This window comes from Nerophis ophidion, linkage group LG17 (assembly GCF_033978795.1).
Source record: "Nerophis ophidion isolate RoL-2023_Sa linkage group LG17, RoL_Noph_v1.0, whole genome shotgun sequence".
NCBI lineage: Eukaryota > Metazoa > Chordata > Actinopteri > Syngnathiformes > Syngnathidae > Nerophis > Nerophis ophidion.
The window spans coordinates 9344485-9445481 of record NC_084627.1 but is presented as its reverse complement, the minus strand read 5'-3'; the positions used below and the strand labels follow the sequence as shown (position 1 = coordinate 9445481).

Below are 100997 nucleotides of genomic sequence, written 5' to 3'. Positions count from 1 at the left end.
CAGAGAGCTTCATAGAAAGGGTTTCCATGGCCGGGCAGCTGAACCTAAGCCATACATCACTAAGTCCAATGCAAAGTGTGGAATGCAGTGATGTAAAGCACGTCGCCGCTGGACTCTAGAGCAGTGGAGACGACTTCTCTGGACTGATGAGTCATGCTTTTCCGTCTGGCAATCTGATGGACCAGTCTGGGTTTGAACGCTACATTTCGGACTGCACTGTGCCGAGTGTGACATTTGGTGGAGGAGGAATTATGGTGTGGTGTCGGTTTTTCCAGAGTTGGGCTTGGCCCCTTTAGTTCCAGTGAAAGGAACTTGGAACGCTCCAGGATACCAAAACATGTTTGGACGATTCCAAGTTCGTATGTGAGTAAAGGCAGGTGGCCAAATACTTTTGGCAATATAGTGTATGTCAGTTAGAAGGAATCATTAAATACGACTAAAATCAAGAGTAAGGAAACCAAGTCGGTGTTAATATTTGAGTGCACCCTCTGCGGTGGAAATGTTGGGCCCTGAGGTCAAAAAAGGTTACGACCCCCCCTGCTCTGGAGGGGGAGGAGTCTATAATCCTCCATGGGTCTCCATGGTAACGTCCAAATCAGAGCTTCTAACGACCTCTGACTGACGTCCACGGTCGCTCAGAACCACATTCATTTGCTGCATAGGCCACGCCCACATCCCCAAATATGGCCAGCTTCCTGTGACATCACAGTGATGTCATCATGATCGTTTTAACGGACCTTGCGGAACTCGCCCGTTAAATGTCAACAGAACCGCCCGCCAGCTAATCCATCCATCCAATTTCTACCGCCTGTCCCTTTTTTTGGGGTGGCTGGGGGGTGGTGCTGGAGCCTATCTCAGCTGCATTGGGGCAGAAGGCGAGGTAAACCCTGGACAAGTCGCCACCTCATCGCAAGGCACACACAGATAGACAACATTCACACACCAGGGACCATTTATTGTTGCGCTCGTGTAAAATGTACATTTTTTTACAAGATATGTGTGAAGTGAAGTGAATTATATTTATATAGCGCTTTTCTCTAGCGACTCAAAGCGCTTTACATAGTGAAACCCAATATCTAAGTTACATTTAAGCACGTGGGTAAAGTGTCTTGCCCAAGGACACAACGGCAGTGACTAGGATGGCGGAAGCGGGAATCAAACCTGCAACCCTCAAGTTGCTGGCACGGCCACTCTACCAACCGAGCTATAAATAAATAAATATATAAAAATATATATTTTTCTAGTTTATTGATCGCTAAAAACACACAGCTGTGTACACGGCGTGTAATGGCGTCCGCGTGTTTGCCTTGCACACACACACACACACACACACACACACACACACACACACACACACACAACATTAATACTCATATACACACACACACACACACACACACACACACAACATTAATACTCATATACACACACACACAACATTAATACTCATACACACACACACACAACATTAATACTCATACACACACACACACACACACAACATTAATACTCATATACACACACACACAACATTAATACTCATATACACACACACACACAACATTAATACTCATATACACACACACACACACACAACATTAATACTCATACACACACACAACATTAATACTCATATACACACACACAACATTAATACTCATATACACACACACACACACACACACAACATTAATACTCATATACACACACACACACACAACATTAATACTCATATACACACACACACACACACACACACAACATTAATACTCATATACACACACACACACACACACACACACACAACATTAATACTCATACACACACACACACACACACACAACATTAATACTCATATACACACACACACAACATTAATACTCATATACACACACACACACACAACATTAATACTCATATACACACACACACAACATTAATACTCATATACACACACACACACACACAACATTAATACTCATATACACACACACACACACACAACATTAATACTCATATACACACACACACACACACACACACACACACGCACACACACACACACACACACACACACAACATTAATACTCATATACACACACACACACACACACACACAACATTAATACTCATATACGCACACACACACACACACACACACACACACACACAACATTAATACTCATATACACACACACGCATTAATACGCACAAACCAAACACACACACACACACACACACACACACACACACACACACACACACACACACACACACACGTCGTCCTAGATTTGATGGTTTGATGAAGAAAACTGAGGATGTTCTCCCCTTTGTTGTCATGGCAACTAATATAACAGTATACAGTTGTATCCGACTGAGTGTAGTGAAGAAAAAAATACTCAGCGTTATTATTTATTCCACACGGGGGCAGTAGAGACACTCAAGAACATAACGTTTTTGTTATTTTTGCACGTTGGCATGTTAGCATTCTCTGGATAAGGTCACTCCAAAGGCTATTTAAAAACGAAACACAAACCCCGTTTCCATATGAGTTGGGAAATTGTGTTAGATGTAAATATAAACAAAATACAATTATTTGCAAATAATTTTCAACCCATATTCAGTTGAATATGCTACAAAGACAACATATTTGATGTTCAAACTGATAAAAAAAAAAAAAAAATTCAAATAATCATTAACTTTAGAATTTGATGCCAGCAACATGTGACAAAGAAGTTGGGAAAGGTGGCAAAAAATACTGATAAAGTTGAATAATGCTCATCAAACACTTATTTGGAACATCCCACAGGTGTGCAGGCTAATTGGGAACAGGTGGGTGCCATGATTGGGTATAAAAACAGCTTTCCCAAAAAATGCTCAGTCTTTCACAAGAAAGGATGGGGCGAGGTACACCCCTTTGTCCACAACTGCGTGAGCAAATAGTCAAACAGTTTAAGAACAACGTTTCTCAAAGTGAAATTGCAAGAAATTTAGGTACTTCAACATCTATGCTCTATAATATCATCAAAAGGTTCAGAAAATCTGGAGAAATCACTTCACGGCCGGAAACCAACATTGAATGACCGTGACTTTTGATCCCTCAGACGGCACTGTATCAAAAACCGACGTCAATCTCTAAAGGATATCACCACATGGGCTCAAAAACACTTCATAAAACCACTGTCACTAAATACAGTTGGTCGCTACATCTGTAAGTGCAAGTTAAAGCTTTACTATGCAAAGTGAAAGCCATTTATCAACAACATCCAGAAACTCCGCCGGCTTCTCTGGGCCCAAGATCATCTAAGATGGACTGATGCAAAGGGGAAAAGTGGTCTGTAGTCTAAAGAGTCCACATTTCAAATTGTTTTTGGAAATATTCGACATTGTGTCATCCGGACCAAAGGGGAAGCGAAACATCCAGACTGTTTTTGACGCAAAGTTCAAAAGCCAGCATCTGTGATGTTAAGGGGGTGCATTAGTGCCCAAGGCATGGGTAACTTACACATCTGTGAAGGCACCATTAATGCTGAAAGGTACATACAGGTTTTGGAACAACATTTGCTGCCATCTAAGCGCCGTCTTTTTCATGGACGCCCCTGCTTATTTCAGCAAGACAATGCCAAGCCACATTCAGCATGTGTTACAACAGCGTGGCTTCGTAAAAAAAAGAGTGCGGGTACTTCCCTGGCCCGCCTGCAGTCCAGACCTGTCTCCCATGGAAAATGTGTGGCACATTATGAAGCGTAAAATACGACAGCGGAGACCCCGGACTGTTGAAGGACTGAAGCTCTCCATAAAACAAGAATGGGAAAGAATTCCACTTTCAAAGCTTCAACAATTAGTTTCCTCAGTTCCCAAACGTTTATTGAGTGTTGTTAAAAGAAAAGGTGATGTAACACAGTGGTGAACATGCCCTTTCCCAACTACTTTGTCACGTGTAGCCATGAAATTCTAAGTTAATTATTATTTGCAAAAAAAAAAAAGTTTATCAGTTTGAACATCAAATATGTTGTCTTTGTAGTGCATTCAACTGAATATGGGTTGAAAAGGATTTGCAAATCATTGTATTCTGTTTATATTTACATCTAACACGATTTCCCAACTCATATGGAAAAGGGGTTTGTATATTAATTATTAATGAGACTTATTATTCGATATCCTGCAGGTGATGTGAGAAAGATGGCAGCAGGTGGGCTGCATGGAGGTCATGGAGCTTTGTGGAATGTAAACAAGAATTTAACGGAGTGCATTAGTGAGCAAAAGAGCGGAACAAATCTCACCAAAAAAGGAGTGGAACTTACTAGAAACAGGGGTGTCCAAACTTTTTCCAGGGAGGGGGCCACCTACGAAAAAAGAAATAGTGCATTATTTGTACATTTATTCTGGACATGAAAGCAAAATGGTGCACTTTGGTGTCAGTTGTAGCTCCTTTGCACCGTCAGGCGTCTCAATTTTAAATCATTCTACTTATTTAATCACACACTGAAAACAACAAGAATTATTAGCGGGTCATTTGGACAAATTATGGTGTCTTGTTTCATTTCATAGTTTAAATATGCTGGCGGTTAAGAAAAAACGAGCTACAAAAAGCTGCACTAAAACATCAACAACTAACCACTACACACTCTGTGGTGTTGTCTTGTGTTGTGTGTCTGCACATGTTGTGTCTACTTGGTTGTATTTGATGTGTTCCACGCCGATAAACACAACATTTAACACACACACACACTTTCATACGCACACACTTACACACACACTCCGCTGGCCTAAGAAGAAGTGTTTACTCTACACACAGTCCTCTAAGAGGATGTGTCACACACACACACACACACACACGCACACACGCACACACACACACACACACACACACACACACACACACACACACACACACACACACTCTAACAGCTGGAAAAATGTATGATCAAAAAAGTATATATTTTAGGTACATTTTAGGGATGTTGTGAGTATATTTATATGTATATATATATATATATGTGTGTGTCTATATATACATATGTATGTATATATATATATGTATAAATATACATATGTACATATATATAATACATATATAATACTTATATAATATATAATACATATATATGTATATATTTGTGTATATATATACAGTATATTATACATATATATATATAAATATACTCACTATATATATATTTATATATATAATATACTCACTATATATATATGTATATACATATGTATATATATATACATATATATATATATATACATACATAAAACACAGAGGTTATTTAATTGCTACAAGCTCACAGGTTTCCCTGCTGTTCAGGGGATTTTTCCCTGAACAGCAGGGAAATCTGCGTAACAGGCTTGTAGTGATGAAATAGCTTCTTATTATATTTTGCTCTACCTAGGTATTAAGCACTGTATAACAGATAAATCACAGAAACCTTGACTATATATATATATATATATATATATATACACCCCCTCTTAAGGCCCAAGCTATTTTTTATTTCTCTTTACCATTTGGGCTTATTGGGCCCTAATTATAAAAAAAAGTAAGAATCATCTTTTGATATGATGTACTTAGTCCATAAGTACACAAATGTGTACTTCATGATTAGTGACATACTAATACTTATTTTTAAGCATTTTTTCCCCCAAAATTCCATTGTATGTTATACTCTTCTGACACCACCAAATGGCAGTATAGGTGTCCACATAGGTGGCCATAAGACCCCAAACCAGTAGTGTACACAATTTTGGAAATAAGAGCTAAAAAGGTGCTGTCCACGCATGTGGCCACTAAGACTTTTGAGGCTATATTAGGGTGGTACGGTATACCAGTACTAGTATAGTATCGCGGTACTAATGAATCCAAAACAGTACTATACTGTTTGAAAAGTATCAGCTCCACATTCTTTTTTATTTTTTTTTACCAGGCATGACATTGCTGGTTTTACGAGCAGACGAGCATGTTCGGCAGCTCACACACACAGAGTACTTACAAGCGGACACAGTGTGTAGACATAAAACGGAGAACGGACGCATTTTGGCGTAAAATGTAAAGATAAAGGTGAAGTTATAACACTGAAACACCCTCAGGAAGAGCTGCTTTAAGACATGGCTAGCTAGCTAGCAGCTAACATCCATCCGCAGCTACTTCTAAATCACAAATCCCGGCCTCCATGGCGACAAATAAAGTACGTTCCTGACAGCCCACCACTGCTGTACACAGGTGGTTATATACATACATCCTGTATCACATTCTGACAACCAAATTGCATTTGTATCCAAATGTTTGGCTATTTTCTTAATCAAATCTTAAGCAAGTAATAAAGTGTGATTAACTCTGCTTGATTGTTTAATCCCGGTTAAAGTGTGTCATTCGTTTCATTCAAAAGTGTGAATGTTTTCTGTGTTGGCCCTGCGATGAGGTGGCGACTTGTCCAGGGTGTACGCCGCCTTCCGCCCGAATTAAGCTGAAAAAGGCTCCAGCACCCCCCCGCAACCCCAAAAGGGACAAATGGTAGAAAATGGATGGATGGAAAAAAATAATAATAAAAAAATTAAACAAAAAAAAAAATATATATATATATATACATATATATATATATATACACACATATATATATATACATAAAATAATGTATTTGTTTTACATGAAGTATGTACAGTACTTGATAGGCATTTTTTGTCCCATTAAACCATTAAAGCTGTACTGTGTGTGTGTGTGTGTGCGTGTGTGTGTGTGTGTGTGTGTGTGTGTGCTGCAGAGAGGTTCTGCTGAGTGCAGGAAGTGAAGTTGGCACAAGGAGCAGCACATCAGCACTCTGGTACGTAAAGAATGGAGATAAGGTTGGTTGTGAGGAGGGAAGGAGGAGGAGGGGGGGGGGGGGTCTCCATCGATCTGAATGGCTACACTTTTCCCACACACACACCTATACACACACACACACCTATACACACACACACGTGCACAAAGAAGGTTATTGTAGACGTGATTTGTGTAGGTCCTTTTAGGAGTAGTCAAATAAATGTGTTTGTGTTGTCCGGTTGTCTTGGTAACAATAATTATTCTATTTTCAAAGAAGTTGTGTGGTATTTTACACAAACACACTGCCAGTGTGCGATGGGGAACAAGCTGCAGTGTTGTGTAGTTGTGTGTGTGAGTGTGAAGGACCAGGTGGTGTGATGACGTTGATAAGTGATGACGTCACAGTCCTCCTGTGTGTGTGTGTGTGTGTGTGTGTGTGTGTGTGTGTGTGTGTGTGTGTGTGTAGCTGCAGCCTTCAGCGCTGCATTGTGGAGTGGTGATGATGATGATGATGATGATGATGATGATGACTCCTGCGCTGCTCCTCGCCTTCACCTCTCTGGCCGCAGCCGAGCAGCTGGACACACTGTACCCGGACCTGGAGCACTCCAGAACCATCTATGTGACGGGTGAGCCATGGTCTCTCTCTGGGTTTCTGCTGCGTCTGGTTCCCAACACTCGCCTGCCTGTCCTGCACCAGCTTATCAGATAAGAACTCTATGTGGGGAACTGCTGCTCTGCAGGATAACTTTATCTCAGCTTGGACCACAACTTACACAGCAGCACAACATGCACTTACAACCACCCTCTAACTTCAAGTACATGTAACTACTGTGTAACTTCAAGTACATGTAACTACTGTGTAACTTCAAGTACATGTAACCACCGTGTAACTTCAAGTACATGTAACCACCGTGTAACTTCAAGTACATGTAACTAGTATGTAACTTCAAGTATATGGAACCACTATGTAACTTCAAGTACATGTAACTACTGTGTAACTTCAAGTACATGTAACCACCGTGTAACTTCAAGTACATGTAACTACTGTGTAACTTCAAGTAGATGTAACTACTGTGTAACTTCAAGTACATGTAACCACCGTGTAACTTCAAGTACATGTAACCACCGTCTAACTTCAAGTACATGTAACTACTGTGTAACTTCAAGTACATGTAACTACTGTGTCACTTCAAGTACATGTAACCACCGTGTAACTTCAAGTACAGGTAACCACCGTCTAACTTCAAGTACATGTAACCACCGTGTAACTTCAACTACATGTAACTACTATGTAACTTCAAGTACATGTAACTACTGTGTAACTTCAAGTACATGTAACTACTGTGTAACTTCAAGTACATGTAACTACTGTGTAACTTCAAGTACATGTAACTACTGTGTCACTTCAAGTACATGTAACTTCAAGTACATGTAACTACTGTGTAACTTCAAGTACATGTAACTACTGTGTAACTTCAAGTACATGTAACTACTGTGTAACTTCAAGGACATGTAACTACTGTGTAACTTCAAGTACATGTAACTACTATGTCACTTCAAGTACATGCAACTACTGTGTAACTTTTTTACATGTAACTACTACATAACTTTTTTACATGTAACTATTATGTAACTTTTTTACATGTAACTACTATGTAACTTTTTTTTACATGTAACTACTATGTAACAGTTTTACATGTAACTACTATATACCTTTGAGTACATGTAAAGACAATGCAACTTAAAGTACATGTAACTACTATGTAACTTTAAGTACATGTAACTTTTTATATATAACTACTATGTAACTTTAAGTACATGTAACTACTATGTAACGTTTTTACATGTTACTGTGTAACTTTTTTTTATATGTAATTACTATGTAACTTCAAGTACATGTAACTACTATGTAACGTTTTTACATTTTTTTTTACATATAACTGCTATGTAACTTTGTTTTACATGTAACTACTATGTAACCTGAAGTATATGTAACTACTATGTAACTTTGTTTTACATGTAACTACGATGTAACTTGAAGTACATCTAACTACTATGTAACTTTTTACTTGTAACTACTATGTAACTTTTTTACATGCAACTATTATGTAACTTGAAGTACATGTAACTACTATGTAACTTGAAGTACATCTAACTATGTAACTTTTTACATGTAACTTGAAGTACATGTGACTTATTTTACATGTAACTACTTTGCAACTTGAAGTACATGTAACTTTGTAACTTTTTTACATGTAACTACTTTGTATCTTGAAGTACATGTAACTATGTAACTTTTTTTACATGTAACTACTTTGTAACTTGAAGTACATGTAACTTTTTTCACACATAACTCCTATGTAACTTGAAGTACATGTAACTACCATGTAACTTCATGTACATGTAACGTTTTTACATGTAACTACTTTGTAACTTGAAGTACATGTAACTTTTTACACGTAACTACTATGTAACTTGAAGTACATGTAAATAATATGTAACTTCATATTCATATAAATACTATGTAACTACTATGTAACTTCATATTCATGTAAGTACTATGTAACTTGAAGTACATGTAACTACTATGTAACTTCATTTTCATGTAACTACTATGTAATTTGAAGTACATGTAACTTTTTACACGTAACTACTATGTAACTTGAAGTACATGTAAATAATATGTAACTTCATATTCATATAAATACTATGTAACTACTATGTAACTTCATATTCATGTAAGTACTATGTAACTTGAAGTACATGTAACTACTATGTAACTTCATTTTCATGTAACTACTATGTAATTTGAAGTACATGTAACTTTTTACACGTAACTACTATGTAACTTGAAGTACATGTAAATAATATGTAACTTCATATTCATATAAATACTATGTAACTACTATGTAACTTCATATTCATGTAACTACTATGTAATTTGAAGTACATGTAACTACTATGTAACTTCATATTTATGTAACTACTATGTAACGACTGTGTAACTTTTATTACACACAACTACAATGTAACTCTTATTCTGCTGACTTTGCAAGAAAGTGCTTTAACGTGCGGTGAGGCAGGAAGTAAAGATTCCTTGTGTTTGCTAGAAAACGCTCCCCGGCTGTCGGTGACATCAGAGCCGTCCAAGGTGGTGTCGAGGCGGGGGGGCAACGCCACGCTGCCATGTGGCATCAGGAGGGAGCAGTCGCCGACGCCCAGTGGCAAGATGAGGATCAAGTGGACCAAACTGACCTCAGACTTCCTGAAAGAGGTTTGTCGGTCTTTCAAAGGAAGTAGGTCACGTGACGCTGGCCTGGCCTTACTGCGTCCGTCTGCAGGTGGACGTGTTCGCCGCCATGGATCACCACAAGCGAAGCTACGGGAGTTTCCACGGCCGCGTGCACCTACGAAGCTCCTCCCCCATGGACGCCTCCCTGGTCATCGCCGACATCGGCCTGGAGGACTACGGCAAATATAAATGTGAGGTCATCGACGGCCTGGAAGACGCCGCTGCTGTGGTCTCGCTGGACCTGGACGGTGAGGCTCCGCCCCCTGATCAAATACACACATAATACTACTATTAGTAGTGCCAGATAAAAAAAAAAGCTCCTCACCGCCCCCTGCAGGACAGGAGTGTAATATTACTGTAGCGAAGCATAACGAGGCGTGTGACCCGCAGGCGTGGTCTTCCCGTACTACCCTCGCCTGGGTCGCTACAACCTCAACTTCCACGACGCCGAGCGGGCCTGCCGGGACCAGGACGCCATCGTGGCGTCCGCCGAGCAGCTGCACGACGCGTGGCGAGGGGGCATGGACTGGTGCAACGCCGGCTGGCTGAGCGATGGCTCGGTCCGCTACCCCATCACCGCGCCCAGAGCGCCCTGCGGCGGCAAGGACACGGCGCCGGGCGTCCGCAGCTACGGCCTGAGAGAAAAGGACAAGAACCAGTACGACGTCTTCTGCTTCACCTCGCACTACAAAGGTGAGCGTCGCCATGGAAACATCACTGAGGAAAACCACAGGCGGAGGAAAAAAAAGCTTGTATTATTATTATCCTCCAGGCCAGCAGGGGGCGACTGCACTGGGAAATGTGCATAAACTTACATAATGATTATTTTTATCATTAATATCATTATATGAATATAAACATCTAAATTGTTTCACAATTACATATGTATTTGATTATTATATATATTTTATGTACACTTAGAGTATACACACAGTACTAATAGTATACACACAGTACTAATAGTATACATACAGTACTAATAGTATACACACAGTACTAATAGTATACATACAGTACTAATAGTATACACACAGTACTAATGTCATATCACACAGTACTAATAGTATACATACAGTACTAATGTTATATCACACAGTACTAATAGTATACACACAGTACTAATAGTATACATACAGTACTAATAGTATACACACAGTACTAATGTTATATCACACAGTACTAATAGTATACAGACAGTACTAATAATATACTACACACAGTACTAATAGTATACACACAGTACTAATAGTATACATACAGTACTAATAGTATACAGACAGTACTAATAATATACCACACACAGTACTAATAGTATACTACAGAGTACCAATAGTATACTACACAGTACTAATAGTATATTACACAGTACTAATAGTATACACACAGTACTAATAGTATACTACAGAGTACTAATAGCATACTACACAGTACTAATAGTATACACACAATACTAATAGTATACACACAGTACTAATAGTATACTACACAGTACTTAATAGTATGCACACATTACTATAGTATACACACTTTACTAATAGTATACACACAGTACAAATAGTATACTACACAGTACTAATGGTATACTACACAGCACTAATAGTATACACACTTTACTAATAGTATACACACAGTACTAATAGTATACTAAACAGTACTTAATAGTATGCACACATTACTATAGTATACACACAGTACAAATAGTATACTACACAGTACTAATAGTATACACACAGTACTAATGGTATTCACACAGTACTAATAGCATACTACATGGTACTAATAGTATACACACTTTACTAATAGTATACACACAGTACTAACAGTATACTACACAGTACTAATAGTATACACACTTTACTAATAGTATACACACAGTACTAATAGTATACTACACAGTACTTAATAGTGTACACACAGTACTAATAGTATACACGCAGTACTAATAGTATACTACACAGAACTTAATAGTGTACACACAGTACTAATAGTATACACAAGGTACTAATAGTATACTACACAGTACTAATAGTATGCACACAGTACTAATAGTATTAACACAGTACTAATAATATACTACACAGTACTAATGGTATACACACAGTCGTAATAGTATACTACACACAGTACTAATAGTATACTACACAGTGCTAATAGTATACATAGTACTACTGGTATACTTCACAGATAGTACTAATAGTGTACTAATATATGTTTCCACATACTGCAGGCAGCGTGTACTACCTCATCCATCCCATAATAGTAGTATACATGTGTTTCCAGGCAACGTGTACTACCTCATCCATCCCATAATAGTAGTATACATGTGTTTCCAGGCAACGTGTACAACCTCATCCATCCCATAATAGTAGTATACATGTGTTTCCAGGCAACGTGTACTACCTGATCCATCCCATAATAGTAGTATACATGTGTTTCCAGGCAACGTGTACTACCTGATCCATCCCATAATAGTAGTATACATGTGTTTCCAGGCAACGTGTACTACCTCATCCATCCCATAATAGTATGTGTTTCCAGGCAACGTGTACTACCTCATCCATCCCATAATAGTAGTATGCATGTGTTTCCAGGCAACGTGTACTACCTCATCCATCCCATAATAGTAGTATACATGTGTTTCCAGGCAACGTGTACTACCTCATCCATCCCATAATAGTATGTGTTTCCAGGCAACGTGTACTACCTCATCCATCCCATAATAGTAATATACATGTGTTTCCAGGCAACGTGTACTACCTCATCCATCCCATAATAGTAGTATACATGTGTTTCCAGGCAACGTGTACTACCTCATCCATCCCATAATAGTAGTATACATGTGTTTCCAGGCAACGTGTACTACCTCATCCATCCCATAATAGTAGTATACATGTGTTTCCAGGCAACGTGTACTACCTCATCCATCCCATAATAGTAGTATGCATGTGTTTCCAGGCAACGTGTACTACCTCATCCATCCCATAATAGTAGTACACGTGTTTCCAGGCAACGTGTACTACCTCATCCATCCCATAATAGTAGTATACATGTGTTTCCAGGCAACGTGTACTACCTCATCCATCCCATAATAGTAGTATACATGTGTTTCCAGGCAACGTGTACTACCTCATCCATCCCATAATAGTAGTATACATGTGTTTCCAGGCAACGTGTACTACCTGATCCATCCCATAATAGTAGTATACATGTGTTTCCAGGCAACGTGTACTACCTCATCCATCCCATAATAGTAGTATACATGTGTTTCCAGGCAACGTGTACTACCTGCTCCACCCCGGCAAGATGACGTATGAGGAGGCGTGGCGGGCGTGTCATCAAGACGGCGCCCAGATAGCCAAGGTGGGTCAGATGTACGCGGCGTGGAAGCTGCTGGGCTTCGACCGCTGCGACGGCGGCTGGTTGGCCGACGGCAGTGTCCGGTACCCCATCTCCCGGCCCCGCGCCCGCTGCAGCCCCGACGAGGCGGCGGTGCGCTTCAGCGGCTTCCCCGACAAGAAGCACAAGTTGTACGGCGTCTACTGCTTCAAAGCCCGCCGCTGAAAACACGCGCATGCGCATTCCAACTGTGACACTTAGCATTGTTAGCATTGTTAGCTTCGTTAGCATTGTTAGCAGCTAGCTCCCATCTTCCATGAAGTTTGCAAAAAGTGGTCAGCATGTTGGATCCGCAGCCGCCTGGAGTCTGACTGAGTCCCCGCCTGACGCCGGTGGTCCCGGGCACTTAATCTTCTTTACTCCACCAACACAAGCGAGAATAATCTTTGTTTTTGTTTTGTTTTTTTGTTCAAGGTGCTACGATGTCATTTTTGTTTTTGTACTGAGGAATTGTTGTCGTTCTCTTTCTTGTAGGATCTAGAAAAGTTTTTTTATAGAATTATTTGTTTTGTCATTAAAGAATGTCAGACTTTATAAACAGTTTGTCCACTTATTGATGGATGCTTTCTGCAAACATGTCAAAAGTTGTGTATTTTCAAATAATATCTATTTAAAGAAACAGTATAAATGTCAAAAAGTTATGCGATTGTGCAAGTTCTCCCACTTAAAATGATGACAGAGGTCTGTAATTTTCATCATAGGTACACTTACACTGTGAGAGACAAAATGTAAAAAAAAAAAAAAAAAATCCAGGAATTCACATTGTAGGAATTTATTTGTAAATTATGGTGTAAAATAAGTATTTGGTCACTTCAAACAAGGAAGATCTCTGACTCTCACAGACCTGTAACTTCTTCGTTAAGAAGCTCTTCTGTCCTCCACTCGTTACCTGTATTAATGGCACTTGTTTGAACTCGTTATCTGTATATAAAAGACACCTGTCCACAGCCTCAAACAGTCAGACTCCAAACTCCACTAAGAGCTGTAAACCTGCACTAGACTGGGAAGAGTGAATCTACAATAGGCAAGCAGCTTGGTGTGAAAAAAAAATCCACTGTGGGAGCAATTATCAGAAAATGGAAGACTTACAAGACCACTGATAATCTCCCTCGATCTGTGGCTCCATGCAAGATCTCATCCCGTGGGGGTCAAAATAATCATGGGAACGGTGAGCAAAAATCCCAGAACCACACGGTGGGACCTGGTGAATGATCTGCAGAGAGCTGGGACCAAAGTAACAAAGGTTACCATCAGTAACAAACTACGCCAACAGGGAATCAAATCCTGCAGTGCTAGACGTGCCCCCTGCTTAAGCCAGTGCGTGTCCAGGCCCGTCTGAAGTTTGCCAGAGAGCACATAAATGATAAATGGGTTGTACTTGTATAGCGCTTTTCTACCTTCAAGGTACTCAAAGCGCTTTGACACTACTTCCACATTTACCCATTCACACACACATTCACACACTGATGGAGGGAGCTGCCATGCAAGGCGCCAACTAGCACCCATCAGGAGCAAGGGTGAAGTGTCTTGCTCAGGACACAACGGACGTGACGAGGTTGGTACTAGGTGGGAATTGAACCAGGGCCCCTCGGGTTGCGCACGGCCACTCTCCCACTGCGCCACGCCGTCCCTGATGGATGATAGGATTGGGAGAATGTCATGTGGTCAGATGCAACCAAAATAGAACTTTTTGGTATAAACTCAACTCGTGTTTGGAGGAAGAAGAATACTGAGTTGCATCCCAAGAACACCATACCTACTGTGAAGCATGGGGGTGGAAACATCATGCTTTGGGGCTGTTTTTCTGCTAAGGGGACAGGACGATTGATCCGTGCTAAGGAAAGACTGAATGGGGCCATGTATCGTGAGATTTTGAGCCGAAACCTCCTTCCATCAGTGCTCCCGTCCAAAGGCAAAACCCAGTAACTCAATTTTGGTCAAAACTGAGCCTATAATAATTTTGGAGTTACGGAGTAATTTGTTCCGTAAGTAAGCAGCTTACTTACGGAACAAATTGCAATATCGCATACACTAATGTAAAGCATATCACCTAGTAACTCCAAAATTATTATCAGCTCAGTTTTGAACAAAACTGAGTTACTGGGTTTTGCCTTTGGACGGTGAGAGTGAGAGCTTTGAATGGTTGACCAAATACTTATTTTCCACCATAATTTACGAATACATTTTTTTAAATTCCTACAATGTGAATTCCTGGATTTTTTTTCCACATTCTGTCTCTCACAGTTGAAGTGTACCTATGATGAACATTACAGAACTCTGTCATCATTTTAAGTGGGAGAACTTGCACAATCGCTGGCTGACTAAATACTTTTCTGCCCCACTGTATGTTTGATAAATAACGAGGTCGTCACTTCTAGTAAGTACACAACAACAGAAATGGCTTTACAGCAGGGGTGTCCAAACTTTTTCCACTCAGGGCCGCAGACTGAAAAATCAAAGCAAGCGGGGGGCGTTTTGACATTTTTTTAATTCTAAAAACCAATACAATATATGTGTAACCAATATACATTTAGGCCTCCACTCAGGCTTGATCCCGGGGACCCCAAAGGGTTTTGGTAAAAAAAATGTCATTATTCAGTATTATTTAGTTTTATTATTATTTGAGTTTTAAATCTCCAGATCAACATTAGGTCCATCTGTCAATATGACGTTTTTAAAGATTCAAGTTGTATGCTCTTTTTTTTTCAAATAAAACCATGTTTTTTAAAGGAAAAAAAAACACAAAATATGCAATATTATCACCCAATATTTTTGTAAGTGGAATATTTGAGATTATGTAATAATTGGAGCCTTAAAAAAAGTCAATAACTAATAACACCATTGATTTTAATTCATTATTATTTTTTGAGCAATGACACTTAAAAAGAAATCACACTAAAATGATTGGAGATCCAAAACGCTCCTAACTCGTTAAAGTGTTAAAAAATAAATTATACATTTTTTTACTGTTTACTTTTAACACAATAATCTCGAGATCAACTTCCGATCCATCCGTCAATTATAAGTTTTATTGTTGTGAAGTGAATTATATTTATATAGCGCTTTTTCTCTAGTGACTCAAAGTGCTTTACACAGTGAAACCCAATATCTAAGTTACATTTAAACCAGTGTGGGTGGCACTGGGAGCAGGTGGGTAAAGTGTCTTGCCCAAGGACACAACGGCAGTGACTAGGATGGTGGAAGCGGGAATCGAACCTGCAACCCTCAAGTTGCTGGCACGGGCACTCTACCAACCGAGCTAAACCGATTTTTATGATTTTTGTTTGTTTATTTTAGGCCATTATTTAAAAAAAAACAGTTAAGTTTTAACAACAACTTTAACGACACCCTGCGCGAAACCATGGATAACATAGCACCGCTAAAGTTAAAAAAGGCTCCAAAAAAGCGCACCCCGTGGTTTACAGAAGAAACTAGAGCTCAGAAATTATTATGTAGAAAGCTGGAACGCAAATGGCGCACGACTAAACTTGAGGTGCACCATCAAGCATGGAGTGATGGTTTAATAACTTATAAACGCATGCTTACCTTAGCTAAAGCTAAATATTACTCAAATCTCATCCACCGTAATAAAAACGATCCTAAATTTCTGTTTAGTACGGTAGCATCGCTAACCCAACAAGGGACTCCTTCCAGTAGCTCCACCCACTCAGCTGATGACTTTATGCAATTCTTTAGTAAGAAAATTGAAGTCATTAGAAAGGAGATTAAAGACAATGCGTCCCAGCTACAACGGGGTTCTATTTCTCTCGTTTTGATGAAATAACATTAGAGGAATTGTTACAACGTGTAAATGGAATAAAACAAACAACATGTTTACTTGACCCTCTTCCTGGGAAACTGATCAAGGAGCTCTTTGTATTATTAGGTCCATCAGTGCTAAATATTATAAACTTATCACTCTCCTCGGGCACTGTTCCCCTAGCATTCAAAAAAGCGGTTATTCATCCTCTTCTTAAAAGACCTAACCTCGATCCTGACCTCATGGTAAACTACCGACGGGTGTCTCACCTTCCCTTTATTTCAAAAATCCTTGAAAAAATTGTTGCGGAGCAGTTAAATGAACACTTAGCGTCTAACAATCTATGTGAAACCTTTCAATCCGGTTTCAGGGCAAATCACTCCCTAATGATCTATTGCTAACGATGGATTCTGATGCGTCATCTATGTTGCTGCTCCTCGATCTTAGCGCTGCTTTCGATACCGTCGATCATAATATTTTATTAGAATGTATCAAAACACGAATTGGTATGTCAGACTTAGCCCTGTCTTGGTTTAACTCTTATCTTACTGATAGGATGCAGTGTGTCTCCCATAACAATGTGACCTCGGACTACGTTAAGGTAACGTGTGGAGTTCCCCAGGGTTCGGTTGCTTTCCTCCTCTCCAAGGTTCTCAGTCATCATTGTCACCGACGTCCCACTGGGTGTGAGTTTTCCTTGCCCTTATGTGGGCCTACCGAGGATGTCGTAGTGGTTTGTGCAGTCCTTTGAGACACTAGTGATTTAGGGCTATAAGTAAACATTGATTGATTGATTGATATGGTAAACACAAAATATGCAACATTTTACCCCCAAAATATCTCAAAGTGGAAAATTTAACGTGACGTAATGGGAGTATTGAATAGGTCAATAATTCATAATGAATTTGATTTTGGTTTATTATTATTTTTTAAAGAAAGAAACAGCCTGCATGTCAGCTTTGTGTTATTTGAGTAAACATTGCAACATTTTCTTGTTACATTTCACCCGTTTGCTCTCCTATATCACTTTTTAAAAAATGTTTCCAATCGTATTATTTTTAAAATGTGCCGTGGGGCTGTTAAAAAAATGAGCAGTGGGCCGCACTTTGGCCACCCATGCTTTACAGTGTACTTAGTGAAGTGTACTCACTAAAGTATTCCATTTTAGACGCAGCCATGTTTGCACGCACTCGCTATATAAATTGCAATTGAGCAAAATACATCCGCTGCGTGAAGTAGTTCCCGAAGAAAGATTTTGTAACCAGGATTTTTTTTTTTAGATGAAACTTTCCTTTTATTAAACATTTATTCGTCACTTTTGTACAAAAAGTGGGTCAAAAAAAGTCACATTCCCAAACACTACAATAGTTCCAGCCGTGTTTGCGTCGTGAAACAACATTATAATAATTCAATGGCGATCACAGTAGAATAAGTTAAATTCTTATGGCTTCATATACTTTCTGTCACGTCACCATGTGAGCACTTTGACGTCCGCGGTACAAAAAAGGTGCACACCAAGTCCAAACCAGCAGCACCAACTGAGAGGAATAAAGTGATGAGTCGGTCGTCTCCATGGCGATGAGCCCGGCGGGACGTCCTGGTGGGTCGACGGGGAGCAGGTGACCGGCAGCAGTTTTGGTCGCGGCGAGAGTACCAAAATAAAAGCCCACAAAGCACTGGAGGCGTGGCCTATCAGAGCGGCCATGATGGCGTGTTGCACTCACCTGGTCAGTGGCGCTCAAGTCACATGATAGTTCAGGTCTGGCTCGACGCCAGCCTCTCAGTGCGTGACGTGAAGTCCCTGATGGCGATCGTCCCTCTGGAAGCCCTGCCCCAGGTCGGCGTGGTGACGCGTGGCACGGTGGGTGTGGAGGTCGTGGCGAATCTCGCCGGCGCGGCGGTGGAGCGGTAGCCACTTGTGGTAGGTTGCAGCTGAGGTGGCGAAGCGGGAAAGGAAGTTACCATGGCAACCAGCTAGTCGAGCTTTTTGTTTACATTCTTCTTTTTTTTCCCTTTACTATCTGGGCTTATTGGACCCTAGTTAGAATAAAAACTAATAATCATCTTTTGATATGATGTACTTAGTCCATAAGTACACACATGTGTACTTCATGTTTAGTGAGATGCTAATTCTTATTTTTACACTTTTTTCCAAATTCCATTGTATGTTATACTCTTCTGACACCACCAGATGGCAGTATAAGTGTCCACATAAGTGGCCATAAGACCCTAATTCAGTAGTGTACACAATTTTGGAAATAAGAGCTAAAAGGTGCAAACCTCTAAAGCAGGGGTCACCAACGCGGTGCACCAGGTGGCCCATAAGGACCAGATGAGTCGCCCGCTGGCCTGTTCTAAAAATAGCTCAAATAGCAGCACTTACCAGTGAGCTGCCTCTATTTTTTAAATGTTATTTATTTACTAGCAAGCTGGTCTCGCTTTGCTCGACATTTTTAAATTTAAGAGAGACAAAACTCAAATAGAATTTGAAAATCCAAGAAAATATTTTAAAGACTTGGTCTTCACTTGTTTAAATACATTTTTTTTAAATTTTTTTACTTTGCTTCTTATAACTTTCAGAAAGACAATTTTAGAGAAAAAATACAACCTTAAAAAATGATTTTATGATTTTTAAACACATATACCTTTTTACCTTTTAAATTCCTACCTCTTCTTTCTTGATAATTTAAATTAATCTTCAAGTATTTTTTTATTTATTGTAAAGAATAATAAATATATTTAAATTTTATTCTTCATTTTAGCTTCTGTTTTTTCAATGAAAAATATTTGTGAAATATTTCTTCAAACTTACTATGATTAAAATTTCCCCAAATTATTCTGGCAAATCTAGAAAATTGTAGAATCAAAATTAAATCTTATTTCAAAGTCTTTTGAATTTTCTTTTAAATTTTTGTTCTGGAAAATCTTGATGAAATAATGATTTGTCTTTGTTAGAAATATAGCTTTGTCCAATTTGTTATATATTCTAACAAAGTGCAGATTCGATTTTAACCTATTTAAAACATGCCATCCATAAGTACACAAATGTGTACTTCATGTTTAGTGAGATGCTAATTCTTATTTTTACACTTTTTTCCAAATTCCATTGTATGTTATACTCTTCTGACACCACCAGATGGCAGTATAAGTGTCCACATAAGTGGCCATAAGACCCTAATTCAGTAGTGTACACAATTTTGGAAATAAGAGCTAAAAGGTGCAAACCTCTAAAGCAGGGGTCACCAACGCGGTGCACCAGGTAGCCCATAAGGACCAGATGAGTCGCCCGCTGGCCTGTTCTAAAAATAGCTCAAATAGCAGCACTTACCAGTGAGCTGCCTCTATTTTTTTTAATTGTCTTTATTTACTAGCAAGCTGGTCTCGCTTTGCTCGACATTTTTAAATTTAAGAGAGACAAAACTCAAATAGAATTTGAAAATCCAAGAAAATATTTTAAAGACTTGGTCTTCACTTGTTTAAATACATTTTTTTCTTTACTTTGCTTCTTATAACTTTCAGAAAGACAATTTTAGAGAAAAAATACAACCTTAAAAAATGATTTTAGGATTTTTAAACACATATACCTTTTTACCTTTTAAATTCCTTCCTCTTCTTTCTTGATAATTTAAATTAATCTTCAAGTATTTTTTTATTTATTGTAAAGAATAATAAATATATTTAAATTTTATTCTTCATTTTAGCTTCTGTTTTTTCAATGAAAAATATTTGTGAAATATTTCTTCAAACTTATCATGATTAAAATTCCCAAAAAATATTCTGGCAAATGTAGAAAATTGTATAATCAAATTTAAATCTTATTTCAAAGTCTTTTGAATTTTTGTTCTGGAAAATCTTGATGAAATAATAATTTGTGTTTGTTAAAAATATAGCTTGGTCCAATTTGTTATATATTCTAACAAAGTGCAGATTGGATTTTAACCTTTTTAAAACATGTCATTAAAATTCTAAAATGAATCTTAATCAGGAAAAATTACTAATGATGTTCCATAAATTATTTTTTTATTTTTTTCAAAAAGATTCAAATTAGCCAGTTTTTCTCTTAAATTTTTTCGGTTGAATTTTGAATTTTAAAGAGTTGAAATTGAAGATAAACAAAGTTTCAAATTAAATTTTTATTTTTTTCGTGTTTTCTCCTCTTTTAAACCTTTCAATTAAGTGTTTTTTTCATCATTTAATCTCTACAAAAAACCTTCCGTAAAAGGAAAAAAAATGTACGACGGAATGACAGACAAAAATACCAATTTTTTTAATATATTTGTAGATTTATTTATTAAAGTTAAATTGAGCAAATTGGCTATTTCTGGCAATTTATTTAAGTGTGTATCAAACTGGTAGCCCTTGGCATTAATCAGTAGCCAAGAAGTAGCTCTTGGTTTCAAAAAGGTTGGTGACCCCTGCTCTAAAGACTTTTAAGAGGTTTTAAGGCGGCCGTGCGACGTGTGGAAAAAAACAAGGAAGTACTCACGGCTCATGCACGTAACTTTTGGGGCGTCCCAATGGCCGTCGGGCCGGCATCGTATGGTGGGGGCGTGTCTCTGGACGTAGCCGACCTTGCAGTGGTAGCGCGTCAAAGAGTTGACCTCGTAGCGAGGCTTTGGGGCGCCAAATGCGCGCGCGTCCCTTACAGCGGGCGGCGGGCCGCAGGAAACTGCGAGGTCAAAGGCGACGTGGAGGTCAGGTCTCAGAGGTTGCGGGGACAACGCTGACGTGCACGCACCTGTTCCCTTCTTGCAGGTGAAGGTCAGGTGATAGTTGCAGGGCACGTCGTTCCACTGGCCGCCGTCGTGCCAGATGAGGACCACGCAGTCCTCGCCCGACTTGAAGAAGCTGTCGGGCTGGTTGGGACGCCAGTGGTCGTATTGCTGAAACATCATCATCATCATCATCATCATCATCATCATGCTCGTTACAACACAGTTGTAGCTCACACACTTCCTCATGTAGTGCATTTGTACTTAACTGCAGGGAGTGGCAGGCCTTTATTAAAATGTAAAATGCTAAGAACTGTATTAGACCAGGTCCCTACTTGAGAATTTAGAATAAGTTATTTAAATACTAGAACTGTGCCAACTAAATGGTAAATGGTTGTACTTGTAAAGCGCTTTTCTAACTCTTTTTAAGGAGCCCAAAGCGCTTTGACAGTATTTCCACATTCACACACTGATGGCGGGAGCTGCCGTGCAAGGCGCTAACCAGGACCCATCAGGAGCAAGGGTGAAGTGCCTTGCTCAAGGACACAACTGACGTGACTAGGATGGTAGGTGGGGATTGAACCAGTAAACCTCAGATTATTGGCACAGCCACGCTCCCAACTTCCCCACGCCGTCCCGCTAAAGTCCATCAATAGAAAAAGACAATAAAAAGATTCAGAAGAGAAGGGCATTGGTGTAGAAATTGCCTGTGAAGCCCAATCAATATATATACACACATATGTAAATATATATGTATAAATACGTATATATAAATATATACCAATACGGAAATGTTATATATACACAGTATATACATATATATATACACATAGATACGCACATACAGTATATATATATATATATATATACACACACGCACACGTACGTATATATATATATATACGCACATATATATATATATACATATATAAACACACACGCGTACACATACGTAAATATATACGCACATATGTATATATACACACACATATATATACATACATAAACGTAATTTTTATATATACACAGTATATATATTATATGTATATATATATACATACATATGCACATACAGTATATATATACACACACACACACACATATATATGTGTGTGTGTGTGTGTGCTTCAATTCAAGATAAAGGTGATAATATAGATTTGATAAAATAATATAAATATAATATAAATCAGGTGTGTACAAACTATGTGACTTGGGGGCAGCATGGGGTAACAATATGTATACACATATATATATATATATATATATATATATATATATATATATATATATACATATATATATACATACCTGTATACATATATGTATATATATAAATATATATATATATATATATATATATATATATATATATATATATGTATGTGTGGGAAAAATCACAAGACTACTTCATTTCTACAGAACTGTTTCATGAGGGGTTCCCTCAATCGTTAGGAGATTGAGGGAACCCAAAATCTCCTGACGATTGAGGGAACCTATCATGAAACAGTTCTGTAGAGATGAAGTAGTCTTGTGATTTTTCCCACACATACATATTAAGCTCTACCACGGTATCGAGCACTATTTTCTGGATAATCCAATTAAGATATATATATATATATATATATATATATATATATATATATATATATAAATAAACACAAACACATATATACTGTATATATATACAGTATGTTGTGTGTGTATGTATAGCTTTATATATATATATATATAAAGTATATAATGGATTTATAATCGATAGCTGAGATAGGCTCCAGCACCCCCAGCGACCCTGAAAGGGACAAGCGGTAGAAGATGGATGGATGGATGAATTAATATAATTAGATATTAGGATTATGTGAAAGTTCGACTCCAACCGTGTTTACTTCCGTGACGACCTCCTTAAAGTCTTTATTCAATCAGAAATAGGAAGCAGCTAAAATGCGCCACGCATGGACAAGTGGAGAGAGTGTTTGGCAATTTTTCCCATCATGCATTGTAATGGGTGTCATTTAAATGGTGCCTGGGTGTTTTTTTTTATAATATTCACAACGTTCAGAGAGCAGGCTGTGTAATGTGTGGCCATGTGTGTTTACTGTTTGTGTTGGTTGCATTTTTGTTTTGAGACATGACTAGGGAATGTTGTTTGGATTGGATCATACAAGTAAATGCTGTGCTGTAATCACTCCGACTTACAAAACATTGTTATTGACCTGATATACTCCCAATGTCCACAAGACGGTGGCAACTTTGTAGCACTTGGATTTTCAGATATTTTAAAGTAATTTAAAACCACCCTGCTGGGCCAGGTTCCTTTTTATACTCATGCCTTCTCGTGTACAAAACTGAAAACCGGGCGGGCCATAGTTTGGACACCACTGATAGACGAAAAGCTACAGTAGGATTTTGTCAGAATAATTGTATATAAGTTATCACACAATTTGTTTTCTATGAGTTCAGGTTGCCCTGCGTGAAGACTGTTTGCCCGGGTTACTATCCAGTGGTGCTTACAAAGCTGTCTTTGATCTGATCAAGCAAAAGGCGGACAGCTTGTAAATCTCCAGTGTGCGATGGAATGCGCTGTAGAGGGGTCAGTTTTTCTGATCGACGAGCAGAGAGGGGGCAAACCTGACACTGCTCCAAGCACCTTTTGTTTGAACTGTTTATGACCCAGTGCAGCGCATGAGCTCAATTGAATCCCGTCTCTGTTTGATTCCTTGTTTCTTATCTTGTTTAATAGATAGTTTGGTGTTTGAACCTGACAGATTTATTTCTTGGCACATATGTATATCGTTTTTGTAATAGCTCTCCATTAATAAGGAGGTGTCAATAAAATAATAGATCATCAGTTAGTTGGGGATGCTCCAATGATGTTTACACTTGATAAAAGTGTGTATATCTGTGTTGGCCCTGCGATCCACCCGATTGTAGCTGAGATAGGCTCCAGCACCCCCTGCAAGCCCGAAAGGGATACGCGGTAGCAATGGATGGATGGGTAGAAGCTAGCTGACTGTGTAATGCACAGAGGCGCCACAGGGTGGTGCAAGTGAGCGGCACAGATATGCAGTGAGTCATGATGGAGGCGAGGCGGTGCATTGGAACACCAGCACGTCTGCTTTGTGTCAACTACATCCTGTTTTTCCACACATTGGAGTAGAAAGAGAAGATGGCTCGTCCTCACCATGGCCTTGCCGTCCGTCCAGCGGAAGTCTCTCTCAAACATCCTGTCGTTCAGGCCGATCCACTGGTAGTCGCTGCCCAGACCTGCACAGAAGACGTGTTAGTGTTCTGGGCTCTAACATGTGTGCAGCAGGGACAGGAAGTACGTCAAGGCTGGGAACGTCTTTCTTGTCCGGCAAACTGAGCTCACCTTGAGAGGTCCTGCAAATGTTTAACATCAGGAGAAGAAGACACGTCGGCGTGCGACTTAGTCCATCCCTCCAGGGTTTTGTGAGGTTTTGTTGTTTTTAGCGACTGTTGTTTTGCAGAAAGTTGCCATGTTTTGATGTTTATTCTTTCCCAAAAACAGTGAATCAACTTATTCTATAATTTTGCTAGCACTGTTTGAATTGTTCACAAGATTTCAACACAAATTGGAAAGCAAATACTGTATTGATGTTTTACTTGTTTTATACTACACATATTCAAAGGTATATACAAAGCAGAGGGGAAGCAGAGAGGAAGCAGGACCTGACTCCTCTCCAGGCACCTTTCCTTTGAAATGTTTTGTGACCAAAGGCAGCGTCTGTTTACGACCCCCCTCCTTAAGAAACAGCTGTTGCCATGTAATCAGGGAAAGTCCAAATAAAAGAGGAGGCGTACAATCTTAGGTGGGACACTGTACAAGACGTTTCTCCTCAATTGAGTCAAATTTAATTCTGTCTCTGTTTAATTCCTTGCTTCTTTGTCTGTTTAATAGATGTCATCAGTCTAGTCTTTGAACCTGACATTATGTTTTTTTTTTCTTTTTCAATTGTATTTTTAGAAAATAACTGCGGGTGTTGCTAAATGTTTACATACTGCATTACCCAGAAGGCTTTGGGCCATTGACAATAACAGGAAGTAAGTGTAAGGCATGTAGGAGGACAAAAATTGCGCAACAAAGAGCTGATATTTGTTACACGTTAATGTTCCTGCTTTGTATACACAAATAAAAATGTATGTTTTTTTATTTGTGTATTAGCTCAAAACTAATTCCATTGGGGAAAATGACGCTGATTACCCAAACCATGTGGTGATTGGTTGAATTTGGGGGGACTGTTTTGTGACTGTAGCACTCAATAACAACAATGGCAATAGGCTGTGGTGTTCCTCAGGGTTGTCTTCCTGGCCCCCCCATGTTTAAGGGAGATGTTGTTGTCTAATACTACCGTAATCTAACGTTGGTCAATTTTTATCTCTTCCTTTAACATTTATTGCCGCTTACGATTGACAAAGAGCTGCTCCTCGTGGGACAGGATGCTGACCAGGTGGGCGCCATGCAGTCGACACTCTCTCTCGGCGGCGTCCCAGGTGCGACGCTGCGTGAAGTGCTTGTAACAGTGCGACTGGAACTTGTGCCAGCCTGAGGCGCACACCTGCGTGTCTGCGGGGGGTGACAGTGAGGACAGTTGTCATGGCAACAATTGCTGGTTTTTTTTTCTTCCATACGCTTGGATGCCTTTTTTGAGGGTATTGACTTGGTTGACCACCACTGCTTTTCACTTCCGGGAAGAAGTCACGTGACCGAATACAGGCAATATTGAAATTGCTGTGTTTTTTCTTCTATAGCTTTTTGAGGCCTTTAACCATACTTACCAACCTTGAGACCTCCGAATTTGGGAGATGGGGGGTGTTATATATATATTATATATATATATTATATGTATATATGTATATATATATATATATATACATACATATATGTGAGTGTGAGTGTTGTCTGCCTATCTGTGTTGGCCCTGCGATGAGGTGGCGACTTGTCCAGGGTGTACCCCGCCTTCCGCCCGATTGTAGCTGAGATAGGCGCCAGCGCCCCCCGCGACCCCGAAAGGGAATAAGCGGTAGAAAAATGGATGGATGGATGTATTAGGGGTGTGGGAAAAAATCGATTCGAATACGAATCGCGATTCACACGTTGTGCAATTCAGAATCGATTCTCTTTTTTTTTTAAAAATCGAATTTTATTGATTTTCATCAATCCAACAAACCACTACACAGCAATACCATAACAATGCAATCCAATTCCAAAACCGAACCTGAGCCAGCAACACTCAGAACTGCAATAAACAGAGCAATTGAGAGGAGACACAAACACCACACAGAACAAACCAAAAGTAGTGAAACAAAAATGAATATTATCAACAACAGTATCAATATTAGTTTTAATTTCAGCATAGCAGTGATTAAAAATCCCTCATTGACATTATTATTAGACATTTATAAAAATTAAAAAAAAGAACAATAGTGTCACAGTGGCTTACACTTGCATGGCATCTCATAAGCTTGACAAAACACTGTGTCCAATGTTTTCACAAACATAAAATAAGTCATATTTTTGGTTCGTTTAATAGTTAAAACAAATTTACATTATTGCAATCAGTTGATAAAACATTGTCCTTTACAATTATAAAAGCTTTTTAAAAAAATATACTACTCTGCTAGCATGTCAGCAGACTGGAGTAGATCCTGCTGAAATCTATGTATTGAATGAATACAGAATCCTTTTGAATTGGAAAAATATAGTTTTTGAATCAAGAATCGCGTTGAATCCCAAAAAAATCGATATATAATCGAATCGCGACCCCAAGAATCGATATTGAATCGAATCGTGGGACACCCAAAAATTTGCAGCCCTAATATATATATATATATATATATATATATATATATATATATATATATATATATGTATATATATATATATATACATATATATATATATATGTATATATTAGGGCCACAAGGAAGACCCAGGACACGTTGGGAAGACTATGTCTCCCAGCTGGCCTGGGAATGCCTCGGGATCCCCCGGGAAGAGCTGGACGAAGTGGCTGGGGAGAAGGGAAGTCTGGGCTTCCCTGCTTAGGCTGCTGCCCCCGCGACCCCACCTCGGATAAGCGGAATAAGATGAATGGATGGATGGGTCAGGGCATGGGGAAGGAACGACTTGAGCCAACCCCACGGTGGGACACGGGCGAGGGGCCGTTCAATGCTAATCGCAGCTTTAATTCTGTTAGTCGCTACTGTGCATGCGCTGACACACACACACACACACACACAAACACACACACACAAACACACACTACTCTTGTGGTCCTCACTGGACCTCACACATCCACACATCTGGCGAAGGGAGGATCCTCTCATACGAGATATCATTTAGAAGATTACATGAGGAATATTCATGCTGCATATATCACGACACCAAAGAGAAAACAAGAGTCTCCTTGTATCGTCCTCAGAAGTAATGTTCCATAAACCTGAGTGAGGCGCTGAAGCAGTCAAATTCCACAGTGTCCTGGGAGGACGCTGCTGAGTCATGCTACAAATATCGACGCTGATCTGCTAGAGGAGCCGACGCCCGCCAGCTGAGGAGCAGAGACCCTCGCCGCTCATTTGTGCGGGAAAGGGGTGGGGGGAAAAAACGACGCCTTTTTGTGTGAAACACAAGACTAAGACTGGAACAAAAACTCGTCGCGATACTCACAGATACTCCTTTGAACCGTCCACGCCGTGTGCTTACCGTTACCATCGCGACACCTCTTTACGATAGCGTGAAGCGGTGTATGGGGTCATGTGACCCGCACAGGTGCGACTCACCTTGCTGACAGAGCGGTCCTGCGTAGCTGGGCAGGCAGAGGCAGGTGAAGGCGTTGACCTCGTCCACACAGGTGCCGCCATTCATACAAGGGTTGGACTGACACTCGTCGACATCTGTGTGCACACACACACACACACACACACATGACAAAAGTCCACATTGTTCTCCCCCCGTGGTTGTCAGTCATTGGTTTAGCTCAGGGGCCAGGAACCTTTTTGGCTGAGAGCCATGAAAGCCAAATATTTAAAAATGTATTTCCGTGAGAGCCGTGTAATATTTTTAACACCAAATAAAACTGTCAGGTTCATACACTGATGACATCTATTAAACAGACAAGAAGCAAGGAATTAAACAGAGACAGGATTCAATTTAGCTCAAAGAGGAGAAACGCGCAGACCTGTACCTTGTTCGGTGTCGTCCCACGCTCTGACAAGAGAATTCTACGCCTCCTCTTTTATTTGGACTTTCTAACTAAATGCGTGCATTTTTAAGTAACACCAACATTTTTAAAGTATAATAAGTCCTTATTCTTTTTAATAACATTGTTATTACAAAGCTAACCAATATTAAATAAAATACTTTTGACCATTAATGCGACTTCTTGAACAGGTACGGTAGAAACGGATGGATGTTTTATATTTTAAACATTATTTTTAACAACGAGCGGAATTATTGCAGGGGTGTCAAACTCATTTTAGATCGGGGGACACATTAAGAAAAATCTACTCCCAAATGGGCTGAACTGGTAAAACCACGGCACGATAACTTAAAAATTAAGACAACTTCAGAGTGTTTTCTTTGTTTAAAAATAGAACAAGCACATTCTGCAAATTTACAAATCACAATGTTATTGTTACTTTTTTTTTATACTTACATGTTGCGGATATAGTATTCTATGTTTATTTGTCGCTATTTATACTTTCTGAATAAATTATGTGATAATGTTCATTGGTCAACTCATTGGTGTTAATTTTCAATCTATCAAGATAAGAAAAATAATACCAAAATCAAATTACAGGATGTTATTTATGTAGTTTTCTGCTTTTCCTAACATTGTGTTTTTTTTTTTTAAATACTACACGGTCTAGCTCCATCCTATCTTGCCGATTGTATTGTACCATATGTCCCGGCAAGAAATCTGCGTTCAAAAGACTCCGGCTTATTAGTGATTCCTAGAGCCCAAAAAAAGTCTGCGGGCTATAGAGCGTTTTCCGTTCGGGCTCCAGTACTCTGGAATGCCCTCCCGGTAACAGTTCGAGATGCTACCTCAGTAGAAACATTTAAGTCTCACCTTAAAACTCATCTGTATACTCTAGCCTTTAAATAGACCTCCTTTTTGACCAGTTGATCTGCCGCTTCTTTTCTTTCTCCTATGTCCCCCCCTCCCTTGTGGAGGGGGTCCGGTCCGATAACCATGGATGAAGTACTGGCTGTCCAGAGTCGAGACCCAGGATGGACGGCTCGCCGGGACCCAGGATGGACCGCTCGCCTGTGTATCGGTTGGGGACATCTCTACGCTGCTGATCCGCCTCCACTTGAGATGGTCTCCTGTGGACGGGACTCTCGCTGCTGTCTTAGGTTCCGCTTTGAACTGAACTCTCGCGGCTGTGTTGGAGCCACTATGGATTGAACTTTCACAGTATCATGTTAGACCCGCTCGACATCCATTGCTTTCGGTCCCCTAGAGGGGGGGGGGGGGGTTGCCCACATCTGAGGTCCTCTCCAAGGTTTCTCATAGTCAGCATTGTCACTGGCGTCCCACTGGGTGTGAGTTTTCCTTGCCCTTTTGTGGGTTCTTCCGAGGATGTTGTGGTCGTAATGATTTGTGCAGTCCTTTGAGACATTTGTGATTTGGGGCTATATAAATAAACATTGATTGGTTGATTGATTTTACATAAGTAGTATAATCTACAAAGATACAAAGAATTGCTATTGCGACATCTAATGGACACATTTAGCACAGCAGTTTCTTTCATTCAAACATGTCGGCTCATTTTTTTATACTTAGTAAACTCATCCTGCGGGCCGGTTAAAACCTGTTCACGGGCCTGATCCGGCACACGGGCCGTACATTTGACACCCCTGACTTATGGTGTTAAGCAACTTTAGCTAAGATGTATCTGAGAGCCATATGCAGTCATCAAAAGAGCCAAGATCCATATGTTCCATACCCCTGGTCTAGCTGGTGATGCTCACCTGTCTCGCAGCGCCTCCCAGAGTACCCAGGTGGACACACGCAAACGCTCTCTGACCCTCGCTGGTAGCACGAGCCGCCGTGATGGCACACGCCGGAAGAACACGGCCGGGCGTCTGCGATCACATGACACGGTCATGAAAGGGCGTTTGTGTCAGCTTTAAACTGGTTACCGTGACAACATTTCTCCGAAAGCTGCAGTGGACTCGTGGAGCGTGACGTACCCGAGACGTTGCCGGTGCTGGCCTCTCCGGGGTCGGGGTGCTCTGTGGTCTTCTCAGGCACTTTGTCGTAGTCCACAGAGTCCTCCAGCGGGGCGGGGGTCAGTGCCCACTGGGACACGTAGCGGGTGTTGGCGTGCAGCGAGGGCGCAGTGGTGGAAAGTCTTTTTGGGCTTGTTAACAACCATGTGGTCTCCTTTTTGTCCCTTTGAGAGGTGAATGGGGGTTGTTGGGGGTCCAGGGTGGTTCCTCCCTCAGCTGCACTGGTTGGTACAATCATCACCTCTCCAGGAATTATACCACCCCGCTCTCCTGAAACCTCCTCCCCGCTTGAGCCCCCCGCAGAGTCCGTGTCCACAGCCGGCGACTCTACTGGGACCTCGGTTAAGGTAGAGCGACCAGGGGCCGGGGTGCTGGTGGGCATCTCTTCCGTTTCCGTCTCCTGACCCGACGTCTCTTCTTCGTCTTCGTTAGATGTTGACCCCTCCTCTTCTTGCGTCTCAAAAGTCGGACTTTCTGACTTGTATTTCCTCAAGCTGGCGGGGGCCGGGACAGGGAGGAGGTCCGATGGCGAGGTGCGGGACACGAGGGCGGTCCTTGGCGTTGTTTTGGTTATGAATGGAGAAATGTCCTCAGCCCCGCGGGTCATGTGATCATCCTCTGTGTTGGCGTCCAGGGCGGAGTAGTCAAACGGCGTCACGCTCTCCTGGTTCCCCTCCACCGTGATGGGGGAGGCGGTCTCAAACTGGTCACCCCGCGCCTCTTCAGGCAGCCTGGTGTCAAAGGTCACCTGATTGAATGAGACGTTTTAGCTCATTAATAAAATATTTACATCATCATTACTAATAATTACTTGGTGTCTCCCGTTGATGAAGCTGACAGGGGGGGGCAGATTGATGAGCGACGGCTCCAGGGGGGCCACGTCTCCGCTGCCCGGCTGGACGATCTCGCTAGTCACCTGCGAGAAGTCAGTGATTTTAGGGAATAGGGAGCCGCCGGCGCCATCCACAGGCGAGTTCAGGAGCTGCAAGATGTCATCCACTAGAGGAAATGAGAAGTTTTGGACAAAAAAAGATAGTTCTTGTTAGAACAACTTCCATGTAATGTAGATACCATGCTGCCTTTTGCAGTCATGTGATTTGAACCTTGATGAAAAAGATTGAAAATAAGTCGGGGATCTGGGGGCCGCAGGTGTGGGTGCCCTGGTGGGGGGACAAATGCTAAACTAAAATATTTTGCATTGTTTTGTGTCAAGTTTGAGTGTTTACTCAACTGCTCATGCAAATCAATGTCAATAACAAAAATAATACACCGATAACATCCATCCATCTTCTTCCGCTTATCCGAGGTCGGGTGGCGGGGGCGGCAGCCTAAGCAGGGAAGCCCAGACTTTCCTCTCCCCAGCCACTTCGTCCAGCTCTTCCCGGGGGATCCCGAGGCGTTCCCAGGCCAGCCGGGAGACATAGTCTTCCCAACGTGTCCTGGGTCTTGGGTAACAATGGACCATAACATAATATATTCAAGGAGGTAGTCAGTTTTACATACTTGGGGAGCATAATCAGTGAAGATCAGACCTGGGCAAATTAAGGACCGGGGGCCACATGAGGCCCATTGAGCTTTCCATTCTGGCCCGCCGGATATTCCCAAATAATTTGTTTTAGATCTTTAAGATGTAAAGTGTAGCTGCCATTATGATGTGCACTCATGTTTTCTAACGACTGCAAGTCTTCAACTATACAAAGTATTTCAATGCTTGGAATCTGCGCTTATGGATGATACACTAGTTACTATGGTCATCTAATTAGTTTCTATGGTCATCTAATTAGTTATTATGGTCATCTAATTAGTTTCTATGGTCATCTAATTAGTTACTATGGTCATCTAATTAGTTGCTATGGTCATCTAATTAGTTGCTATGGTCATCTATTTAGTTTCTATGGTCATCTAATTAGTTACTATGGTAATCTAATTAGTTACTATGGTCATCTAATTAGTTTCTATGGTCATCTAATTAGTTATTATGGTCATCTAATTAGTTTCTATGGTCATCTAATTAGTTACTATGGTCATCTAATTAGTTGCTATGGTCATCTAATTAGTTGCTATGGTCATCTATTTAGTTTCTATGGTCATCTAATTAGTTACTATGGTAATCTAATTAGTTACTATGGTCATCTAATTAGTTACTATGGTCATCTAATTAGTTACTATGGTAATCTAATTAGTTTCTATGGTCATCTAATTAGTTGCTATGGTCATCTAATTAGTTACTATGGTCATCTAATTAGTTACTATGGTCATCTAATTATTTGCTATGGTCATCTAATTAGTTACTATGGTAATCTAATTAGTTTCTATGGTCATCTAATTAGTTGCTATGGTCATCTAATTAGTTATTATGGTCATCTAATTAGTTACTATGGTCATCTAATTATTTGCTATGGTCATCTAATTAGTTACTATGGTAATCTAATTAGTTTCTATGGTCATCTAATTAGTTACTATGGTCATCTAATTAGTTACTATGGTCATCTAATTAGTTGCTATGGTCATCTAATTAGTTACTATGGTCATCTAATTAGTTACTATGGTAATCTAATTAGTTTCTATGGTCATCTAATTAGTTTCTATGGTAATCTAATTAGTTTCTATGGTCATCTAATTAGTTGCTATGGTCATCTAATTAGTTTCTATGGTCATCTAATTAGTTACTATGGTCATCTAATTAGTTGCTATGGTCATCTAATTAGTTGCTATGGTCATCTAATTAGTTGCTATGGTCATCGAATTAGTTACTATGGTCATCTAATTAGTTTCTATGGTCATCTAATTAGTTACTATGGTCATCTAATTAGTTGCTATGGTCATCTAATTAGTTGCTATGGTCATCTAATTAGTTACTATGGTAATCTAATTAGTTGCTATGGTCATCTAATTAGTTGCTATGGTCCTCTAATTAGTTACTATGGTAATCTAATTAGTTTCTATGGTCATCTAATTAGTTGCTATGGTCCTCTAATTAGTTACTATGGTAATCTGCGTCACAGCAGCTCAGACGAGGCACCAAGCAGTGTGGGCGGGAAGCGTTTCCACAGACGCGGAAGAAGATTTTCACAGCAAAGTTCTAAAGCTTAGTGATATATGGAGTAGAATATAATAGAATAAAAAGTACTTTATTGATCCCTGGGGGAAATTCAGCAAATATCAGATGTATCAGATTTTAGGTGGGTTTATTTTGTACCCCTCGCGTTCATTTTTCACTGTTTGTTGCAAAGAAGATGCCGAAGAGAGTGGGAGCGAAGACACAGCCCCCCCCTCCTATTGACATGGGAATCCCCCTTCTGAAGACCTGCCCCCCGGGTCAGAAACACCTTGGGTCCAGCAGAAGACACTAAACCGCCTGAGATCAGGAACAGGACAATCAAAAGCTGCCATGGCCAGATGGGGCTACAAAACCAGCCCAACCTACTGCCAATGCGAAGAAGAGGACCATACGATGCAGCATTGCCTTGTCTGTCCTCTGCTACACAACCAGTGCAGCTTAAAACATCTCACAGAGTTTAACAACAATGCAAAACACTGTGCAAAGAAATGGGAAACTGTCATATAACCACATGTTTCAAAGGCATGAAAAGAAGAAGAATGCTACTGTCGACTACTTTTAACTCCTTTTTTCTGCCCGTGTTTTTGTCACTGCATTAAGCTGTAAATGTTTGTACTTTTGGACAAAATTGTGTTTATTTGTCTGTTATATTTTCTCTCGTCTTATCCGCAGCGGTGCCTGTACAGTAGCTTTAAATCAGGGGTCGGGAACCTTTTTGGCTGAGAGAGCCAAGAAAGCCAAATATTTTAAAATGTATTTCTGTAAGAGCCATATAATATATTTTTTTAACACTGAACACAACTAAACGTGTGCATTTTTAAGTAAGACCAACATTTCTAGAGTATAATAAGTCTCTTATTCTTTGGAATAACATTTTTATTTTGATGCTAACTGTGGAGGGGACGTGGCCTGCGGGCCTGCAGCGAAGCAGGGTGTGCCACGATCGGCCTCAAAAACAGCGACAGGTACGTAGATGGCCCATCTCGGACTTGTTATCTAATCACCTGTCACTCTGTTATAAGAAGCAGCCAGGAGGAGAGACGGGGTTGAAAGTGGAGCAAATTTTTCATTTGTTTTATTCTTTTGTTTTTGTTGACTTAACTTTTTTGCTTTGTTTTTTCCCTTTTTATTTTGTGTATATTTTTTCTTGTTCTTTTTCTTCATTTTTGTTTATCTCATTATTTTTTTGTTTTTCATTTGTTTTTTCCCTTTTTATTTTTGTTTTTTGTATATTTTTTCCTGTTTTTTTTCTTTTTGTTTTTTCTCGTTTATTTTTCATTTTGAATTTGGTTTTTAATCTTTTTTTTTCTTCCTTTTGTTTCTGCTCTCTTCATTTTTTTTTTCCTTTGGTTTTTCCCTTCTTTTTTTGTATAATTGAAAAATAAAACAATATTGTAACCCTGAAACAGGCTCTCATGTCGGTGCTTGGGGGTCTGAAGAACCCCCAGGAGGACAAGCCACACACTAAGCAATAATAAATAAATTACTTCTTACCATTAACGCAACTTCTTGAGCATAAAAAAGCATGAGAATGTTTTATATTTTGAACGTTATTTTTAACAAGTGGAATTATTCATTACTTATCGTGTCAAGCGATGTCAGCTCAGATTTATCCGAGAGCCAGATGCAGTCATCAAAAGAGCCACATCTGGCTCTAAAGCCATTGGTTCCCTACCCCAGCTTTAAATACTTTGCTTTTCTTCTTGACGTTGCTGCTTTATAGCAATTAACATTTGTACACGGCATCCACGACTCTCCTATCTACAAACTCTGGAAGTTGTTGTTGACATGAGCGATAATGGTCGTTGAAAAAAAATACATTCGCTGATTTTGGATGACTCATGGGCAACGTAAACAACGACAGATGCAGCAAATTAAAAGTTCCTCTCTGTGTTCTCCCTCAGCCAAAGCCTATGACCTTCATTAAAAGTAATTTAAAAAGTGCGTGCTTCCCAGTCGGGGGTCTGTGTCGCTGCCTGGGGGGGCTGCGGTCAAACAATGAAACCTCAAGGAAACTTTAGGACACGTGCAAGTTGTACTAACAGACAACAGATAAATGTCGTTAACTCCTAGAATTTTTGTCTCTCCTTGTGTGGTGTTCGGGTCTGTGGGACCTGTTTTCATTTTTTATTCAAAGAAAAATGATGCAATTAATTAATTTTTCAAACTGAGACTCACTGACTTTGGCTCATTTTCTGTGAAGAACATATATCTGAATACATACATAATGACCACACACCATACACCCCCGTTACACATTTCTATTACATATAGGATGTCCGGGTCCACTGGACCCAGGGTAAATAGAAGTGGGAAAATTGATGTTCTGTGTAAAAGACATAGCCTGTTGTTCACTATTCTTTATTTATTTATTTATTTTAAATTACCTTTCAAATGTCTATTCTTGGTGTTGGGTTTTATGAAATACATTTCTCCAAAAAATGCGACTTATACTCCAGTGCGACTTATATATGTTTTTTTTCTTCTTTATTATGCATTTTCGGCAGGTGCGACTTATACTCCGAAGAGAATTATACTCCGAAGAAAATTAAAAATAATAATATATATATATATATATATATATATATATATATATATATATATATATATATATATATATATATGTACATATATATATACATATATATGTATACATATATATATATATATATGTGTGTACATATATATACATATATATGTATACATATATATATATATCCATATACATATATATATACACATACACATATATATACACATACACATATATATATACATATACATATATATATACACATATACATATATATATACATATACATATATATATACACATATACATATATATATACACATATACATATATATATACACATATACATATGTATATATACACACATATACACATATATATATACACATATACATATATATATACACATATACATATATATATATACACATATATATATACACACATATACATATATATATATACACATATACATATACACACACACACATATATATATATACACATATACATATACACACATATATATATATATATATATATATATATATATATATATATATATATATATATATATATATATATATATATATATATATATATATATAGTACAGGCCACCACCTCATTCAATGTGTTTTCTTTATTTTCATGACCATTTACATCATAGATTGTCACTGAAGGCATCCAAACTAGGAATAAACACATGTGGAATTATGTACTTAACAAAAAAAGGTGAAATAACTGAAAACATGTTGTATATTTTAGTTTCTTCAAAATAGCCACCCTTTTCTCTCATTACTGCTTTGCACACTCTTGGCATTCTCTGGATGGGCTTCTAGAGGTAGTCACCTGACACGGTTTTCACTTTGCAGGTGTGCTTGAGGCTCATGGAGAGAATGCCAAGAGTGTGCAAAGCCGTAATCAAAGCAAAGGGTGGCTATTTTGTATAAACTAGAATATAAACATGTTTTCAGTTATTTCACCTTTTTTTGTTAAGTACATAAATTAAGTGTTCATTCCCAGCTTTGATGTGACAATCTACAATGTGAATAGTCATGAATGAGAAGGTGTGTCCAAACTTTTAGCCTGCACTGTGTTTGCTTGACACAATATTGTTGCAGCATGACTATTTGCACTTAAAAATACAGGATAAATATTTGAGTATTACATTCAATTACAGTCAGTGTGTATCCTAAACATTCCTGCCAATTAATTGTACACACTAGCACTGGCTTCCTGTTCCACTCAGGATTGAATTCAAAATCTCCCTAATAACCCACCAGTGCCTCCATGGAAATGCCCCCCTCTACCTCAAAGAACTGCTCACCCCCAAATCCTCCACAGGACACCTCTGTTCCAAACAGGCTAACCTCCTCCAACCTCCACGGATAAAGCTACGAACTATGAGACACCGGGCTTTCTGCTCCCCTGCTCCCAGTCTATGGCACGCTCTCCCTGACCACCTGAGGGCACCTCAGACTGTGGATGCTTTTAAAAAAGGCTTAAAAACCCATCTTTTAAAAAAAGCCTTTTTATAGACATGCATGCTTGTTCTAACTATTGGGTTGTTTCTAGTTTTATATTTTATTTATTTTTATTATCTTTTTATTATTATTATTATTACAATTTTTTTTACACTGTGGCCCTTTGAGGTTGTTTGCTCAACGTAAATTTTTTTTTTTTTTTTACAAACAAAATCTATTATTATTATTATTATTACTACGGCACCTTTTTTGGTTTGTTTTTTTGGACATATACCACTATAATATGATACCGTAGCGTTACTGTGATATAATTTTTCCTGTTTTTCTTCTTTTTGTTTTTTCTCCTTTATTTTCTATTTTAAATTTGTTTTTTAATCTTTTTTTTTTCTTCCTTTTGTTTCTGCTGTCTTCATTTTTTTTCCTTTGGTTTTTCCCTTCTTTTTTTGTATAATTGAAAAATAAAACAATATTGTAACCCTGAAACAGGCTCTCATGTCGGTGCTTGGTGGTCTGAAGAACCCCCAGGAGGACAAGCCACACACTAAGCAATAATAAATAAATTACTTCTTACCATTAACGCAACTTCTTGAACATAAAAAAGCATGAGCATGGGTTGTTTCTAGTTTTATATTTTATTTATTTTTATTATCTTTTTATTATTATTATTATTACAATTTTTTTTACACTGTGGCCCTTTGAGGTTGTTTGCTCAACGTAAATTTTTTTTTTTTTTTTACAAACAAAATCTATTATTATTATTATTATTACTACGGCACCTTTTTTGGTTTGTTTTTTTGGACATATACCACTATAATATGATACCGTAGCGTTACTGTGATATAATTTTTCCTGTTTTTCTTCTTTTTGTTTTTTCTCCTTTATTTTTTATTTTAAATTAAATTATTTAAATTATTATTATTATTACTACGGCACCTTTTTTGGTTTGTTTTTTTGGACATATACCACTATAATATGGTACCGTAGCGTTACTGTGATAATAGAGGGCCGCCCCGCCCCATATGATCACAGTGAATTTTCAAAATGGGGTCCCAGGGATCCCATCAAGTCATACAAATGGGGTCCCACAGTAAATTTTTAGGGTCAGACTTTTTTGTTTTTGGATGTAACCCATTTAAAAATAAATTATAAACGTATGCATCCTCCTCAGTGTTGGCGTTAACACACTTTTTGTGTCTTTTTACGCATTAAAATCAGAAAGGACGGGAAATTCCGGAAGTCCACGCGTCACCCGGACGCAGATTTTTTTTTAAACATTTTGTAGGGACGGCGTGGCGGTGTTGGGAGAGTGGCCGTGCCAGCAACCTGAGGGTTCCTGGTTTAATCCCCACCTTCCACCAACCTCGTCACGTCTGTTGTGTCTCTAAGCAAGACCCTTCACCCTTGCTCCTGATGAGTCGTGGTTGGGGCCTTGCATGGCAGCTCCCGCCATCAGTGTGTGAATGTGTGTGTGAACGGGTGAATTTGGAAAGTTATCCATGTATAACACATTTACCATAATGACATCACTAAGTAAGTCATGTGTCGTCGACTGACCTGATTTGTTCCGGTCGTGCACGTTGACGATGATGACATGGACGGGGGGCTTGGCTGATGACGCCCCCTCAGCAGGAAGCGCCAGTGACGATTGGTTAAAAGTCAGTGGGGGCGTGTCCTCTTTAAAAACCAGGGCCGGTTGTTGTGACTCCGCCTTCCCCGGCTGCGTGGTGGCGGTCGAGTCGGGAAAAATCAGCATTGGGGTTTGAGAGCCAGCGGGGGTCCTGTCCAACCCGGTGGGTGTGGAGCCGGTCCGCTGGAACACATAGGTGGGGGTCGGCGCCGATTCAAGGTTGACGCCGCTAAAAGAGTCAGAGCTGCTGCCTGCCTCGCCGCTGCCATCCTGAGTGGCGCCGAGGGGCGGGGGCGGCGTGGTGGGGGACAAGACAGCCTCTCTGACTGGTACCGACTCAAGCCCGGTCAGCCCCGTTTCTAAAACATCTTCCTTGTCACGTGAAAGGGGGGTCCTTGCGGTGTGGGCGGAGTCAAGTTGACCTGAATGAGTGACAGCTCCGGTCTGAGGGTCTTCTGATGTTGGAGGGGGGGAGGAGCTGCTCACAGTTGTTTGCTCCAGCTTGGCTGGGGGACAAAGAAGAGAAGGAAGAAGAACATCAAGAGAAATAGAGTGAATACATTCATTCTGACTAGAAATGACACATTCCAAAAATACTTAGCTATATGAATGACGCTAACGTCACTGTTTTAAGTTGCGTAGTAGTAGTGATGTCATATACCCTGCTCCCACCCCCCATCTTCTTCTGCTTATCCGAGGTCGGGTCACGGGGGCAGCAGCCTAAGCAGGGTCCTCTCCCCAGCCATATTATCCAGCTCCTCCCGGGGTATCTCAAGGCTTTCCCAGGCCAGCCTGGAGACATAGTCTTCCCAACGTGTCCTGGGTCTTCCCCGTGGCCTCCTACCGGTCGGACGTGCCCTAAACACCTCCCTAGGGAGGCATTCGGGTGGCATCCTGACCAGATGCTCGAACCACCTCATCTGGCTCCTCTCCATGTGGAGGAGCAGCGGCTTTACTTTGAGCTAACCTAGGATTGCAGAGCTTCTCACCCTATCTCTAAGGGAGACTCCCGCACCCGGCGGAGGAAACTCATTTGGGCCGCTTGTACCCGTGATCTTGTCCTTTCGGTCATAACCCAAAGCTCATAACCATAGGTGAGGATGGGAACGTTGATCGACCGGTAAATTGAGAGCTTTGCCTTCCGGCTCAGCTCCTTCTTCACCACAACGGATCGATAGAGCGTCCGCATTACTGAAGACGCCGCACCGATCCGCCTGTCGATCTCACCATCCACTCTTCCCTCACTCGTGAACAAGACTCTGAGGTAGTTGAATTCCTCCACATGGGGCAGGGTCTCCTCCCTTTTCCGGGCGAGAACCATGGACTCGGACTTAGAGGTTCTGATTCTCTTCACACTCGGCTGCGAACCGATCCAGTGAGAGATGAAGATCTTAGCCAGATGAAGCCATGAGGACCACATCATCTGCAAAAAGCAGAGACCCAATCCTGAAGTCACCAAACCGGAACCCCTCAACGCCTTGACTGCGCCTAGAAATTCTGTCCATAAAAGTTATGAACAGAATGGGTGACAAAGAGCAACCAACCCTCACTGGAAACGTGTCCGACTTACTGCCGGCAATGCGGACCAAGCTCTGACACTGATCATACAAGGAGCAGACCGCCACAATCAAACAGTCCGATACCCCATACTCTCTGAGCACTCCCCAGAAGACTTCCCGGGGGACACAGTCGAATGCCTTCTCCAAGTCCACAAAGCACATGTAGACTGGTTGGGCAAACTCCCATGAACCCTCAAGGACCCTGCCCATATTATAGAGCTGGTCCACAGTTCCACGACCAGGACGAAAACCAAACTGTTCCTCCTGAATCCGAGGTTTGACTATCCGACTTTCCAAATAGGTAAATACCGTTTTCTGATTGACCCGTGTGAAGTTGGCCCCCCCACCTTGACCAAATGTACCCAATCATTTGTGCTCGTCTGTGCTGTAAAATGTTTGTTTGTGCTCTTACAGGTTAAGTAACTAACATTTGTTATTAATGTGTAATTAATGTGTTAGTAATCATAACTACCCCCCAGTTATGATGTCAAAATCTCCACAAATGTGTTCCATTCCTTTGTGCTTCGTTTGTCCTACAACATTTTTTGGTCCAAATATTTTATTTTGAAGAGACCTACATTTTAATAATTGACATCCTTCAGCAAAAATCAACAGGAAGTTGGCAATTACCCCTTCAAAACTAAAGTTTTGTAAAAACCCGTCACCTTTCTTCAAACATTATCTCCTATGAGCGCGTTTGTCGTTTCGCCTTCAAACTCGCACAGGAGAGAGTTTGAACCCTTCTGATTAAAAGTTATTGAAAGAGTTTTGATTACTGCTCCGGTTTTGATTTTATGACCCTTCAAAGATCAACTGAGCTGATGCTGCTGCGCTGTGGTTGTCTCAAGATGGCTACTACCAACGGATAAAAGTATCGGGACACTTAGGACTAACACTAGGCAAAAGTATTGGGACACTTATGGCTACCACTGGACAAAAGAATTGGGCCACTTTGGACTAACAGTAGACAATGACAATGTGAAATGGAATTATTAAATATTTTTTGTCCTCAAAATTCTACACACAATACCCTATAATAATAGTAGCTACTATCCATGCTTCTACCGCTTATCCGGGTTTGGGTCGCGGGGGCAGTAGCTAAAGGTGGGCCCGACCAACGCTGCTTGCAGCTTTGATTTATTTTGAAGTTATAAACAAAGCGGGCTTCACGGTGGAAGAGGGGTTAGTGCGTCTGCCTCACAATACGAAGTTCCTGCAGTCCTGGGTTCAAATCCAGGCTCGGGATCTTTCTGTGTGGAGTTTGCATGTTCTCCCCGTGAATGCGTGGGTTCCCTCCGGGTACTCCGGCTTCCTCCCACTTCCAAAGACATGCACCTGGGGATAGGTTGATTGGCAACACTAAATGGGCCCTAGTGTGTGAATGTTGTCTGTCTATCTGTGTTGGTCCTGTGATGAGGTGGCGACTTGTCCAGGGTGTACCCCGCCTTCCGCCCGATTGTAGCTGAGATAGGCGCCAGCGCCCCCCGCGACCCCGAAAGGGAATAAGCGGTAGAAAATGGATGGATGGATATAAACAAAGCTTTTGACACGGTGGGAAAAGAGGGCTGCTTATGGACAATGATTTGTTAATCATTTATTCAATTTTAATAGTTAGACCAAATTTTTTTGCAATTATTAATTACTGGTTTGCAAAAAATATTTTGAACCCAAATAGGTGAAATTAGGTCATCTCCCACGGCACACTAGTGTGCTGCGGCACAGTGGTTGAAAAACACTGGTTTAGATGACATCAGTAGTCTGAAAATGTATTTTGGAATAACTTCAAAAATCATAACAGCACAAACGAAGCACTGCTACGGGGAGATTTGGACATCTTCACACATATCACTTGGCTGCACAAGGGCGCTCCTTAAAAGGAGAAAAAGAAAGACTTTAGGACATAAAGTCAATAAAAACACAGTTTTAGCTCCGTGAACTTGAGCTAATTGAGCGAATACTTGCCAAGTATTAGCTTTAGTAAATAGTGTTAATGTGCGATGCTCGTTTAAAAGGATTTGAATGTCTGATGTTTTCCAAACAACTTAAGTGTTGAAAGGGACTGAATGATGTCATCAGCTCGGGAAACATTCAGCAGATCCTTCAGGAGCGAGCACGTGCCACCAAAATAGGGCGTTGTGACCCGGCCCGCCGATGATGTCATGGTTTTGGCGGCCTGCCACCATCTGGACGGGTGGAGGATCTACAACCCTCCAGTGAGCATGTGACTGACTGGTCCTGGTGCGGCCTTGGGTCTGTTCCAGCTGCCACGCATTACGGACGGCTCTGTTTACGTTAGCCCGGGTGGGGGTTTTCCCCTCGTGAACACGACGTGGACGTCCATCAACGCAAACGGCATGTTCTCACCTTTACAACTCACAAAATAAGCACTATTCATTCCCTCCACAGTAACGCACTGCTGGTGGTCAACTATATCTGGGGACCATTGATGGAAACATGGCTGCCAATTCCCACCAGCACCGACCATTCTTTACATTTACACACCAGACAATCACTCACATTTATATAACGATCCAAGATGACCTCACACCGTGCAAAATGAAAACATGAACGCCGTTTTGACAGGAAACAAAGCGTGTAAGTTAGTTCCTTTGTGTCTTTCTCAGACTATGGTGGACCAACGCCGTGCACCAGGATGCCAGAACAAACAAATGAAAAGGGGAGTGCATTTTACCGCATTCCAAAAGATCCAGAAAGACAACACGAGGGGATTACGGCAACTAAAAATGCAAAAGAAGAACATAAAACTCAGCACTTAGAGCCTCTGTCTAATACAAAAAGCATAGTATTAAGCTTCAGGTATGTCAACCACTGTGCCGCGGTACACTAGTGTGCCGTGAGATACAGTCTGGTGTGCCGTGGGAGATTATGTAGTTTCACCTATCCATCCATCCATCCATCCATCATCTTCCGCTTATCCGAGGTCGGGTCGCGGGGGCAGCAGCCTAAGCAGGGAAGCCCAGACTTCCCTCTCCCCAGCCACTTCGTCCAGCTCTTCCCGGGGGATCCCGAGGCGTTCCCAGGCCAGCCGGGAGACATAGTCTTCCCAACGTGTCCTGGGTCTTCCCCGTGGCCTCCTACCAGCTGGACGTGCCCTAAACACCTCCCTAGGGAGGCGTTCGGGTGGCATCCTGACCAGATGCCCGAACCACCTCATCTGGCTCCTCTCGATGTGAAGGAGCAGCGGCTTTACTTTGAGTTCTTCCCGGATGGCAGAGCTTCTCACCCTATCTCTAAGGGAGAGACCCGCCACACGGCGGAGGAAACTCGTTTCGGCCGCTTGTACCCGTGATCTTATCCTTTCGGTCATGACCCAGAGCTGATGACCATAGGTGAGGATGGGAACGTAGATCGACCGGTAAATTGAGAGCTTTGCCTTCCGGCTCAGCTCCTTCTTCACCACAACGGATCGATACAACGTCCGCATTACTGAAGACGCCGCACCGATCCGCCTGTCGATCTCACCATCCACTCTTCCCTCACTCGTGAACAAGACTCCTAGGTACTTGAACTCCTCCACTTGGGGCAGGGTCTCCTCCCCAACCCGGAGATGGCACTCCACCCTTTTCCGGGCGAGAACCATGGACTCGGACTTGGAGGTGCTGATTCTCATTCCGGTCGCTGGGTTAGGGTTAGGGTTCCGGTCGTTTCACCTATTTGGGTCAAAAATACGTTTTGCAAACCAGTAATTATAATCCGCAAATAATGTGCCGTTGTTGAGTGGTCGGTGCTGTCCACAGCTCAGCGGAGTAACCGTGTAATACTCTTCCATATCAGTAGGTGACAGCCGGGAGCTAATTGCTTTGTAGATGTCGGGAACAGGTCGTGTGAGACGATGATGGTTTGTCGTGATAACAATATGCAGAAGACAGCGGGAGGCAGCGTGCAGGTAAAAATGTATCTAATGCTGAGTGCCCATAAAAGACATTCAAGCTTAGGGATGGCTATGCATAATGAAACTAAAACTGAACTGGCTACAAAGTAAAAAAAAAAAAAACAGAATGCTGGACGACAGCAAAGACTTACAGCGTGTGGAGCAGAGACAGTGTCCACAAAGTACATCCATCCATACATGACATGACAACAATGTCCACACAGAGAAGGATAACAACAGTTGAAATAGAATTGATTGCTAAAACAAAGCACGGTGCGGGGAATAGTGCTCAAAGGAAGGCATAAAACTGCAACATGAAAATACCAACAAAACAGGAAAAGACACCAAAATAGGAGCGCAAGACACTGCACACAAGAACACACCAAAAAACTAAAAAAAAGTCACAGCGTTATGTGACAGGTCGGGTCCGTACTTTGAGACAAGTATAGTGATGCATAGTTGGTTATGGTTTAAATTCATATTCAACAACGGCGATGACAAGTTTTTATTGTCAATATCGAGTTAAATTTTATAATGATTTCTGCTTCGGATTTTTTCAATGAAAAAAATGCGCCTTGGCTCAAAAAAGGTTGAAAAACACTGTTCTACACTATAATAGTGTGTATTAACCTACCTGTCATTATAGTCTGCGGGCTCCAGTACTCTGGAATGTTCTACCAGTAACAGTTAGAGATGCTACCTCATTTAAGTCCCATCTTAAAACTCATTTGTATACTCTAGCCCAGTGGTCGGCAACCTTTTTGGCTGAGAGAGCCATGAAAGCCAAATATTTAAAAATGTATTTCCGTAAGAGCCATATAATATTTAATAACACTGAACACAACTAAACGCATGCATTTTTAAGTAAGACCAACATTGCTAGAGTATAATAGGTCTCTAATTCTTTGTAATAACATTGTTATTCTTAAGCTAACTGTGGTGGGGGCGTGGCCTGTGGGCCTGCAGCAAACTTGGGTGTCCCAGGACCGGCCTCGAAATCAACGACAGGTGTGTAGATGGCCCACCCGGGCCTTGTTATCTAATCACCTGTCGCTCTGTTATAAGCAGCAGCCAGGAGGAGAGGAGGTGTGGAGGCTGGAGCCAGAGCGAGAGCAAGAGAGAAAAATACAATTGCCGGAAAGCAACAGAGAGACTTACTGAAAAATAAACCACTAATGTAACCCTGAAAAGGGCTCTCATGTCAGTGCTTGGTGGTCTGAAGAACCCCCAGAAGGGCAAGGCCCACACGAATCAAAAATAAATAAATTATTACTTCCCATTAACGCAACTTCTTGAACATAAAAAAGCATGAGAATGTTTTATATTTTGAACGTTATTTTTAACACTGTGATAACAAGTGGAATTATTCATTACTTATCGTGTTAAGGAATGTCAGCTCAGATTTATCCGAGAGCCAGATGCAGTCATCAAAAGAGCCACAGGTTCCCTACCCCTGCTCTAGCCTTTAAATAGAACCCTTTTTAAGACCAGTTGATCTGCCGTCTCTCTTTTCTTCCATGCTCTGCCCCCCTCTCCTGCAGTAGAGTTTATCAAGTGATGACTGTCACAACAAGGCGGTTTTCTCAATTTACTGCCAGGATTGTTCTCCCAGGAAGCAAACTGACTATTCTGGACAGGACTTGAAGGTAGGAACATGATTTAATCTGGACTATCCAATAGGTACAAACAAAAAGCGCACAAGGCGAAGCCACAACTTAACGCAGGAAACAAAAGCTAACACTTAAAATAAACTATGGACAGGGCAAAAACTCACTAACTGTGGCATGAACAAGCAAAAACTTACTTGACAAGGCATGAAGCAAACAATCGCATGACACAAGCAATGACGCCAGGCCGGCTGACGGACAAAGACAGGCGTAAATACTGGTCGCTTGATTAGAGACAGGTGTGTCCCAAACGCAAGAGGCAGGTGAAAATCACAAGTCGTCATGGAAACTAAAACAAACAAGGATGCACAAAAACAGGAACTAATGGAGTCTTAAAACTAACAGAAAATAACAAAAACATGATCCAGACCACAGATCATGACGACCACCAATGATTCGCTAGCTGTTCAAAGTCGGTACCCGGGATGGACTGCTGACTTGTCTCCATTCAAGATAATTAGTGTAGTAATAAGGTATAGTTGTATATGTCCTGATATACAGTATATCTGAAACTCGGCCTTTTGTTATTAGACGTCATGTGCATATGTCGCCTAAGTTTTGTGGGTGTATTGTTCGATGTTTGCGTGATTAAAATGCTCTAAAGGCTTCACTGTGCATTTTAGCAGCTGCTTCAACATGGCGAGGTAAACAAAAGTGGTCACGTGACGTCCAGTGTCAAAAAAGAGAAGAGTGCGTCACCTTGGAAGCAGTACACGCCGTGTTTGTCCGTGGGGTCCGGGAATCCCGTCTGGTCCTCGTACTTGTAGAGGGTCCGAACCCCGAGCAGGCCCCCCCCACACTGGGGGAGGGGGACATTGACGGGGTAGCGGACGCTGCCGTCAGAGAGCCAGCCGTAGTCGCAGCGGTTTAGCCCCGCCCTCCATGCGGCGAACAGCTGCCCGGGTGATGCCATCGTGGCGCCGTGCTTCTGGCACTCCGCCCTGGCCTCCTGGAGGGTTAACTTGGTGTTGAGGGACGGGGGGAAGAAGACCTCGCCTTCACATACAACAAAACAATACAGGTTCAATACGAGTACGTGTAGTTACCACAATCTACCACTTCATGTGCTAGTAGGGTTGTCCTGAAACCAATATTTTGTTACCGGTATCGATGTTATCATAGTAGTATCGACGAGATATGATCTTGTACTTGGTATCATTACAGTAGATCCACCCATGGCACTTGTTTACATTCAGGAACCGGTGAGCTATGGTGTGTCGTGAAGCTTGTTTAGCTATTTCCCGGTTCTCCAGTGATAATAATACATGTGAGAAACTTACTTTGCTGAAACACTGTCGACTGCAGATGGATGTTAGCTGCTCCTAAGGCCAAAGCTGTTTGTTTACATGTTTTTTTTTATTTCTCTTTGCAATTAGGGCTTATTGGACCCTAAAAAGAATAAAAACTAGGAATCACCTTTTGATATGATGTACTTAGTCCATAAGTACACAAACGTGTACTTCATGTTTAGTGACATGCTACTTCTAATTTTTACACTTTTTTTTTTCCAATTTCTGTTGCATGTTTTACTCTTCTGACACCACCAGACGGCAGTATAAGTGTCCACATAAGCGGCCATGAGACCCCAATTCAGTAGTGTACACAATTTTGGAAGTAAGAGCTAAAAGGTGCTGTCCACGAATGTGGACACTAAGCCTTTAGAGGTGTTAAAGCAGCTCTTCCTGAGGGTGTTTCAGTGTTATAACTTCACCTTTAGTTTATAAGCCAAAATGCGTTCGTTCTCCCTTTTCTGTCCACACACTGTGTCTGCTTGTAAGTAGTCTGTGCGTGTGCGCTGCCGAACATGCTCCCCCGCTCGTAAAACCAGCAATGTCATGATGTGACGACGCGCTGTCATCCATCCATCCATCTTCTACCGATTATTCCCTTTAGGGTCGCGGAACGCGCTGTCATGCACGGTAAAAAATAAAAAATAAATAAAAAAATAAATACATTGGGAACTGGTACTATTCAAACAGAGTATAGTACTGTTTTTGATTCATTAGTACCGCAATGCTATACTAGTACTGGTATACCGTACAACCCTACATGCTAGTAACGACAAATAAATAAGATGTAATACCGTTTAGTTTGTCTACATAGCAAAAGACATCATATTTCTCTGAAGCCGATCTGACGCCGTATGTTCTCACTCCAGGTCGACTTTTCAGGTCACCTTCACACCCCGGACGAGGAAGTGTGATTGGATATCTGCCGGGGAAAAAAACGTCCATTGTAAAACATTTGTGAGGTTGTCAGCATGCTATCAGCAGCTAGCAGCACCCACCTGACCGTCTGGTCCGCCAGCCAGCCGGCGTCACAGTGGTCAAAACCGTCCAGGAAGGCCGCCGTCAACTGTTGGGGCGTCGCCATGGCGGCACCGACCGAGCGACACGCCTCCGCCGCTGCGGGGAAGTCCAAGTTGTATCGACTGGTGTTGGCCCGGTAGTGGAACACCACACCTGATGCCAAAGAAGAACACGCTAGCATAAGCAGCAAAATTCAGAAAATCTTGTTTTTTTATAAAAATTGTTATTGTATTAGTTATTTGCTAAATGAACAGGATCATTTTTTGCAGAATGTGAATAATTCAATAACCTTGCTAGTCCTCCCAGGAAGTATTTTGTGTTGACTAGTTTGGCCCCAAACGGGACAAGCGGTAGACAATGGATGGATGGATAGTTTGTGTGCAGATAGCAAACAACGTGTATGTATGTATTAAGTTAAAAGTTAAAGTAGCAATGTTTGTCACACACACACATTTGGTGTGGTGAAATATGTCTTCTGCATTTGACCCATTCCCTTGTTCACCCCCTGGGAGGTGAGGGGAGCAGTGAGCAGCAGCGGTGCCACGCCCAGAAATGATTTTAGGTGATTTAACCCCCAATTCCAACCCTTGATGCTGAGTGCAAAGCAGGGACTCAGCATCAAGCTCCCATTTTTATAGTCTTTGGTATGACTCGGCCAGGGTTTGAACTCACAACCTACCCACGTCAGGGCAGATACTCTAACCCCGAGGCCACTGAGTAGTACTTATATATATATATATATATATATATATATATATATATATATATATGTGTGTATATATATATATATATACATATATATACACATATATACAAATTTATGTGAGTGTGTGTGTATATATATACACACACACACACACATATACATATATATATATATATATATATATACTCGACGTCCATTGCACCGGTTGCCCTGGGGGGTGGGGGGGTCCCACATCTACGGTCCTCTCCAAGGTTTCTCATTAATGCAGTGGGTTAAGTTTTTCCTTGCCCTGATGTGGGATCTGAACAGAGGATGTCGTTGTGGCTTGTGCAGCCCTTTGAGACACTTGTGATTTAGGGCTTTATAAATAAACATTGATATATATATATATATATATATATATACATACATACACAAAAAAAATGTTTATCAGTTTGAGCATCAATGTTGTCTTTGTAGCATATTCAACTGAATATGAGTTGAAAATGATTTGCAAATCATTGTATTCCATTTAAATTTACATCTAACACAATTTCCCAACTCATATGGAAACAGAGTTTGAATATATATATATATATATATATATATATATATATATATATATATATATATATATATATATATATACTGTATATGTATACATAGATAGATAGATATACCGGCCCCCAGACACATTATCTTCTCTAAATTTGGCCCTCCGAGTCAAAATAATAGCCCAGGCCTGGACTAATGTATGCACCGCTCGGTGCTGTTACACTGCAGTCCAGTAGGTGGCAGTAACACAGACTACGTAGTGCTCCATCAGGTGACTCCATCAGGTGGCTCCAATGGAAGCGGACTCTACCGTCCATCCATCCATCAATTTTCTACCGCTTATTCCCTTTCGGGGTCGCGGGGGGCGCTGGCGCCTATCTCAGCTACAATCGGGCGGAAGGCGAGGTACACCCTGGACAAGTCGCCACCTCATCACAGGGCCAACACAGATAGACTGACAACATTCACACTCACATTCACACACTAGGGCCAATTGGGAAAAGTCCCCCTCCTTCAGCAGCAGTACTCTGCTGTTAACAACTTCCTGTGTCATTAAAAAACCTTCAGCACCACATGAGGTCCACTCACCGCTGACGTGCAGGCTGGTACTGCTGTGGCGGTCCTCCATGCCGTACATGACCTCGCAGCGGTACTCGCCCGCGTCGCTCGCTCTCAGCCCGGCAAGATCCAGAGAGGCATGGCCCAGCTCCAAAGTGCGGGGGCCCAGGGACACCCGCCCCGCATAGTCCTGACCGACCTTGACCACACCCCCCTGGGCCACCAGCACCACTCTCTCCTCCCCCGCCTCCACACGAGTCCACTTGACCCTCAGCGGCTCGTCAGTGAGTGTGGTCGTTGTATGTAAGAGGGCGAGGCTTGGAGTGGGAGCCGTCGCGGTGGAGAAGCGGCACGGCAGCGTCGCCCGGGCGGCCAGCGAGCCGGACACGCGCCACTCTTCCTCCATGTTGGTCACTACAATGAACAAACATAACTAGAAGTTTGTAGAACCCTCCAAAGAAGGTTCTTCTCCAAAGATACTCACAGCCACCTCAGTGCAGCCTGAGGTTCTGATGGGACTCACCTGGCGGCGGCCGAGCAGAACACAGGTTCAGTAGAACCAGCAGGCCCGACAAGACGTGCAGAACCATCGTCACTCGACCTAAAGCAGGGGTGTCAAACTCGTTAGAGCTCAGGGACCACATGGAGGAACATCTGTTCCAAAGAGAGCCAGACTGGTAAAATCATGACATGATAACTTAAAAATAAAGATAACTTCAGATTGTTTTTTTGTTTAATATTAGGCCATGTTTTTTTACACTTAAATGTTGCAGCTAATTGTATTCTATCTTCATTAGTTGTTATTTATACTTTATGAATAAATTATGTGAGAATATTCATTAGTCAAATAGGTGGAATTGAGTCTTGCAGAGGTTTAAAGTGCTCCCATTGGTGTTATTTTGTAATTTGATTGATTGATTGATACTTTTATTAGTAGATTGCACAGTACAGTACATATCCCGTACAATTGACCACTAAATGGTAACAACCCGAATAAGTTTTTCAACTTGTTTAAGTCGGAGTCCACGTTAATCAATTCATGGTAATCTATCAGAAGATGAAATTAATGTAATTTTCCTCAATTGATGTACTAACATGTGGTTTATTCTGTACATACGTCGCATCGTCTACAACAAAACTTGTGAATTCGGATTAATTGATCACACGTGAAGCAAGAAGAGAATACATATTATTTCAGAATATTTATGTTTGCACAGAAAACGTGTCCCCAGTCATAAGTACGACACGAAATGCACAGATGATCAATTGGTATACTATCACTAATAAGCAATAGAAGAATAGAAGTGTTGCCTCTATCCTAACATAGCTCCGCCCTCTCTGAAGTCATGCGTGTGGTAAGGCAGTGTTTTTCAACCTTTTTTGAGCCAAGGCACAATCAATAATTGCAAAAAATGTTGGTCTAACTATCAAAATTTTATAAATGATTAACAAATCATTATTCATAAGCATCCCTCTTTTCCCACCGTGTCAAAAGCTTTGTTTATAACTTCAAAATAAATTAAAGCTGCAAGCACAGCGTTGGTCGGTCCCGCCTTTGGCTGCTGCCCCCGCGACCCAAACCCGGATAAGCGGTAGAAGCATGGATAGTAGCTACTATTATTATAGGGTATTGTGTGTAGAATTTTGAGGACAAAAAATATTTAATTCCATTTCACATCGTCATTGTGAAGTGAATTGTGAAGTGAATTATATTTATATAGCGCTTTTCTCTAGTGACTCAAAGCGCTTTACATAGTGAAACCCAATATCTAAGTTACATTTTAAACCAGTGTGGGTAGCACTGGGAGCAGGTGGGTAAAGTGTCTTGCCCAAGGACACAACGGCAGTGACTAGGATGGCGGAAGCGGGGATCGAACCTGCAACCCTCAAGTTGCTGGCACGGCCGCTCTACCAACCGAGCTATACCGCCTGTCTGTCTACTGTTAGTCCAAAGTGGCCCAATTCTTTTGTCCAGTGGTAGCCATAAGTGTCCCAATACTTTTGCCCAGTGTTAGTCCTAAGTGTCCCGATACTTTTATCCATTGGTAGTAGCCATCTTGAGACAACAACAGCGAGAACAGGAGAAATCATTAAAAAACGAAACTCAGTTTACAGTAAAAAGTCATCCTCGCAATTGTTGGATATGACTTTCAAGCATAACCATCAATATGTCTTTCTTAGAGCGATATTTCCCGCATAAACTTTGTTTTAGCAATCAAGAATATTACAGTTGTTTTTATCCTTCTTTGTGGGGACATTGTTGATTGTCACGTCATGTTAGGATGTACTTTGTGGACGCCGTCTATGCTCCACAGTAAGTTTTTGCTGTCGTCCAGCATTCAGTTTTTGTTTACTTTGCAGCCAGTTCAGCTTTAATTTTGTTCTGTATAGCCTTGCCTAAGCTTCAATGCCTTTTCTTAAGGGCATTCACCTTTTGGTTGGTTTTGGTTTAGGCATTAGATACCTTTTTATCTGATATGGAAGAGTATTACACGGTTACGCTGCCGAGCTCTAGACAGCACCGACACTCAACAACACATCATTTGCAGACTATCATTACTGGTTTGCAAAAAAATTGTTTTAACCCAAATAAGTGAAATTAAATAATCTCCCACGGCACACCAGACTGTGGCACACTAGTGGTTGAAAAACACAGCGGTAAGGGACACAAAGAATTGCTCTGGCGACATCCAGTGGACAGATATAGAAACAGCAGTTTTTTTCATTCTAAAAATTTCAGCTCATTTTTATACTCGGCAAACTCATCTGGTGGGCCAGAGGAAACCTGTTGGCGGGCCGCACCTTTGACGCCCCTGACCTAAAGGAACCAGAAATTCAACCATATTGGACTTTTCGGTCTCTCCCAAAAGAACCTTCACACATGTTGGAGTCAGCTGGATAAAAAAGCACCGCTGAGCTGACAAGACACAAAAAATGATTCTAAATTCAATGTTTTTTCTTTCAATCTGGCTCATCGGAGCGGGGTTAGCAGATGTTCCGTCAAAGATGGACTTCGATAAGTCCAGACGAAAATTAAACCAGCCAATGTTCCTTTCATCCATTTTGATGGGCCTTAAAGAAGGAAACCAAACCCAAATCAGCGCACTCACCTCCAGCTGGCTGCCAGTCGGTGTGAAGATGCTGTCTGCTGAAGAGGAAGATGTTAAAATGCACTAAAGACCAGTCGGCCCTCATATACGCCCTGAGAGAGGGGAGGAGGGAAGGCGGGTGGCGGAGGGGGAGCGATGGGGGCTGGGTTTGGGGTAGGGGGTGTTGATAGTGGGGGAAAAGGGGAGGTTAAAGACCCAGACCACCTTTTTATGACTACAGACTGCTGAAACATCACTTTTATTCACTTCAAGGTAAATGTCCACAAGCTTACATACTTATGTGTACTTACATGTGACCTTGACTTCCCCATGGTCCACCAGGAGAGGCAGAGGGGTCTCGAGTCATTCGTGTGCTTGTAACAAGCTAACAGGGGCCCCTTAATGTCCTTTGAAGGGTCCACATAGTCCTTGGCAGCATGTTCTGTGGACACTTTGACAGTTCTACCGTCCCCTGAAGCACCACATAGAACTGGTCCTGGGAGTCAGAAGTCCTCAAAGAGGTCTTCTGCCGCTGCTGACACATCGGAGCGTTGCTGGGCCGGTCCTGGCTGCTGATTTGCTGCCGCAAGGGAGTCCTTCTTACTGCGCACACACACACACACACACACGTACACACACACAGAATAAGTCAGTGGGCTAACAAGGTTTCTTTACAGCAGAGTAGGTTTTCCCGTTGAGACAGGAAGTGGATCATGTGGTTCACAAGGAGAAGACTGGAAACACATGGATAACGTGATTCCTATGTGTGTGTGTGTGTGTGTGTGTGTGTGACAAAGACACTGTGAACACACTAGAACCTCACACAACCTGTTGCCATGACGCTGGTCCACGTCTGATTTGTCTGTATTTGGAAACCGTTGTTCTCATAGGAAATAATGGCAAGAGAAAAATTACGTTCCGGGGTCAAACTGTGGCCATGCCGAAAGCTTTCTTGTTTTGTGTTGCCATGGTTACACGATCAACCAATGACTGCCTGAAGCACCTGCAAAGTGACCGAGTCATTCGTGACCTTTGAACTTTGACGGCAAAAATGTGCTTGGTGAGCTGAGTAACTGACTTCTTCCCGTCAATGAAGTGGTGACGTAGGAGAGAGACCCTCGGGCTGGTTGATCAGCACCAACGTGGAATTAGCAGGAAACATGTTCACTTGGCGGGGGGTACTCTGTGGGACGTGGGACGTGGGACCCCCCCCCCCCCCCGCCCCCACACATGAACGCACACACACAGCGTCGGCCAATTCTGTGTTTGAACCCGCTGAAATTGGTGGCAGAAAACCTTCTGCATGGTTTTAAAAGATTGTATTTGACAAACATTTCTCCTCTCCAGGAAAACACTGCTGAGGTTTTACTTTCTGATTGACTCCGCCCCATCTCACCAAATGCACATTAGTATACAAACTAAGTGGACTGAATTAATTTCATGGGGACACATTCCAGCTTTCAGTCCTCTGGAAATGTTATAGAGCAGGGGTCCCCAAACTTTTTGACCTGGGGGCCGCATTGGGTTATATATATATATATATATATATATATATATATATATATATATATATATATACATCCATCAATTTTCTACCGCTTATTCCCTTTGGGGTCGCTGGTGCCTATCTCAGCTACAATCGGGCAGAAGGCGGGGTACACCCTGGAAAAGTCCCCACCTCATTGCAGGGCTATATGTATACATATATATGCATATATACGTATACATATATATGCATATATATGTACATATATATGATGGAAATGGATGGATGTATATATATATATAAATATATATATATATATATATATATAAATATGTATATATATATATATATATATATATATATATCAATCAATCAATCAATGTTTACTTATATAGCCCTAAATCACTAGTGTCTCAAAGGGCTGCACAAACCACCACGACATCCTCGGTAGGCCCACATAAGGGCAAGGAAAACTCACACCCAGTGGGACATCGGTGACAATAATGACCTAGTGGGACGTCGGTGACAATAATGACTATGAGAACCTTAGAGAGGAGGAAAGCAATGGATGTCGAGCGGGTCTAACATGATACTGTGAAAGTTCAATCCACAATGGATCCAATCCAACACAGTCGCAAGAGTCCAGTCCAAAGCGGGTCCAACTCAGCAGAGAGAGTCCCGTTCACAGCGGAGCCACCAGGAAACCATCCCAAGCGGAGGCGGATCAGCAGCGCAGAGATGTCCCCAGCCGATACACAGGCAAGCAGTACATGGCCACCGGATCGGACCGGACCCCCTCCACAGGGGAGAGTGGGACATAGAAGAATATATGCATATATATATATATATACATATATACATACACAGATATATAAATATATACACACATATATACATACATACACATTCATACATACACACACATGTATATATATATATATATATATATATATATATATATATATATAGACACACACACAAATATATATATATATATATATATATATATGTATACATATATACATACATATATATATATACATACACACACACACATATATACACACACACACACACACATATATACACACACACACATATATATATATATATATATATATATATATATATATATATAATCTGTCTCATTGACACACACACACATATATATATACACATACATATATATATATATATATAAATGTGTATATAAATCTCTGTCTCATTGCTGATTAGACAAACTTCCTTCTCCTTACATTAAACAAAAAAAGTCATACGTCCACTGATGTTTAAAATCTCTACACTCTGAGTCTTTTTTACGTTTCCCCAATGATTTCGACAAGGGCGCACACGTGCCGCGCACTCGTCCGACACAGCGGTGCAAGCGTGATGATATCACATTATCGATTGGAAAAGGAATCTTTAGACAAAATGATTTGCCTGGGCGGCTAGGAGACCCTGAGAGTAACAAGCGGTAGAAAATGGATTGATGGATGAGCTAGAAAGGACAGACAAAAATAATAATAATTTAAAAACTTAAAAATATATATTTTTTTTACTTGGGACTACTACCCACGGTGCGTATCTCTGGGACCACTATTATTTTTTCAAAGCTCTTGTGTCTGTTCTGGTTCTTCCACACCAAACTCCTCTAAGCATGTCTTCATGCTTCATTTTAATTGTCTTGCCTGACTGATGGATTGATGAGGGGTGTCCCAATACTTCTGTACACAATGTGCATGTTTCTCAGCAGTGAACTCCTTCACAGGAGCAGTAGTTCTTCTAGAACAGGCAGTGGTGTCAGAGAGGAGTGGACAAAACAGGCTCCCTGCATGTCTTGTAGTGATTATCTGTGATCGCTGCAAGCCATCCTCCATGCTTTTACTGGGGGGAAACATCCTGTGTGCACAACACAGACGCATCCGCAGAACCCCGGGAACATCAGGAGGTCCACATGTTCCACAACCCCCGATGAAGGACTGCCACATCTTGCTGGCATCAGGCGGAGGTGCTTCTCAGATGTTTGGTTTGTTTTCAACCGCGTGAAAGTCACACGGGAGCTGCGAATATTTGCATTGCTAATTTGGTGACGAACTTTCACGACCCCCCAGCTCGCGTAGCAACGCGTTCAACTTGGCGGCCATGTGGTTTACTTTGCCACCCACCACCGGGGTCAAAGGTCGAGACGTCCAGGAGCCCCTCCTGTTTGTCCAAAATAAAGAAGATGGCTGACAGACAACTTTTATTATGTTTGATTTTCCCATTGGAGTCAACAGGAGGGAGAATAATCCAGTTTAGTGTGTTTTTATTTATATAGTCTGCTATATTTCTCTCCTCTAATGAGCTACTCCTTCGCCGATGTTCATGTACTGTAGGTTGATTTCAATTTTTCAAATGTTTATAATTGTAGCAATACGGCTGTTAAAGTTAAGGACTTTTGTGATTTCTGACTGTTTGTGAGGGCACCAAAGGGACTTCTGTGTGTGTGCAATAGGGATGTACGTTATACTGGTACTAGTATAGTACCGAGATACTGATAAATCATATTCAATACTATACCGCCTCTAAAAAGTAGCTGTCCACCCCCACCCCATGTCTTTGTCACGTTGTGACATTGCTGATTTTACGAGCAGAGGAGCATGTTCAGCAGCGCACAATCACAGAGTACTTACAAGCAGACAGAAAAGGGAGAATAGACACATTTTGGCTTAAAAACTAAAGATAAAGGTGAAGTTATAAGACTGAAACACCCTCAGGAAGAGTTGCTTTAAGACATGGCTAGCTAGCTAGCGGTTAACGTCCAGCCACAGTCGGCAGTGTTGTAGCTACTTCTAAATCACTAATCCTCGCCTCCATGGCGCCAATTAAAGTATGTTTCTTACAAGTATCATTATCACTGCAGGACGAGGAATAGCTAAACATGCTTCAACAAATGCCACGGGTGGATACACACCTAACATCAACTGTAATGATACCAAGTACAATAGCGTATTTATTACTATGATTACATCAATATTTTTTAGCATCACAAAATCTTTTTTAGTTTTTTAAAAATGTATATTATGTTTATAAACGGAGGAAATACGTCCCTGGACACATGATGACTTAAATTATGACTATTGTATTATCCTGTAACTACTTGGTATTGGATCGATACCCAAATGTGTGGTATCATCCAAAACTAATGTAAAGTATCTAACAACAGAAGAATACGAGTTAATTACAATTTAACAAAAGTGTAGATAGAACATGCTTCACGGTGGCAGAGGGGTTAGTGCGTCTGCCTCACAATACGAAGGTCCTGCAGAACTGTGTTCAAATCCAGGCTCGGGATCTTTCTGTGTGGAGTTTGCATGTTCTCCCCGTGAATGCGTGGGTTCCCTCCGGGTACTCCGGCTTCCTCCCACCTCCAAAGACATGCACCTGGGGATAGGTTGATTGGCAACACTAAATGGTCCCTAGTGTGTGAATGTGAGTGTGAATGTTGTCTGTCTATCTGTGTTGGCCCTGCGATGAGGTGGCGACTTGTCCAGGGTGTACCCCGCCTTCCGCCCGATTGTAGCTGAGATAGGCGCCATCGCCCCCCGCGACCCAGAAAGGGAATAAGCGGTAGAAAATGGATGGATGGATGGATGCAATATTGCAAAAGTACCGAAAAGTATCGAAATACATTTTGATACCGGTACCAAAATACTGGTATCGGGACGACACTGGTTCGAAATGTACAAACCATCACTAAAATAGACCTTATAGCAGCTACAACACAATGTACTGCATTTGACTTTTACACTTCACTTGAAGAATTAACGTCCCTTTTTTTTTACAAGCAAAACCGTTTCAGAGAATTGAATGTTGCAGAACAAAGTTCCTGACGTGCCCCATAAAAGACTTGATGAGACCACTTTAATGCAGTGGAACACGCTGACTCGGCGCCATCTGAGGTTCTTAAAAAAAGTGACTTTTAAGTCAACCTGTCTGTCACTTTAAGTCACGACCAGGTGAGCAAAAGGGAATCATTTTCATCATTGTGTAAATGTTGTACCTCGTCTTCAGAGAGCTCTGCGTCTGCGTCTGAGGTCGCTTGGTTGCCGCGTCAGAGGTCTGCAGGTGACGGAAGCGCCGCTTGCGACAGGGCGCCACGTCTATGATGTCAATCAGGCTGTCGTCCAATGGGCTTGGAGAGGAGGACCGCACATCTAAAGATACAAACCCCGTTTCCATATGAGTTGGGAAATTGTGTTAGATCAATCAATCAATCAATGTTTATTTATATAGCCCCAAATCACAAATGTCTCAAAGGACTGCACAAATCATTACGACTACAACATCCTCGGAAGAACCCACAAAAGGGCAAGGAAAACTCACACCCAGTGGGCAGGGAGAATTCACATTCAGTGGGACGCCAGTGACAATGCTGACTATGAGAAACCTTGGAGAGGACCTCAGATGTGGGCAACCCCCCCCCTCTAGGGGACCGAAAGCAATGGATGTCGAGCGGGTCTAACATGATACTGTGAAAGTTCAATCCATAGTGGCTCCAAGACAGCAGTGAGAGTCCCGTCCACAGGAAACCATCTCAAGCGGATCAGCAGCGTAGAGATGTCCCCAACCGATACAGGCGAGCGGTCCATCCTGGGTCCCGACGAGCGGTCCATCCTGGGTCTCGACTCTGGACAGTCAGTACTTCATCCATGGTCATCGGATGTAAATATAAACAAAATACAATGATTTGCAAATCCTTTCAAACCCATATTCAGTTGAATATGCTACAAAGACAACATTTTTTATGTTAAAACTTATAAACATTTTTTTTTGTGCAAACAATCATTAACTTTAGAATTTGATCCCAGCAACACGTGACAAGGAAGTTGGGAAAGGTGAAAATAAAGACTGATAAAGCTGAGGAATGCTCATCAAACACTTATTTGGAACATCCCACAGGTGTGCAGGCTAATTGGGAACAGGTGGGTGCCATGATTGGCTATAAAAACGGCTTCCCAAAAAATGCTCAGTCTTTCACACGAAAGGATGGGGCGAGGTACACCCCTTTGTCCACAACTGCGTGAGCAAATAGTCAAACAGTTTAAGAACAACGTTTCTCAAAGTGCAATTGCAAGAAATTTAGGGATTTCAACATCTACGCTCCATAATATCATCAAAAGGTTCAGAGAATCTGGAGAAATCACTCCATGTAAGCGGCATGGCCGGAAACAAACATTGAATGACCGAGACCGTTGATACCTCAGACGGCGCTGTATCAAAAACCGACATCAATCTCTAAAGGATATCACCACATGGGCTCAGGAACACTTCAGAAAACTACTGTCACTAAATACAGTTTGTCGCTGCATCTGTAACTGCAAGTTAAAGCTCTACTATGCAAAGTGAAAGCTATTTATCAACAACATCCAGAAACGCCGCCGGCTTCTCTGGGCCCGCGATCATTTAAGATGGACTGAGTCTTAGTGGAAAAGTGAAGTGAAGTGAATTATATTTATATAGCGCTTTTTCTCTAGTGACTCAAAGTGCTTTGCATAGTGAAACCCAATATCTAAGTAACATTCCAACCAGTGTGGGTGGCACTGGAAGCAGGTGGGTAAAGTGTCTTGCCCAAGGACACAACGGCAGTGACTAGGTTGGCAGAAGCGGGAATCGAACCTGCAACCCTCAAGTTGCTGGCACGGCCACTCTACCAACCGAGCTAAACCGCCCAAAGTGTTCTGTGGTCTGACGAGTCCAATTTCAAATTGTTTTTGGAAATATTCGACATCGTGTCATCCGGACCAAAAGGGAAGCAAACCATCCAGACTGTTATCGACCGCCTGCAGTCCAGACCTGTCCCCCATGGAAAATGTGTGGCGCATTATGAAGCGTAAAATACGACAGCGGAGACCCCGGACTGTTGAACGACCGAAGCTCTACATAAAACAAGAATGGGAAAGAATTCCACTTTCAAAGCTTCAACAATTAGTTTCCTCAGTTCCCAAACGTTTATTGAGTGTTGTTAAAAGAAAAGATGTAACACAGTGGTGAACATGCCCTTTCCCAACTACTTTGGCACGTGTTGCAGCCATGAAATTCTAAGTTAATTATTATTTGCTAAAAAAAAACAAGTTTATGAGTTTGAACATCAAATATCTTGTCTTTTTAGCGTATTCAACTGAATATGGGTTGAAAAGGATTTGCAAATCATTGTATTCCGTTTATATTTACATCTAACACAATTTCCCAACTCATATGGAAACGGGGTTTGTAAGACGAGACAAGTGAGAATGCCGGTGAAGGTCTCCATAAGAGGAGTGCATTAGCCAAGTGATGATAGCGATGGTCCAGGTTTTTAAACACGCACTCGCTAATGCTTTTTTGACCTTTTGGATGAAAAATTATTATCTGTAAGGCTGGAGCTTGCACAGGAGGCTCATCACATGCCCTGTCGTGGTATATCTTTACCATCAGCTCATTGATCACATTTAGTTTAGTTTACTTTAGTAGCTTGACGTGTTTCTTCAGCAAAAATAACAAAAGCCTTTTCTGCCCTGCGACGCTATCTGTCCGCGGCCCTAAGGAGCAGTCGCCACGGCAACAAGAACAACACCACGTCTTGCCTCCTCAGGCCCAAAAAAACCCCACTTTGAGCCAACCTGGCTGAGGGGGAATTACCGCCTGTGAGAAAGTGGAAACGTGGAGGGAAAAAAAGTGGGGAGGTGGGTGTGGGTACAAAGTGCTTCCATGACAGGTAGGCTGTTTAGGTTGTGTAAAGTTATGTAAGTAGTGAGACTTGTGCAGAGGCAAATGAATAACATACGGGGCCGCCTGGAGGTGGGAAGTGTCATCATGTTGATTGATTTTGACGTCAATGAGGCCCACAACTACTTTTATTTTTGCCAAGTTGTGTCATACGACACCAACTACACACAAAAACAACACACTCGACATCAAGCAGAAGCAGACATTTTCCCTCTTGTTATCTTCAATAAAACACAACAGAAATCCATTAGTTCTCAGGCGCTGGTGAGCTAACGCTAAGCTTCTTAAGTGTACCCCAAACCACGGACTTTGACAGGAGTCAAGTGTGTCGCAAGGGCATTTTTACCAACGTGTTACATGGCCTTTCCTTTAAACAAAGTAAACGTTTGGCAACTGAGAAGACCAATTTTTAAAGCTTTCCCATTCTAGCTGGAAGTACAGCTTAAGTTGTTCAACAGTCCGGGGTCTCCTTTGTGGTATTTTAGGCTTCATAATGCACCGCACATTTTCAACGGGAGACAGGTCTGGACTACAGTAAGGCCAGTCTAGTACCCGCACTCTTTTACTATGAAGCCGCGCTGTTGTAACACGTCGCTTGGCGATGTCTTGCTGAAATAACCAGGGGCGTCCATGATAACATTGCTTGGATGGCAACATATGTTGTTCCAAAACCTGTATGTACCTTTCAGCATTAATGGTGCCTTCACAAATGTGTAAGTTACCCATGCCTTGGGCACTAATACGCACGCTGCCTTTTGAACTTTGCGCCTATAACAGACCGGATGGTACTTTTCCTCTTTGTTCCGGAGGACACGACATCCACAGTTTCCAAAAACTATTTTAAATGTGAACTTGTCAGACCACAGAAAACTTTTCCCTTTGCATGAGACCATCTTAGATTAACTCGGGCCCAGCGAAGCCGGCGGCGTTTTTGGGTGTTGTTGATAAATGGCTTTGGGTTTGCATAGTAGAGTTTTAACATGCACTTACAGATGTAGCGACCAAGTGTAGTTACTGACAGTGGTTTTCTGAAGTTTTCCTGAGTCCATGTGGTGATATCATTTACACACTGATGTCACTTTTTGATGCAGTACCGCCTAAGGGATCGAGGGTCTGTAATATCATCGCTTACGTGCAGTGATTTCTCCAGATTCTCTGAACCTTTTGATGATATTACACACCATAGATGGTGAAATCCCTAAATTCCTTGCAATAACATGTTGAGAAATGTTGTTCTTAAACGGTTGGACAATTTGCTCACGGATTTGTTGACAAAGTGGTGACCCTCACCCCATCCTTGTCTGTGAATGACTTGGCATTTCATGGGAGCTGCTTTTATACCCAATCATGACACCCACCTGTTCCCGATTAAGCCTGTTCACCTGTGGGATGTTCCAAATAAGTCTTTGATGGTCATTCCTCAACTTTATCTGTCTTTTTTGCCACTTGTGCCAATTTTTTTAAATATGTTGCAGGCATCAAATTCCAAATGAGCTAATATTTGCAAAAAATAACAAAGTTTACCAGTTTGAACGTGAAGTATGTTGTATTTGCAGTCTATTCAATTGAATATAAGTCATACTTGCCAACCCTCCAGGATTTTCCGTGAGACTCCCGAAATTCAGCGCCTCTCCCGAAAACCTCCTCGGACAAAATTTCTCCCGAAATTCAGGCGGACCTGAGTGAGGACAGCCCGTTTTCAGGTCCGCTTTCCCACAATATAAACAGCGTGTCTGCCCGATGACGTTATAACTATAGAATGATCGAGGGCGAGTTCTTGGTTTCTTATGTGGGTTTATTGTTAGGCAGTTTCATTAATGTCCTCCTAGCACGGTAACAACACACAACAACAGCAGTCACGTTTTCGTCTACCGTAGTGAGTGAATTATATTTATATAGCACATTTTCTCTAGTGACTCAAAGCGCTTTACATTGTGAAACCCAATATCTAAGTTCCATTTAAACCAGTGTGGGTGGCACTGGGAGCAGGTGGTTAAAGTGTCTTGCCCAAGGACACAACGGCAGTGACAAGGATGGCGGAAGCGGGGTTCGAACCTGCAACCCTCAAGTTGCTGGCACGGCCGCTCTACCAACCGAGCTATACCGCCCCATAAAGCAGTTCGTCTTCCGTAAACAGCAATGTTGTGACACTCTTAAACAGGACAATACTGCCATCTACTGTACATGCATATGGTTAGAAAAATAGTGACAGAGAATAGAACGAGGATGTACAATTCAACCCTTAACTCAACAATGAGTAGATGAGTGTTATGTGTGTGTATATGTGTAAATAATGTATATATATATAGCTAGAATTCACTGAAAGTAAAGTATTTAATATATATATATATATATATATATATATATATATATATATATATATATATATATATATATGAAATACTTGACTCTTAACCACGCCCCCAACCACGGCCCACCCCCGACCCCCACCCCCACCCCCCACCTCCCGAAATCATAGATCTCAAGGTTGGCAAGTATGATACAAGTTAAAAAGGATTAGCGAATCATTGTATTTTGTTTTTATTTACCATTTACACAAGGTGACAACTTCACTGCTTTTGGGTTTTTGTACTCCTGAGGGAGGCCACTGTCATTAATTACTTGAGAAGAGAGGGATCGCGTGAATTGAATGACACATCTTAACTACACGTACAAATGTAGTCGTGGATATACGAGCCTGCTATGGTTGTGACATCTGGATTATTGAAATGTTTGTATTTCGTTTACATTATAAAAGAATTGACTTTGCTCATTTGCATGCCTGAACGTGGGTGTGCTTGGAACCTTGCCCTGCCCTGGCCCAACATGTCTGATTGTGTCCAAAGAGTGGAGGACTGCTGGGCACACTCGGCCCAGAACAGTACAGTAGTATTTTTTTTTGTGAGACGAGAATAACATATTACGACAAGTTCCACATGTTACCAGAAGGAGTGACGGCGGCCGGCGTAGGGGGATCATCCTCTCCTTCATCTTCGGTGCTGCCACCGTATTCGTCATCCTCCTCAGCTGCCGCTTGGTCCTGTTTGACCGGGTCCTTCTTTTTGTGCGCGTCAGAACTCCTGCAACACGGCGTGCACGTGCACAGCATGCAACGTTCAGTTTATGTCAGCCGGCGCTTCACTTTTTCTACATTTTCTTATGTTACAGCCTTATTCCATGCACAAGTGATTTCTTAGTCCAGGAGGGAATCTTTGGGCTCCGCACAATTTGAAAACAATTACAATTCAGGAGCTGCGCTTTGATTCAAAATGGAAATTTATTGACGCATCTTACAGGCTAAAAGTTTGGACACACCTTCTCATTCAATGGCTTTTCTTTATTTTCATGACTATTTACATTGTATATCAGGGGTAGGGAACCTATGGCTCTAGAGCCAGATGTGGCTCTTTTGATGACTGCATCTGGCTCTCAGATAAATGTTAGCTGACATTGCTTAACACAGGGCTCTCCAAAGTGTGGCCCGCGGGTCATTTTTTAACGGCCCCACGGCAAATATAAAGAATACAATTTTTAAAAAAAATGTAAAAAATAAAAATTGGTATAAAAGAGCAAACAGGTGAAATGTAACAAGAAATTGTTGCAATGTTTACTCTTATAACACAAAGCTGTCATGCAGGCTGTTTCTTTCTTTAAAAAATAATAATGAATCAAAATCAATCTCATTTTGAATTATTGACCTATTCATGGCTTCGATTACATCACATTAAATATTCCACTTTGAGATATCTTTTTGGGGAAAATGTTGCATATGTTGTGTTTTGCCATATAAAAAACTGAGCTCTTTTTCTTTTTTTTAAGAAAGGCCTAACACAAACATCCATCCATCCATCCATCCATTTTCTACCGCTTATTCCCTTTCGGGGTCACGGGGGGCGCTGGCGCCTATTTCAGCTACAATCGGGCGGAAGGCAGGGTACACCCTGGACAAGTCGCCACCTAATCGCAGGGCCAACACAGATAGACAGACAACATTCACACTCACATTCACACACTAGGGCCAATTTAGTGTTGCCAATCAACCTATCCCCAGGTGCATGTCTTTGGAAGTGGGAGGAAGCCGGAGTACCCGGAGGGAACCCACGCATTCACGGGGAGAACATGCAAACTCCACACAGAAAGATCCCGAGCCTGGATTTGAACCCAGGACTGCAGGACCTTCGTATTGTGAGGCAGACGCACTAACCCCTCTGCCACCGTGAAGCCCTAACACAAACAAACAAAACATAAACAACAATAAAACTTAAAATTGACGGATATATCTGAAGTTGATCTCAAGATTATTGTGCTAAAAGTAAACGGTAAATAAAATGTATAATTTATTTTTTAACACTTTAATAAGTAGGACACTTTTGGATCCCCAATTATTTTAGTATGATTTGTTTTCAAGTGTCATTGCTCAAAAAATAATAATGAAACAAAATCCAAAATTAAGGCTCCAATCATTATATAATCTCAAATATTCCACGTAAAAAAGTTATTGGGTGAACTATTGCATATTTTGTGTTTTTCCATTTCTTTTTTCTAATGGTAATCTAGAGATTTAAAACTTGAATAATAATAAAAATTATAATACTGAATAATGACACATTTTTTTTACCAAAACCCTTTGGGGTCCCCGGGAAAATAACTGAGTGGAGGCCTAAATGTATATTTTGTATACATATATTGTATTGGTTTTTAAAATAAAAATTATGAAAATGGCCTCCACTTGCTCTGATTTTTCAGTGTGCGGCGCTCAGTGGAAAAAGTTTGGACACCCCTGGCTTAACACGATAATTATGAATAATTCCGCTCGTAATCACAGTGCTAAAATTACTGTTCAAAATATAAAACATTCTCATGAATTTTATCCATCCATCCGTTTTCTACCAGACTTGTTCAAGAAGTCGCATTAATGGTAAGAAGTATTTGATTTATTATTGGTTAACTTCAGAATAACAATGTTATTAAAAAGAATAGGAGATTTATTATACTCTAAACATGTTGGTCTTACTTAAAAATGCACACATTTAGTTGTATTCAGTGTTAAAAAATATGATATGGCTCTCACGGAAATACATTTTAAAATATTTGGCTTTCATGGCTCACTCAGGCAAAAAGGTTCCCGACCCCTGTTGTAGATTGTCACATCAAAACTAGGAATAAAAACATGTGGAGTTATGTACTTAACACAAAAAGGTGATATAACTAGAGATATCCGATATTGTCCTTATCAACTGATATTGATATATACAGTCGTGGAATCAACACGTTACTATGCCTAATTTGGTTGTGATCCCCGCTGGATGCAATAAACAATGTAACAATGTTTTCCAAAATAAATCAACTCAAGTTATGGAAAAAAATGCCAACATGGCACTGCCATGTTTATTATTGAAGTTACAAAGTGCATTATTTTTTTTAACATGCCTCAAAACAGCAGCTTGGAATTTGGGACATGCTCTAACTGAGAGAGCATGAGGAGGTTGGGGTGGGCGGGGTTGGGGTGTATATTGTAGCGTCCCGGAAGAGCTAGTGCTGCAGTGGGTTCTGGGCATTTGCTCTGTTGATTTTATGTTGTGTTACAGTGCGGTTGTTCTCCCGAAATTTGTTTTTCGTTCTTGTTTGGTGTAGGTTCACAGTGTGGCGCATGTTTGTAACAGTGTTAAAGTTGTTTATACGGCCACCTTCAGTGTGACCTGTATGGCTGTTGACCAAGTATGCCTTGCATTCACTTGTGAGTGTGAAAAGCCATAGATATTATGTGATTAGGACGGCACGCAAAGGCAGTGCCTTTAAGGTTTATTGTCGCTCAGTACTTCTCCCTACGGTGGTGTACACAGCGGCGTTTTAAAAAGTCATAAATTTTACTTTTTGAAACGGATACCGATAATTTCCGACATTACATTATAAAGCATTTACCGGACGATAATATCGGAGTGCCGGACATCTCTAGAAATAACTGAAAACATGTTTTACAATCTAGTTTCTTCAAAATAGCCACGCTTTGCTCTGATCACTGTTTTGCACACTCTTGGCATTCTCTTCATGAGCTTCAAGAGGTTGTCACCTGAATGGTTTTCACTTCACAGGTGTCATAGTGACATGAAATAGTCATGAAAAATAACGACAATGCATTGGAATGAGTAGGTCTGTCCAAACTTTTGGCCTGTACTGTATATTGATGCAGTTTTTTCTGTTTCTCTAAATAAGCATTCATCACTTGAAACTTTTAAAAACAGTGCATTTGTAATAAGAAACAGTTGAATGGATTCAATAAATCAATGTTTATTTATATAGCCCTAAATCACAAGTGTCTCAAAGGGCTGCACAAGCCACAACGACATCCTAGGTTCAGATCCCACATCAGGGCAAGGAAAAACTCAACCCAATGGGACAATGAGAAAGGAGAGGACTGCAGATGTGGGTACCCAGTCCCCTCCAACCCCCCTAGGGTGACCGGTGCAATGGGCGTCGAGTGGATCTAGCATAATATTGTGAGAGTCGAGTCCATAGTGGATCTAACATGGTAGTGAGAGTCCAGTCCATAGTGGATCTAACATAATAGTGCGAGTCCAGTCCATAGTGGATCTAACATAATAGTGCGAGTCCAGTCCGTAGTGGATCTAAAATAATTAGTGAGAGTCCAGTCCATAGTGGATCTAACATAATAGTGAGAGTCCAGTCCATAGTGGATCTAACAGAATAGTGTGAGAGTCCAGTCCATAGTGGATCTAACATAATAGTGGGAGTCCAGTCCATAGTGGATCTAACATAATAGTGGGAGTCCAGTCCATAGTGGATCTAACATAATAGTGGGAGTCCAGTCCATGGTGGATCTAACATAATAGTGGGAGTCCAGTCCATGGTGGATCTAACATAAAAGTGTGAGTCCAGTCCATAGTGGATTTGCATAATAGTTAGAGTCCAGTCCATGGTGGATCAAACATAATAGTGAGAGTCCAGTCCATAGTGGATCTAAAATAATTAGTGAGAGTCCAGTCCATAGTGGATCTAACATAATAGTGAGAGTCCAGTCCATAGTGGATCTAACAGAATAGTGTGAGAGTCCAGTCCATAGTGGATCTAACATAATAGTGGGAGTCCAGTCCATAGTGGATCTAACATAATAGTGGGAGTCCAGTCCATGGTGGATCTAACATAATAGTGGGAGTCCAGTCCATGGTGGATCTAACATAATAGTGAGAGTCCAGTCCATAGCGGATCTAACATAATAGTGAGAGTCCAGTCCATAGTGGATCTAACATAATAGTGTGAGAGTCCAGTCCATAGTGGATCTAACATAATAGTGAGAGTCCAGTCCATAGTGGATCTAACATAATAGTGGGAGTCCAGTCCATAGTGGATCTAACATAATAGTGAGAGTCCAGTCCATAGTGGATCCAACATAATAGTGGGAGTCTAGTCCATAGTGGATCTAACATAATAGTGAGAGTGCAGTCTATAGTGGATCCAACATAATAGTGAGAGTCCAGTCCATAGTGGATCCAACATAATAGTGGGAGTCTAGTCCATAGTGGATCTAACATAATAGTGAGAGTGCAGTCCATAGTGGATCTAACATAATAGTGAGAGTCCAGTCCATTTTGGATCTAAAATAATAGTGAGAGTCCAGTCCATAGTGGATCTAACATAATAGTGGGAGTCCAGTCCATGGTGGATCTAACATATTAGTGAGAGTCCAGTCCATAGTGGATCTAACATAATAGTGGGAGTCCAGTCCATGGTGGATCTAGCATATTAGTGAGAGTCCAGTCCATAGTGGATCTAACATAATAGTGGAAGTCCAGTCCATGGTGGATCTAACATAATATTGTGAGAGTCCAGTCCATAGTGGATCTAACATGATAGTGAGAGTCCAGTCCCATTACATTTGTTAAATTAATGGAAATGCGTGCAAAACTGGAACACAAATGCCCTAAAATAAAAGGAGCTGGTCGGGTCTCTCGATGAAGTAGCTCGTTGCGGTCAGCCAAATATAAGAACACTTAATTGACGAACAATGAATAATTAATTACTGACGTTTACTAATCGATTTTACAATCGCCCATTTCTGACGTGCGATGCATCTAAATATCGATTATTTCCCTCACCTTGATTTCTTAGTTTTAAATGTGAATACATTTGCAAACATTTGTGGTATTGTGTGTAGAATTTTGAGGGAAAAAATGAATGGATTCCATTTAGGAAGAAGTGCTGTAACACAACAAAATGTGTAAAAATGCACTGTACCTCTCTTCCTGCAGCTCTTGGATCGTTTGGCGTAGACTGCGGATCTTGGCTTTCTTCTCGTTCAGGACCAGGACAAATCGAGAGTAAAGCTCCGCCTCCAAGTTGTCTTTCTGGTCTGCATAGTGCTTTAGTCTGAAACACAAACGACATAATTAAACATGAAAAACATTTTTTGCTTTAGTGTTCTTGCCCTAACTTGAACTTTGACTCCTTTCACTGAAGGTCAATGACAAACGATGACATCCTGGTTACGCCAGCGTTCTACTACATGTTCTAACGAGGTAAAGAGGAAGCAAAACTTGCGGTTTTTACTCTGATGTTACAGATTTGATCATGTCTTCACAGTCCAACTGGCGTCATGCAGTGAAAAGAAAGTCAAAGAAAAGATGTCTTTACTCTGCGGCGATGCGTTGATGTTCTTTTGTCAGTCGTCGGTTCTGCTCGTCCAGGTCCTGGTTTTGGTGCTTCAGAGCGGATCCTCTCTCCAGAATGTGGGTCAGCATTCCTTGCACAGCTTCCGCGGGGTCTGGGACCGGGCTCAGCGCGACCGAGCCCAACCGGAACTGGACCACGGGAACCAGAAGACCAGTGAGACATGTTCATGTGACGTTAAAAAAAAATCGCGGGAGATGAGAGAGTAATGCAAGCTGAACTAAACATGCACGGTTACGCCTGTGAAGGCTGTCAAAGTGAGACCAGTGCAGTTGTCAGGGTGGTGGTTTTTCATGGGATAACTCTAGGAACTTCTTGTTGTTTTTGTTGAGCAAGAGACTTTAGGCCACAGGTGTCAAACTCAAAGCCCAGGGACCACATTTGGCCTGCCACGTCATGTACAGCGGCCCGCAAAAGCCCTGTTATTTTTTAATGGTGAGACACAGAAATACAAACCCCATTTCCATATGAGTTGAGAAATTGTGTTAGATGTAAATATAAAGGGAATACAATTATTTGCATAATCCTTTTCAACCCATATTCAGTTGAATGCACTACAAAGACAAGATATTTGATGTTCAAACTTATAAACTTTATTTTATTTTTTGTAAATAATAATTAACTTAGAATTTCATGGCTGCAGCACGTGCCAAAGTAGTTGGGAAAGGGCATGTTCACCACTGTGTTACATCACGTTTGGGAACTGAGGAAACTAATTATTGAAGCTTTGAAAGTGGAATTCTTTCCCATTCTTGTTTTCTGTAGAGCTTCAGTCGTTCAACAGTCCGGGGTCTCCGCTGTCGTATTTTACGCTTCATAATGTACCACACATTTTCCATGGGAGACAGGTCTGGACTGCAGGCGGGCCAGGAAAGTACCCGCACTCTTTTTTTACAAAGCCACGCTGTTGTAACACTTGCTGAATGTGACTTGGCATTGTCTTGCTGAAATAAGCAGGGGCGTCCATGAAAAAAAACGGCGCTTAAGATGTTGTTCCAAAACCTGCATGTACCTTTCAGCATAAATGGTGCCTTCAGAGATGTGTAAGTTACCCATGCCTTGGGCACTAATACACCCCCATTCCGTCACAGATGCTGGCTTTTGAACTTTGCGTCGATAACAGTCTAGATGGTTTGCTTCCTCTTTGGTCCGGATGACGCGATGTCGATTATTTCCAAAAACAATTTGAAATGTGGACTCGTCAGACCACAGAGCACTTTTCCACTTTGCATCAGTCCATCCTAGATGATCTCGGGCCCAGAGAAGCTGGCAGCGTTTCTGGATGTTGTTGATAAATGACTTTCGCATTACATAGTAGAGCTTTAACTTGCACTTACAGATGTAGCGACCAACTGTATTTAGTGACAGTGGTTTTCTGAAGTGTTCCTGAGCCCATGTGGTGATATCCTTTAGAGATTGATGTTGTTTTTTGATACAGTGCCTGCCGTCTGATGGATCGAAGGTCACGGTCATTCAATGTTGGTTTCCGGCCATGCCGCTTACGTGGAGTGATTTCTCCAGATTCTCTGAACTTTTTGATGATATTATGGAGCGTAGATGTTGAAATCCCTAAATTTCTTGCAATGGCACTTTGAGAAACGTTGTTCTTAAACTGTTTGACTATTTGCTCACGCAGTTGTGGACAAAGGGGTGTACCTCGCCCCATCCTTTCTTGTGAAAGACTGAGCATTTTTTGGGAAGCTGTTTTTATACCCAATCATGGCACCCACCTGTTCCCAATTAGCCTGCACACCTGTGGGATGTTCCAAATAAGTGTTTGATGAGCATTCCTCAACTTTATCAGTATTTATTTTCACCTTTCCCAACTTCTTTGTCACGTGTTGCTGGCATCAAATTCTAAAGTTAATGATTATTTGCCCCCAAATTTTTTTTTATCAGTTCGAACATCAAATATGTTGTCTTTGTAGCATATTCAACTGAATATGGGTTGAAAATGATTTGCAAATCATTGTATTCTGTTTATATTTACATCCAACACAATTTCCCAACTCTGAGAGAGCATGAGGAAGTTCGGGTGGGCGGGGTTGAGGTGGGTTGAGTTAGTGCTGCAAGGGCTTCTGGGTATTTGTTCTGTTGTGTTACGGTGCGGATGTTCTCCCGAAATGTGTTTTGTCATTCTTGTTTGGTGTGGGTTCACAGTGTGGCGCATATTTGTAACAGTGTTAAAGTTGTTTGTACGGCCACCCTCAGTGTGACCTGTATGGCTGTTGCCCAAATATGACTTTCATTCCCTTGTGTGTGTGAAAAGCCGTAGATATTATGTGATTGGGCCGGAAGGCACGCCCCCTATATTGTTGTCTGAGTGGAAATCGGGAGAAATTTGGGAAAATGGTTGCCCCGGGGGATTTTCGGGAGGGGCACTGACATCCGGGAGTCTCCCGGGAAAAGGGGGAGGGTTAGCAAGTACTCTGTACTTCTCCCTACATACGTGTAACACTCTGTAAAGCGGCGTTTTAAAAAGTCATACATTTTACTTTTTGAAACCGATACCGATAATTTCTGATATTACATTTTAAAGCATTTATCGGCCGATAATATCGGCAGTCTGATATTATCGGACAACTCTAGTAAAAACCATCGTAAATGTCGTGGCGTCTTAGCTGCCAGTCGTTTTTTTGACAGTGTATGTAATACAAATATGATAATCAGACTGTAGCTGAGATAGGCGCCAGCGCCCCCCGCAACCCCGAAAGGGAATAAGCGGTAGAAAATGGATGGATGGAAATGCACAGCAACTAATTGTACAATATCATGAGGTGATTTCTTATACATTTCTATTCATAAATGATATACGGTTACAAACGGCCCTCTTAGGGCAGCCATAACTGCGATGTGGCCTTCAGTGTAAGCATGTGCTACACCCCTGTAAACTCCCACTCTTGTTGTTTTAAGAAGACACACACCAAGGTTTCCGTTCTGTTGTAACGACTGAGCGTCCGCCCTGAGATCGGTAGGTCTTGAGTTCAAACCCCGGCCCGAGTCATACCACTATAAAAATGGGAGCCATTACCTCCCTGCTTGGCACTTAGCATCAAGGCTTGGAATTGGGGGTTAAATCACCAAAAATGAATGCCGGGCGTGGCCACTGCTGCTGCCCACTGCTCCCTTCACCTCCCAGGGGGTGATCAAATTCAGAGGACACATTTCACCACACCAAGTGTGTGTGTGACAATCTTTGGTACTTTAACTTATGTCTCCTGGCAACAAAAAATAAGCACTTTATCCAGCCTGTAAATAAAATAGTGTTTACTTTTGACCGTCACGGTTACACATGTCATTCACTTAAAGGGGAACATTATCACCAAACCTATGCAAGCGTCAATATATACCTTGATGTTGCAGAAAAAAGACCATGTATTTTTTCAACCGATTTCCGAACTCTAAATGGGTGAATTTTGGCGAATTAAACGCCTTTCTGTTTATCGGTCATGTGGTGATGACGTCAGAACGTGACGTCTCCGAGGTAACATTTTCAACACATTACAAACACCGGGTCTCAGCTCTGTTATTTTCCGTTTTTTCGACAATTTTTTGGAACTTTGGAGATATCATGCTTCGTCGGTGTGTTGTCGGAGGGTGTAACAACACTAACAGGGAGGGATTCAAGTTGCACCACTGGCAAGAAATCTGCCGCCAGACCCCCATTGAATGTACCAGAGTGTCTTCACATTTGACCGGCGATGCTAAGACAGACATGGCACAGAGATGTATGGATAACCTGCAGATGCATTTGCAACAATTAAGTCAACGAAATCACAAAGGTCAGTTTTGTTGATGTTGTTGACTTATGTGCTAATCAGACATATTTGGTAATGGCATGACTGCCAGCTAATCGATCCTAACATGCTACGCTAATCGATGCTAACATGCTATTTACGCTAGCTGTATGTACATTTGAAACTAGATACCCACATTTAATGCCAAACAAACACTTACCAATCGACGGATTTAAGTTGCTCTAGTGTCATAAGATGCGAAAGTCCTGATCGTTTGGTCCGCACATTTTACCGGCGATACTAATAAGGCAGCCATGCTATGGGCCACTTCATTAGGTACACCCATGCTATGGCCGAATAGCGTCAATAGCTATTAGCTCAATAGCTTTAATTTCTTCTTTAATTTCGTTTTCGCTATCTGCCTGCATACTCCGACCATCTGTTTCAATACATGCGTAATCTGTTGAATCGCTTAAGCCGCTGAAATCCGAGTCTCAATCCGAGCTAATGTCGCTATATCTTGCTGTGGTAACCGCCATGTTGTTTGTATTGGCAGCATTGTATGACGTCACAGGGAACAGGATAGTGGTTTCGAAGATAGCAAAAATAAGGCACTTTAAACCTTTATTTAGGGATATTCCGGGACCGGTAAAATTTTGAAAAAAACTTCAAAAAATACAACAAGCCACTGGGAACTGATTTTTATTGTTTTTAAGCCTTTTGAAATTGTGATAATGTTCCCCTTTAACAACTCATTATTGGCCATGTGTCGCCAATAGTGCATTTTAGAGGTGCATGTTACCATATTTTCTGGACCATAGGGCACAACGGATAATAAAGCGCACTGCAGATGAGCAGGTCTAGTCAGGTTTATTTTCATACAAAAGTTGCACCGGATTACAGGGCGCATTAAAGGAGTCACATTACTATTCTTTTTTCGAAATGTAAAAGATTTACTTGTGTTTTTCAACCTTTTTTGAGCCAAGGCACATTTTTTACTTTGAAAAAATGCGGCGGCACACAACCAGCAGAAATCATTAAAAAACGAAACTCAGTTGACAGTAAAAATTTGTCGCAATTGTTGGATGTGACTTTAAAGCATAACCAAGCATGCATGACTATAGCTCTTGTCTCAAAGTTGGTGTACTGTCACCACCTGTCACATCACACCCTGACTTATTAGGACTTTCTTGCTGTTTTCCTGCGTTTAGTGTTTTACTTATTTTCTTGCGCTCCTATTTTGTTGGTTTTCGCCCTTATTTTAGTATTTTCCTGTAGCAGTTTCATGTCTTCCTTGGAGCGATATTTCCCGCATCTACTTTGTTTTAGCAATCAAGAATATTTCAGTTGTTTTTATCCTTCTTTGTGGGCACTTTGTTGATTGTCATGTTATGTTGGGATGTACATTGTGGACGCCATCTTTGCTCCACAGTAAGTCTTTGCTGTTGTGTTAGTGTTTCACTTCTTGTCTTGCGCTCCTATTTTGTTGTTTTTGTCCCTTATTTTAGTATTTTCCTGTAGCAGTTTCATGTCTTCCTTTGAGCGATATTTCCCGCATCTACTTTGTTTTAGCAATCAAGAATATTTCAGTTGTTTTTATCCTTCTTTGTGGGCACATTGTTGATTGTCATGTCATGTTGGGATGTACATTGTGGACGCCATCTTTGTTCCACAGTAAGTCTTTGCTGTTGTCCAGCATTCTGTTTTTGTTTACTCTGTAGCCAGTTCAGTTATAGTTTTGTTCTGCATAGCCTTCCCTAAGCTTCAATGCCTTTACTTAATGGCACTCACCTTTTGTTTATTTTTGGTTTAAGCATTACACACCTTTTTACCGGCACACTTCCTCCCGCTGTTTCCCACATCTACAAAGCAATTAGCTACCGGCTGCCACCTACTGATATGGAAGAGTATTACACGGTTACTCTGCCGAGCTCTAGACAGCACCGATACTCAACAACAACACCTCATTTGCTGACTATAATTACTGGTTTGCAAAAAATATTTTTTTACCCATATAGGTGAAATTAGATAATATATATATCCCACGGCACACCAGACTGTATGTGGTTGAAAAACACTGGTCTACCTAACATGTACTGGTGGTTCTTTGGTCAAAATGTTGCATTAATGATGTTTTACACATCATCTTCAAGTCGTTTTCTGACAGTCGCTTCAGGATGCACTGGTTTGTAGGCGGTCTTATTTACGTGGCTCACCTCCAACAGCGTCTCCTCCCCGTCATCTTTGTTGTAACGGTGTAGCGTGCAAGGACGGGAGTGGAAGAAGTGTCAAAAGATGGCGCTAACTGTTTGAATGACATTCAGACTTTACTTCAATCAATAACGGAGCTGCATCTCCTCATCCGTGGCTCAGTAGTGCAACAACAACGCCCGAAATGTGTCCCGTGAAAAACCATCTGAACGGAAGTCTCTAATAACTAAAGTTAATGTAATGGTAACTCAATACACCAGTGTGTTTTAGTGCTTTCATGGTATATAAGTAATAAATAAAAATCTCACTGGTTTTTAACACAGCATGAGACTTTGAACTGTTTAAACTGTATTTAACTGCCTTTTATCTAACTATTTTGTCGTAAGATAATTTTTATCTGCTCTTTTTATGTGCATATATATGCATTTTACCTCTGTTTTTAATTATATATTTTAGTCCGTCCTTTTGCCTGTATTTCTCTGCTTTTTGTGTGTTTACTTGTTTGTGCTGTACAGCCCTTTGTTTTTCAAGGGCTTTATAAATTAAAGTTGGTATGTTATGGTATGGTATGGTATGGTAATTGCCGTCTGTAAAATCAGTTCATCTCACCGAGATGTCCTTCAGGACTTTGTCGTACGTCAGCGTGAGGGCTGCTTCCTCACTGGGCGGAGATGGCGAGAGGTTGAAACGGTAAGAGTCGAAACTTTCCGCCTGCGTCAGCGCCTGCTGGAGGTCCTGGATGTACTTCTCCTCTGGCATCTCCAGCTCGGCTGCCTCCTGGCACATCACCTCCTCGCTGACTGCGGAGGACGAGCAGGAGCATGAACACACAACCAGAAAGAGGCCAACAGGCTGAAGATCATCATCATCATCATCATCTACACAGAGAAGCTACTGATGGTTAGTGATCATTAGGGGTGTCAAAAAAAAGCGCCTTTCAGATTAATCATGATTCTTATTTATAACAATTCTTAATTGATTAAAAAAAAATCTAAAATATTGTGTTTTTTTAACGGCCCTGTCCAACAAGTCAGGCGAATCATTTAGTGGATGTTGATGCCAATATTTGCTGTACAGATTTCATTTGAAAAAAGAGAAGTGTTGGAAACTTCTCTTGTTGCCTTATTTGTCCATCCATCCATCCATCCATCCATTTTCTACCGCTTGTCCCTTTCGGAGTGGCGGGGATTGAGGGAGACTATCTCAGCTGCATTCGAGCGGAAGGCGGTGTACACCCTGGACAAGTCGCTACCTCATCGCAGGGCCAATGCCTTTTTTGTAATTGACTTTATTAAATATGTGGAAGCATTTTATTAAACAAAAACAGATTTCTTTTAAATAATTTATAATCTCCGTCTCAGGTGGGCCATCTCACGGCGCTGCAATCTCTGTTTCCGACGGGCCTTCCTACAGCGCCATCATTTCTGTCTCCGGCGGGCCGTCATCTCATCTCCGGCAGACCGTCATCTCGTCTCCGGCAGGGTGTTCCTAGGCGCCACAATCTTCGTCTCCGGTGGGCCGTCACACGGCACCGTAAACTTCATCTCCTGCGGGCCTTCCTACAGCGCCATCATTTCTGTCTCCGGCGGGCCGTCATCTCATCTCCGGCGGATCGTCATCTTTTCTCCGGCAGGCCGTTCCTCGCCGCCGCAATCTTCGTCTCTGGTGCTGCAATCTTCGTCTCCGGTGGGCCGTCCCACGGCGTCGTAAACTTCATCTCCTGCGGGCCATCTCACGGCGCCGCAGTCTTCGTCTCTGGCGGGCCGTCCCACTGCACCGTAATCTTCATCTCCTGCGGGCCATCTCACGCCGCCACAATCTTCCTCTCCAGGGGGCCTTCTTAAGGCGCCACCAATTCTGTGTCCGACAGGCCGTCATCTCATCTGCAGCGGACCGTCATTTCGTCTCTGACGGGCCGTCCCTCGGCACCGTCATCTCCATCTCCGGCGGGCCGTCCCTCGGCACCGTCATCTCCATCTCCGGCGGGCCGTTCATCGGCGCCGCAATCTTCCATCTCCAGTGCCGCAATCTTCCGTCTCCAGTGCCGCAATCTTCCGTCTCCAGTGCCGCAATCTTCCGTCTCCAGTGCCGCAATCTTCCGTCTCCAGTGCCGCAATCTTCCGTCTCCAGTGCCGCAATCTTCATCTCCGGCGGGCCGTCCCACGGCCCCACAATCTTTGTCTCTGGCAGGGCGTCCCACAGCGCCGCTATCTTCATGTCCGGCGGGCCGTCCAACAGGCCCATCGTCGGTACTTGTTCTGGCTAGAATCCGTCCCTAAAAGAAGGGGGTGGTAGGTATTGTGACGATGTGTCACATTCACGTTTGTGTTAATTTCCTGTTGGCGCTCTTATTTCAGTTCCACTTCCTGCATGTCTCCCATCTCACGGCGCCGCAATCTTCGTCTCCGGCGGACCGTTCCACGGCACCGTAATCTTCATCTCCTGCGGGGCATCTCATGGCGCCACAATCTTCGTTTCTGGCGCGCCATCTTACGGCGTCATCATCACTGTCTCCGGCAGGCCGTCATCTCGTCTCTGACGGGCCGTCCCTCGGCACCGTCATCTCCATCTACGGCGGGCCGTTCATCGGCGCCGCAATCTTCCGTCTCCAGTGCCGCAATCTTCCGTCTCCAGTGCCGCAATCTTCATCTCCGGCGGGTCGTCCCACGGCGCCACAATCTTTGTCTCTGGCGGGGCGTCCCACAGCGCCGCTATCTTCATGTCCGGCGGGCCGTCCAACAGGCCCATCGTCGGTACTTGTTCTGGCTAAAATCCGTCTCTAAAGGAAGGGGGGGTAGGTATTGTTACGATGTGTCACATTGACGTTTGTGTTAATTTCCTGTTGGCGCTCTTATTTCAGTTCCACTTCCTGCATGTCTCCCATTTCACGGCGCCGCAATCTTCGTCTCTGGCGGACCGTCCCACGGCACCGTAATCTTCATCTCCTGCGGGGCATCTCACGGCGCCACAATTTTTCATTTCTGGCGCGCCATCTTACGGCGTCATCATTACCGTCTCCGGCAGGCCGTCATCTCGTCTCTGACGGGCCGTCCATCGGCACCGTCATCTCCATCTCCGGCGGGCCGTTCTTCGGCGCCACAATCTTCGTCTCCGGCGGGCCGTCCCACGGCGCCACAACCTTCGTCTCTGGCGGGGCGTCCCACGGCGCCACTATCTTCATGTCCGGCCGGTCGTCCAACAGGCCCATCGTCGGTACATGTTCTGGCTAGAATCCGTCCCTAAAGAAGGAGGGGGGGTTGGTACTGTGACGATCTGTCACATTCATGTTTGTGTGAATTTCCTGTTGGCGCTCTTATTTCAGTTGCACTTTCTGCATGTCTCCATGAGCGCGATTTTCCCTCACCTGTCCATGATTGGCAGCCTGGCACACGCGGTTGCAGTTGCCAATCAAGCTACTATTTATGCCTACCTCGCCCTCCAGTCAGGGCTTGATGATTGTCTCCTGTTTCCCCTGCATGTGCACTTACCAGTTGCACTATTTCCTTTTTTGACATTAAAGTCATGTTTTCCATCTCTGCATCTTGGGGTTCAAGACCGCAAGACCGACAGTAGTTGCTGACAGTGCCAAAAGAGTGGGGGTCCCACAAGTGCAACACGTCACCATGAAGCTGTCAGGCTGGATGTGTGAAAAGATGTTGCCAGGGCATGGAGGAGAGTCTGACAGTTTTACCTTCTCCTCTCCAAGCATCTTGTCCATCTGTCAGCAGCAGCTGGAAGCCTGACGCCAAACCCCGCTCACCCTGGTCCACCCGCAGGAAGTAGGAGGAGCCTAGCTCTGAGGAGACGTAGATCTGTCGCACTGACGATTGCATCACTGCAGTTAAAAAAAAAATTGAGACGAGATCATTCATATTCTATTTTAATATACTAAGTCATGTATGGGAGTAGAATTGTGTCACATCAACTTATTATATATATCAATATGATATTAATACATATGAATATATTAATAAATATACAAATACAAATGTGATATTTAATAATTAAAAAATGTGTATAAATAAATAAAACATGTATTTGTAAATATATTTTTGAGATTTGAATATAAATAGCCTTTATTTTGTATTTGTATTGGATTTGCATCGCTTTTTTGCTCTTGTGTCAATGAGACATTCCTCCCACAAACCAGATGCACAAATAAATGTGACCTACACACTCCCCTGAACAACCAGCAGAGGGCACTGCAGCCAGAGTGGTCTGGGTCACAGAGCATTATATGCATTATATGCAAAATGCCCAAAGTTCTCAGCACAAAAACAATCCACATCTTTACAAAGAGAACGCACAACAGGCCTGAGCATGCTAGCATTAGCGTTGTATTATCTAATGCTAATTTATCCGGATAATCTGAAAGACCATGCTAGCTGCTTATTTTATTGTTAACAATGCCGTTTAATGACCTTGTCCCGATGTAGATACTGATCTCTTATCAGTGCAATATGTGTCAAATCATCATCATATATCAATCATCATATAACCCCCCCCTAGTAGGCCTGATTTGCTCTCCAGTGTCTGACCATGTCTATGACCGAGACCGCTCTGGTCGCAGTGCCCTCTGCTGGTTGTTCGACACAAAAGCAAAAAAGCGATCCACATATGCAAATTCAGTACAAATACAAATACAAATACAAAATCAAGTACATTTATATTCAAATTTCAAAAAAATATTTACAAATACACGTTTATTTATACAAATTCTTGATTCATTAGTATGTCACATTTTGTAATTCATAAATATTTGTATACATTTTCAAATCTCAAAAACATATTTAAAAATATGTGTTTATTTATACAAATTATTTATTAGTACATCACATTTGTATTTGTATATTTATTAATATATGCATATATATATATATATATATATATATATATATATATATATACACACGTACGTAGGATTAACCTTAGGAGCGTTCAAAACAAGATGGAATAATCACAACACCTCCTTTAGAAACCAGACTTTGCGGAATTCTACAAAACTCAACAAACACATTTGGAACCTCAAAGACAATAATGTTGAATATTCAATAACATGGCAAATTCTTGCATCCAGCACACCTTACAACAGTGGTAATAAAAGATGCAACCTATGCTTAAAAGAGAAACTGTTTATTATATATCATCCAGATCTATCATCCCTAAACAAGCGCAGTGAAATCATTTCAACATGCCGCCACAGACGGAAACACCTCCTAGGTAACACATGAGCCAATCACCACGCCCCTACGCCTGCCTGTACCCACCCACTCTGTGCCCTATACAAACCATTGTATGTGAATGCTTCCATTAAAATCTCCTGATGATTGAGGGAACCCCTCATGAAACAGTTCTGTAGAGATGAAGTAGTCTTGTGATTTTTCCCACACCTACATATTGCGCTCTACCACGGTATCGAGCACTATTCTCTGGATAATCCAATCAAGACATATACACATATATATATATATATATATATATATATATATATATATATATATATATATATATATATATATATATATATATATATATATATATATATATATATATATACACACCGTATTTTTCGGACTATAAGTCACAGTTTTTTTCATAGTTTGGCCGGGGGTGCGACTTATACTCAGGAGCGACTTATGTGTGAAATTATTAAACACATTACCTTATAATATCAAATAATATTATTTAGCTCATTCACGTAAGAGATTAGACGTACAAGATTTCATGGGATTTATCGATTAGGAGTGACAGATCGTTTGGTAAACGAATAGCATGTTCTATATGTTATAGTTATTTGAATGACTCTTACCATAATATGTTAGGTTAACATAGCAGGCACCTTCTCAGTTGGTTATTTATGCCTCATATAACGTACACTTATTCAGCCTGTTGTTCACTATTCTTTATTTATTTTAAATTGCCTTTAAAATGTCTATTCTTGGTGTTGGGTTTTATCAATTATATTTCCTCCAAAAATGTGACTTATACTCCAGTGCGACTTATATATATATTTTTTCCTTTTTTATCATGCGTTTTCGGCGGGTGCGACTTATACTCTGAAAAATGCGGTATATATATATATATATATATATATATATATATATAAGTTGATGTGGGACAATTCTACTTCTATAGTCATGTGACAGCACTGCAGCTAAAATGGTACTGGCCATCTGGACATCAATGAACAAATGAACACATGTGATGGTGGAGAACATCAGAACACAGGAACATTGACACACACAAACTTGAGGGTTGCAGGTTCGATTCCCGCATCCGCCATCCTAGTCACTGCCGTTGTGTCCGTGGGCAAGACACTTCACCCACCTGCTCCCGGTGCCACCCACACTGGTTTGAATGTAACTTAGATATTGGGTTTCACTATGTAAAGCGCTTTGAGTCACTAGAGAAAAAACGCTATATAAATATAATTCACTTCACTTCACAAAAAAAAACCTTCAACTGGGGTGTAGATTCCTAAAGTAGCCTTAAGATTGACGCTCCTCTACTATCACATTCACTCCACAGAACAAAACTCCAGACGTTCTTCTTGGTTTGTATGGTTTACTTGTGATCTTAATAATTCAAAACATAAAACATGTGGGAACAAATGAATGACAAAATAAAGAAAGTCTGTTGCAGTATGAGTTAGAAAAAGTATAAATGAGAATAAGTATAATAAGTATAATGAGAATAAGGGACGGCGTGGCGCAGTGGAAGAGTGGCCGTGCGCAACCCGAGGGTCCCTGGTTCAAATCCCACCTAGCACCAACCTTGTCACGACACTTCACCCTTCACACTTCACCTCGTCAAGACACTTCACCCTTGCTCCTGATGGGTGCTGGTTGGCGCCTTGCATGGCAGCTCCCTCCATCAGTGTGTGAATGGGTAATAGTGGAACTAGTGTCAAAGCGCTTTGAGTACCTTGAAGGTAGAAAAGCGCTATACAAGTACAACACATTATAAGTATGAGTGAGGTCAAAAAACTGTGTGGCTCGATTCCACCGCACCTGACAGCAATTACTCATAACACCTTGCGTCCAAAAACCCCCTTACCACACAGATCCTTCCGCCATATATGCACTTAAAATAGTTACGTCATCAAATCATTTGGACAAATGTAATAATTACAACTAAAGTGAGCTTGTATAATTACTTTAAGCATTCAATATATCAATTTTGTTATCATGCAAATAAAGTAAATAGTCCCCTTTTGGCTGAATAAACATAAAGCACCTTCCATAAAATGTAAATAAACTTAAACAGTATTTAGGCTCCTACATGGGGTGTAGTTTTCTAATGAAGCCTTAGCTAGACGCTCCTCTACTTTCTCCTGCTCCCGCTTGCTGCGGCAACAACAAACAAAACTCCAGACGCGCCTCTTCGTTCTGTATCGTTTATTAGTCAACTTAATCTTTCAAAAACGTAAAACAATAACAATGTGGGAACAAATGAATGGCAAATTAAAGTGAGTTTGTTACAGTAAGATAGAGTTAGAAAAAGTACGAGTAAGGTCAAAAAACTGTGTGGCTCGATTCCACCACACCTGACAGCCATTGTCCATAATACATTGTGTCCAAACCATATTATCACACAGATTCTTCCGCCATATATGCAATTAAACAGTTACGTAATCTTCACTGTATTAAAGCAGTATAAAATAGTATGTCATCAAATTATTCAGACCAATGTAGTAATTACTTATAATTATTCTAAGCATGCAATATATACATTTTCGTATTATTTAAATAGAGTAAATAGTCCTATTTTGGGTAAATAAACATAAAGCACCTTCCAAAAAATGTAGGCTCCTACATGAGGGTTCCCTCAGCAGAACAATTTCTTTTGGCCTGATGTCATTTCCTGTGCCCAAAATGTCACTTTCCCTTTGTAGCTTTTCTACTGTAATTTGGTCTCTTTAAAAATGTTCATTTCAGCGCTGCTGGTGTCAGACGTGCCACAGCTGCTCTGACGTCAGTTTCCTGGCAGCCACCAGCAAATAACACAAACGCCAGCGTCCCAATGAAGCGTATCTGCCATCAACCTTTTTTAAGCCTTTTTTTATTTCATAAAAAAAATACGGAGTCAAAGCTCCAGCAGAAAAAGTTAAAAAATGAAACTCCACTAGGTTGTCGTGCTTTATTTTGAGTTTGTTGTTGTTTCCTGTGTGTAGTGCAGGGGTCGGGAACCTTTTTGGCTGAGAGAGCCATGAAAGCCAAATATTTCAAAATGTATTTCCGTGAGAGCCATATCATATTGTTTAACACTGAATACAACTAAATGTGTGCATTTTTAAGTAAGACCAACATTTTTAGAGTATATTAAGCCTCCTATTCGTTTTAATAACATTGTTATTCTGAAGCTAACCAATAATAAATAAAATGTCATGTCTGTTGATCATGTTTTTGCTGTTCGTCCTTTGGACTCTTTAAGTTCCTGTTTTTTTCCACTCCCTTGTCTGGTTTCCTTGGTTACTCATTTTGTCCACCTGTCTCTGGTGGACGAAAATGCCCGCTCACCTGCTTCCCGAGCACTAATCAGAGGCAGTATTTAAGCTCGTCTTTGCCAGTCAGTCATCCTGTGCTGACTTGTTTCATGCCTTGCCATAGTTTCGTGCTTCATGCCATGCCAAGTAAGTTTTGTTTGATTTATGTTCATAGTCTGTTTATGCAATAGCTTTGTTCTTTAGCCCAAGTTGTGCCTCCGCTGTGAGCGATTTTTGTTTGTATATTTTTTTAGTTCAAATTAAATCAAGTTTTTACCTAAATGCCATGTCCCGAATAGTCCGTCTGCCTTCCTGGGAGAACGACCCCGCAGCAAGCTGCAACCCCCCCATCGCGACATAAAATACTTCTTACCATTAATGCGACTTCTTGAACAGGTGCGGTAGAAAACGGATGGATGGATATAAATGCATGAGAATGTTTTATATTTTACACGTTATTTTTAGCACTGTGATTACCAATGTCAGCTAAGATTCATCTGAGAGCCAGATGCAGTCATCAAAAGAGCCACATCTGGCTCTAGAGCCATAGGTTCCCTACCCCTGGTGTAGTGCTTTAGTTCCCGTCTTGCGCTGTTATTTTGGTGACCCTTCCTGTTTGGTTGGTGTTCTCCTGTAGCAGCTTCACGACTTCCTTTGAGCGCTATTCCCTGCACCTGCTTTGTTTTGGCAATCAATACTACTTCAGTTGTGTGTACGATATCCTTCTTTGTGGGGACATTGTTGATTGTCATGTCATGTACGGATGTGCTTTGTGGACGCAGTCCTTGCTCTACACGCTGTAAGTTTTTGCTGTCGTCCAGCATTCTATTTTTGTTGACTTTGTAGCCAGTTCAGTTTCACTTTTGCTTTGCATAGCCATCCCTCTGCTTCAGTGCCTTTTCCTAGCGGAACTTGCCATTTTTTAAATTTTTGGTTTAAGCATTTCATACCTTTTTACCTGCACGCTGTCTCCCTCTGTGCTCTGCATATTGGGATCACGACAAACCATCCTCGCACCTGCTTTGTTTTCACAATCAAGACTACTCAAGTTGTGCGTACGCTATCCTTCTTTGTGGGGACATTGTTGATTGTCATGTCATATGTGGATGTGCTTTGTGGACGCCGTAAGTTTTTGCTGTCGTCCAGTATTCGGTTTTTGTTGACTTTGTAGCCAGCTCAGTTTTACTTTTGTTTTACATAGCCATCCCTATGCTTCAGTGCCTTTTCCTAACGGGACTTGCCTTTTGTTAATTTTTGGTTTAAGCGTTACATACCTTTTTACCTGCATGCTGTCTCCTGCTCTGCTCTGTATATTGGGATCACGACAAACCATCCTTGACGCTTTCCGACTTCTACAAAGTAATGAACCACCTGCTGCTACCTACTGATATGGAGTATTACAAGATTACCCTGCTAAGCTCTACACAGCAGAGACAATAGACAACGGAATGAGTATCAGCACCTACAAGTCCGAGTCCATGGTTCTCTTCCGGAAAAGGGTGGAGTGCCACCTCCGAGTTGGGGTGGAGACCCTGCCCCAAGTGGAGGAGTTCAAGTACCTAGGAGTCTTGTTCACGAGTGAGGGAAGAGTGGATCGTGAGATCAACAGGCGGATTGGTGCGGCGTCTTCAGTAATGCGGACGTTGTATCGATCCGTTGTGGTGAAGAAGGAGCTGAGCCGGAAGGCAAAGCTCTCAATTTACCGGTCGATCTACGTTCCCATCCTCACTTATGGTCATGAGATTTGGGTCATGACCGAAAGAACAAGATCACGGGTACAAGTGGCCGAAATGAGTTTCCTCCACCGGATGGCAGGTCTCTCCCTTAGAGATAGGGTGAGAAGCTCTGTCATCCGGGAGGAACTCAAAGTAAAGCCGCTGCTCCTCCACATGGAGAGGAGCCAGATGAGGTGGTTTGGGCATCTGGTCAGGATGCCGCCCGAACGCCTCCCTATGGAGGTGTTTAGGGCACATCAAATCGGTAGGAGGCCACAGGGAAGACCCAGGACACATTGGGAAGACGATGTCTCCCGGCTGGCCTGGGAATGCCTCTGCATCCCCCGGTAGGAGCTGGACGAAGTGGCTGGGGCGAGGGATAATAAATGATAAATGGGTTGTACTTGTATAGCACTATTCTACTTTCAAGGTACTCAAAGCGCTTTGACACTACTTCCACATTTACCAATTCACACACACATTCACACACTGATGGAGGGAGCTGCCATGCAAGGCGCTAACCAGCACCCATCAGGTGCAAGGGTGAAGTGTCTTGCTCGGGACACAACGGACGTGACGAGGTTGGTACTAGGTGGGGATTGAACCAGGGACCCTCGGGTTGCAATGTCTGGGCTTCTCTGCGTAGGCTGCTGCCCCCGCGACCCGACCTCGGATAAGCGGAAAAAGATAGATGGATGGATTTGCAAAAAATATATTTTGGACCAATTAGGGTGAAATTGCATAATTTCCCACAGCACACAAGTGTGCTGCGGCACAGTGGTTGAAAATGACTGCTTTAGGTATTAAAGGCAGAAACAGCAGGTTGCAGCACATTTACATTTTTAATCTGTGAATGTACAATTGTTTGTTTATTTTGTTGACCATTGACCGAAGAACAATAATAATAAACTAAAAAAAAAAAACTTGGTGACGTCATGACGCTCAGCAGCTGTCAAACTCAAAGTGATGCATCTAAACTCCTGATGTTCCAGAAAAATAGGATCAAAACAAAAAAAATAAGCTACTGCCTTGCGAAAGTGTCAATTTGTAGTTACTGCTGTATTTATTTGTTAATATTTCGCTAATTGTAAACAGCGGGCTGTTGTTTAGATGCTAACTGTTAGCTCACAGCAGGCTAACAGACTAGCATCGAACTTGAAGCGTGACAAACAACACAGACGTGAGAAACACAACATAAATGTTGTTAGATTATTTTTTCCAACTTACCTCCAAGTGGTTTTTGTCAAGCACGGCGGCTAGTTTCATGAATAAAGTAATCTTTTCTCCTCAACGAAAACATCCCCACGGCGCCGGTAGACTTTCTGGTACGTCATCACTAAGCGACAACACATGCTTCATTTGTTTGTTTGTTTTATTTTATAAACCTTTATTTATAAAACATGCTTCAATTGTGATGTGTTTAAATTGAATAAATACATATTTGGGTTGTGTTTGAAGAAATATTTGACTGTGTTTTACAGAAATAATTCTCCATTCATCCGTCTTCTTCCGCTTATCCGAGGTCGGGTCGCGGGGGCAGCAGCCTAAGTAATACTTCTGTAGTATATATTTCCAAAATCTTAAAGGCATACTGAAATGAGATTTTCTTATTTAAATGGGGATAACAGGTCCATTCTATATGTCATACTTGATCATTTCGTGATATTGCCATATTTTTGCTGAAAGGATTTAGTAGAGAACATCGACGATAAAGTTCGCAACTTTTGGTCGCTAATAAAAAAGCCTTGCCTGTAGATAGATAGATAGATAGATAGATAGATAGATAGATAGATAGATAGATAGATAGATAGATAGATAGATAGATAGATAGATAGATAGATAGATAGATAGATAGATAGATAGATAGATGGATAGTACTTTATTGATTCCTTCAGGAGAGTTCCTTCAGGAAAATTAAAATTCCAGCAGCAGTGTACAGAGTTGAAATCAATAAAAAAATAAAGTAAATAATGGGGGTTTAAAAGGAAACAAAATAGAGAAATATTACAAAAAGAATAAAAAGAATGGGAATAACAATATAACAGTAAAATAAGAATATAACAAGACAAAGTAGGCAGTAGTGACCATGTTATGAAAACGTATCGCACTGTTAATGTTTTGCATCCCCTGTCATCCCCCCGTCCCAGAGAGGAGTTGTACAGTCTAATGGCGTGTGGGACAAAGGAGTTCTTGAGTACCGGAAGTAACAGACGATGTGTGCGTGACGTCACTGGTTGTGGAGCTACTCACATCTGAACATTGTTTACAATCATGGCCACTAGCAGCTAGAGTGATTCAAACCGAGAAAGCGACAACTTCCCCATTAATTTGAACGAGGATGAAAGATTCGTGGATGATAATGAGAGTGAAGGACTAGAAAAGAAAAAAAAAAAGGCGAGGGCTGTGGGAGCGGTTCAGATGTTATTAGACACATTTACTAGGATCATTCTGGAAAATCCCTTATCTGCTTATTGTGTTACTAGCGTTTCAGTGAGATTATATGGTACCTGAAAGTCGGAGGGGTGTGGCCACGCAGCTGCAGGAGGACGCAAGCTCTGCTCATATCTACGGTAAGAGCCGACTTATTACCACAATTTTCTCTCCGAAACCTGCCGGTTGACATGTGGTCGGGAACCATGTTCGCTTGACCGCCCTGTTCCATAGTAAAGCTTCACCTTCGGGAATGTAAACAAGGAAACGCCAGCTGTGTTTGTGTGGCTAAAGGCAGCTGCAATACACCGCTTCCCACCTACACCTTTCTTCTTTGACGTCTCCATTATTAATTGAACAAATTGCAAAAGATTCAGCAACATAGATGTCCAGAATACTGTGTAATTATGCGATTAAAGCAGACGACTTATAGCTTGGATCGGGATGGAAAAAAATGTTCGCTACAACCGGTGACGTCACGCGCATGTGTCATCATACCACGACGTTTTCAACAGGATACTTCGCGCGAAATTTAAAATTGCAATTTAGTAAACTAAAAAGGCCGTATTGGCATGTGTTGCAATAATAATATTTCATTATTGATATATAAACTATCAGACTGCGTGGTCGCTAGTAGTGGCTTTCAGAAAAAAAAACACCTTTCTTTTTTATTACTGTCCAGCTTTCAGGCAAATCATAGAGTTGATGTAGATGCCCATATTGGCTGTCCAGATTTACTTTACAAAAGTGAAGTGTAGGATAATTCTCTTGTTGCCTTATTTGTATTTGACTTTATTAAATGTATTTATATTATAATTTGGTGCAGCCGGGTCGGAGCAGGAGGGGATAGAAAGAGGAAAAAAAGAAAGAGGGGGAAATTGCGGGGATAAGAGGGGGATAAGAGACGAAAACAACAATAGCAAACATAACAACAACAACAATAGAGCAACATCAGCAAATAGGATATGTACAAATATGATGGTTAAAGTGATAGAAAAGAAGCAGTTAGTGAAATAAATAATGATACAGAAATGACAATGAGCATTGGTGAAGTGAATTATATTTATATAGCGCCTTTCTCTAGTGACTCAAAGCGCTGTACATAGTGGAACCCGATATCTAAGTTACATTTTTAAAGCAGTGTGCGTGGCACTGGGAGAAGGTGGGTAAAGTGTCTTGCCCAAGGACACGACGGCAGTGACTAGGATGGCGGAAGCGGGGATCGAACCTGGAACCCTCAAGTTGCTGGCACGGCCACTCTACCAACCGAGCTATACCGCAGTTGCACTACAAATGGAGCAATACAAATCGATCCATCTTCTTCAACTTATCTGAGGTTGGGTCGCGGGGGCAGCAGCCAAAGCAGAGAAGCCCAGACTTCCCTCTCCCCAGAGACTTCGTCCAGCTCTTCCTGTGAGGTCCCGAGGCGTTCCCAGACCAGCCGGTAGAAATAGTCTTCCCAACGTGTCCTGGGTCTTCCCCGTGGCCTCCAACCGGTCGGATGTGCCCTAAACACCTCCCCAGGGACGTGTGCCCGAACCACCTCATCTGGCTCCTCTCCATGTGGAGAAGCAGCGGCTTTACTTTGAGTTCCTCCCGGATGGCAGAGCTTCTCACCCTATCTCTAAGGGAGGGACCCAAACTCATTTGGGCCGCTTGTACCCGTGATCTTGTCCTTTCGGTCATGACCATAGGTGAGGATGGGAACGTAGATGGACCGGTAAATTGAGCGCTTTGCCTTCCGGCTCAGCTCCTTCTTCACCACAACGGATCGATACAGCGTCCGCATTACTGAAGACGCCGCACCGATCCGCCTGTCGATGTCACCATCCACTCTTCCCTGACTCGTGAACAAGACTCCTAAGTACTTGAACTCCTCCACTTGGGGCAGGGTCTCCTCCCCAACCCGGAGATGGCACTCCACCCTTTTCCGGGCGAGAACCATGGACTCGGACTTGGAGGTGCTGATTCTCATCCCAGTCGCTTCACAATACAAATACCATTACAAATAGTGCTATTGATGATGAACAATACCAATAATTGACGTCTATTATCAACAATACAGTTGTTCATGTCACACCGCGGTGAGGGATATCTTGTTTTGGGGTTTTTGTCTTATGGTTTTAATTTGAAAAGTAGCTCTCCTCTCGTTTCAGGTCACTTACCCTTCCTTTTGTGTCATCAGTCTGACGTCATCCCTGTTCTCTGATTGTTTTCAGCTGTTCCCAATTACCTTCATGTGTTTTATAAGCCCACTCCTCCCTTTGTTCTGTGCCAGATTGTCTCGTTTATTCGTGCTCTCTGGCGTCCATGTCCATGCCTTGCCTTGTCTTGTGCTTATGTCCCTTGATCCTGAACCCCTTTGTGAATATTTTGAGTTTTCCTTTCTTCCTCCTCAGCAGAGCGATTTAGATTATTTCGTTATTCAGCCACAGTGGTAAGTTTCAGTTAAATTTTTTTCATTCATTCCTCAACTTTTTGAGTGACTATTTTTGTTAAAAACTTTATTAGATTAGGTAGTGTAGAAATGTTCATAGATGTTGTTTTGGTCCTCCTGTTGGAGCGTTTTTTTGTCAAATACTTTTTATAGCATATACGGGGTCAATTATAGCTCGTCTTTACTTTTGTGTTTTCCTCCGTTCGGAGTGATTTTCGGTTGTTCTTTCTTTTTCTGGAACCTTTTCGCCGAGTAGTTTTGTTTTTGATTATAGATAGTTATTTCTTGACTTTGGAGGTAAAAGGAAGTTGTCAAAATAAAAGCCTGTCTAAAGTCCCAACTCTGCATCTGAGTCCAATCCTTTTATCAAAGCGTGACAGTTCAAATGCAGCAATATATTTACGTGATGATGCCTAAAAGAATGTAGAATTGCAAAAACACAATTTTGTAAATACAAAAACATCTTAAACAACAGTTTGATATGAGCTCCATTGAAATGTTTCCAGATTTTTTGATTATTATGCAAAACATTTTAGAAATGTTTATAACAAACTGTGGATGGGGGCGTGGTGTCCGGGCCTGCCGCAAAGGACCGGCCTTGAAGCCAGCGGCAGCTGAGCGGATTGCCCAGCTGGGACTGGTTATCTAATCAACTGTCGCCCTTATTAGCAGCAGCCTGACCGAGACACGTGGTTGGAGTTGGAACCAGAGAGAGAGAGACACACACGAATGAGACAGAGACTGCTGGAAAGCAATTTTGACCTGTATATGACAATAGAAGACGTGCTCAACCCTGTCTACCGGGCTCCCGAGAGATCTGTCGGGACCAGGAGAGCCCACGTTCACACAAACCTTATAAATCAGGGGTAGGGAACCTATGGCTCTAGAACCAAATATGGCTCTTTTGATGACTACATCTGGCTCTCAGATAAATCTTAGCTGACATTGCTTAACATGATAAGTAATTAATTACGATAGAAATCACAGTGTTAAAAATAACGTTCAAATGATAAAACATTCTCATGCTTTTTAATCTAACCATCCGTTTTCTATCACACCTGTCCAAGATGTCGCAATAATGGTAAGAAGTATAAAATTATTTATTGGTTAAATTTAAAATAACAATGTTATTAAAAAGAATAAGAGACTAATTATACTCTAAAAATGTTGGTCTTGTCAAGACCTGGACTATGGTGTGGTTTGTTTTCCCGTGGTGCAAAGCGATTGGAACGGACATGGCGTGAAGGTAATGACATCTTTAATCTTAACTCAAAAATATTACAAAGACAAAGGGTATAAACAAAAGGCGCTCTCAGTGGAGGTTAAAAACTTGGCTATGAAAACTAAAACTCGCACAATGGGAGAACTATGAACATAAAATAAAACTTACAGACTATGGCATGAAAAACTTACTTGGACCGAGAAAGAGCATGGATCATCGGCATGGATAACATAGGAGGTGATAGAGGGTGAGTAGAAGGTGATGTCGCCAGACTGACTGCCTGGCAACTGCAGGCTTAAATGCTGACGTGGTGATTGACAACAGGTACATGAGTTCTAGTGAATCAGGTGTGTGAGTCGTGAAAACAGGAACTAATGGAGTCAAAAACAAAACAGAACATAACCAAACAGAACATGATCACAAAGATGAAATTAAACAATGGATGTCCGCTAACTTTTTGCAACTTAACGCCAAGAAAACGGAAATGCTGATTATCGGTCCTGCTAGACACCGACCTCTATTTAATAATACAACTTTAACATTTGACAACCAAACAATTAACCAAGGCGACATGGTAAAGAATCTGGGTATTATCTTCGACCCAACTCTCTCCTTTGAGTCACACATTAAAAGCGTTACTAAAACGGCCTTCTTTCATCTCCGTAATATCGCTAAAATTCGCTCCATTTTGTCCACTAAAGACGCCGAGATCATTATCCGTGCGTTTGTTACGTCTCGTCTCGATTACTGTAACGTATTATTTTGGGGTCTCCCCATGTCTAGCATTAAAAGATTACAGTTGGTACAAAATGCGGCTGCTAGACTTTTGACAAGAACAAGAAAGTTTGATCACATTACGCCTGTACTGTATATACTTTTATATACATATATACATACATATATACCTATACTGGCTCACCTGCACTGGCTTCCTGTGCACTTAAGATGTGACTTTAAGGTTTTACTACTTACGTATAAAATACTACACAGTCTAGCTCCATCCTATCTTGCCGATTGTATTGTACCATATGTCCCGGCAAGAAATCTGCGTTCAAAAGACTCCGGCTTATTAGTGATTCCTAGAGCCCAAAAAAAGTCTGCGGGCTATCGAGCGTTTTCCGTTCGGGCTCCAGTACTCTGGAATGCCCTCCCGGTAACAGTTTGAGATGCCACCTCAGTAGAAGCATTTAAGTCTCACCTTAAAACTCATCTGTATACTCTAGCCTTGAAATAGACCTCCTTTTTAGACCAGTTGATCTGCCGCTTCTTTTCTTTCTCCTATGTCCCCCCCTCCCTTGTGGAGGGGGTCCGGTCCGATGACCATGGATGAAGTACTGGCTGTCCAGAGTCGAGACCCAGGATGGACCGCTCGCCTGTGTATCGGTTGGGGACATCTCTACGCTGCTGATCCGCCTCCGCTTGGGATGGTTTCCTGTGGATGGGACTCTCGCTGCCGTCTTGGATCCGCTTGAACTGAACTCTCGCGGCTGTGTTGGAGCCACTATGGATTGAACTTTCACAGTATCATGTTAGACCCGCTCGACATCCATTGCTTTCGGTCCCCTAGAGGGGGGGGGGTTGCCCACATCTGAGGTCCTCTCCAAGGTTTCTCATAGTCAGCATTGTCACTGGCGTCCCACTGGATGTGAATTTTCCTTGCCCTTTTGTGGGTTCTTCCGAGAATGTCGTAGTCGTAATGACTTGTGCAGTCCTTTGAGACATTTGTGATTTGGGGCTATATAAATAAACATTGATTGATTGATTGAAATGACAGGTCTTACTTAAAAATGCACGCATTTAGTTGTATTCAGTGTTTAAAAAATATTATACGGCTCTCACAGAAATACATTTTGAAATATTTGGCTTTCATGGCTCTCTCAACCAACAAGGTTCCCAACCCCTGTTATAAATGATAAATGGGTACACAAACAGAATAGTACACAACTTTTGCAGTGATTTGCCTTCTCATAAATGAAGTACGTGTTGTGGGGTTGACACGCAACTGTTCCTCGGTGCTCCTTCCTGGTGGCGGAGGCAAAAGCAACAACACGGGGAGGGGAGGGAAATGAAGAGATTATGAAGAAATCAAGACTTGACTTGAACAAACAGATGTGTCTTCCAGGAATAATTGCTTCTGGAGGCTGCCGGGGCATTTTAATGTTTGCTATTAAGCAAACACACACACACACACACACACACACACACACTGTGTCATTGTCAGAGATTTAGCACACATGTGTGGCTGAGAACATGTCAACACGCACCACGGGGGTTGGGCTCCATTTCCCAGTATCTCACTGCAAGGAGGGGCGGCATAGCTCGGTTGGTAGAGCGGTTGCAGGTTCGATTCCCGCTTCCGCCATCCTAGTCACTGCCGTTGTGTCCTTGGGCAGGACACTTTACCCACCTGCTCCCAGTGCCACCCACACTGGTTTAAATGTAACTTAGATATTGGGTTTCACTATGTAAAGCGCTTTGAGTCACTAGAGAAAAGCGCTATATAAATATACTTCACTTCACAATGACGGGACATCGGCTGGAAGTAAATTCCAACCACACCGGCGGGAATAAACGCACGACGGCAGGGATTTCACAGGAAGTATTAATCAATCAATCAATCAATGTTTACTTATATAGCCCTAAATCACTAGTGTCTCAAAGGGCTGCACAAACCACTACGACATCCTCGGTAGGCCCATATAAGGGCAAGGAAAACTCACACCCAGTGGGACGTCGGTGACAATGATGACTATGAGAACCTTGGAGAGGAGGAAAGCAATGGAAGTAGGAACCAAGCCTTTCCTATAAAACTCACCGGAAATGTTATTCATTGCATATAATGAACATTTGTTCCAGTGTCAAGATGTTGTGCATTATTTATGTGTTTGTTACATCTCGATTACTCTAACATTATTTTCGGGTCTCCCAACAAGCACAAGAAGGTTTGATCACATTACGCTGTGGAGAGGCGGAGCCGACGGCGGGGCGGGGCACGCTGTGGCCCTGCTCAAGATGGCGGCGAGAAGTGCTGGGAGCAACGCTGCTGCAATCCAAATCAGGTGCGTGGCTCACACACCGGCTCACAATCTACATTTCTCCTCTGGCTGTATAAAAGGAGAGAAGGAGGAGGGATCATAGCAGAAGGAGGAGGAGAAGCAGACGGGCGAAAAAGACCCAGAGCGAGCCGAACACAGCGACGAAGACCCGGCCGACTGAAGGCGAGAGAGGAGCGAGCAGGAGAGGAGCAGCTGTTAGATCCACTATGGACTGGACTCTCACTATTATGTTAGATCCACTATGGACTGGACTATCACTATTATGTTAGATCCACTATGGACTGGACTCTCACTATTATGTTAGATCCACTATGGACTGGACTCTCACTATTATGTTAGATCCACTATGGACTGGACTCTCACTATTATGTTAGATCCACTATGGACTGGACTCTCACTATATTATGTTAGATCCACTATGGACTGGACTCTCACTATTATGTTAGATCTACTATGGACTGGACTCTCACTATTATGTTAGATCCACTATGGACTGGACTCTCACTATTATGTTAGATCCACTATGGACTGGACTCTCACTTTTATGTTAGATCCACTATGGACTGGACTCTCACTATTATGTTAGATCCACTATGGACTGGACTCTCACTATTATGTTAGATCCACTATGGACTGGACCCTCACTATTATGTTAGATCAACTATGGACTGGATTCCTGCTGACCTGTCTCCACTTGGGATGGTCTCCTGCTGGCCCCACTATGGACTGGACTCTCACTATTACAGTATGTTAGATTCACTATGGACTGGACTATTACTTTTATGTTAGATCCACTATGGACTGGACTCTCACTATTATGTTAGATCCACTATGGACTGGACTCTCACTATTATGTTGGATTCACTATGGACTGGACTCTCACTATTATGTTAGATCCACTATGGACTGGACTATCACTATTATGTTAGAGCCACTATGGACTGGACTCTCACTATTATGTTAGATCCACTATGGACTGGACTCTCACTATTATGTTAGATCCACTATGGACTGGACTCTCACTATTATGTTAGATTCACTATGGACTGGACTATTACTATTATGTTAGATCCACTATGGACTGGACTCTCACTATTATGTTAGATCCACTATGGACTGGACTCTCACTATTATGTTGGATCCACTATGGATTGGACTCTCACTATTATGTTAGATCCACTATGGACTGGACTCTCACTATTATGTTAGATCCACTAAGTGTGTGTGTGTGTGTGTGTGTGTGTGTGTGTGTGTGTGTGTTTTTCACAATAAGAGATAGCCCACCCTGGAAGACTGGAACAGTTTGGGTGTGTGTAGATCCACTATGGACTGGACTCTCACTATTATGTTGGATCCACTATGGATTGGACTCTCACTATTATGTTAGATCCACTATGGACTGGACTATCACTATTATGTTAGATCCACTATGGACTGGACCCTCACTATTATGTTAGATCCACTATGGACTGGACTCTCACTATTATGTTAGATCCACTATGGACTGGACTCTCACTATTATGTTGGATCCACTAAGTGTGTGTGTGTGTGTGTGTGTGTGTGTGTGTGTCTTTCACAATAAGAGATAGCCCACCCTGGAGGACTGGAACAGTTTGGGTGTGTGTAGATCCACTATGGACTGGACTCTCACTATTATGTTGGATCCACTATGGACTGGACTCTCACTATTATGTTAGATCCACTATGGACTGGACTCCCACTATTATGTTGGATCCACTATGGACTGGACTCTCACTATTATGTTAGATCCACTATGGACTGGACTCTCACTATTATGTTAGATCCACTAAGTGTGTGTGTGTGTGTGTGTGTGTCTTTCACAATAAGAGATAGCCCACCCTGGAGGACTGGAACAGTTTGGGTGTGTGTAGATCCACTATGGACTGGACTCTCACTATTATGTTAGATCCACTATGGACTGGACTCTCACTATTATGTTGGATCCACTATGGACTGGACTCTCACTATTATGTTAGATCCACTATGGACTGGACTATCACTATTATGTTAGATCCACTATGGACTGGACTCTCACTATTATGTTGGATTCACTATGGACTGGACTCTCACTATTATGTTAGATCCACTATGGACTGGACTATCACTATTATGTTAGATCCACTATGGACTGGACTGTCACAATATTATGTTAGATCCACTATGGACTGGACTCTCACTATTATGTTAGATCCACTATGGACTGGACTCTCACAATATTATGTTAGATCCACTATGGACTGGACTCTCACTAATATGTTGGATCCACTATGGACTGGACTCTCACTATTATGTTAGATCCACTATGGACTGGACTCTCACAATATTATGTTGGATCCACTATGGACTGGACTATCACTATTATGTTAGATCCACTATGGACTGGACTCTCACAATATTATGTTAGATCCACTATGGACTGGACTCTCACTATTATGTTAGATCCACTATGGAGTGGACTCTCACTATTATGTTAGATCCACTGTGTGTGTGTGTGTGTGTGTGTGTGTGTGTGTGTCTTTCACAATAAGAGATAGGCCACCCTGGAGGACTGGAACAGTTTGGGTGTGTGTAGATCCACTATGGACTGGACTCTCACAATATTATGTTGGATCCACTATGGACTGGACTCTCACTATTATGTTAAATCCACGATGGACTGGGCTCTCACTATTATGTTAGATCCACTATGGACTGGACTCTCACTATTATGTTAGATCCACTATGGACTGGACTCTCACTATTATGTTAGATCCACTATGGACTGGACTCTCACTATTATGTTAAATCCACTATGGACTGGACTCTCACTATTATGTTAGATCCACTATGGACTGGACTCTCACTATTATGTTAAATCCACTATGGACTGGATTCCTGTTGACCTGTCTCCACTTGGGATGGTCTCCTGCTGGCCCCACTATGGACTGGACTCTCACTATTATGTTGGATTCACTATGGACTGGACTCTCACTATTATGTTAGATCCACTATGGACTGGACTCTCACTATTATGTTAGATCCACTATGGACTGGACTATCACTATTATGTTGGATCCACTATGGACTGGACTCTCACTATTATGTTGGATTCACTATGGACTGGACTCTCACTATTATGTTAGATCCACTATGGACTGGACTGTCACAATATTATGTTAGATCCACTATGGACTGGACTCTCACTATTATGTTAGATCCACTATGGACTGGACTCTCACTATTATGTTGGATTCACTATGGACTGGACTCTCACTATTATGTTAGATCCACTATGGACTGGACTGTCACAATATTATGTTAGATCCACTATGGACTGGACTCTCACTATTATGTTAGATCAACTATGGACTGGACTCTCACAATATTATGTTAGATCCACTATGGACTGGACTCTCACTAATATGTTAGATCCACTATGGACTGGACTCTCACTATTATGTTAGATCCACTATGGACTGGACTCCACTATTATGTTGGATCCACTATGGACTGGACTCTCACTATCATGTTAGATCCACTATGGACTAGATTCTCACTATTATGTTAGCTCCACTATGGACTGGACTCTCACTATTATGTTAGATCCACTATGTGTGTGTGTGTCCTTCACAATAAGAGATAGTCCACCGTGGAGGACTGGAACAGGACTAACAAAAGGTCACTTCATTAGGCACAGAGAGTTAGTGAGGCTGCCCCCCAGCTGTGTTTGCATGAGGTAAGAAATGTGTCAGCTTGAAATCAGTTGTTGTGAAAAGTGTGGAAGGAAACGTGATTAATGTGAAAAGTGTGGAATGAAACGTGATTAATGTGAAAAGTGTGGAAGCAAAGGTGATCCAAATGTTCCCAAGGCTGCTCAGTGCAGTGATGGAAGACAGAAGCGGGCTGGGAAACATCTCAACTGCAGCTGATTCCAGGGATGCTTGATGCTTGCCTCCAGCATCACACATACACTTACTCGGTGGTCTAGTGGTTAGAGTGTCCGCCCTGAGATGGGTAGGTCGTGAGTTCAAACCCCGGCCGAGTCATACCAAAGACTATAAAAATGGGATCCATTATCTCCCTGCTTGGCACTCAGCATTAAGGGTTGGAATTGGGGGTTGAATCAGCATAAATGATTCCCGGGCGTGGCCACTGCTGCTGCTCACTGCTCCCCTCACCTCCCAGGAGGTGATCAAGGGTCAAATGCAGAGAATAATATCACCACACCTCGTGTGTGTGTGTGATAATCATTGCTACTTTTACTTTAACTTTAACAGATATCCACTGACTCTCATAGCATCTTAGCTCAAAGTGATAAATGTGCGTTTTTTTTTTTTTTGGAGGGTTGTGCTGGTAAATATGTGTAGAGTGGCTGCTGATAAAGGAGAAAAATGTTAAAAATTCAACCGAAAAAAAGAAGAGAAAAATGAGCTAATTCGAATATTTTTGAAAAAATTAAAAAAATAATTTATGGAACATTATTAGTAATTTTTCCTGATTAAGATTAATTTTAGAATTTTGATGACATGTTTTAAATAG

General features: G+C 41.7%; 3 protein-coding genes across 4 annotated transcripts in view; 1 reads left to right on the top strand and 2 right to left on the bottom strand.

The window, feature by feature from the left end:
* The window catches only part of LOC133535985 (hyaluronan and proteoglycan link protein 1-like), a 25360-nt gene extending 11321 nt beyond the window's left edge, over positions 1-14039 (top strand). Inside the window, exons 2-7 of the mRNA XM_061876101.1 lie at positions 6768-6827; positions 7275-7437; positions 9922-10085; positions 10153-10351; positions 10494-10796; positions 13375-14039. Of these exons, the coding sequence (XP_061732085.1) occupies positions 7308-7437; positions 9922-10085; positions 10153-10351; positions 10494-10796; positions 13375-13664 (1086 nt within the window). The 5' untranslated portion in view covers positions 6768-6827; positions 7275-7307 and the 3' untranslated portion in view covers positions 13665-14039. The remainder of the gene's footprint in view (positions 1-6767; positions 6828-7274; positions 7438-9921; positions 10086-10152; positions 10352-10493; positions 10797-13374) is intronic.
* Positions 14040-18524: 4485 nt separating this feature from the next.
* Positions 18525-54692, bottom strand: LOC133535983 (versican core protein-like). Of its 2 annotated transcripts, XR_009802364.1 has the most exons (18): positions 54559-54692; positions 54269-54410; positions 51682-51759; positions 51189-51572; positions 49339-49513; positions 49135-49262; positions 47751-48047; positions 39861-40439; positions 32039-32226; positions 31189-31975; positions 30967-31080; positions 28770-28883; positions 26395-26553; positions 25150-25232; positions 21998-22142; positions 21746-21928; positions 18984-19191; positions 18525-18856 (listed from the first exon to the last, which is right to left on the bottom strand). XR_009802364.1 is itself a non-coding variant. In XM_061876099.1 (17 exons), the coding sequence occupies exons 1-17, from the start codon at positions 54577-54579 to the stop codon at positions 19040-19042; spliced, it is 3729 nt and encodes a 1242-aa protein (XP_061732083.1). In that variant the 5' UTR covers positions 54580-54692; the 3' UTR covers positions 18525-19039. The 2 variants fall into 2 exon arrangements, 1 of the variants encoding a protein (XP_061732083.1); XM_061876099.1 differs by having other exon boundaries at positions 18525-19191.
* Positions 54491-88687, bottom strand: xrcc4 (X-ray repair complementing defective repair in Chinese hamster cells 4). Its single transcript, XM_061876100.1, has 8 exons — positions 88541-88687; positions 80805-80948; positions 77723-77913; positions 71130-71296; positions 70734-70865; positions 65424-65560; positions 59776-59929; positions 54491-54850 (listed from the first exon to the last, which is right to left on the bottom strand). The coding sequence occupies exons 2-8, from the start codon at positions 80944-80946 to the stop codon at positions 54751-54753; spliced, it is 1023 nt and encodes a 340-aa protein (XP_061732084.1). The 5' UTR covers positions 80947-80948; positions 88541-88687; the 3' UTR covers positions 54491-54750.
* Between the last annotated feature and the right edge of the window lie 12310 nt (positions 88688-100997).

What these genes read in the sequence shown, in the direction of transcription:
- LOC133535983 (XM_061876099.1), bottom strand. Translation starts at nt 54,579, where the DNA reads ATGGGGAAGTCAAGGTCACAT. An exon ending in TGGGAGGCGCTGCGAGACAG is followed by an intron (nt 28,884 to 30,966) that starts GTGAGCATCACC and finishes GTGTGCACACAG; the next exon opens with ATGTCGACGAGTGTCAGTCC. An exon ending in GGAGCAGCTCTTTGTCAATC is followed by an intron (nt 25,233 to 26,394) that starts GTAAGCGGCAAT and finishes TCTTCTGTGCAG; the next exon opens with GTCTGGGCAGCGACTACCAG.
- xrcc4 (XM_061876100.1), bottom strand. Translation starts at nt 80,946, where the DNA reads ATGCAATCGTCAGTGCGACAGATCTACGTCTCCTCAGAGCTAGGCTCC. An exon ending in AGATGCTTGGAGAGGAGAAG is followed by an intron (nt 77,914 to 80,804) that starts GTAAAACTGTCA and finishes CGTCCTCCGCAG; the next exon opens with TCAGCGAGGAGGTGATGTGC. An exon ending in CAGAGCTCTCTGAAGACGAG is followed by an intron (nt 54,851 to 59,775) that starts GTACAACATTTA and finishes GTGTGTGCGCAG; the next exon opens with TAAGAAGGACTCCCTTGCGG.